Here is a 144,179-nt window from a genome sequence, read left to right on the forward strand (position 1 = left end):
CTAGGCCCGTGTGACCTTAAACTCCATTCCGTGACTGGGGGCGGGACGCGAAGCGGCGAGGGCTCTCGTACAGAACTGTCCGGTCACAACACCCCCCCCATGTGTATATATACATATATATATATATATATATATATATATATATATATATATATATATATATATATATATATATATATATATAGAGAGAGAGAGAGAGAGAGAGAGGGAGAGAGAGTACAGGAAATAACACATCCTCTATGTATAATCATACAGGTAATAACACTCCCATATATTAGTACAGGAAATAACACATCCTCTGTGTATAATCATACAGGTAATAACACCCCCATATATTAGTACAGGAAATAACACATCCTCTATGTATAATCATACAGGTAATAACACTCCCATATATTAGTACAGGAAATAACACATCGTCTATGTATAATCATACAGGTAATAACACCCCCATATATTAGTACAGGAAATAACACATCCTCTATGTATAATCATACAGGTAATAACACCCCCATATATTAGTACAGGAAATAACACATCCTGTATGTATAATCATACAGGTAATAACACCCCCATGTAGTAGTACAGGAAATAACACATCCTGTATGTATAATCATACAGGTAATAACACCCCCATATATTAGTACAGGAAATAACACATCCTGTATGTATAATCATACAGGTAATAACACCCCCATGTAGTAGTACAGGAAATAACACATCCTGTATGTATAATCATACAGGTAATAACACCCCCATATATTAGTACAGGAAATAACACATCCTGTATGTATAATCATACAGGTAATAACACCCCCATGTAGTAGTACAGGAAATAACACATCCTGTATGTATAATCATACAGGTAATAACACCCCCATATATTAGTACAGGAAATAACACATCCTGTATGTATAATCATACAGGTAATAACACCCCCATATATTAGTACAGGAAATAACACATCCTGTATGTATAATCATACAGGTAATAACACCCCCATATATTAGTACAGGTAATAACACAGGCTGGCAGTTTGGCTCCTCTGGTACCTACGTAGGGGGGAGTTTTAAGCTGGAGGCCGGGGGACCATGATTCGGTGGTCTTCTCCTCAGATGACATGGTATGTATGTGCCGGTAGAGAGGGCTCTGTGGTATGTGAGGGCTGGGGATTAAATACTGTACCTCAATTACTTATCCTATCCCAAATGGAATTCCAGGCTCCTGCCAGGTGTAGGAGGGGCCGGATACAGGGGAGGGGCTGGCACTCAGGTGTGTGACAGGTAGACACATCAGGGGCTTATTACCCGTCCTGTCACTGATCACAGTGAAAATGATGGTCATAATATGACACTGGAGATGGAAACAGGAAAATAGGGTAATACGGGGGTATATTACCTGTTTGGTTATCACTTCCTCCCTCACCTGAGGACAGTACCTGGCGCAGCCCCCAGCCCCGACCAGATAATGTTCCTAGTCCTGCCAGTAACCTGTTACCTGATCCAGGTGAGTGTCCTGTCTCACACAAGGAGCCTCTGTGTACTCCAGTCTAGATGAATGGTGCCCAGTGTCCGGAGGAACTCACAGAGTTACGTGACCAATTATCCAATACCCTGCCCATGTCTCCTGTCAACCCCCTTCATGTCGCTACATTTCTGATGGAGAGTGTCAGTTCTTCTGCCCAGGTTCAGAACAAAAATCATATCCATAGACAAACTGAACAAAAGACAGACGTAATCAGCATCCCACGCCATCAGAAACAGCTGAATCTCCCGCATCACTAGAACAGCGTCCTCACTGGAGACAAAAAGCTGAAATTTCACTCAGTTACACCCTGATGTTGTGGCTAGATGATAACACTGAGAAACGAAATCCTGGGTTACTGTGGGCTGTGTAGCCTAGTGGGTAAGTAGCGGATATCTATACTGGCGATGATGGTGGGTTCCCTGGTTCTAGTCCCATGTGTGTTACTGTTTAGTTCTGCACTGGGCTAGATGATAACACTGAGAAACAGAAAACTGTGTTGTGTGGCCTAGTGGGTAAGTAGCTGTTCTCTATACTGGCGATGATGGTGGGTTCCCTGGTTCTAGTCCCATGTGGGTTACTGTTTAGTTCTGTGGATTTTGCACTGGGCTAGATGATAACACTGAGAAACGGAAACATGAGTCACCGTGGGCTGCGTGGCCTAGTGGGTAAGTAGCCGTTCTCTATGATGGTGGGTTCCCTGGTTCGAGTCCCATGTGGGTTACTGTTTAGTTCTGTGGATTTTGTACTGGGCTAGATGATAACACTGAGGAACGGAAGCCTGGGTTAATGTGGGCTGCGTAGCCTAGTGGGTAAGTAGGTGTTCTCTATATTGGCAATGACAGTAGGTTCTCCGGTTCAAATCCTCCAGCAGCCTTCCCTCCAGGACAGGTCTGGCCAACCTGTGGCTCTCCAGCTGTTGTGAAGCTACAAGTCTCAGCATGCTGGGACTTGTGGTGGCACAGCTGGTGGAGAGCTGCAGGTTGGCCAGGCCCGCTTTAGCACCCTGGATAATGACCCTGCTGGATGATGAAAGTCTCTGCCTGCAGGATGACGGAAGTCTGACTGCGGCCCCCCCTCTCTCTGACAGCCATGGTGAGTCCCTGTAGCAAGGTGCGTCATGTGGAGGGTACATAGTCAGGGCAAGCTGGAGATCTGAGCCAGGATACCCCCGTCATTGCCAGTAGGGAGGGCAGCTACAGGGCACAGAGATACGCAGCTCCAATTTATGGTTCCATACAAAATAATTAAAATCTTTTATTGAGCTCAACCTGGGATTCGAACCCCAGCCTCCATCACCAGAGAGTACACGGTGTCAGCCCCCATACCCACCGAGCCACAGCAGGCTTCATCGTGAGGAGGTGATCTTTCTCATTGTTATCAATCACCCCAGTGCAATGGCCAATATATAGCAAAACTAGGTCACTATGGGATTCAAAGCACAATCATCATCACTAGGCTGTGTAACCTAGTGGGTAAGTAGTTGTTCTCTATATTGGCAATGATGGCGAGTTCCCCGGTTTGAGTCCCATGTGGGTTACGGTTTAGTTTTGTGGATTTTGCACTGGGCTAGATGATAACACTGAGAAACGGGTTACTGTTGGCTGCGTCGCCCAGTGGGTAAGTGGTTGCTCTCTATACTGGTAGGTTCCCCGGCTCAAGTCCTCCAGCACAGTCCTGGCCAAACTGTGGCTCTCCAGCTGTTGTGAAGTGAGGAAGATAGATGTATTTAGCTTAAGCAGTGTCAGCCATTTTGTTAAGTAGCAGCCATGATGTAGTGAAGTAGAAGTATGCTTTGCTGAGTTAATCATAATAATGCTGACATTTCATAGTTAGTACATTCTGTGCGAAGCAAGCTCGTAGCTATAAGTCTTGAAAACATGTTATTAGACAGTATCTGTGTGTTTAGACTTCTGTGAAGGACACGTAGGAGGGTGTCAGCCTGAGAGGAGTTATGAGAAGAGATGCAATATTGTTTTTAATTGTGACATGTATCAAGTGTTCATGCGAGTACCTCTTTCTATATAACGCGCTACTGAATAAAGTAGAGGCAGTCTCATTTTGATGGACACAACTGGCGTGTGGTGTCTGTTTTCTGGGATTCCCAATCGATTGGTAAACAAAGGGTAACGGACAGACAATTGAAGGAGATTGATAGTAGGGGCTTATCTCGAACAGAAGCTTAGAACAAAACACAGGGTGATTGGGCACTGGTCACAAAATAAAGTTGAATATGGAAAAACCCACAAGCGGACTATTGGTGACCCATAAAAATGGGAATGAGAAATTATCTTCTCCTTTTTATGTGTTGTCCTCAGTGGTGGTGCGCCCAGAGCCAGGAAGTACATAAACTAACAAGGGAGAAAAAGAAGGCTCTGGTGTGGGCGCACTCGTAGTAAGGAAGGAAAATTCCTAAGCTATAGCTAGAATGTTAGAAAGTGTTAAAACTTAACTTTCATTAGTCAGGATATAATCACATTTACCCACTTAAATGATCCAACAAAATTGAAAAGGATACATATATATATATAATGAAATATTAAAATGTTCTGGTCTCTTCGATTGAAGAGTGATTGGAAAGGTTTGTAGACCCGAAAATGTCATACCACCATTTCCCCTGACCAGTACAGATAACTGTATTGATAGGACCGAGGAGTGGTCAGAGCACAAATGTATATAGCTCCGACTATGATCACTTGTGTCAAGTGGATATATTACTGTTACAAGGTCGCCAGACTCTAGTACCTGAATCATATAATAAATACCATGATTGTGAAATAATAGCCGCATTTATTCTGCACCGAGCATTCACAGACAGACATAGGCAGATATATGAAAGAGATAGTGGTGATACTGCTGTTGGCGTGTTCTTCTCACACTGAAAGGAAGCAATTCCTACTCTACAACACCGGGTATTCGCAGGTAGTCGCCTTTCCTGGTACTGACCCGGCCCAACGCTGTTTAGCTTCCAAGATCGGACGAGATCGGGCGTTGACAGCGTGGTATGATAGTAGAGGGTAGTGCGATCCGCCCGCCAATGAGAGTGCACCTATATATGAATAATTCAAGAAAAAGGGATAGAAAGAATAGGAGAGAAAGAGAAAATGAAAATAAAGGGATAGATAGGATTAGGTGGATCTGCTTTCCACGTTAGGCACGGTCCAACAGCACCCACTTGTGTGGTTCTGTGCTCCGTGAATCGAGGATGAGAGTCCACGAGACAGATGAGGAATATAATTAATTTTTGGTTGATATCTCCCTAAGATGGGGATTGTGATACACGTTTGGAAGTGTATTTATATGGTGCAAAGATTGCTGATGGTGAAGTCAGGTTGAATGAGATGATCCCTAGCATTAGAAATTTACAATGTGGTTATGATCCTCTTAAGGGATATAAATCATCCAAAAATGCAAAATTTATATAAGAAAGATTAAACCTTGATAATACTGAGCACAAGCATGTGTATATTGTACACGATAGGGTCAAGCATTCTTTAGGCAAATCAGTAGATTAATTAATAATATGTTTAAACAGAGACAATAAACATTAACTAATTATGCAGAGTGCGAAAGGAGAAGAAACGGCTTCTCAATAATTTGAGGTACAGATAGCAGAAGGTGTTAAACAAATATCTCTCAGCAAGATACTCAATAATGATACAAAAGAAAAAAAAGGATTTTAAACCAGTAGTAAAAATTAGAGTTGTAGCCCTTGACAGAGAGCAGGGCTCATATACAGGGGGGAGAAAAAAAAAAAATTATATTTAGAAAATGAGGTCGATAGTCAGTATATGGCTGTAAATGTAATGCCCGGAAAAGAGATGCCGCCTGTGTATCCACAGAGCGGCACTGGCTTACGATACTGCAGTCAGTGGGCAGAGATGTAGATCAATGCATTAGATCAGGAGCAGGTAGCTGGCGCCGAACAGTCACTCCATATGCAAAACCCCGATCTAATGCATTGATCTACGTCTCTGCCCACTGACTGCAGTATCGTAAGCCAGTGCCGCTCTGTGGATACACAGGCGGCATCTCTTTTCCGGGCATTACATTTACAACCATATACTGACTATCGACCTCATTTTCTAAATATAATTATTTTTTTTCTCCCCCCTGTATATGAGCCCTGCTCTCTGTCAAGGGCTACAACTCTAATTTTTACTACTGGTTTAAAATCCTTTTTTTTCTTTTGTATCATTATTGAGTATCTTGCTGAGAGATATTTGTTTAACACCTTCTGCTATCTGTACCTCAAATTATTGAGAAGCCGTTTCTTCTCCTTTCGCACTCTGCATAATTAGTTAATGTTTATTGTCTCTGTTTAAACATATTATTAATTAATCTTCTGATTTGCCTAAAGAATGCTTGAGCATTGTTATTTTGACCCTATCGTGTACAATATACACATGCTTGTGCTCAGTATTATCAAGGTTTAATCTTTCTTATATAAATTTTGCATTTTTGGATGATTTATATCCCTTAAGAGGATCATAACCACATTGTAAATTTCTAATGCTAGGGATCATCTCATTCAACCTGACTTCACCATCAGCAATCTTTGCACCATATAAATACACTTCCAAACGTGTATCACAATCCCCATCTTAGGGAGATATCAACCAAAAATTAATTATATTCCTCATCTGTCTCGTGGACTCTCATCCTCGATTCACGGAGCACAGAACCACACAAGTGGGTGCTGTTGGACCGTGCCTAACGTGGAAAGCAGATCCACCTAATCCTATCTATCCCTTTATTTTCATTTTCTCTCCTATTCTTTCTTGAATTATTCATATATAGGTGCACTCTCATTGGCGGGCGGATCGCACTACCCTCTACTATCATACCACGCTGTCAACGCCCGATCTCGTCCGATCTTGGAAGCTAAACAGCGTTGGGCCGGGTCAGTACCAGGAAAGGCGACTACCTGCGAATACCCGGTGTTGTAGAGTAGGAATTGCTTCCTTTCAGTGTGAGAAGAACACGCCAACAGCAGTATCACCACTATCTCTTTCATATATCTGCCTATGTCAGTCTGTGAATGCTCGGTGCAGAATAAATGCGGCTATTATTTCACAATCATGGTATTTATTATATGATTCAGGTACTAGAGTCTGGCGACCTTGTAACAGTAATATATCCACTTGACACAAGTGATCATAGTCGGAGCTATATACATTTGTGCTCTGACCACTCCTCGGTCCTATCAATACAGTTATCTGTACTGGTCAGGGGAAATGGTGGTATGACATTTTCGGGTCTACAAACCTTTCCAATCACTCTTCAATCGAAGAGACCAGAACATTTTAATATTTCATTATATATATATGTATCCTTTTCAATTTTGTTGGATCATTTAAGTGGGTAAATGTGATTATATCCTGACTAATGAAAGTTAAGTTTTAACACTTTCTAACATTCTAGCTATAGCTTAGGAATTTTCCTTCCTTACTACGAGTGCGCCCACACAAGAGCCTTCTTTTTCTCCCTTGTTAGTCCTCGAACAGAAGCTACAAGTCTCAGCTTTCTGGTACTTGTGGTGTCACAACTGGTGGAGAGACGCAGCTTGGCCACACCTGCTTTAGCACCCTGGATAATGATCCTGCTGGATGATGAAACTCTCCTCCTGCAGGATGACAGAGTCGACCGCCACACTGTGACTGCTATATTGAGATATGTGCTACGATGTGACCACCACTCATGAGCAGTATAGAGGAGAAGGAAGAATGGTACACTTCAAGAAACACACTCACATTAGAAGAGCAGAAGGAAGTGACTATGTAGAAATACCCATAGAGACCACGTCTGTCATTGTGGGTGCCCTGTGGACCCTATGGACTTTGTATAAAGAGAGTTAACAAAAGGCAAGTCTACTATAACTCTTCTTTTCTTATTCAGGGTCCATAGGGATTACACAGGGAATGTCCCAAAGCATTTTCCTTTATGGGAGGGGAGGATCCTGAGCAGAGAGGAGAATACAGCGCCCAAAGGCAGGATCCTGAGAGGTAAAGGTATCAAAGGCATAGAACCTGAAAAAGGTGTGGACAGAAGACCATGTGGCCGCATTACACAGTTGTTAAGCAGAGGTGTCACAACAGATTGCCCAGGAAGGTCTCACAGAAAGAGTAGAGTGGGCATGAACCATAGGTGGGAAAGGTAGTTCATCCTCTATATAAGCTTGCAAAATGGCCATGCGGAGTCAGAGACAAAATTTGTTAGTCAGCAGGCCAGTCCCTCTTATGAAATCCAATAATACAAAGAGAGCATCAGTTTTCTTGAAAGAACTAGTGTGATTCACCAATAATCTGAAGAGCACGGACCACATCCAAGGAAGCCTCTGCTGGAAAGAGATCTGGAGATTGAAAGGCTGGGACCACAATCTCCTCATTTATTTGGAAACTGAATACCACTTTAGGAGGGTAGCCGGTACTGGTTCCTAAGACGGCCCTGTCTGAATGGAAAATTAAAAAGATGACAGAAGAGCACCCCCAAGTCAGACACTCTGCGGGCCGGGGCAATAGCAAGAAATCAAAGGCTTTTTGTCGTGAGCCACTTCAGATGGTCTAAATGTAAAAGTTTAAACGGATGCGTTTGTAGGTTTGAAAAACTAAAGTCCCATGGAGCTACCAGAAGAACAAACGGAGGTTGAATGTGAAGTACATCTTGAAGGAACATCCTAACATCAGGTAGGGGAGCGATCCTTCGCTGAAATCAGACTGACAGAGCTGATACATGAACCTTGAGGGATGCTAGGCGGAGGCCTAGACCCAACCCAGCATGGAGATAGGCCAGGTTGTAGGATTGTGTCCTTTTGTAACACATGACTGAAAGTAGGAGTGCCAAACCCTCTAATAGAATTGGGCTGAAGTAGGCTTCCGAGCCTTGAGCATCGTCTGCACTACTGAGCGGGAAAGGCCCTTGGATCTGGTCATGCTTTCAAAGACAGGCGTACTAGGTCTGGGTGTAGACAAGGCCCTTAAGTTAGTAGATCTGTCAATTGAGGCAGTGGAAATGGAGTGTCTATGGAGAGACTCTGTAGTTCAGCAAACCAATAGCTCCTGGGCCAGGCCGGAGCTATCAGCAGTACTTTGCTTCCTTCCTGCTTGAACTTGCAGAGCACCCGCAGAAGGAGGGAGACTGGAGGGAATATGTACACCAGCTGTAAGGTCCACGTTACCGCCAGTGTGTCTACAAAGGCTACTGCGGGGTCTCTGGTTTTGGACCCAAACAGGGAGAACTTTGTGGTTGTATCGAGACGCCATGAGATCAACTTCTGGTAGGCCCATTTGTTTACCAGAAGCTGGAAGACCTCTAGGTATAGAGCCCACTCTCTGGCGTCAGCTTAAGAAGTCCCAGTTGAGTACTCCCAGGATGAACACCACTGAGATGGCTGGGAGATGCCGTTCAGCCCAAACTAAAGCCCTTCTCCCAGGTAAGAAGCTATCTCCCGGATATGGGAGATGTCGACCAATTGTTCCCTGGTAGCACCAGAAGGGAGACTGTCCTCCAGTGCCTCTGCCTAGGCTTTAATAGCCATAACTACCCAGGACAAAGCCACAGCTGGATGTATAATAGCACCTACATGGGAGTACAAAGACTTCAAACAAGTCTCAAATTTTGCTATCCGTGGCCACTTTTAGAGAAGACGCTGTAGGGATAGGTAAAGTAGAGCTTCTAACTAGGCATGGTACATGAGAATCCACCGTAGGGGGAACCTCCCACTTAGCACATTCTGCCGCTGGGAGAGGATAAAAAGACTTGTCTTTTTGGGAGCTGGAACTTTTTGGCAGGAGTAATCCATGCTGCCTGCATTACTGTAGTTCTGTAAGTTGATCTGATGGAGAGAATTTAGCTTTCACCACTCTTTGGCATTTAAACATTGGGGGCTTAGGCTTTGGAGCCAGCTCCTCAGAATGTATGTCAAGAATGGTTCTGACTGCACGTACACGAGCGGGAACATCCAGTAAGGAATGTTATTCCTCCTCAGCTGAGGGGGACTTGGATGGAGAGACAGCCTTCTCCTTTACCTCCTCAGCGGAAGCCTCAGAATCTGAAAGCTGCGTAGACTGTGAGGATGGCACAGCCCACCTATGTACTTTGGCAACGGTCTGTCACTCTGTAACATTTGCTGACATGCTGCTGATGTTTGGGCAAATTGTGGGACAGAGTGGAAGAAAGCATCCCTCCAGGGATTATGCAAAGATGGTGCAGGTGACGCAGGATATAACTGCTGTGGGAACCCCACTGGAGGAGGTGGTGTAGGAACTGACAAGTGGTCTTCTAACCGTGTCACAACCTGAGAAAAAGAAGCCATCCAAGGTGGTTCCTGTACTGGAGCTGGTTGAGCAGGCTGACGGTTAGCACAGATTGCACACAGACTGTCCTGCACAGAGTCCTGAGCCGACAAATCGTCTGAACATGACTTACATGTAACCCAGCACAGGAGCCCCAGCTCCTTATTACCCTCTCCTCTGGCAGAAAACAGCAGTATAATAGTAGTATAACCGGCACACAGTAAGTGTAAAGCCAAACTGCAATATGACTCCCTTCACAAATACAATAACTGAAGAACTATGAACCCATCTACACCTGGTATTGGGGTTATGCAATGATCCTCAGTGGCTAGGTAGGATATAGCGCTGTATAACCTGACTCTGGGGAGAGGTAAACAGGGAGACTGGACCTGCTTATCTGTTACTTTGCTGGTTATAATGGTCGCTGAGCATCTCACTGAGGGAGGAGGGCGAGTAGGAGCAGCTCAGAGGCGGGTGTCTGACGTCAATTCTGGGCTCGAATAGGCTGAAGTGATTGCAGCGGCTGAGTAAGGTCAGAGCTACTCAGAAACTGCACAAACTGTTTTTGTACAGGGCGGATGCACACGCGTTTGCACACTTGCAAAGCTAAAATAGACGCTGCCAATTTGGGAGTGTATCTGTTTGCAGCGCTGCAAAAAACAGCTAGCAAGCGAACAGATCTGAATTAAGCTCTATATATGGGACCCTGATGCACTTAGCCCCCTTCAGGGTACAGAATATAGGGATAGCAATATGTGTGAAATACACGGAATAGGAACCACAAAGCAGCTATAGGCACACACAGTCACATGTACGATGCAGAAATTATTACACACAACAATAAAACTGCACTGGACCAGCAATACTAAGTATAGCTATGTATACAGCTATAACAATGCACAGTAAACACTGGATGTATATCACAGGATACTTGTACTAAATATCCCTGTAGTAATGCACTTGTTCTTAACTAACACTGTCTAAACGACATGTAGAATACTGAAGTGTCCTTTAAATGCACAGCGCTGATGAGACAGGCGGCTTTACAGAGGAGACATCACCCAGCAGTCCCAGAATCAGCGCAGCTGTGTGTAATGGCGCCCAAAAGCTGACAGGGAGGGGGAGAGAGATAGATGCAGCTCCAGGGTGGAAACATCTGCTGTAGATGGCGCCAGGGGGAGGGGCTACAGGTCAGAGCCTTATCCCCTCTGCTGGACTTCTCCACCGGGTACTATGGAGCCTATATGAAACGGATTTTAATAAATCTGACCTGTGCTCCTTGCCCTGGTGGATATAGTGGGGTCCCTGCACGGACACAGTGTCCACGCTAGCGGTGTGGTCCGTCTCTGGAGACCGCATCCCGGATCTCGATTTCAGCTTCCCGCCTGGGGGACCCTCTTACTTCATCACTGTAATGCGGCCACACGATCCTGGAGAGCAGCGGCAAGAGTATGTGCCTGATGAGACCGGAGCGCCTTCGCTGTAAGTACCCGGCAACCAGGGCGCGGGAGTGTACAGCGCCGATGGGGGAGGTGATGGAGCCGCAGCATGATATGTCAGTATGACACATAGCATCTAGTGCCTGTGCTGCGGCCCTTGAAGTCTTCTTTCTTGTCAGAAAAGCTCTTTTCAGGGCTGCTCAGCGCAGCCTCCCTGTTACCTGCCTGCACTGCAGGCACCAACTTACACACTGAGCTCCAGCGCCTGGAGGCGGGGATATAGAGGAGGCGGTGCAGTGCATCCTGGGAACAGTCAAAGCTTTTGCCTGTTGGTGCCTCGAATCAAGATCCAACTCTACACCCCAGTTATTCCCTGTGGAATACCAGTGTTCCCCTCTGCAGAAAATAAGATTTTACTTACCGATAAATCTATTTCTCGTAGTCCGTAGTGGATGCTGGGGACTCCGTCAGGACCATGGGGATTAGCGGCTCCGCAGGAGACAGGGCACAAAACTAAAGCTTTAGGATCAGGTGGTGTGTACTGGCTCCTCCCCCTATGACCCTCCTCCAAGCCTCAGTTAGGATACTGTGCCCGGACAAGCGTACACAATAAGGAAGGATTTTGAATCCCGGGTAAGACTCATACCAGCCACACCAATCACACCGTATAACTTGTGATCTAAACCCAGTTAACAGTATGACAAACGTAGGAGCCTCTGAATAGACGGCTCACAACAATAACAACCCGATTTTTTTTTTTTTTTTTTTTGTAACAATAACTATGTACAAGTATTGCAGACAATCCGCACTTGGGATGGGCGCCCAGCATCCACTACGGACTACGAGAAATAGATTTATCGGTAAGTAAAATCTTATTTTCTCTGACGTCCTAAGTGGATGCTGGGGACTCCGTCAGGACCATGGGGATTATACCAAAGCTCCCAAACGGGCGGGAAAGTGCGGATGACTCTGCAGCACCGAGTGAGAGAACTCCAGGTCCTCCTCAGCCAGGGTGTGCCCCTGACCAAGTAGCAGCTCGGCAAAGTTGTAAAGCCGAGACCCCTCGGGCAGTCGCCCAAGATGAGCCCCCTTCCTTGTGGAATGGGCATTTATATATTTTGGCTGTGGCAGTCCTGCCACAGAATGTGCAAGCTGAATTGTACTACACATTCAACTAGCAATCGTCTGCTTAGAAGCAAGAGCACCCAGTTTTTTGGGTGCATACAGGATAACATCAAGTCAGTTTTCCTGACTCCAGCCGTCCTGGAAATCTATATTTTCAGGGCCCTGACAACATCTAGCAACTTGGAGTCCTCCAAGTCTCTAGTAGCCGCAGGTACCACAATAAGCTGGTTCAGATGAAACGCTGACACCACCTTAGGGAGAAACTGGGGACGAGTCCGCAGCTCTGCCCTGTCCGAATGGACAATCAGATATGGGCTTTTGTGAGACAAAGCCGCCAATTCGGACACTCGCCTGGCCGAGGCCAGGGCCAACATCATGGTCACTTTCCATGTGAGATATTTCAAATCCACAGATTTGAGCGGTTTAAACCAACGTGATTTGAGGAATCCCAGGACTACGTTGAGATCCCACAGTGCCACTGGAGGCACAAAAGGGGGTTGTATATGCAGTACTCCCTTGTCAAATTTCTGGACTTCAGGAACTGAAGCCAATTCTTTCTGGAAGAAAATCGACAGGGCCGAAATTTGAACCTTAATGGACCCCAATTTGAGGCCCATAGACACTCCTGTTGCAGGAAATGCAGGAATCGACCGAGTTGAAATTTCTTCGTGGGGCCTTCCTGGCCTCACACCACGCAACATATTTTCGCCACATGTGGTGATAATGTTGTGCGGTCACCTCCTTCCTGGCTTTGACCAGGGTAGGAATGACCTCTTCCGGAATGCCTTTTTTCCCTTAGGATCCGGCGTTCAACCGCCATGCCGTCAAACGCACCCGCGGTAAGTCTTGGAACAGACATGGTACTTGCTGAAGCAAGTCCCTTCTTATCGGCAGAGGCCCTGAGTCCTCTGTGAGCATCTCATGAAGTTCCGGGTACCAAGTCCTTCTTGGCCCATCCGGAGCCACGAGTATAGTTCTTACTCCTCTACGTCTTATAATTCTCAGTACCTTTGGTATGAGAAGCAGAGGAGGGAACACATACACCTACTGGTACACCCATGGTGTTACCAGAACGTCCACAGCTATTTCCTGAGGGTCTCTTGACCTGGCGCAATACCTGTCCAGTTTTTTGTTCAGGCGGGACGCCATCATGTCCACCTTTGGTCTTTCCCAACGGTGCACAATCATGTGGAAACAACTTCTCGATTAAGTCCCCACTCTCCCGGGTGGAGGTCGTGCTGAGGAAGTCTGCTTCCCAGTTGTCCACTCCCGGAATGAAAACTACTGACAGTGCTATCACATGATTTTCCGCCCAGCGAAGAATCCTTGCAGTTTCTGCCATTGTCCTCCTGCTTCTTGTGCCGCCCTGTCTGTTTACGTGGGCGACTGCCGTGATGTTGTCCCACTGGATCAATACCGGCTGACCTTGAAGCAGAGGTCTTGCTAAGCTTAGAGCATTGTAAATTGCTCTTAGCTCCAGTATATTTATGCGGAGAGAAGTCCCCAGACTTGATCACACTCCCTGGAAATTTTTTCCCTGTGTGACTGCTCCCCAGCCTTTCAAGCTGGAATCCGTGGTCACCAGGACCCAGTCCTGAATGCATAACTGTGGCACTTTAGTAGATGAGCACTCTGCAGCCACCACAGAAGAGACACCCTTGTCCTTGGAGACAGGGTTATCCGCTGATGCATCTGAAGATGCGATCCGGACCATTTGTCCAGCAGATCCCACTGAAAAGTTCTTGCGTGAAATCTGCCGAATGGAATCGCTTCGTAAGAAGCCACCATTTTTCCCAGGACCCTTGTGCAATGATGCACTGACACTTTTCCTGGTTTTTGGAGGTTCCTGACTAGCTCGGATAACTCCCTGGCTTTCTCCTCCGGGAGAAACACCTTTTTCTGGACTGTGTCCAGAATCATCCCTAGGGACAGCAGACGTGTCGTCGGAGACAGCTGCGATTTTGGAATATTTAGAATCCACCCGTGCTGTCGTAGAACTACTTGAGATAGTGCTACTCAGACCTCCAACTGTTCTCTGGACCTTGCCCTTATCAGGAGATCGTCCAAGTAAGGGATAATTAAGACGCCTTTTCTTTGAAGAAGAATCATCATTTCGGCCATTACCTTGGTAAAGACCCGGGGTGCCGTGGACAATCCAAACGGCAGCGTCTGAAACTGATAGTGACAGTTTTGTACCACGAACCTGAGGTACCCTTTGTGAGAAGGGCAAATTTGGACATGGAGGTAAGCATCCTTGATGTCCAGGGACACCATATAGTCCCCTTCTTCCTGGTTCGCTATCACTGCTCTGAGTGACTCCATTTAGAATAGGTCTCACCGAGCCGTCTGGCTTCAGTACCACAATATAGTGTGGAATAATACCCCTTTACTTGTTGTAGGAGGGGTACTTTGATTATCACCTGCTGGGAATACAGCTTGTGAATTGTTTCCAATACTGCCTCCCTGTCGGAGGTAGACGTTGGTAAAGCAAACTTCAGGAACCTGCGAGGAGGAGACGTCTCGAATTTCCAATCTGTACCCCTGGGATACTACTTGTAGGATCCAGGGGTCCACTTGCGAGTGAGCCCACTGCGTGCTGAAACTCTTGAGACGACCCCCCCACCGCACCTGTTTGTACGGCCCCAGCGTCATGCTGAGGACTTGGCAGAAGCGGTGGAAGGCTTCTGTTCCTGGGAATGGGCTGCCTGCTGCAGTCTTCTTCCCTTACCTCTATCCCTGGGCAGATATTATGGGGACGAAAGGACTGAGGCTGAAAAGACTATGGCCCTCATTCCGAGTTGATCGGTCGCAAGGCGAATTTAGCAGAGTTACACACGCTAAGCCGCCGCCTACTGGGAGTGTATCTTAGCATCTTAAAATTGCGACCGATGTATTCGCAATATTGCGATCACAAACTACTTAGCAGTTTTAGAGTAGCTCCACACTTACTCTGCCTGTGCGATCAGTTCAGTGCGTGTCGTTCCTGGTTTGACGTCACAAACACACCCAGCGTTCGCCCAACCACTCCCCCGTTTCTCCGGCCACTCCTGCGTTTTTTCCGGAAACGGTAGCGTTTTCAGCCACACGCCCATAAAACGGCCTGTTTCCGCCCAGTAACACCCATTTCCTGTCAATCACATTACGATCGCCGGAGCGATGAAAAAGCCGTGAGTAAAAATACTATCTTCATAGCAAAGATACTTGGCGCAGTCGCAGTGCGAATATTGCGCATGCGCACTAAGCGGAATTTCACTGCGATGCGATGAAAAATACCGAGCGAACGACTGAGGGCCTATGTCTTTTTCTGCTGAGATGTGACTTGGGGTAAAAAAGGTGGATTTTCTAGCTGTTGCCGTTGCCACCAGGTCCGAAGGACCGATCCCAAATAACTCCTCCCCTTTATACGGCAATACTTCCATGTGCCGTTTGGAATCTGCATCACCTGACCACTGTCGTGTCCATAAACATCGTCTGGCAGATATGGACATCGCACTTACTCTTGATGCCAGAGTTTCGCATATATAGAAATGCATCTTTTAAATGCTCTATAGTCAATAAAATACTGTCCCTGTCAAGGGTATCAATATTTCCAGTCAGGGAATCCGACCAAGCCACCCCAGCGCTGCCCATCCAGGCTGAGGCGATCGCTGGTCGCAGTATAACACCAGTATGTGTGTATATACTTTTTAGGATATTTTCCAACCTCCTATCAGTTGGCTCCTTGAGGGCGTCCGTATCTGGAGACGGTAACGCCACTTGTTTTTATAAGCGTGTGAGCGCCTTATCCACCCTAAGGTGTGTTTCCCAACGCGCCATAACTTCTAGCGGGAAAGGGTATACCGCCAATAATTTTCTATCGGGGGAAACCCACGCATCATCACACACTTCATTTAATTTATCTGATTCAGGAAAAACCACATGTAGTTTTTTTACACTCCACATAATACCCTTTTTTGTGGTACTTGTAGTATCAGAAATATGTAACATCTCCTTCATTGCCCTTAACAAGTAACGTGTGGCCCTAAAGGAAAATACGTTTGTTTCTTCACCGTCGACACTGGAGTCAGTGTCCGTGTCTGTGTCGACCGACTGAGGTAAAAGGACGTTTTAACGCCCCTGACGGTGTTTTAGACGCCTGGACAGGTACTAATTGGTTTGCCGGCCGTCTCATGTCGTCAACCGACCTTGCAGCGTGTTGACATTATCACGTAATTCCTTAAATAAGCCATCCATTCCGGTGTCGACTCCCTAGAGAGTGACATCACCATTACCGGCAATTGCTCCGCCTCCTCACCAACATCGTCCTCATACATGTCGACACACAAGTACCGACACACAGCACACACACAGGGAATGCTCTGATAGAGGACAGGACCCCACTAGCCCTTTGGGGAGACAGAGGGAGAGTTTGCCAGCACACACCAAAAACGCTATAATTATACAGGGACAACCTTTATATAAGTGTTTTTCCCTTATAGCATTTTAATATATATATACATATCGCCAAATAAGTGCCCCCCCTCTCTGTTTTAACCCTGTTTCTGTAGTGCAGTGCAGGGGAGAGCCTGGGAGCCTTCCCACCAGCCTTTCTGTGAGGGAAAATGGCGCTGTGTGCTGAGGAGAATAGGCCCCGCCCCCTTTTCGGCGGGCTTCTTCTCCCGTTTTTCTGAGACCTGGCAGGGGTTAAATACATCCATATAGCCTCCAGGGGCTATATGTGATGTATTTTTAGCCAGAATAAGGTATTATACATTGCTGCCCAGGGCGCCCCCAGCAACGCCCTGCACCCTCCGTGACCGTTGGTGTGAAGTGTGTGACAACAATGGCGCACAGCTGCAGTGCTGTGCGCTACCTTCATGAAGACTGAAAAGCCTTCTGCCGCCGGTTTCTGGACCTTCAATCTTCAGCATCTGCAAGGGGGGTCGGCGGCGCGGCTCCGGGACGAACCCCAGGGTGAGACCTGTGTTCCGACTCCCTCTGGAGCTAATGGTGTCCAGTAGCCTAAGAAGCCAATCCACCCTGCACGCAGGTGAGTTGAACTTCTCTCCCCTAAGTCCCTCGATGCAGTGAGCCTGTTGCCAGCAGGACTCACTGAAAATAAGAAACCTAAAAACTTTTTCTAAGCAGCTCCTTAAGAGAGCCACCTAGATTGCACCCTGCTCGGACGGACACAAAAACCTAACTGAGGCTTGGAGGAGGGTCATAGGGGGAGGAGCCAGTACACACCACCTGATCCTAAAGCTTTAGTTTTGTGCCCTGTCTCCTGCGGAGCCGCTAATCCCCATGGTCCTGACGGAGTCCCCAGCATCCACTTAGGACGTCAGAGAAATATGTAATATATCAATCGTGCCTGCGACATTTAAATGATATCAGATTCTTGTATAAAGTAATTCAAATCCCGGTGTGCGGAAGCCGGAGGCGCGTCATCCTGTCATCAGAGAGAGATATGGAGCGCACTCTCTAGCGGCACAGCACAGCCGGGAGAAAGTAGGTAGGAGGAACTGGCATGGAGGGGGGGGGGGACCGGACGCGCGTAATCCCTGCTCAAGCAGAGAACCGGAGCGCACTGCTCATCCATCACTGACTAGCAACCTACTAATATCAACACATCAAATGCATATTTCACTTAATGTTAGTGTGTTATAAGCCAGCAGCACATGGCTACAGAGCATCAGTATACCTCTATGCTGTATTCATCGCATCTTGTACGTTGTGAACCTAATATGGGCAATACAGTATGCCATTGGCCAACTGGATATATACAAGGTTACAAGCGGTGGGAGTACAGATAGTATACATTTACATAAATGTATCACACAATAGCAGCATTGTATCTCCTATATAATATCCCAGATCTGTCACTCTGTACCTGTGTGTATAACGCTGGGCGTGGCTAGGAGCTCTCATTGGCTTAGCAGCAGGTCTATCACACCCAGTCCACAGCTGAATGGGCGAGAAACGCCCTCCCACACAGGTTACATCCAATGGGAGGCTCTGCCCTTTGGCTGCTGTGTGTTCCCAGAGCAGGATTAACAATGGGACTGATGGAGCTGCAGCTCCAGGTCCACACCCCGAAATAGACCCACTGCATCTGCAGCATCACACCCTCCAACAATGGGGGTCATTCCGAGTTGTTCGTTCGTTATTTTTTTCTCGCAACGGAGCAATTAGTCGCTAATGCGCATGCGCAATGTCCGCAGTGCGACTGCACCAAGTAAATTTGCTATGCAGTTTGGTATTTTACTCACGGCATTACGAGGTTTTTTCTTCGTTCTGGTGATCGGAATGTGATTGACAGGAAGTGGGTGTTTCTGGGCGGAAACTGACCGTTTTATGGGCGTGTGTGAGAAAACGCTGCCGTTTCTGGGAAAAACGCGGGAGTGGCTGGAGAAACGGAGGAGTGTCTGGGCGAACGCTGGGTGTGTCTGTGACGTCAAACCAGGAACGACAAGCACTGAACTGATCGCAGATGCCGAGTAAGTCTGGAGCTACTCAGAAACTGCTAAGAGGTGTCTATTCGCAATTCTGCTAATCTTTCGTTCGCAATTTTGATAAGCTAAGATTCACTTCCAGTAGGCGACGGCTTAGCGTGTGCAATGCTGCTAAAAGCAGCTTGCGAGCGAACAACTCGGAATGAGGGCCAATGTACACATAAACATCGGTACAAATTCGAAAAGGGGGCGTCGCCATTGGTAAATGGCGTGGTCATGTCCCTTTTCCTATACTTTCAATGGAGGTTTGGAGAGTCAGAAATCAGTACAGACCATAAAAATAAGAATTTACTCACCGGTAATTCTATTTCTCGTAGTCCGTAGTGGATGCTGGGACTCCGTAAGGACCATGGGGAATAGCGGCTCCGCAGGAGACTTGGCACAACTATAAAGAAAGCTTTAGGTCTAACTGGTGTGCACTGGCTCCTCCCACTATGACCCTCCTCCAGACTTCAGTTAGGATACTGTGCCCGGAAGAGCTGACACAATAAGGAAGGATTTTGAATCCCGGGTAAGACTCATACCAGCCACACCAATCACACCGTATAACTCGTGATACAATATCCAGTTAACAGTATGATAACAACCGAGCCTCTCAACAGATGGCTCAACAATAACACTGTAGTTAAGCAACAACTATATACAAGTATTGCAGACAATCCGCACTTGGGATGGGCGCCCAGCATCCACTACGGACTACGAGAAATAGAATTACCGGTGAGTAAATTCTTATTTTCTCTGACGTCCTAGTGGATGCTGGGTACTCCGTAAGGACCATGGGGATTATACCAAAGCTCCCAAACGGGCGGGAGAGTGCGGATGACTCTGCAGCACCGAATGGGCAAACTCTAGGTCCTCCTCAGCCAGGGTGTCAAACTTGTAGAATTTTGCAAATGTGTTTGACCCCGACCAAGTAGCTGCTCGGCAAAGTTGTAGAGCCGAGACCCCTCGGGCAGCCGCCCAAGAAGAGCCCACCTTCCTCGTGGAATGGGCTTTCACTGATTTAGGATGCGGCAGTCCAGCCGCAGAATGTGCAAGCTGAATCGTACTACAGATCCAGCGAGCAATAGTCTGCTTTGAAGCAGGTGCGCCCAACTTGTTGGGCGCATACAGGATAAATAGCGAGTCAGTTTTCCTGACTCCAGCCGTCCGGGAAACATATATTTTCAGGGCCCTGACTACGTCCAACAACTTGGAAGCCTCCAAGTCTTTTGTAGCCGCAGGCACCACAATAGGTTGGTTCAGATGAAACGCTGATACCACTTTAGGGAGAAACTGGGGACGAATCCTCAATTCTGCCCTATCCATATGGAAAATCAGATAAGGGCTTTTACATGAAAAAGCTGCCAACTCTGATACACGCCTGGCCGAAGCCAAGGCCAACAACATGACCACTTTCCACGTGAGATATTTCAAATCCACGGTTTTCAGTGGCTCAAACCAATGTGACTTTAGGAAATCCAACACCACGTTGAGATCCCAAGGTGCCACTGGAGGCACAAAAGGGGGCTGAATATGCAGCACTCCCTTAACAAAAGTCTGAACTTCAGGTAGTGAAGCCAGTTCTCTCTGGAAGAAAATCGACAGAGCCGAAATCTGGACCTTAATGGAACCCAATTTAAGGCCCATAGTCACCCCTGACTGTAGGAAGTGCAGGAAACGGCCCAGCTGAAATTCCTCCATTGGGGCCTTCCTGGCCTCACACCACGCAACATATTTTCGCCATATGCGGTGATAATGGTTTGCGGTTACTTCTTTTCTAGCCTTAATCAGCGTAGGAATGACTTCCTCCGGAATGCCCTTTTCCTTCAGGATCCGGTGTTCAACCGCCATGCCGTCAAACGCAGCCGCGGTAAGTCTTGGAACAGACAGGGCCCCTGCAGCAGCAGGTCTTGTCTGAGCGGTAGAGGCCATGGGTCCTCTGAGATCATTTCTTGAAGTTCCGGGTACCAAGCCCTTCTTGGCCAATCCGGAACAATGAGTATAGTTCTTACTCCTCTTCTCCGTATTATCCTCAGTACCTTTGGTATGAGAGGAAGAGGAGGGAACACATAAACCGACCGGTACACCCACGGTGTCACTAGAGCGTCCACAGCTATCGCCTGCGGGTCTCTTGACCTGGCGCAATACTTTTCTAGCTTTTTGTTTAGGCGGGACGCCATCATGTCCACCTGTGGCCTTTCCCAACGGTTTACAATCATTTGGAAGACTTCTGGATGAAGTCCCCACTCTCCCGGGTGGAGGTCGTGCCTGCTGAGGAAGTCTGCTTCCCAGTTGTCCACTCCCGGAATGAACACTGCTGACAGTGCTAACACGTGATTTTCCGCCCATCGGAGAATCCTTGTGGCTTCTGCCATCGCCGTCCTGCTTCTCGTGCCGCCCTGTCGGTTTACATGGGCGACCGCCGTGATGTTGTCTGACTGGATCAGTACCGGCTGGTTTTGAAGCAGGGGTTTTGCCTGACTTAGGGCATTGTAAATGGCCCTTAGTTCCAGAATATTTATGTGCAGGGAAGCCTCCTGACTCGACCATTGTCCTTGGAAGTTTCTTCCCTGTGTGACTGCCCCCCAGCCTCGAAGGCTGGCATCCGTGGTCACCAGGACCCAGTCCTGTATGCCGAATCTGCGGCCCTCTTGAAGATGAGCACTCTGCAGCCACCACAGCAGAGACACCCTTGTCCTTAGAGACAGGGTTATCAGACGATGCATCTGAAGATGCGATCCGGACCACTTGTCCAACAGGTCCCACTGAAAGGTTCTTGCATGAAACCTGCCGAATGGAATCGCTTCGTAGGAAGCTACCATTTTTCCCAGGATCCGCGTGCAGTGATGCACCGACACCTGTTTTGGTTTTAGGAGGCCTCTGACTAGAGATGACAGCTCCTTGGCCTTCTCCTCCGGGAGAAACACTTTTCTCTGTTCTGTGTCCAGAACCATCCCCAGGAACAGTAGACGTGTCGTAGGGACCAGCTGTGACTTTGGAATGTTTAGAATCCAGCCGTGCTGTAGTAGCACTTCCCGAGATAGTGCTACCCCGACCAACAACTGCTCTCTGGACCTCGCCTTTATCAGGAGATCGTCCAAGTACGGGATAATTAAAACTCCCTTCTTTCGAAGGAGTATCATCATTTCGGCCATTACCTTGGTAAAGACCCTCGGAGCCGTGGATAGACCGAACGGCAACGTCTGGAATTGGTAATGACAATCCAGTACCACAAATCTGAGGTACTCCTGGTGAGGATGGTAAATGGGGACATGCAGGTAAGCATCCTTGATGTCCAGTGATACCATGTAATCCCCCTCGTCCAGGCTTGCAATAACCGCTCTGAGCGATTCCATCATGAACTTGAATTTTTTTATATATGTGTTCAAGGATTTCAAATTTAAAATGGGTCTCACCGAACCGTCCGGTTTCGGTACCACAAACATTGTGGAATAGTAACCCCTTCCTTGTTGAAGTAGGGGCACCTTTACTATCACTTGTTGTGAATACAGCTTGTGAATTGCCTGTAACACTGCCTCCCTGCCTGAGGGAGTGGTTGGCAAGGCAGATTTGAGGAAACGGCGGGGGGGGGGGAGACGTCTCGAATTCCAGCTTGTACCCCTGAGATACTACTTGAAGGATCCAGGGATCCACCCGTGAGCGAGCCCACTGATTGCTGAAATATTTGAGACGGGCCCCCACCGTACCTGGCTCCGCCTGTGAAGCCCCAGCGTCATGCTGTGGACTTAGAGGAAGCGGGGGAGGACTTTTGCTCCTGGGAACTGGCTGTATGCTGCAGCTTCTTTCCCCTACCTCTGCCTCTGGGCAGAAAGGACGCGCCTTTAACCCGCTTGCCCCTATTGGGCCGAAAGGACTGTACCTGATAATACGGTGCTTTCTTTGGTTGTGAGGGAACATGGGGTAAAAATGTAGACTTCCCAGCTGTTGCTGTGGAAACGAGGACCGAGAGACCATCCCCGAACAACTCCTCACTCTTATAAGGCAGAACTTCCATGTGTCGTTTGGAATCTGCATCTCCTGTCCACTGCCGAGTCCATAACCCTCTCCTGGCAGAAATGGACATTGCACTAATTTTGGATGCCAGCCGGCAAATATCCCTCTGTGCATCCCTCATGTATAAAAGTGCGTCTTTTATATGCTCTACGTTTAGCAATATAGTGTCCCTGTCTAGGGTATCTATATTTTCTGACAGGGAATCTGACCACGCAGCAGCAGCACTGCACATCCAGGCTGAAGCAATAGCCGGTCTCAGTATAACACCTGTGTGTATATATAGATTTCAGGATAGCCTCCTGCTTTTTATCAGCAGATTCCTTCAGGGCGGCCGTATCCGGAGACGGTAGTGCCACCTTCTTTGACAAGCGTGTGAGCGCTTTATCCACCCTAGGGGATGTGTCCCAGCGTGACCTATCCTCTGGTGGGAAAGGGTACGCCATTAGTAACCTCTTAGAAATTACCAGCTTTTTATCAGGGGAAGCCCACGCTTCTTCACACACTTCATTTAACTCTTCAGATGGAGGAAAAGCTACTGGTAGTTTTTTCTCTCCAAACATAATACCCTTTTTTGTGGTACCGGGGGTAACATCAGAAATGTGCAACACATTTTTCATTGCCTCAATCATGTAACGTGTGGCCCTACTGGAAGTTACATTAGTCTCATCGTCGTCGACACTGGAGTCAGTATCCGTGTCGACATCTGTGTCTGCCATCTGAGGTAGCGGGCGTTTTAGAGCCCCTGATGACTTTTGAGACGCCTGGGCAGGCACAGGCTGAGAAGCCGGCTGTCCCACATTAGGTATGTCGTCAAACCTTTTATGCAAGGAGTCGACACTGTCGCGTAATTCCTTCCACAGCACCATCCACTCAGGTGTCGACCCCGCAGGGGGTGACAGCACACACACAGGGAATGCTCTGACAGAGGACAGGACCCCACAAAGCCCTTTGGGGAGACAGAGAGAGAGTATGCCAGCACACACCAGAGCGCTATATAACACAGGGATCCCACTATAAATGAGTGTTTACCCTTATAGCTGCTTTTTTATATATCATATATATATATATCTATTCTGCGCCTAAATTTAATGCCCCCCTCTCTTTTTTACCCTTCTGTAGTGTTCAGACTGCAGGGGAGAGCCAGGGAGCTTCCTTCCAGCGGAGCTGTGAGGGAAAAATGGCGCCAGTGTGCTGAGGGAGATGGCCCCGCCCCTTTTCCGGCGGACTTCTCCCGCTTTTTCTGGAATACTGGCAGGGGTATTTTTACATCTATATAGCCTCTAGGACTATATATGATGTAGATTTGCCAGCCAAGGTGTCATATATTGCCCTCAGGGCGCCCCCCCCCCCCAGCGCCCTGCACCCATCAGTGACCGGAGTGTGAGGTGACCGGAGTGTGAGGAGCAATGGCGCACAGCTGCAGTGCTGTGCGCTACCTTGGTGAAGACCGAAGTCTTCCGGACCTCTTCGTGCTTCTGGCTCTGTAAGGGGGACGGCAGCGCGGCTCCGGGAACGAACACCAAGGTCGGGACCTGCGGTCGATCCCTCTGGAGCTAATGGTGTCCAGTAGCCTAAGAAGCCCAAACTACCACCTGTTAGGTAGGTTCGCTTCTTCTCCCCTTAGTCCCTCGCTGCAGTGAGTCTGTTGCCAGCAGATCTCACTGTAAAATAAAAAACCTAAATATACTTTCTTTCTAGGAGCTCAGGAGAGCCCCTAGTGTGCATCCAGCTCAGCCGGGCACAAGATTCTAACTGAAGTCTGGAGGAGGGTCATAGTGGGAGGAGCCAGTGCACACCAGTTAGACCTAAAGCTCTCTTTATAGTTGTGCCCAGTCTCCTGCGGAGCCGCTATTCCCCATGGTCCTTACGGAGTCCCAGCATCCACTTAGGACGTCAGAGAAAATAAGAATTTACTTACCGATAATTCTATTTCTCGTAGTCCGTAGTGGATGCTGGGGACTCCGTCAGGACCATGGGGAATAGCGGCTCCGCAGGAGACAGGGCACAAAAATAAAGCTTTAGGATTAGGTGGTGTGTACTGGCTCCTCCCCCTATGACCCTCCTCCAAGCCTCAGTTAGGATACTGTGCCCGGACGAGCGTACACAATAAGGAAGGATATTGAATCCCGGGTAAGACTCATACCAGCCACACCAATCACACCGTATAACTTGTGATCTGAACCCAGTTAACAGTATGACAAACGTAGGAGCCTCTGAACAGACGGCTCACAACAATAACAACCCGAATTTGTTTGTAACAATAACTATGTACAAGTATTGCAGACAATCCGCACTTGGGATGGGCGCCCAGCATCCACTACGGACTACGAGAAATAGAATTATCGGTAAGTAAATTCTTATTTTCTCTAACGTCCTAAGTGGATGCTGGGGACTCCGTCAGGACCATGGGGATTATACCAAAGCTCCCAAACGGGCGGGAGAGTGCGGATGACTCTGCAGCACCGAATGAGAGAACTCAAGGTCCTCCTCAGCCAGGGTATCAAATTTGTAGAATTTTGCAAATGTGTTTGCCCCTGACCAAGTAGCAGCTCGGCAGAGTTGTAATGCCGAGACCCCCCGGGCAGCCGCCCAGGATGAGCCCACTTTCCTTGTGGAATGGGCCTTGACAGATTTAGGTTGTGGCAAGCCTGCCACAGAATGTGCAAGTTGAATTGTGCTACAAATCCAACGAGCAATCGTCTGCTTAGAAGCAGGAGCACCCATCTTGTTGGGTGCATACAATATAAACAGTGAGTCAGACTTTCTGACTCCCGCCGTTCTTGAAATATATATTTTCAATGCCCGGACCACGTCCAACAACTTGGAATCCTCCAAATCGTTAGTAGCCGCAGGCACCACAATAGGCTGGTTCAGGTGAAACGCTGACACCACCTTAGGCAGAAAATGAGGACGTGTCCGCAGTTCTGCCCTGTCCGTATGGAAAATCAGATATGGGCTCTTATATGATAAAGCCGCCAATTCTGATACTCTCCTGGCTGAAGCCAGGGCCAGTAGCATGGTTACTTTCCATGTAAGATACTTCAACTCCACCGATTTGAGCGGCTCAAACCAATGGGATTTGAGAAAATCCAGACTACATTAAGATCCCACGGTGCCACTGGGGGCACAACCGGGGGCTGTATATGTAGTACTCCTTTTACAAAAGTCTGGACTTCAGGAACTGAAGCCAATTCTTTCTGGAAGAAAATCGACAGGGCCGAAATTTGAACCTTAATGGACCCCAATTTGAGGCCCATAGACAATCCTGTTTGCAGGAAATGTAGGAATCGACCCAGTTGAAATTCCTCCGTGGGGGCCTTCCTGGCCTCACACCACTCAACATATTTTCTCCAAATGCGGTGATAATGTTGTGCAGTCACCTCCTTCCTGGCTTTTACCAGTGTAGGAATGACCTCTTCCGGAATGCCTTTTTCCCTTAGAATTCGGCGTTCAACCGCCATGCCGTCAAACGCAGCCGCGGTAAGTCTTGGAATAGACACGGTCCCTGCTGAAGCAGGTCCGGTCTTAGAGGTAGAGGCCACGGATCCTCCGTGAGCATCTCTTGAAGTTCCGGGTACCAAGTTCTTCTTGGCCAATCCGGAGCCACTAGTATCGTTCTTACTCCCTTTTGCCGTATAATTCTCAGTATCTTTGGTATGAGAGGCAGAGGAGGGAACACATACACTGACTGGAACACCCACGGTGTTACCAGAGCGTCCACAGCTATTGCCTGAGGGTCTCTAGACCTGGCGCAATACCTGTCCAGTTTTTTGTTGAGGCGGGACGCCATCATATCCACCATTGGTTTTTCCCAACGGTTCACAATCATGTGGAAGACTTCTGGATGAAGTCCCCACTCTCCCGGGTGTAGATCGTGTCTGCTGAGGAAGTCTGCTTCCCAGTTGTCCACTCCCGGAATGAATACTGCTGACAGTGCTATCACATGATCTTCCGCCCAGCGAAGAATCCTTGCAGCTTCTGCCATTGCTGTCCTGCTTCTTGTGCCGCCCTGTCTGTTTACGTGGGCGACTGCCGTGATGTTGTCCGACTGGATCAACACCGGCTGACCCTGAAGCAGGGGTTTTGCCAGACTTAGAGCATTGTAAATCGCTCTTAGCTCCAGTATATTTATGTGAAGAGACATCTCCAGGCTTGACCATACTCCCTGGAAGTTTCTTCCCTGTGTGACCGCTCCCCAGCCTCTCAGACTGGCATCCGTGGTCACCAGGACTCAGTCCTGTATGCCGAATCTGCGGCCCTCTAACAGATGAGCACTCTGCAACCACCACCGAAGAGACACCCTTGTCCGTGGCGATAAGGTTATCCGCTGATGCATCTGCAGATGCGATCCGGACCATTTGTCCAGCAGATCCCACTGAAAAGTTCGTGCGTGGAATCTGCCGAATGGAATCGCTTCGTAAGAAGCCACCATCTTTCCCAGGACTCTTGTGCATTGATGCACAGACACTTTCCCTGGTTTTAGGAGGTTCCTGACAAGTTCGGATAACTCCCTGGCTTTCTCCTCCGGAAGAAACACCTTTTTCTGAACCGTGTCCAGAATCATTCCCAGGAACAGCAGACGTGTCGTCGGGGTCAACTGAGATTTTGGAAAATTCAGAATCCACCCGTGTTGTTGCAGCACTAGTTGGGTTAGTGCTACTCCGTCCTCCAGCTGTTCTCTGGACCTTGCCCTTATCAGGAGATCGTCCAAGTAAGGGATAATTAATACGCCTCTTCTTCGCAGAAGAATCATCATTTCGGCCATTACCTTGGTAAAGACCCGAGGTGCCGTGGACAATCCAAACGGCAGCGTCTGAAACTGATAATGACAGTTTTGCACCACGAACCTGAGGTACCCTTGATGTGAAGGGCAAATTGGGACATGTAGGTAAGCATCCTTTATGTCCAGGGACACCATAAAGTCCCCTTCTTCCAGATTCGCTATCACTGCTCTGAGTGACTCCATCTTGAACTTGAATTTTTGTATGTACAGGTTCAAAGATTTCAGATTTAGAATAGGTCTTACCGAGCCGTCCGGCTTCGGTACCACAAATAGCGTGGAGTAATACCCCTTTCCCTGTTGTAGGAGGGGTACCTTGACTATCACCTGCTGAGAAAACAGCTTGTGAATGGCTTCCAATACCGTCGCCCTGTCTGAGGGAGACGTTGGCAAAGCAGACTTTAGGAACCGGCGAGGGGGAGACTTCTCGAATTCCAACCTGTAACCCTGAGATACTACCTGCAGAATCCAGGGGTCCACCTGTGAGCAAGCCCACTGTGCGCTGAAATTCTTGAGTCGACCCCCCACCGCTCCTGAGTCCGCTTGTAAGGCCCCAGCGTCATGCTGAGGGCTTTGCAGAACCCTGGGAGGGCTTCTGTTCCTGGGCAGGGGCTGCTTGCTGCCCTCTCTTACCCCTTCCTCTGCCCCGAGGCAGATATGACTGTCCTTTTGTCCGCTTGTTCTTATAGGACCGAAAGGACTGCGGCTGAAAAGACGGTGTCTTTTTCTGTTGGGAGGGGGTCTGAGGTAAAAAGGTGGATTTTCCGGCAGTTGCCGTGGCCACCAGATCCGATAGACCGACGCCAAATAATTCCTCCCCTTTATACGGCAATACTTCCATATGTCGTTTGGAATCCGCATCACCTGACCACTGTCGCGTCCATAAACTCCTTCTGGCAGATATGGACATCGCATTTACTCTCGATGCCAGAGTGCAAATATCTCTCTGAGCATCTCGCATATAAAGGAAAGCATCCTTTAATTGCTCTATAGTCAATAAAATACTGTCCCTATCCAGGGTATCAATATTTTCAGTCAGGGAATCCAACCAGACGACCCCAGCACTGCACATCCAGGCTGAGGCGATGGCTGGTCGCAGTATAACACCAGTATGTGTGTATATACTTTTTAGGGTAGTTTCCATTCTCCTATCAGCTGGATCCCTGAGGGCGGCCGTATCAGGAGACGGTAACGCCACTTGTTTTGATAAGCGTGTGAGCGCCTTATCCACCCTAGGGGGTGTTTCCCAGCGCGCCCTAACCTCTGGCGGGAAAGGGTATAATGCTAATAACTTTTTTGAAATTAGCATTTTTCTATCTGGGTTAACCCACGCTTCATCACATACATCATTTAATTCCTCTGATTCAGGAAAAACTACAGGTAGTTTTTTCACCCCCCACATAATACCCCTTTTTGTGGTACTTGCAGTATCAGAGATATGCAAAGCCTCCTTCATTGCCGTGATCATATAACGTGTGGCCCTACTTGAAAATACGTTTGTTTCATCACCGTCGACACTAGATTCAGTGTCTGTGTCTGGGTCTGTGTCGACCGACTGAGGTAAAGGGCGCTTTACAGCCCCTGACGGTGTCTGAGACGCCTGGGCAGGTACTAACTGGTTTGCCGGCCGTCTCATGTCGTCAACTGATTTTTGTAATGTGCGGACATTATCACGTAATTCCATAAACAAAGCCATCCACTCCGGTGTCGACTCCCTGGGGGGTGACATCACCATTATCGGCAATTGCTCTGCCTCCACACCAACATCGTCCTCATACATGTCGACACACACGTACCGACACACAGCAGACACACAGGGAATGCTCTTATCGAAGACAGGACCCCACTAGCCCTTTGGGGAGACAGAGGGAGAGTTTGCCAGCACACACCCAAGCGCTATAATATATATGGGAACAACCTTATATAAGTGTTGTTCTTTATAGCAGCTTAAATATATCAAAATATCGCCAAAAAAATGCCCCCGCTCTCTGTTTTACCCTGTTTCTGTAGTGCAGTGCAGGGGAGAGTCCTGGGAGCCTTCCTCACAGCGGAGCTGAGCAGGAAAATGGCGCTGTGTGCTGAGGAGAATAAGCTCCGCCCCCTATTTCGGCAGGCTTTTCTCCCGTAGTTTTAGATAACTGGCATGGGTTAAATACATACATATAGCCTCAATGGCTATATGTGATGTATTCTTTTGCCATAAAGGTATTAAATATTGCTGCCCAGGGCGCCCCCAGCAGCGCCCTGCACCCTCCGTGACCGCTTGGTGTGAAGTGTGTGACAACAATGGCGCACAGCTGCAGTGCTGTGCGCTACCTTCATGAAGACTGAAGAGCCTTCTGCCGCCTGTTTCCGGACCTTCAATCTTCAGCATCTGTAAGGGGGGTCGGCGGCGCGGCTCCGGGACGAACCCCAGGGTGAGACCTGTGTTCCGACTCCCTCTGGAGCTAATGGTGTCCAGTAGCCTAAGAATCCAATCCATCCTGCACGCAACAAAAGCTGCTGCAGCCACCGACATAGATGTGTATGAAAGCGGCGCAGCGGAAGGCTTTCATAGTCCACTCTGTGCCGCATACTCTGAGCCCCGGAGCCTCCTCTGCGCATGATGTCACAGAAGTGTCTACCCGCCACAGCCGCGCCCAGATCCCCAGAGGCCCTGACAACACAGCACCTGGCCTGCCGGCCTGGAAGCCCCGAGATAGCTAATGTAACGGATAGAGCGGGTGATATCGCGGAGGGTAATGTCTGGACGCTGAATCAATGTAAAAGGTGACAGTGCTGTGCAGTGCAGTGGGTGTGCAGTGTCACTGACACTGCACAGCACTCTCACCTTTTACATTGATTCAGCGAGTCAGTCCGTTCTGCCAGCCAGTCACTATTGTTAGCGCCGGTGTCACAACACCACGCATTACAGGGAAGACGCACTAAATAAACTACAGCTCCCAGCAGCCCTTAGCGCAGGAGCATTCCGGCGCTATGGGCTACTGGGAGCTGTAATTTATTGAGTGCATCTTCTTCCCTGTAATGCGGTGCGTTGGGACACCGGTGCTAACAATAGTGACTGGCTGCTGTGCGAGTCTCCGGGAGAGCCACTGCCAAAGGGAGTACAGCAGCTTAGCTGCTTCCAGGAGGAGACGCATTACCCGCCCCTCCCCACTCGCAGTACCTCCGGGCCCCATCCGCGGCACCCCCACACACCCCCTCCAGCACCCGCGGTGGCTCCGGATCCCCACCCATGTCACTCCCCCAACCACAGCACCTACTAGGTGATTCATCAGGCCCTGCGTGCGCTGTTCACGCCAAAGGGAGGACAGCAGCTTAGCTGCTTCCAGGAGGAGAAGGATTACCCACCCCTCCCCCACTCGCAGTACCTCCAGGTCCCATCCACCGCACCCCCCCCCACACACACCTCCACTACCTGCGGTGGCTCCGGACCCCCTCCCCCACCCGCTGCACTCCCGTAACCGCCCCTCCTCCACTCACGGCACCCACGCCCCTCCCCCACCTGCGACACCAATGCAACTGCCCCTCCTCCACCCCCGCACCCACCACTCCCCCAACCACAGCACCTACTAGGTGCTTCATCAGGCCCTGCGTGCGCTGTTCACGCAGTTGCAAGGGGCTACGACCCTTTAACCATTGCACACCCTTTGTCCGTGCAATATTTAACCACTCACACGGTTATGATTGGAGGCAATACTCCATATAATAAAAATATTGCATGCCACAAGGGTGTGCAAGGGTTAAGGGGGCGTAGCCCCTTACAACGGTGTGAAGAGCGCCCGTAGGGCACGATGAAGCGATGAAGCACCTAGTACATCAGAAATGTGTTCTCCCGCTCACATCACTTTTGCACTTTCAAAATTTGTGATGCTACAATAAAACATTGATTCGAAGAAACTGAACTTCTCTTTATTAAGTGAGAGTGCACCCTCCACTGCGTGGACTTCTGGCCTATGTATGCGGACATTGTTCTGTTGGGAGCACCCACCATTGGAATCTTCGATGAGAGTGCAGGACATACATACACATATTATATATATATATATATATATATATATATATATATATATATATATATATATATATATACACATATATATACACACACACACACAACACAGGTTTGTATTCACAATGAGTAGCAACATACACTTTATTGTGGACAGTATTCAGTAAGGATTGTAACTTCAGCTAAACAGCAGAATTTTCCATCCTTTTGCCCGCATGCAGCCCACCCGCTGCGATCATACTGACATTGTGGATGTGCCGGCAGGAGGACCACCGCCACCATTTTGATCAGAGTGGCTGCGTGTGATGTCACGCAGCCGCCTTGATAACGCCACCGTCATGCCCCCTCCATTCAGATGCCGCCGTTCCTGCAATGCTCTGTCTTGAAAACAGAGCACTGCCGCCCCGCAGACGCCGCTGCTTGTCAATCAGTCAGAGGCGTCGGCATTTCCTGCGGGTTTTTCTGTTTTATAATACAGCAGTTTATTGGATATTTTGTGATGCACGTGTTTATGTATACTGACAGTATGTACTATATATATATATATATATATATATATATATATATATATATATATATATATATATATATATATATATATATAATATTTATACACACACACACACACGAGTATAAATGTCCAAGGAGCAAAATGACTTATGCGGGCACCTGGAACAGAATGGGGCCACTTGGCCCCTATACAGATACTGCAGAACTAATTGTCCGGCGCTCAGTGCTCCAGTCACTCAGCAATATTACAATAAAGTGCAAATATACTTATTGTCCCAAATGAGGTCAAGTCGCGTAAGGTGATTCTCCTCTCAGGACGTCCCAAAATCCAGCGAGTGTCTCACAATATCCGGTGAATATGAACACGAATAAAAATATGTATCTTGGTATAGTACTGGGAAGAGAGGGATAAAGGTTCAAGCAGCGTCCCTGTATTCTCAGGCAGGTCACAGCAGCAGGACAGGTTATCACATCAGCAGATCACCGGCCCGGTGGCCCTGACATCACCACCTCCCCCCCACTGGTGCTAATCACCGTCAGAGCGCAACCCCTCTCCTGAACACATACTAAAAGGCAGATGACAGGTGCAGCCTAATTAATTAGCCTCTAGCTGACAGCTGATTGAGGCAACACCTGGACCCTTCGGTCCTTCTGTGTTTCTTGCTCTGCTAAACCTGTGACATCCAGACATTCCACATTACCTTTATTCTGCTGTTGTATATCTTAATCATAGTCACCACCAAGTGTTCTCACATTCATTTATGCAATAATGATAGTGTGTACCCAACTTCCAGTGATTAGTAACAGGCTACACCCATAAAGGTATCTTTTCTGGGTATATTAATATATACCATTACACACGCATCCTTGTAAACAGCACGAATCCAAATGCATACACAACTTACAGAGGACTGCAACTGGTTACACACATCAAGATATCTTTTTCCTGGTATTTTCATACTCCTAAATATCACCGGTCCAGATGCGTACCATACTCACTCTGGTATCCTCCTATCTGGGTTTCTTAGTGGGGTCAGTTTCCATAAATCCCCAGTTCCAGAATGATGGAGAGGCGATGGTTAAAAACTATGGTCTTTTCTAAATAAAAATATGTATTAGAAAAATGCAAAACACTATAGAGTGAGATCGTGCGAGGTCATAGATTTTTTTTGTCCAAATACATGTCACTTTTATCATTTTTAAGAGCAAAAAACTTTTCCAATGACAATTTTCTAATAAACTCTTGTACATCTATATATGAATTGAAAAAAATAAATAAGATTTTACTTACCGATAAATCTATTTCTCGTAGTCCGTAGTGGATGCTGGGGACTCCGTCAGGACCATGGGGATTAGCGGCTCCGCAGGAGACAGGGCACAAAACTAAAGCTTTAGGATCAGGTGGTGTGTACTGGCTCCTCCCCCTATGACCCTCCTCCAAGCCTCAGTTAGGATACTGTGCCCGGACGAGCGTACACAATAAGGAAGGATATTGAATCCCGGGTAAGACTCATACCAGCCACACCAATCACACCGTATAACTTGTGATCTGAACCCAGTTAACAGTATGACAAACGTAGGAGCCTCTGAACAGACGGCTCACAACAATAACAACCCGATTTTTTTTTTTTGTAACAATAACTATGTACAAGTATTGCAGACAATCCGCACTTGGGATGGGCGCCCAGCATCCACTACGGACTACGAGAAATAGATTTATCGGTAAGTAAAATCTTATTTTCTCTGACGTCCTAAGTGGATGCTGGGGACTCCGTCAGGACCATGGGGATTATACCAAAGCTCCCAAACGGGCGGGAAAGTGCGGATGACTCTGCAGCACCGAGTGAGAGAACTCCAGGTCCTCCTCAGCCAGGGTGTGCCCCTGACCAAGTAGCAGCTCGGCAAAGTTGTAAAGCCGAGACCCCTCGGGCAGTCGCCCAAGATGAGCCCACCTTCCTTGTGGAATGGGCATTTATATATTTTGGCTGTGGCAGTCCTGCCACAGAATGTGCAAGCTGAATTGTACTACACATTCAACTAGCAATCGTCTGCTTAGAAGTAAGAGCACCCAGTTTTTTGGGTGCATACAGGATAACAGCAAGTCAGTTTTCCTGACTCCAGCCGTCCTGGAATCTATATTTTCAGGGCCCTGACAACATCTAGCAACTTGGAGTCCTCCAAGTCTCTAGTAGCCGCAGGTACCACAATAAGCTGGTTCAGATGAAACGCTGACACCAACTTAGGGAGAAACTGGGGACGAGTCCGCAGCTCTGCCCTGTCCGAATGGACAATCAGATATGGGCTTTTGTGAGACAAAGCCGCCAATTCTGACACTCGCCTGGCCGAGGCCAGGGCCAACATCATGGTCACTTTCCATGTGAGATATTTCAAATCCACAGATTTGAGTGGTTTAAACCAACGTGATTTGAGGAATCCCAGGACTACGTTGAGATCCCACAGTGCCACTGGAGGCACAAAAGGGGGTTGTATATGCATTACTCCCTTGTCAAATTTCTGGACTTCAGGAACTGAAGCCAATTCTTTCTGGAAGAAAATCGACAGGGCCGAAATTTGAACCTTAATGGACTCCAATTTGAGGCCCATAGACACTCCTGTTTGCAGGAAATGCAGGAATCGACCGAGTTGAAATTTCTTCGTGGGGCCTTCCTGGCCTCACACCACGCAACATATTTTCGCCACATATGTGATAATGTTGTGCGGTCACCTCCTTCCTGGCTTTGACCAGGGTAGGAATGACCTCTTCCGGAATGCCTTTTTCCCTTAGGATCCGGCGTTCAACCGCCATGCCGTCAAACGCAGCCGCGGTAAGTCTTGGAACAGACATGGTACTTGCTGAAACAAGTCCCTTCTTATCGGCAGAGGCCCTGAGTCCTCTGTGAGCATCTCTTGAAGTTCCGGGTACCAAGTCCTTCTTGGCCCATCCGGAGCCACGAGTATAGTTCTTACTCCTCTACGTCTTATAAATCTCAGTACCTTTGGTATGAGAAGCAGAGGAGGGAACACATACACCAACTGGTACACCCCTGGTGTTACCAGAACGTCCACAGCTATTGCCTGAGGGTCTCTTGACCTGGCGCAATACCTGTCCAGTTTTTTGTTCAGGCGGGACGCCATCATGTCCACCTTTGGTCTTTCCCAACGGTGCACAATCATGTGGAAAAAACTTCTCGATGAAGTCCCCACTCTCCCGGGTGGAGGTCGTGCTGAGGAAGTCTGCTTCCCAGTTGTCCACTCCCGGAATGAAAACTGCTGACAGTGCTATCACATGATTTTCCGCCCAGCGAAGAATCCTTGCAGTTTCTGCCATTATCCTCCTGCTTCTTGTGCCGCCCTGTCTGTTTACGTGGGCGACTGCCGTGATGTTGTCCCACTAGATCAATACCGGCTGACCTTGAAGCAGAGGTCTTGCTAAGCTTAGAGCATTGTAAATTGCTCTTAGCTCCAGTATATTTATGCGGAGAGAAGTCCCCAGACTTGATCACACTCCCTGGAAATTTTTTCCCTGTGTGACTGCTCCCCAGCCTTTCAAGCTGGAATCCGTGGTCACCAGGACCCAGTCCTGAATGCATAACTGTGGCCCTTTAGTAGATGAGCACTCTGCAGCCACCACAGAAGAGACACCCTTGTCCTTGGAGACAGGCTTATCCGCTGATGCATCTGAAGATGCGATCCGGACCATTTGTCCAGCAGATCCCACTGAAAAGTTATTGCGTGAAATCTGCCGAATGGAATCGCTTCGTAAGAAGCCACCATTTTTCCCAGGACCCTTGTGCAATGATGCACTGACATTTTTCCTGGTTTTTGGAGGTTCCTGACTAGCTCGGATAACTCCCTGGCTTTCTCCTCTGGGAGAAACACCTTTTTCTGGACTGTGTCCAGAATCATCCCTAGGGACAGCAGACGTGTCGTCGGAGACAGCTGCGATTTTGGAATATTTAGAATCCACCCGTGCTGTCGTAGAACTACTTGAGATAGTGCTACTCAGACCTCCAACTGTTCTCTGGACCTTGCCCTTATCAGGAGATCGTCCAAGTAAGGGATAATTAAGACGCCTTTTCTTTGAAGAAGAATCATCATTTCGGCCATTACCTTGGTAAAGACCCGGGGTGCCGTGGACAATCCAAACGGCATCGTCTGAAACTGATAGTGACAGTTTTGTACCACGAACCTGAGGTACCCTTTGTGAGAAGGGCAAATTTGGACATGGAGGTAAGCATCCTTGATGTCCAGGGACACCATATAGTCCCCTTCTTCCTGGTTCGCTATCACTGCTCTGAGTGACTCCATTTAGAATAGGTCTCACCGAGCCGTCTGGCTTCAGTACCACAATATAGTGTGGAATAATACCCCTTTACTTGTTGTAGGAGGGGTACTTTGATTATCACCTGCTGGGAATACAGCTTGTGAATTGTTTCCAATACTGCCTCCCTGTCGGAGGTAGACGTTGGTAAAGCAAACTTCAGGAACTTGCGAGGGGGAGACGTCTCGAATTTCCAATCTGTACCCCTGGGATACTACTTGTAGGATCCAGGGGTCCACTTGCGAGTGAGCCCACTGCGTGCTGAAACTCTTGAGACGACCCCCCACCGCACCTGTTTGTACGGCCCCAGCGTCATGCTGAGGACTTGGCAGAAGCGGTGGAAGGCTTCTGTTCCTGGGAATGGGCTGCCTGCTGCAGTCTTCTTCCCTTACTTCTATCCCTGGGCAGATATTATGGGGACGAAAGGACTGAGGCTGAAAAGACTATGTCTTTTTCTGCTGAGATGTGACTTGGGGTAAAAAAGGTGGATTTTCTAGCTGTTGCCGTGGCCACCAGGTCCGATGGACCGACCCCAAATAACTCCTCCCCTTTATACGGCAATACTTCCATGTGCCGTTTGGAATCTGCATCACCTGACCACTGTCGTGTCCATAAACATCGTCTGGCAGATATGGACATCGCACTTACTCTTGATGCCAGAGTTTCGCATATATAGAAATGCATCTTTTAAATGCTCTATAGTCAATAAAATACTGTCCCTGTCAAGGGTATCAATATTTCCAGTCAGGGAATCCGACCAAGCCACCCCAGCGCTGCCCATCCAGGCTGAGGCGATCGCTGGTCGCAGTATAACACCAGTATGTGTGTATATACTTTTTAGGATATTTTCCAACCTCCTATCAGTTGGCTCCTTGAGGGCGTCCGTATCTGGAGATGGTAACGCCACTTGTTTTTATAAGCGTGTGAGCGCCTTATCCACCCTAAGGTGTGTTTCCCAACGCGCCATAACTTCTGGCGGGAAAGGGTATACCGCCAATAATTTTCTATCGGGGGAAACCCACGCATCATCACACACTTCATTTAATTTATCTGATTCAGGAAAAACCACATGTAGTTTTTTCACACTCCACATAATACCCTTTTTTGTGGTACTTGTAGTATCAGAAATATGTAACATCTCCTTCATTGCCCTTAACAAGTAACGTGTGGCCCTAAAGGAAAATACGTTTGTTTCTTCACCGTCGACACTGGAGTCAGTGTCCGTGTCTGTGTCGACCGACTGAGGTAAAAAGGACGTTTTAACGCCCCTGACGGTGTTTTAGACGCCTGGACAGGTACTAATTGGTTTGCCGGCCGTCTCATGTCGTCAACCGACCTTGCAGCGTGTTGACATTATCACGTAATTCCTTAAATAAGCCATCCATTCCGGTGTCGACTCCCTAGAGAGTGACATCACCATTACCGGCAATTGCTCCGCCTCCTCACCAACATCGTCCTCATACATGTCGACACACAAGTACCGACACACAGCACACACACAGGGAATGCTCTGAAAGAGGACAGGACCCCACTAGCCCTTTGGGGAGACAGAGGGAGAGTTTGCTAGCACACACCAAAAACGCTATATTATACAGGGACAACCTTTATATAAGTGTTTTTCCCTTATAGCATTTTAATATATATATACATATCGCCAAATAAGTGCCCCCCCTCTCTGTTTTAACCCTGTTTCTGTAGTGCAGTGCAGGGGAGAGCCTGGGAGCCTTCCCACCAGCATTTCTGTGAGGGAAAATGGCGCTGTGTGCTGAGGAGAATAGGCCCCGCCCCCTTTTCGGCGGGCTTCTTCTCCCGTTTTTCTGAGACCTGGCAGGGGTTAAATACATCCATATAGCCTCCAGGGGCTATATGTGATGTATTTTTAGCCAGAATAAGGTATTATACATTGCTGCCCAGGGCGCCCCCAGCAACCCCCTGCACCCTCCGTGACCGTTGGTGTGAAGTGTGTGACAACAATGGCGCACAGCTGCAGTGCTGTGCGCTACCTTCATGAAGACTGAAAAGCCTTCTGCCGCCGGTTTCTGGACCTTCAATCTTCAGCATCTGCAAGGGGGGTCGGCGGCGCGGCTCCGGGACGAACCCCAGGGTGAGACCTGTGTTCCGACTCCCTCTGGAGCTAATGGTGTCCAGTAGCCTAAGAAGCCAATCCATCCTGCACGCAGGTGAGTTGAACTTCTCTCCCCTAAGTCCCTCGATGCAGTGAGCCTGTTGCCAGCAGGACTCACTGAAAATAAGAAACCTAAAAACTTTTTCTAAGCAGCTCCTTAAGAGAGCCACCTAGATTGCACCCTGCTCGGACGGGCACAAAAACCTAACTGAGGCTTGGAGGAGGGTCATAGGGGGAGGAGCCAGTACACACCACCTGATCCTAAAGCTTTAGTTTTGTGCCCTGTCTCCTGCGGAGCCGCTAATCCCCATGGTCCTGACGGAGTCCCCAGCATCCACTTAGGACGTCAGAGAAAAAAAAAATGAATTTCAGTGGATGGATAAAACACTTTTTGAGGACTGCAGATTCATTGTCATCCAAGACAAGGGGCCTAATTCACACCTGATCGCTCGCAGGCAATTTTTGCAGCGCCGCGATCAGATAGTCGCCGCCCAAAGGGGAGTGTATTTTAGCTGTGCAAGTGTGTGATCGCCTGTGTAGCCGAGCGGTACAAACAGATCTTGTGCAGTCCCTGAGGACTTACTCAGTTGCTGCGATCACTTCAGCTTGTCCGGGACCAGAATTGACGTCAGACACCCGCCCTGAAAACGCTTGGACACGCCTGCGTTTTTCCAACCACTCCCTGAAAACGGTCAGTTGCCCCCCAATGTATATATGGCAGTTATTAGTACAGGAAATAACACATCCTCTATGTATATTCATGCACCTCCCCCCCTGCCCCTATATATTAGTACAGGTAATAGCAGTCACAGTGTGACCGGACGGTCCCGTACGAAAGCCCTCCCCACTTTCGCGTCTCGTCCCCAGTACACAGAATGGATGTTTCGGTCACACGGGACCTGACCACATAGGGGATTCCCGCTTACCGTCAGTAACCGCCTGGTACTGACTCCACCCACTGCGCAGTGGGCAGATTTACGCTGCCACCACCAAACTAATAACCTGCCGTGGCGTTTGGAACCACGGTTCTGCTCTGTATGCGTCGACACGCCGCCTTACCACACCTGTGTGGTGCTAATGAATCCCCACTAGTCGCTTGACTAGGCCTCTGCCGGTAGCAGGCGGAAGGCAGAACTTGGAGACGCTGGTTACACCCTGGACAGCCGAACGGGGCTATGTTTGGCATAGCCCTGTAGGTCACAAGATGTAGCAGTCTTCTTGAGGCAGATGATGTTTAATGCCAACAAATAGTTCAGAAAAGAACTCAGTAATACAGCAGATGTTACAGCAGAATGAAACTGGTATAATACACTCTGGAGCTCACAGGCCTCCTCTTTTTATACTGTAAAATCACAAACTACAGTCCTTTCCATCCAATCAGGATATCTTACAAAATATAAAAAAATTACATTTTAAAAGGATATAAGTGCATGAAGCAATTTCCTCCTTCCTGTCATACACAACGTTTGGCGTCATCTTAAACTCCATCCTATCCCACCTGGCAGTTTAACATTCACTATTTATCACATAGCTTCAAAATATGGTTTGTATTTGATTTACCAAACAAATGTTCTTCCTTCCTGCATATACCATTCAGGATTCGTATATCAATGAAACTAGCTACATAAATAAATACAGGTTCCCAACCAAATCTGACACTTTACATATGTAATAAGGAAACCCCCCGTGATTAACGCCTTTATCTAAGGAACTCACACTCACAGCTATTACCTGCCGTGCATTGTCCAACATCAAAAAGGTTTTGTCATTCCCCCATCTGCTAGCAGAGGCGATTAGCATGCCACTTCCTATTCCCAGAGGATAGGAGATGATTATTCAGACAGATATAGTAAGTGCATTTTTCCCTTTAAAATACAGGTGACCACATTTTAAATATAAATACATTTAAACATGCAATCCTACAACTGTGCACAGAGCACTACATATGACATGTTAAGACACATCATTAAACATATTTTTACCCGGTGCCTAGCACCCACAATACATTTAAAGATGGCGCCTAGCGCCAGCGCACAGTTTAAAAGTGGCGCCAAGCGCCCATTGTCCTCCTAATGGTACCGGGCACTAAGGGTTAACCCCTTCAGTGCCACGGCTGCCATTATCCATGTGGCCAGCAGGGGCTGTCCGGCCACACACAGGCTGGTAGTTTGACTCATCTGATACCTACATAGCGGTGTTTTCAGGTGGAGGCCGGGGGACCATGATTCGGTGATCTCAGATGACATGTTATGCTGGTAGAGGGGTTTGTGGTATGTGAGGGCTACGGTGTGAAGGCTGGGGACTACATACTGTACCTCCCAACACGACCCTCTCCAGGAGGGACAAAATGCTCTGCTTCTGGACTTTTCTCTTAATCTGTGATTGCTGGCACTTGTTTTGAATAGGTTACTGGATAAGAAAGGTGTTTCACCCCAGGTGATGGCAATCATAAATTAAGAGGGAAGTGCAGGAGCAGAGCATTGTGTCCCCCCTGGGGAGGGTCATGTTGGGAGGTATGGGATTAAATACTGTACTTCAATTACTTATCCTATCCCAAATGGAATTCCAGGCTCCTGCCAGGTGTAGGAGGGGCCGGATACAGGGGAGGAGCTGGCACTCAGGTGTGTGACAGGTAGACACATCAGGGGCTTATTACCCGTCCTGTCACTGATCACAGTGAAAATGATGGTCATAATATGACACAGGAGATGGAAACAGGAAAAATAAGAATTTACTTACCGATAATTCTATTTCTCGGAGTCCGTAGTGGATGCTGGGGTTCCTGAAAGGACCATGGGGAATAGCGGCTCCGCAGGAGACAGGGCACAAAAAGTAAAGCTTTACGATCAGGTGGTGTGTACTGGCTCCTCCCCCTATGACCCCCCTCCAAGCCTCAGTTAGGATACTGTGCCCGGACGAGCGTACACAATAAGGAAGGATTTTGAATCCCGGGTAAGACTCATACCAGCCACACCAATCACACTGTACAACCTGTGATCTGAACCCAGTTAACAGTATGATAACAGAGGAGCCTCTAGAAAAGATGGCTCACTACAGCAATAACCCGATTTTTGTAACTATGTACAAGTATTGCAGACAATCCGCACTTGGGATGGGCGCCCAGCATCCACTACGGACTCCGAGAAATAGAATTATCGGTAAGTAAATTCTTATTTTCTCTAACGTCCTAGTGGATGCTGGGGTTCCTGAAAGGACCATGGGGATAATACCAAAGCTCCCAAACGGGCGGGAGAGTGCGGATGACTCTGCAGCACCGAATGAGAGAACTCCAGGTCCTCCTTAGCCAGAGTATCAAATTTGTAGGATTTTACAAACGTGTTTGCCCCTGACTAAATAACCGCTCGGCAAAGTTGTAAAGCCGAGACCCCTCGGGCAGCCGCCCAAGATGAGCCCACCTTCCTTGTGGAATGGGCATTTACATATTTTGGCTGTGGCAGGCCTGCCACAGAATGTGCAAGCTGAATTGTATTACACATCCAACTAGCAATAGTCTGCTTAGAAGCAAGAGCACCCAGTTTGTTGGGTGCATACAGGATAACAGCAAGTCAGTTTTCCTGACTCCAGCCGTCCTGGAACATATTTTCAGGGCCCTGACAACATCTAGCAACTTGGAGTCCTCCAAGTCCCTAGTAGGTGCAAGGCACCACAATAAGCTGGTTCAGGTGAAACACTGACACCACCTTAGGGAGAGAACTGGGGACGAGTCCGCAGCTCTGCCCTGTCCGAATGGACAAACAGATATGGGCTTTTTTGAGAAAAAACCACCAATTTGACACTCGCCTGGTCCAGGCCAGGGCCAAGAGCATGGTCACTTTTCATGTGAGATGCTTCAAATCCACAGATTTGACTGGTTTTAAACCAATGTGATTTGAGGAATCCCAGAACTACGTTGAGATCCCACAGTGCCACTGGAGGCACAAAAGGGGGTTGTATATGCAATACTCCCTTGACAAACTTCTGGACTTCAGGAACTGAAGCCAATTCTTTCTGGAAGAAAATCGACAGGGCCGAAATTTGAACCTTAATGGACCCCAATTTGAGGCCCATAGACACTCCTGTTTGCAGGAAATGCAGGAAACGACCGAGTTGAAATTTCTTTGTGGGGCCTTCCTGGCCTCACACCACGCAACATATTTTCGCCACATGTGGTGATAATGTTGTGCGGTCACCTCCTTTCTGGCTTTGACCAGGGTAGGAATGACCTCTTCCGGAATGCCTTTTTCCCTTAGGATCCGGCGTTCCACCGCCATGCCGACAAACGCAGCTGCGGTAAGTCTTGGAACAGACATGGTACTTGCTGAAGCAAGTCCCTTCTTAGCGGCAGAGGCCATAAGACCTCTGTAAGCATCTCTTGAAGTTCCGGGTATCAAGTCCTTCTTGGCCAATCCGGAGCCATGAGTATAGTTCTTACTCCTCTACGTCTTATAATTCTCAGCACCTTAGGTATGAGAAGCAGAGGAGGGAACACATACACCGACTGGTACACCCACGGTGTTACCAGAACGTCCACAGCTATTGCCTGAGGGTCTCTTGACCTGGCGCAATACCTGTCCCGTTTTTTGTTCAGACGGGACGCCATCATGTCCACCTTTGGTATTTCCCAACGGTTTACAATCATGTGGAAAAAACTTCCCGATGAAGTTTCCACTCTCCCGGGTGGAGGTCGTGCCTGCTGAGGAAGTCTGCTTCCCAGTTTCCATTCCCGGGATGAAACACTGCTGACAGTGCTATCACATGATTTTCCGCCCAGCGAAAAGTCCTTGCAGTTTTTGCCATTGCCCTCCTGCTTCTTGTGTCGCCCTGTCTGTTTACGTGGGCGACTGCCGTGATGTTTTTCCCACTGGATCAATACCGGCTGACCTTGAAGCAGAGGTCTTGCTAAGCTTAGAGCATTATAAATTTACCCTTAGCTCCAGTATATTTATGTGGAGAAAAGTCTCCAGACTTGATCACACTCCCTGGAAATTTTTTCCTTGTGTGACTGCTCCCCAGCCTCTCGGGCTGGGCTCCGTGGTCACCAGCATCCAATCCTGAATGCCGAATCTGCGGCCCTCTAGAAGATGAGCACTCTATAACCACCACAGGAGAGACACCCTTGTCCTTGGATATAGGGTTATCCGCTGATGCATCTGAAGATGCGATCCGGACCATTTGTCCAGCAGATCCCACTGAAAAGTTCTTGCGTGAAATCTGCCGAATGGAATTGCTTCGTAGGAAGCCACCATTTTTACCAGGACCCTTGTGCAATGATGCACTGTTTTTAGGAGGTTCCTGACTAGCTCGGATAACTCCCTGGCTTTTTCTTCCGGGAGAAACACCTTTTTCTGGACTGTGTCCAGAATCATTCCTAGGCACAGCAGACGTGTCGTCGGGATCAGCTGCGATTTTGGAATATTTAGAATCCACCCGTGCTGTTGTAGCAGTATCCGAGATAGTGCTACTCCGACCTCCAACTGTTCCCTGGACTATGCCCTTATCAGGAGATCGTCCAAGTAAGGGATAATTAAGACGCCTTTTCTTCGAAGAAGAATCATCATTTCGGCCATTACCTTGGTAAAGACCCGGGGTGCCGTGGACAATCCAAACGGCAGCGTCTGAAACTGATAGTGACAGTTCTGCACCACGAACCTGAGGTACCCTTAGTGAGAAGGGCAAATTTGGGACATAGAGGTAAGCATCCCTGATGTCCCGGGACACTATATAGTCCCCTTCTTCCTGGTTCGTTATCACTGCTCTGAGTGACTCCATCTTGATTTGAACCTTTGTAAGTGTTCAAAAAATTTTTTTAGAATAAGTCTCACCTAGCCTTCTGGCTTCAGTACCACAATATAGTGTGGAATAATACCCCTTTTCTTGTAGTAGGAGGGGTAATTTAATTATCACCTGCTGGGAATACAGCTTGTGAATTTTTTTCCCATACTGCCTCCTTGTCGGAGGGAGACCTTGGTAAAGCAGACTTCAGGAGCCTGCGAAGGGGAAACGTCTCGACATTCCAATCTGTACCCCTGGGATACTACTTGTAGGATCCAGGGGTCCTGTACAGTCTCAGCGCCATGCTGAGAACTTGTCAGAAGCGGTGGAACGCTTCTGTTCCTGGGAATGGGCTGCCTGCTGCAGTCTTCTTCCCTTTCCTCTATCCCTGGGCAGATATGATCTTATAGGGACGAAAGGACTGAGGCTGAAAAGACGGTGTCTTTTTCTGCAGAGATGTGACTTAGGGTAAAAACGGTGGATTTTCCAGCAGTTGCCGTGGCCACCAGGTCCGATGGACCGACCCCAAATAACTCCTCTTCCTTTATACGGCAATACACCTTTGTGCCGTTTGGAATCTGCATCACCTGACCACTGTCGTGTCCATAACATCTTCTGGCAGATATGGACATCGCATTTACTCTTGATGCCAGAGTGCAAATATCCCTCTGTGCATCTCGCATATATAGAAATGCATCCTTTAAATGCTCTATAGTCAATAAAATACTGTCCCTGTCAAGGGTATCAATATTTTTAGTCAGGGAATCCGACCAAGCCACCCCAGCTCTGCACATCCAGGCTGAGGCGATCGCTGGTCGCAGTATAACACCAGTATGTGTGTATATACTTTTTATGATATTTTCCAGCCTCCTGTCAGCTGGTCCTTGAGGACGGCCCTATCTATAGACGGTACCGCCACTTGTTTTGATAAGCGTGTGAGCGCCTTATCCACCCTAAGGGGTGTTTCCCAACGCGCCCTAACTTCTGGCGGGAAAGGGTATACCGCCCATAATTTTCTATCGGGGGGAACCCACGCATCATCACACACTTTATTTAATTTATCTGATTCAGGAAAAACTACGGTAGTTTTTTCACATCCCACATAATACCCTCTTTTGTGGTACTTGTAGTATCAGAAATATGTAACACCTCCTTCATTGCCTTTAACGTGTGGCCCTAATAAGGAATACGTTTGTTTATTCACCGTCGACACTGGATTCAGTGTCCCTGTCTGTGTCTGTGTCGACCGACTAAAGTAAACGGGCGTTTTAAAACCCCTGACGGTGTTTTTGAGACGTCTGGACCGGTACTAATTGTTTGTCGGCCGTCTCATGTCGTCAACCGACCTTGCAGCGTGTTGACATTATCACGTAATTCCCTAAATAAGCCATCCATTCCGGTGTCGACTCCCTAGAGAGTGACATCACCATTACAGGCAATTGCTCCGCCTCCTCACCAACATCGTCCTCATACATGTCGACACACACGTACCGACACACAGCACACACACAGGGAATGCTCTGATAGAGGACAGGACCCACTAGCCCTTTGGAGAGACAGAGGGAGAGTTTGCCAGCACACACCAAAAACGCTATAATTATATAGGGACAACCTTATATAAGTGTTTTCCCTTATAGCATCTTTTTTATATATTTCTAACGCCAAATTAGTGCCCCCCCTCTCTGTTTTAACCCTGTTTCTGTAGTGCAGTGCAGGGGAGAGCCTGGGAGCCTTCCCTCCAGCCTTTCTGTGAGGGAAAATGGCGCTGTGTGCTGAGGAGATAGGCCCCGCCCCTTTTTCGGCGGCCTCGTCTCCCGCTCTTAACGGATTCTGGCAGGGGTTAAATATCTCCATATAGCCTCCGGAGGCTATATGTGAGGTATTTTTAGCCAAAATAGGTTTTCATTTGCCTCCCAGGGCGCCCCCCTCCCAGCGCCCTGCACCCTCAGTGACTGCCGCGTGAAGTGTGCTGAGAGGAAAATGGCGCACAGCTGCAGTGCTGTGCGCTACCTTTAGAAGACTGAGGAGTCTTCTGCCGCCGATTCTGGACCTCTTCTTACTTCAGCATCTGCAAGGGGGCCGGCGGCAAGGCTCCGGTGACCATCCAGGCTGTACCTGTGATCGTCCCTCTGGAGCTGATGTCCAGTAGCCAAGAAGCCAATCCATCCTGCACGCAGGTGAGTTCACTTCTTCTCCCCTAAGTCCCTCGTTGCAGTGATCCTGTTGCCAGCAGGACTCACTGTAAAATAAAAAACCTAAGCTAAACTTTTCTAAGCAGCTCTTTAGGAGAGCCACCTAGATTGCACCCTTCTCGGCCGGGCACAAAAATCTAACTGAGGCTTGGAGGAGGGTCATAGGGGGAGGAGCCAGTACACACCACCTGATCGTAAAGCTTTACTTTTTGTGCCCTGTCTCCTGCGGAGCCGCTATTCCCCATGGTCCTTTCAGGAACCCCAGCATCCACTAGGACGATAGAGAAATAGGGTAATACGGGGGTATATTACCTGTTTGGTTATCACTTCCTCCCTCACCTGAGGACAGTACCTGGCGCAGCCCCCAGCCCCGACCAGATAATGGGGGTCATTCCGAGTTGATCGCTCGCTAGCTACTTTTTGCAGCCGTGCAAACGCATAGTCGACGCCCACTGGGAGGTGTATATTTGCTGTCCACGGGTGCAATCGCGTGTGCAGCCGAGCAGTACAAAAATAGTTTGTGCAGTTTCTGAGTAGCTCAGAACTTACTCAACCCTTGTGATAACTTCAGCCTGTTGGGTCCCGGAATTGACGTCAGACTCCCGCCCTGCAAACGCTTGGACACGCCTGTGTTTTTACAACCACTCCCAGAAAACAGTCAGTTGACACCCACAAATGCCCTCTTCCTCTCAATCTCTTGCGATCGGCTGTGCGAATGGATTCTTCGTTAAATCCATTGCACAGCAACGATCAGCTTTGTACCCGTGCGACACGCATTTGCATTGCGGTGCATGCGCAGTTCTGACCTGCTCGGTGCATTGCGAAAAACGTCAGCGTGCGAATAACCCCCAATGTTCCTAGTCCTGCCAGTAACCTGTTACCTGATCCAGGTGAGTGTCCTGTCTCACACAAGGAGCCTCTGTGTACTCCAGTCTAGATGAATGGTGCCCAGTGTCCGGAGGAACTCACAGAGTTACGTGACCAATTATCCAATACCCTGCCCATGTCTCCTGTCAACCCCCTTCATGTCGCTACATTTCTGATGGAGAGTGTCAGTTCTTCTGCCCAGGTTCAGAACAAAAATCATATCCATAGACAAACTGAACAAAAGACAGACGTAATCAGCATCCCACGCCATCAGAAACAGCTGAATCTCCCGCATCACTAGAACAGCGTCCTCACTGGAGACAAAAAGCTGAAATTTCACTCAGTTACACCCTGATGTTGTGGCTAGATGATAACACTGAGAAACGAAATCCTGGGTTACTGTGGGCTGTGTAGCCTAGTGGGTAAGTAGCTGTTCTCTACACTGGCAATGATCTTAGGTTCCCTGGTTCAAGTCATCCAGCAGCCTTCCCTCCAGGACAGACCTGGCCAACCTGTGGCTCTCCAGCTGCTGTGACGCCACAAGTCTCAGCATGCTGGGACTTATAGTTTTTATAGTTTCACAACTACTGGAGATCCACAGGTTGGCCAGGCCTGCTTTAGCACCCTGGATAATGATCCCTGCTGGATGATGGAACTTTCTGCTTCCAGGATAATGGACGTCTGACCGCAACCCCCCCCCCCCCCCCCCCATACCCCCCTCCTCCCATCCCGACAGCGATGGTGAGTCCCTGTAGCGAGGTGCCTCATGTGGAGGGTTCTCCCAGCAACCCTGATGGTTCATAAAACTCCAGAGCAAGCTGGAGATCTGAGCCGGGGCATCTCTGTCATTGCCAGTAGGGAGGTACAGGGTGACTGAGATAACGAGAGTTATGGTAGACTTACCTTTGTTAACTCTCTTTCTTCGAGGTCCATAAGGTCCACAGGGATAAAAATAAGAATTTACTTACCGATAATTCTATTTCTCATAGTCCGTAGTGGATGCTGGGGACTCCGAAAGGACCATGGGGAATAGCGGCTCCGCAGGAGACTGGGCACAAAAGTAAAAAGCTTTAGGACTACCTGGTGTGCACTGGCTCCTCCCCCTATGACCCTCCTCCAAGCCTCAGTTAGGATACTGTGCCCGGACGAGCGTACACAATAAGGAAGGATCTTGAATCCCGGGTAAGACTCTTACCAGCCACACCAATCACACCGTACAACTTGTGATCTGAACCCAGTTAACAGCATGATAACAGAAGGAGCCTCTGAAAAGATGGCTCACAACAACAATAACCCGATTTTTGTAACAATAACTATGTACAAGTAATGCAGACAATCCGCACTTGGGATGGGCGCCCAGCATCCACTACGGACTATGAGAAATAGAATTATCGGTAAGTAAATTCTTATTTTCTCTAACGTCCTAGTGGATGCTGGGGAATCCGAAAGGACCATGGGGATTATACCAAAGCTCCCAAACGGGCGGGAGAGTGCGGATGACTCTGCAGCACCGAATGAGAGAACTCCAGGTCCTCCTCAGCCAGGGTATCAAATTTGTAGAATTTAGCAAACGTGTTTGCCCCTGACCAAGCAGCAGCTCGGCAAAGTTGTAAAGCCGAGACCCCTCGGGCAGCCGCCCAAGATGAGCCCACTTTCCGTGTGGAATGGGCTTTTACAGATTTTGGCTGTGGCAGGCCTGCCACAGAATGTGCAAGCTGAATTGTACTACAAATCCAACGAGCAATAGTCTGCTTAGAAGGTAAGGGCTTTTATAGGATAAAGCTGCCAATTCTGAAACACGCCTGGCTGAAGCCAGGGCTAACAGCATTACCACTTTCCATGTGAGATATTTTAAGTCCACAGTGGTGAGTGGTTCAAACCAATGTGATTTTAGAAATCCCAAAACTACATTGAGATCCCAAGGTGCCACTGGAGGCACAAAAGGAGGCTGTATATGCAGTACTCCCTTGACAAACGTCTGAACTTCAGGAACAGAAGCCAGTTCTTTTTGGAAGAATATTGACAGGGCCGAATTTGAACCTTAATGGACCCTAATTTTAGGCCCATAGACAGTCCTGTTTGCAGGAAATGCAGGAATCGACCCAGTTGAAATTCCTCTGTAGGGGCCTTCCTGGCCTCGCACCACGCAACATATTTTCGCCAAATACAGTGATAATGTTGTACGGTCACATCCTTCCTGGCTTTGATCAGGGTAGGGATGACTTCATCCGGAATGCCTTTTTCCTTCAGGATCCGGCGTTCAACCGCCATGCCGTCAAACGCAGCCGCGGTAAGTCTTGGAACAGACATGGTCCCTGCTGGAGCAGGTCCTTTCTTAGAGGTAGAGGCCACGGGTCTTCCGTGAGCATCTCTTGAATTTCCGGATACCAAGTCCTTCTTGGCCAATCCGGAGCCATGAGTATAGTCTTTACTCCTCTCCTTCTTATGATTCTCAGTACTTTTGGTATGAGAGGAAGAGGAGGGAACACATACACTGACTGGTACACCCACGGTGTTACCAGAGCGTCCACAGCTATTGCCTGAGGGTCCCTTGACCTGGCGCAATATCTGTCCAGTTTTTTGTTGAGGCGGGACGCCATCATGTCCACCTTTGGTTTTTCCCAACGGTTCACAATCATGTGGAAGACTTCTGGGTGAAGTCCCCACTCCCCCGGGTGAAGATCGTGTCTGCTGAGGAAGTCTGCTTCCCAGTTGTCCACTCCCGGAATGAACACTGCTGACAGTGCTATCACATGATTTTCCGCCCAGCGAAGAATCCTTGCCACTTCCGTCATTGCCCTCCTGCTTCTTGTGCCGCCCTGTCTGTTTACGTGGGCGACTGCCGTGATGTTGTCCGACTGGATCAACACCGGCTGACCCTGAAGCAGAGGTCTTGCCTGACTTAGGGCATTGTAAATGGCCCTGAGTTCCAGGATATTTATGTGAAGTGACGTTTCCATGCTTGACCACAAGCCCTGGAAATTTCTTCCTTGTGTGACTGCTCCCCAGCCCCTTAGGCTGGCATCCGTGGTCACCAGGACCAAATCCTGAATGCCGAATCTGCGGCCCTCTAGGAGATGAGCACTCTGTAACCACCACAGGAGAGACACCCTTGTCCTTGGAGACAGGGTTATCCGCTGATGCATTTGAAGATGCGATCCGGACCATTTGTCCAGCAGATCCCACTGAAAAGTTCTTGCGTGGAATCTGCCGAATGGAATCGCTTCGTAAGAAGCCACCATCTTTCCCAGGACCCTTGTGCATTGATGTACTGACACTTGGCCTGGTCTTAGGAGGTTCCTGACTAGGTCGGATAACTCCCTGGCTTTCTCTTCCGGGAGAAACACCTTTTTCTGTACTGTGTCCAGAATCATTCCTAGGAACAGCAGACGTGTCGTCGGAATCAGCTGCGATTTTGGAATATTTAGAATCCATCCGTGCTGTCGTAGTACTACTTGAGATAGTGCTACTCCGACCTCTAACTGTTCTCTGGACCTTGCCCTTATCAGGAGATCGTCCAAGTAAGGGATAATTAAGACGCCTTTTCTTCGAAGAAGAATCATCATTTCGGCCATTACCTTGGTAAAGACCCGGGGTGCCGTGGACAATCCAAACGGCAGCGTCTGAAACTGATAGTGACAGTTCTGTACCACAAACCTGAGGTACCCTTGGTGAGAAGGGCAAATTGGGACATGGAGGTAAGCATCCTTGATGTCCAGAGACACCATATAGTCCCCTTCTTCCAGGTTCGCTATCACTGCTCTGAGTGACTCCATCTTGAACTTGAACCTTTTTATGTAAGTGTTCAAGGATTTCAGATTTAAAATGGGTCTCACCGAGCCGTCCGGCTTCGGTACCACAAACAGCGTGGAATAATACCCCTTTCCCTGTTGTAGGAGGGGTACCTTGATTATCACTTGCTGGGAATACAGCTTGTGAATGGCTTCCAATACCGCCTCCCTGTCGGGGGGAGACGTTGGTAAAGCAGACTTCAGGAACCGGCGAAGGGGAGACGTCTCGAATTTCAATTTGTACCCCTGAGATACTACCTGCAGGATCCAGGGGTCCACTTGCGAGTGAGCCCACTGCGCGCTGAAATTCTTGAGACGGGCCCCCACCGTGCCTGAGTCCGCTTGTAAGGCCCCAGCGTCATGCTGAGGACTTGGCAGAAGCGGGGGAGGGCTTCTGTTCGTGGGAAGAGGCTGTCTGCTGCAGTCTTTTTCCCCTTTCTCTGCCCCGGGGCAGATATGAGTGGCCTTTTGCCCGCTTGCCCTTATGGGGACGAAAGGACTGAGCCTGAAAAGACGGTATCTTTTTCTGCTGTGAGGTGACTTGGGGTAAAAAGGTGGATTTCCCAGCCGTTGCCGTGGCCACCAGGTCCGATAGACCGACCCCAAATAACTCCTCCCCTTTATACGGCAATACTTCCATATGCCGTTTGGAATCCGCATCACCTGACCACTGTCGCGTCCATAACCCTCTTCTGGCAGAAATGGACATCGCACTTACTCTTGATGCCAGGGTGCAAATATCCCTCTGTGCATCACGCATATATAGAAATGCATCCTTTAAATGCTCTATAGTCAATAATATATTGTCCCTGTCCAGGGTATCAATATTTTCAGTCAGGGAATCCGACCAAGCCACCCCAGCACTGCACATCCAGGCTGAGGCGATTGCTGGTCGCAGTATAATACCAGTATGTGTGTATATACTTTTTAGGATATTTTCCAGCTTCCTATCAGCTGGTTCCTTGAGGGCGGCCGTATCAGGAGACGGTAACGCCACTTGTTTTGATAAGCGTGTGAGCGCCTTATCCACTCTAGGGGGTGTTTCCCAACGCGCCCTAACCTCTGGCGGGAAAGGGTATAATGCCAATAATTTTTTAGAAATTAGCAGTTTTTTATCGGGGGAAACCCACGCTTCATCACACACTTCATTTAATTCATCTGATTCAGGAAAAACTACGGGTAGTTTTTTCACACCCCACATAATACCCTTTTTTGTGGTACTTGTAGTATCAGAAATGTTCAAAACCTCCTTCATTGACGTGATCATGTAACGTGTGGCCCTACTGGAAAATACGTTTGTTTCCTCACCGTCGACACTGGAGTCAGTGTACGTGTCAGTGTCTGTATCGACCTGAGGTAACGGGCGTTTTATAGCCCCTGACGGTGTTTGAGACGCCTGTACAGGTATTAACTGATTTGCCGGCTGTCTCATGTCGTCAACAGTCTTTTGTAAAGTGCCGACACTATCACGTAATTCTTTCCATAAGACCATCCAGTCAGGTGTCGACTCCCTAGGGGGTGACATCACTAACACAGGCAATTGCTCCGCCTCCACATCATTTTCCTCCTCATACATGTCGACACAGCGTACCGACACACAGCACACACACAGGGAATGCTCTGATAGAGGACAGGACCCCACTAGCCCTTTGGGGAGACAGAGGGAGAGTTTGCCAGCACACACCAGAGCGCTATATATATACAGGGATAACCTTATATAAGTGTTTTTCCCTAATATAGCTGCTGTATATATTAATATGCCAATTTAGTGCCCCCCCCCTCTCTTGTTTTACCCTGTTTCTGTAGTGCAGGACTGCAGGGGAGAGTCAGGGAGCCTTCCTCCAACGGAGCTGTGAGGAAAAAATGGCGCCAGTGTGCTGAGGAGATAGGCTCCGCCCCCTTCTCGGCGGCCTTTCTCCCGCTTTTTAATGGAAAAATTGGCAGGGGTTAAATGCATCCATATAGCCCAGGAGCTATATGTGATGTATTTTTTGCCAAACAAAGGTTTTTTATTGCGCCTCAGGGCGTCCCCCCCAGCGCCCTGCACCCTCAGTGACCGGAGTGTGAAGTGTGCTGAGAGCAATGGCGCACAGCTGCGGACTGTGCGCTACCTTATTGAAGACAGGACGTCTTCTGCCGCCGATTTTCCGGACCTCTTCACTCTTCTGGCTCTGTAAGGGGGCCGGCGGCGCGGCTCCGGGACCCATCCATGGCTGGGCCTGTGATCGTCCCTCTGGAGCTAATGTCCAGTAGCCTAAGAAGCCCAATCCACTCTGCACGCAGGTGAGTTCGCTTCTTCTCCCCTTAGTCCCTCGGTGCAGTGAGCCTGTTGCCAGCAGGTCTCACTGAAAATAAAAAACCTACTTTAAACTTTTACACTAAGCAGCTCAGGAGAGCCCCTTAGCCTGCACCCGTCTCGTTCGGGCACAAAAATCTAACTGAGGCTTGGAGGAGGGTCATAGGGGGAGGAGCCAGTGCACACCAGGTAGTCCTAAAGCTTTTTACTTTTGTGCCCAGTCTCCTGCGGAGCCGCTATTCCCCATGGTCCTTTCGGAGTCCCCAGCATCCACTAGGACGTTAGAGAAATTGGTGTTATAATGTAGGTGATAGAATCAGCCGCTGGACACCATATAGTTAAGTCTTTCAGATATCCAAAGATGCAATGGCCCCCCTCATTATAACCCCGCCACCATGCTCAGGCAGATCAGTTTTGTTAATCCCAAAGCAGGAAGCGGAAGAGAAAAGGAAAACATGGTACACATAAGAACACACTTTCACAGACAGAAGGGAACCGGTGACCAAGTATTGCTGTCATTAGTGTCACCAGATACCTGTAGCATCCCCGCTCATGTTACCCTCCCCTGTAAGATGGCCTGTGACAGTATGTATACCCCCTATGTGACAGTAGACACCTGTATCATCTCCCGTCATGTTTCCCTCCCATGTAAGATGGCCTGTGACAGTATGTACACCCCCTATGTGACAGCAGACACCTGTGCCTAAGTATTGCTATCATTAGCGTCACCAGGCACCTGTAGCATCTCCCGTCATGTTACCATCTCCTGTAAGATGGCCTGTGACAGTATGTATACCCTCCCATGTGACTGCAGACACCTGTGCCCAAATATTGCGGCCATTAGTCACCAGGCACCTGCAGCATCTCCCGTCATGTTACCCTCCCCTGAAAGATGGCCTGTGACAGTATGTATAGCCTCCCATGTGATTGCACACACCTGTGCCCAAGTATTGCTGTCATTAGTGTCACCAGGCCCTAGCATCTCCCGTCATGTTACCCTCCCCTGTAAGATGGCCTGTGACAGTATGTATACCCCCTATGTGACAGCAGACACCTGTGCCCAAGTACTGCTGTCATTAGCATCACCAGGCACCTGCAGCATCACCCGTCATGTTACCCTCCCCTGTAAGATGGCCTGTGACAGTATGTATACCCCCTATGTGACAGCAGACACCTGCAGCATCTCCCGTCATGTTACCCTCCCCTGTAAGATGGCCTGTGACAGTATGTATACCCCCTATGTGACAGCAGACACCTGCAGCATCTCCCGTCATGTTACCCTCCCCTGTAAGATGGCCTGTGACGGTATGTATACCCCCTATGTGACAGCAGACACCTGCAGCATCTCCCGTCATGTTACCCTCCCCTGTAAGATGGCCTGTGACAGTATGTATACCCCCTATGTGACAGCAGACACCTGCAGCATCCCATCATGTTACCCTCCCCTGTAAGATGGCCTGTGACAGTATGTATACCCCCTATGTTACAGCAGACACCTGTGCCCAAGTACTGCTGTCATTAGCATCACCAGGCAGCTGCAGCATCTCTCGTCATGTTACCCTCCCCTGTAAGATGGCCTGTGACAGTATGTATACCCCCTATGTGACAGCAGATCCTGCAGCATCTCCCGTCATGTTACCCTCCCCTGTAAGATGGCCTGTGACAGTATGTATACCCCCTATGTGACAGCAGACACCTGCAGCATCTCCCGTCATGTTACCCTCCCCTGTAAGATGGCCTGTGACAGTATGTATACCCCCTATGTGACAGCAGACACCTGCAGCATCCCATCATGCTACCCTCCCCTGTAAGATGGCCTGTGACAGTATGTATACCCCCTATGTGACAGCAGACACCTGTGCCCAAGTACTGCTGTCATTAGCATCACCAGGCAGCTGCAGCATCTCTCGTCATGTTACCCTCCCCTGTAAGATGGCCTGTGACAGTATGTACACCCCCTATGTGACAGTAGACACCTGTATCATCTCCCGTCATGTTTCCCTCCCATGTAAGATGGCATGTGACAGTATGTACACCCCCTATGTGACAGCAGACACCTGTATCATCTCCCGTCATGTTACCCTCCCCTGTAAGATGGCCTGTGACAGTATGTATACCCTGTATATGACAGCAGACACCTGCAGCATCTCCCATCATGCTACCCTCCCCTGTAAGATGGCCTGTGACAGTATGTATACCCCCTATGTGACAGCAGATCCTGCAGCATCTCCCGTCATGTTACCCTCCCCTGTAAGATGGCCAGTGACAGTATGTATACCCCCTATGTGACAGCAGACACCTGTGCCCAAGTACTGCTGTCATTAGCATCACCAGGCAGCTGCAGCATCTCTCGTCATGTTACCCTCCCCTGTAAGATGGCCTGTGACAGTATTTACACCCCCTATGTGACAGTAGACACCTGTATCATCTCCCGTCATGTTTCCCTCCCATGTAAGATGGCCTGTGACAGTATGTACACCCCCTATGTGACAGCAGACACCTGTATCATCTCCAGTCATGTTACCCTCCCCTGTAAGATGGCCTGTGACAGTATGTATACCCCCTATGTGACAGCAGACACCTGCAGCATCTCCCATCATGCTACCCTCCCCTGTAAGATGGCCTGTGACAGTATGTATACCCCCTATGTGACAGCAGACACCTGTGCCCAAGTACTGCTGTCATTAGCATCACCAGGCACCTGCAGCATCTCCCGTCATGTTACCATCCCCTGTAAGATGACCTGTGACAGTATGTATACCCCCTATGTGACAGCAGACACCTGCAGCATCTCCCGTCATGTTACCCTCCCCTGTAAGATGGCCTGTGACAGTATGTATACCCCGTATATGACAGCAGACACCTGCATCATCCCGTCATGTTACCCTCCCCTGTAAGATGGCCTGTGACAGTATGTATACCCCCTATGTGACAGCAGACACCTGCAGCATCCCGTCATGTTACCATCCCCTGTAAGATGGCCTGTGACAGTATGTATACCCCCTATGTGACAGCAGACACCTGCAGCATCTCCCATCATGTTACCCTCCCCTGTAAGATGGCCTGTGACAGTATGTATACCCCCTATGTGACAGCAGACACCTGTGCCCAAGTACTGCTGTCATTAGCATCACCAGGCACCTGCAGCATCTCCCGTCATGTTACCATCCTCTGTAAGATGGCCTGTGACAGTATGTATACCCCCTATGTGACAGCAGACACCTGCAGCATCTCCCGTCATGTTACCCTCCCCTGTAAGATGGCCTGTGACAGTATGTATACCCCGTATATGACAGCAGACACCTGCAGCATCTCCCATCATGCTACCCTCCCCTGTAAGATGGCCTGTGACAGTATGTATACCCCCTATGTGACAGCAGATCCTGCAGCATCTCCCGTCATGTTACCCTCCCCTGTAAGATGGCCAGTGACAGTATGTATACCCCCTATGTGACAGCAGACACCTGCAGCATCTCCCGTCATGTTACCCTCCCCTGTAAGATGGCCTGTGACAGTATGTATACCCCCTATGTGACAGCAGACACCTGCAGCATCCCATCATGTTACCCTCCCCTGTAAGATGGCCTGTGACAGTATGTATACCCCCTATGTGACAGCAGACACCTGTGCCCAAGTACTGCTGTCATTAGCATCACCAGGCAGCTGCAGCATCTCTCGTCATGTTACCCTCCCCTGTAAGATGGCCTGTGACAGTATTTACATCCCCTATGTGACAGTAGACACCTGTATCATCTCCCGTCATGTTTCCCTCCCATGTAAGATGGCCTGTGACAGTATGTACACCCCCTATGTGACAGCAGACACCTGTATCATCTCCAGTCATGTTACCCTCCCCTGTAAGATGGCCTGTGACAGTATGTATACCCCCTATGTGACAGCAGACACCTGCAGCATCTCCCATCATGTTACCCTCCCCTGTAAGATGGCCTGTGACAGTATGTATACCCCCTATGTGACAGCAGACACCTGTGCCCAAGTACTGCTGTCATTAGCATCACCAGGCACCTGCAGCATCTCCCGTCATGTTACCATCCCCTGTAAGATGGCCTGTGACAGTATGTATACCCCCTATGTGACAGCAGACACCTGCAGCATCTCCCATCATGTTACCCTCCCCTGTAAGATGGCCTGTGACAGTATGTATACCCCCTATGTGACAGCAGACACCTGTGCCCAAGTACTGCTGTCATTAGCATCACCAGGCACCTGCAGCATCTCCCGTCATGTTACCATCCCCTGTAAGATGGCCTGTGACAGTATGTATACCCCCTATGTGACAGCAGACACCTGCATCATCCCGTCATGTTACCCTCCCCTGTAAGATGGCCTGTGACAGTATGTATACCCCCTATGTGACAGCAGACACCTGCAGCATCCCGTCATGTTACCATCCCCTGTAATCAGGATTTTGGTACTTACCGATAAATCCCTTTCTCCGATTCCACAGGGGCCACTGGAGTGTAGTTACAATGGGGAAATAGTAGGCAGTAATTGGGAGCTGGCACTTTAAAATTCTCACACTGTGGCTAGCTCCTCCCCTACTATCTCCCCTCCAAGCCAGTCTACGTAAAACTGTGCCAGAGGAGAGCTGTAATAAACAAACGGTAAGGTAGAGGAGGTTAATGACGCCCTGTAACCCAGGATAACACAAACCCAACCTGGAACAGAACCTAACAAACAACCGGCTAGCCCGAACTCAACAAGCAGTCATATGGTGATCTGCAAACCGTTAAGCAAAAAACAAGGAGGAACAGCGCTGGGCGGGCGTCCAGTGGCCCCTGTGGAATCGGAGAAAGGGATTTATCGGTATGTACCAAAATCCTGATTTCTCCTTCATCCACTAGGGGCCACTGGAGTGTAGTTACAATGGGGACGTCCCAGAGCTCCCAAAACGGGTGGGAGAGCGCTGAGAGTCCTGTAAAACCGCTCGGCCAAAGTGAGATGCAGAGGTCGTAAAAGTGTCAAACTTGTAGAATTTGACAAAACGAATGTCGGTCTGAACAAGTAGCCGCGCGACATAAAGTATTTATGGAGACCCCACGGGCAGCTGCCCACGAAGGTCCCACCACGCACGTAAAGTGCGCTGAAATGGAAAACGGAGGCTCCCGAGCAACCGCCAAGAAGACTGTATCCAACAGCCCAGCATATGCTGGGACCCTGGCTATTTAGCACGGGAGCATCGTACAGAATAAAGAAGAAAAAACCCTTCGTCGAATAGCCTAAGACCTCTGTAGAGAAAGTCAGCGAGCCCTGACAACAGTCAAAGAGGACTGAAAAACACTAGTGTCAGATTTATATGAAAAACGGACATGCCCTTTGGGAGAAACGACCGCTGAGGCCGAAGCTCAGCCGGGGGAGTTGCTAATAGAGTACTCCCTGAAAGAGAGCCCGAACTTACGGGCGCCAGGCTAATTTCTTTTGGAAGAAAACCGAAAAAGGCAGGGACCGAAAATTCAGGTCAATGTGGTTTGAAGCGCAGCGGAGCAAAACCTCCCAGAGAAACCAAAGATTACGGCTGAATGGTAACTGAAAGAAGGGGAAAACCCCCTTTTATCCTTATTATGTCCCATACAGCCTTCCAGAAGTGGCAAAAGCGAGAAGAGGTAACAGACTTCTGAAATCGGGGCCCAGTAGGCCTAACCGAACTAGGGAACTACTCCCTTCTGAGGTCTCGTGAACAGTCACACGGTTAAATGAAACCAGTGTAAGATTGAACAAAGAAAAGGACCCTGTTGAAGTAGACAGTCCAGTCGAGGTAGGAGCCAAGGCTCCTCTACCGACAACAGTTGTAGCCGTATCTTCAAGTCATGGGTGGCCCAACCAGAGCCACCGAGAGGACTAGCATGCATATTCTCCTCCTGTGTTACCGAAAGTGAGGTAGAAATAGAAAAGGAGGCAGGATAGAATAACCAGAAACTCCCAGGAGCCCTGAGGGCATCCTCGGCTACTGCCACCAGAGCTCACGTCGGTGAGTAGTGATAGGGTATGTTAACCTATTCAGGTCTGATTATGAACTCTCTTCAGTCATCAGTCAGAATGCTGTTCCTCTTAGCAACCGGTTGGAGATCAGTGAATGGAAAGGTGACACAGGATCATTGTGTAACCTAAGCAGTTCATAGTTGATCTGTCTTAGGGGCCATCATGGCTTTATTTTATAGCAAAAGAACAAAGGATTCATGTGTGCCAATACATTTAGCCAATCAAAATACACCATGTATGTCTTGAAAACTGAAACACGTCATTTGTCAAACAATATTATAAATTGCAATTAAAATATATTTATTGCTTTGCGATTATCAGCTTTCCCGGAACATCCTTTCTGGAGGTCAGGACAGGTCAAAATCCTCCCCGATGTTCAGAACTTTTGGCGATATGCTTGACTGGCCTTGGATACATCTGGCGTTATAACAATGAGTAATTCATGCTTTGAAATACAATGTTGCTTATAACATATCTGTGAAGCTTTTAAGGAAACACGAACCTAAAGAAGTGAGGAGCAGTAAATATCTTAGTTAATGTGAAAAAGCTTGAATCAATATATATTTGCCATTCAAAAGGAAGCTCCTACACCATCAGTAGTAAAGGGTTAAAGAGTCAGTCAGAACGCCCTGAGGTCGATTCGAAATCTCCGCCCACAGCAGACCAGCTGACAAAACTCCGGGGAATGTTCCCTCACCCAGGAGTCTGACCTGGTGGCCTGATCTGGAAAGAAGATTGTTGTCCCCCGGTCAGAGGGGAATGTAGGCGACCACTCATTGCGTCGCAGCTTGACTGAAGAAATAGAGTACCTGGTACCGAGGAAGGAAAAATCCTCAGACGGACCCTGTTGAGAAAACGTTTATGAGGAGCATAAATCGGATCTTCAGAAGCCACGTAATGTACAGAGTGGGATAGTAGCAGTAGATTGTCCCATTAGGGAACCAACGTCAACCCCCTGAAAAAGAGTTATTCTGTGATCTTCCTGAACCCTGTGGGAGCGGAAGAGAGACCGAAAGAAAAGGACTTACAGTGAAAATGAGAATCCTGTAATGCGACTGAGTAAAGCCCGATGAGGAAACCCAACGGAAATCAGTAATCAGGATTTTGGTACTTACCGATAAATCCCTGTCTCCGATTCCACAGGGGCCACTGGAGCGTAGTTACAATGGGGAATAGTAGGCAGTAATTGGGAGCTGGCACTTTAAAAATTTTCACACTGTGGCTAGCTCCTCCCCTACTATCTCCCCTCCAAGCCAGTCTACGTAAAACTGTGCCCGAGGAGAGCTGGAATAAACAAACCGTAAGGTAGAGGAGGTTAATGAAGCCCTGTAAACCAGGATAACACAGACCAAACCTGGAACAGAACCTAACAAACAAACAAACGGCTAGCCCGAACTCAACAAGCAGTCATGTGGTGATCTGCAAACCGTTAAGCAAAAAACCAGGAGGAACAGCGCTGGGCGGGCGTCCAGTGGCCCCTGTGGAATCGGAGAAAGGGATTTATCGGTAAGTACCAAAATCCTGATTTCTCCTTCATCCACTGGGGGCCACTGGAGCGTAGTTACAATGGGGACGTCCCAGAGCTCCCAAAACGGGTGGGAGAGCGCTGAGAGTCCTGTAAAACCGCTCGGCCAAACTGTGATGCAGAGGCCACAAAAGTGTCAAACTTGTAGAATTTGACAAAACGGAAGGCGGTCCGACCAAGTAGCCGCCCAACATAAAGTATTCATGGAGACCCCACGGGCAGCTGCCCACGAAGGTCCCACAACGCGCGTAAAGTGCGCTGAAATGGAAAACGGAGGCTCCTGAGCAACCGCCAAGAAGAATGTCTGATGGTCAGATGTATCCAACAGCCCAGCATATGCTGGGGACCCCGGCTATTTAGTACAGGAGCATCGTACAGAACAAAGAAGAAAAACCCTTCGTCGAATAGCCTAGGACCGCTGTAGAGAGAGTCGGTGAGCCCTGACAACAGTCAAAGAGGACCGAAAAACACTAGTGTCAGGTTTATATGAAAAACAGACATCCCCTTTGGAAGAAACGATCGCTGAGGCCGAAGCTCAGCCAGGGGAGTTGCCAATAGAGAACTCCCTGAAAGAGAGCCCGAACTTATGGCCGCCAGGCTAATCTCTTATGGAAGAAAACCGAAAAAGGCAGAGTCCTAATATTCAGGTCAATGTGGTTTGAAGCGCAGCGGAGCAAAACCTCCCAGAGAAGCCAAAGATGACGGGTGAATGGTAACTGAAAGAAGGGGAAAACCCCTCTTATCCTTAGTATGTCCCATACAGTTTTCCAAAAGTGGCAAAAGCGAGAAGAGGTAACCGACTTCTGAAATCGGGGCCCAGTAGGCCTAACCGAACTAGGGAACTCGTCCCTTCTGAGGTCTCGTGAAGTGTCACACGGTTAAATGAAACCAGTGTAAGATTGAATAAAGAAAAAAGGGGCCCTGTTGAAGTAGACAGTCCAGTCGAGGTAGGAGCCAAGGATCCTCTACTGACAACAGGTGTAGCTGTATCTTCAAGTCATGCGTGGCCCAACCAGAGCCACCGAGAGGACTAGCACGCATATTTCCCTCCTGTGATACCGAAAGAGAGGTAGAAATAGAAAAGGAGGCAGGATAGAATAACCAGAAAACTCCCAGGAGCCCTGAGGGCATCCTCGGCTACTGCCGCCAGAGCTCACGTCCGAGAGTAGTAAAGGGTTAGTCAGAACGCCCTGAGGTCGATCCGAAATCTCCGCCCACAGCGGACCAGTTGACAAAACTCCGGGGAATGTCCCCTCACCCGTGAGTCTGACCTGGCGGTGTGTGGAAAGAAGATTGTTGTCCCCCGCTTAGAGGGGAATGTAGGCGACCACTCATTGCGTCGCAGCTTGACTGAAGAAACAGAGTACCTGGTGCCGAGGAAGGAAAAATCCTTCGACGGACCGTGCTGAGAAACGTCTACGAGGAGCATAATTTTTTTGGATCAGTGTTGAACCAGAAGCTCCTGGATCCTCCGGATATTCAGAAGCCACCTAATGTACAAAGTGGGATAGTAGCAGTAGATTGTCCCATTAGGGAACCAACGTACTTTCTGCCCTTGGGAAAGATTTATTCTGTGATCTTCCTGAACCCTGTGTGAGCGGAAGAGAGACCGAATGGAAGTGGACTGACGTTGAAAATGAGTATCCTGTAATGCGAATCTGAGAGAAGCCAGATGAGGAAACCCAACGGAAATCAGTAAACAGGCCTCCCTGCAGACAAGGGACACGTAGAACTCCCTATCTTGTCCAAAACTAGCAATCACAGACTGAAAGGATTCTAAGGCCAGAATAGGCCTGGCCGAGCCAACAGGCTTCGGAACGTGAAAAGAAAACAAAGGCCTGGGAACTGTCCTGATTCAAATGATATCTGAAAAATAGGGATCAACATCCTTTGCGGTTAGAAGCATATGGAGCGCCGACTGCAGTATGACTCTCTTGACTCTTGAGACGGTTGTACTCCAAAATTTTGTCTGTGACCACCCAGGCCTTCTCAGTACTCTCCGTAGGACCCCGACATGCGCCTACCCTGGGACCCTCCAGGTGGTAGGAAGGTTTGACCTGTAGTAGGTGTATAGGATGACTTAAAATCAGACTGGATCGAGGATGCTGAACATCTGCTTCAGCTTTTTGCCCTGAGATCCCCTGGCGACGGAGATATCGCCCGTGTGGAGTCGAAAGCTTGAAAGGGCACGGAAAAATCTAAAGGAAAGACCGGTAAAGGTCTGTCTTGGAGCTGGGGCAGTAGTAGGAGAAAGCAAAGTGGACTTACCTCCAAAGGTTTAAGAAATCCTGCAAAAAATTCCTTCCCTTGAACCATCTGCCCCTTAGGATTTCATGTTCACCTGTCACTGTCGCAGCCCAAGCGAAAATGCAGGTTCCGAGTCCGCAGACGTGAAGACCTCCAAAGAACATTAAGCAGAATCGTGATTCTGACCGTACCAAAGTATCAATTGATCCTGTTGCGAAACATCCTGTAACCTAGAGGACAATTGTTCCATAACTTACCTGCTCCGGACAAGGTAGAAACCCCGCTGCCGTATATGTGCGTTCGATGGATCCCTGAGCAAGGTTGCCTCGGGAAAAAAACGGCAGCTTGTTGGACTGGCGATACATCGAGGGGTATACCCTGGAGAGGTACTGATACCTTTTTCTGCCATCTGCGGGGAAAGGATAGGAAAACAAACATTGTTTGATACCTGAAATTATGTATTCGGGTGTCTACCAGAGCCTGCCCCGCTCATCCGATACTGGACCAGTCGCTGCCTGATGTACTTGACGTGTCCGCCTCCTTTACCTGCAGTATCAGACGAACTGCTGTATAATGCACCTGGATATTCTGAGACACTGGTTCAGACTCCACAGAAAACAGACATTATCAGTATTGTAACATGGAAGGTTAGTTAGCAAGGTTCCTTTAGAAACCTGGAGAGGTGAAATGACGTACAAGGTCTCTGGTTAAGAGTGACATTACCTGCATAATCTGAGCTGTTCAAACAGGAGTGTCCTGCAGGTGCGTGGAGGGTTAAGCAGATGACTCCACCGCATATTTTACACCTAAGAGGGAATTCTTTGACTATTCCAGGTGACACAAACGAAAGGAGAAAAAGGTGGGTTAAATAAACACAGCCCTATGTAAGGACTGTGCTATAATGTGTGACCGACACGATTCAAATAAACTTTCTGGAGCAGGGGAGACCTGAACCATTAGCGCTGCGCTGTTCTTAGCCCTAGGCTATAGGAGCTCCCCTTAAAGTTTTTTTTTTTTTTTTGGATTCAAACCTCTGTTCAGATACTCGCTACAAGCGTACTGAGCCACCGCGCTATTTGTCTGATGTCTCACACTCCTTCCCAAATTCCAAATAGCATTAGTAACTAGTGACACCAAGGAAAAATAAAGGGAAGGCAACACCCCGCCCTGCGTTGAGGGCTGAAGAGATGGCTGTCCCGCACAATCCCCACCTAACATGATATGAACGAATTAAAGATGCGTAACTGCGGTATAACCTGCAGTGACAGAATAGGAGCTTTAAAGCAGGTTTTTGTTGGGATCACAACCCTGGTCCCTGTGTTCAGAAGTCCCCGCTACTATCTGATGCCACACACATTCCCCAAATTTCAAGTGACATAAAGGAATAATAAAGGGAAAGAGAACCTGGATGGTCACCGCAAATGGCGGTTAGCCAGTGATAAAAGCTGGGGGGAAATGTTATGTGGCAAGGCGGAGCTATGTAAACTCTTATAACTGAACATCCAATATACATGGGACTTTACTTCTATTTGTCTCTGAGTATGCAAGATTAGCCCACTAGGCTATAGGAGACACTGCAACTATGAACCCAGGTCTGTACCTGGATGTGGCAGAGGTTTCCCCTGCAGGGAGGAAATGGCCGCCATAGTGAAACTCCTCTCTATGAGATAAAATCTATATAGTGGATAACTGGATTAGTGCTGCTGACTATATTACATTCACACCAGCACCATTGCATGAACCTCACATAAATGGCCATTACACTATAACAGTGGCCGGAGAGCGGAGAGCGCTGAGCCCGCTGTACAGAGCGGGAGTTAGCTCCGCCCCCCGGTTATGGCGCCCCCCCCCAGCGCCCTGCACCCTCAGTGACCGGAGTGTGAAGTGTGTGAGAGGAGCAATGGCGCACAGCTGCAGTGCTGTGCGCTACCTTGGTGAAGACAGAGTCTTCATGCCGCCGATTTTCCGGACCATCTTCTTGCTTCTGGCTCTGTAAGGGGGACGGCGGCGCGGCTCCGGGACCGAACATCAAGGCTGGGCCTGCGATCGATCCCTCTGGAGCTAATGGTGTCCAGTAGCCTAAGAAGCCCAATCCGGCTGCAAGCAGGCGAGTTCGCTTCTTCTCCCCTTAGTCCCTCGCTGCAGTGAGCCTGTTGCCAGCAGGTCTCACTGAAAATAACAAATTCTAAGACTATAACTTTCTAAGAGCTCAGGAGAGCCCCTAGTGTGCATCCAACCTCGGCCGGGCACGAAATCTAACTGAGGCTTGGAGGAGGGTCATAGTGGGAGGAGCCAGTGCACACCAGGTAGTCTAAGATCTTTCTAGAGTGCCCAGCCTCCTTCGGAGCCCGCTATTCCCCCATGGTCCTTACGGAGTTCCCAGCATCCACTAGGACGTTAGAGAAACTATATTTACCTAAGCGGGAAGCGCCCTGTACCCTCCTCTGGACCTGCGAGTCACCGCGGGGAGCGGGGAGCGTTGAGCCCGCTATACAGAGCTAGTAGAGCCCTGTATCTGCGAGCCGCCGCCGGGGAGTGTTGCGCTGTACAGAGCGCGAGTCGCCGCCGGGGAGCAGGGAACGCTGAGCCCGCTCTACAGAGCGGGACTTAGCTCCGCCCCCTCCGTACAAGGCGCCAAATTTAAAACTTGCTTTGCGCTCCAGCGGGATCCCTGTGCCGGCTCTGTGAGTCGCGCTGAGCGGGGATCCGTGCAGGGGGAGCGGGGAGATGAGCCACAGCCGCCGGAGAGCTGGGGGAGCGGAGGGGGGGCCGCACTAATTTACAGACAATGCCTTATGATCCTCAGTAAGCGATGGATATCAGAATGACACACACCCCGTAGTTGTGCAGGGGATCTGTATAATCACATACTCAGCCTCCCCCATTCATCATGTCTGTTTCTCCATAAGTAGGAACAGGTAGGATACATGAAGCACTCAGTACATTACAGCCCCAGAGAGCCCTTCTGGAGTGGTTGTACAACAATAAACAGTGCATTGCTCTAAAAACATAAATAGCCACCACAAATAAAGTACAGCTCACTCACCACTGCTGCTGCTGTTCTTGGTAGATCGGCCCCGACACTCGCCGCACGCAGCGGTGTCCGGCCATTTTTGATACTCACCGCTGCCTTGCTGCCGGAATCTTCTGCTGGATGGAGTGGCCGCGACACGCGCCGCACGCAGCGGTGTCCGCCAACTCAGGAGAGCTCAGTGTCTCCCTCAGCCGGGGCCCATCCCGAGCCGCACGCAGCTGCGATGGGACCCTGCCGGCAGCTCCCGCGGTGCAGACTGGCAGTGGCAGAGCTGCCAATCTGTGAGTGTAAGTAAGAAAAAATAAAATAATAAAGAAAAAATAAAAATTCTTTAGCTAAACCCAAGTGAACCAGCTCCCTCGGGCACTAAACTAAGACTGGGTTGGAGGGGAGATAGTAGGGGAGGAGCTAGCCACAGTGTGAAAATTTTTAAAGTGCCAGCTCCCAATTACTGCCTACTATTCCCCATTGTAACTACGCTCCAGTGGCCCCTAGTGGATGAAGGAGAAAACAGGCATCCCTGAAGACAAGGGACGCGTAAAACTCCCTTTCTTGTTCAACTAGCAATCACAGACTGAAAGGATTCTAAGGCCAGAATAGGCCTGGCCGAGCCAACTGGCTTCGGAACGTGAAAAGAAAACAAAGGACTGAGAACTGTCCCGATTCAAATGATATGTAAAAAACAGGGATCAACACCCTTTGCGGTTAGAAGCATATGGAGCGCCGCCTGCATTATGACTCTCTTGTCATCGTAAATCGGTCGACCCCTGCCGAGGGACTCCCGAGACGGTTGTACTCCCAAATCTAGTCTGTAACCGCCCAAGCCTTCTTCCACCGACCTGCGCCTACCCTGGGACCCTCCAGGTGGTAGGAAAGTCTGACCTTTAGTGTGTGTATAGGATGATGTAAAATCAGACTGGACCGAGGATGCTGAACCTCTGCTTCAGCTTTTTTTTTTTTTTTTCTTCTGAGATCCCCTGGCGACAGAGATATCGCCCGTGTGGAATCGGAAGCCTGAAAGGGCACGGTAAAAATCTAAAGGAAAGACCGGTAAAGGTCTGTCTTGGAGCTGGGGCAGAAGTAGGAGAAAGCAAAGTGGCCTTACCTCCAATGGTTCAAGAAATCCTGCAGAAAGTTCCTTCCCCTGAACCATCTGCCCCGTAGGATTTCATGTTCACCTGTCACTGTCGCAGCCCCAGAGGTCGTCGGGTTAAGACAGCCCAAAGCGAAAATGCAGGTTCCGAGACTGCAGACGTGGAGACCTCTAAAGAACATAAAGCAGAATCGTGATTCTGACCCGTACCAAAGTATCAATTGATCCGGATGCGAAACATCCTGTAACCTAGAGGACAATTGTTCCACAACCTACCTGCTCCGGACAAGGTAGAACCCTGCTGCCGTATATGTCTTCGATGGATCCCTGAGCAAGGTTGCCTCAGGAAAACGGCAGCTTGTTGGACCGGCGATACATCGAGGGGTATACCCTGGAGAGGTTATGATACCCTTTCCTGCCGTCTGCGGGGAAAGGATAGGAAAACAAACATTGTTTGATACCTGAAATTGTGTATTCGGGTGTCTGCCGGCCGTCTACCGGAGCCTGCCCAGCTCATCCGAAACTGGACCAGTCGCTGTCATTTCGTCATCGGCGTCGAACCCTGATGGACTTGACGTGTCCGCCTCCTTTACCTGCAGTCTCAGACGAACTGCTGTATAATGCACCTGGATATTCTGAGACACAGGTTCAGACTCCACAGAAAACAGACATCATCAGTATTGTAACATGGAAGGTTAGCAAGGTTCCTTTAGAAACCTGGAGAGGTGAAATGACGTACAAGGTCTCTGGTTACCAGTGACATTACCTGTATAATCTGAGCTGTTCAAACAGGAGTGTCCTGCAGGTGCGTGGAGGGCTCTGCAGATGGCTCCACCACATACTTCACACCTAAGAGGGAATTCTTTGACTATCCCAGGTGAGACAAACGAAAGGAGAAAAGGTGGGTTAAACAAACACAGCCCTATGTAAGGTCTGCACTATAATGTGTAGTGACCGACACGATTCAAATAAACTTTCTGGAGCAGCGGAGACCTGAACCAGTAACGCTGCGCTGTGGGACAGGAGTCTTAGCCCTAGGCTATAGGAGCTCTCCTTAAAGTTTTGTTTGGATTCAAACCCCTGTTCAGGTACCCGCTACTAGCGTACTGAGCCACAGCGCTATTTGTCTGATGCCTTACACACATTCCCCAATTACAAATAGCATTAGTAACTAGTGACACCAAGGAATAATAAAGGGAAGGCAACACCCCGCCCTGTATGTAGTGTACCGCTAATTAAGGTGCACCCGATGTTTCTCGGAGGTTCCGCTGGCTTTTCAAAATGGTGACCAGCCTGTGAGAAAAGATGGGTGAAAATGTTATGTGGCAAGGTGGGGTATTCTGTTTCTAGAAAACATTGCGGAAGTGTTTGTTTTATTCCCTATATATGGTATTGTATGGATATATCTATATACATACCCACACACTTAAATATATATATACAAACATATCTATATATATCTATATACACACACACACACACACACACACCACAGTGAACCCATGCACCTAATAGGGCAGATAAATACTGTGCACCTAATAGGGTAGATAAAATAAGATTTTACTTACCGATAAATCTATTTCTCATAGTCCGTAGTGGATGCTGGGGACTCCGTCAGGACCATGGGGAATAGCGGCTCCGCAGGAGACAGGGCACAAAAGCAAGCTTTTAGGATCACATGGTGTGTACTGGCTCCTCCCCCTATGACCCTCCTCCAAGCCTCAGTTAGGTACTGTGCCCGGACGAGCGTACACAATAAGGAAGGATCTTGAATCCCGGGTAAGACTCATACCAGCCACACCAATCACACCGTACAACTTGTGATTTGAACCCAGTTAACAGTATGATAACAATGAAGTAGCCTCTAAAAAAGATGGCTCACAACAATAATAACCCGATTTTTTTTTTTTTGTAACAAAAACTATGTACAAGTAATGCAGACACTCCGCACTTGGGATGGGCGCCCAGCATCCACTACGGACTATGAGAAATAGATTTATCGGTAAGTAAAATCTTATTTTCTCTAACGTCCTAGTGGATGCTGGGGACTCCGTCAGGACCATGGGGATTATACCAAAGCTCCCAAACGGGCGGGAGAGTGCGGATGACTCTGCAGCACCGAATGAGAGAACTCCAGGTCCTCCTCAGCCAGGGTATCAAATTTGTAGAATTTAGCAAACGTGTTTGCCCCTGACCAAGTAGCTGCTCGGCCAAGTTGTAAAGCCGAGACCCCTCGGGCAGCCGCCCAAGATGAGCCCACCTTCCTTGTGGAATGGGCATTTACAGATTTTGGCTGTGGCAGGCCTGCCACAGAATGTGCAAGCTGAATTGTACTACAAATCCAACGAGCAATAGTCTGCTTAGAAGCAGGAGCACCCAGCTTTTTGGGTGCCTACAATATAAACAGCAAGTCAGACTTTCTGACTCCAGCCGTCCCGGAATTATATATATATATATATTTTCAGGGCCCTGACAACGTCTAGCAACTTGGAGTCCTCCAAGTCCCTAGTAGCCGCAGGCACCACAATAGGTTGTTTCAGGTGAAACGCTGACACCACCTTAGGAAGAAACTGGGGACGAGTCCGCAGTTCTGCCCTGTCCGAATGGAAAATCAAATATGGGCTTTTGTAAGACAAAGCCGCCAATTTTGACAATCGCCTGGCCGAGGCCAGGGCCAACAGCATGGTCACTTTCCATGTGAGATATTTCAAATCCACAGATTTGAGTGGTTCAAACCAATATGATTTGAGGAATCCCAACACTACGTTGAGATCCCACGGTGCCACTGGAGGCACACAAGGGCTGTATATGCAATACTCCCTTGACAAACGTCTGGACTTCAGGAACTGAAGCCAATTCTTTCTGGAAGAAAATCTATAGGGCCGAAACTTGAACCTTAATGGACCCCAATTTGAGGCTCATAGACACTCCTGTTTGCAGGAAGTGCAGAAATCGACCTAGTTGAAATTTTTTCGTGGGGCCCTCCTGGCCTCACCCACGCAACATATTTTTACCACATGTGGTGATAACGTTGTGCGGTCACCTCCTTCCTGGCTTTGACCAGGGTAGGTATGACCTCTTCCGGAATGCCTTTTCCCTTAGGATCCGGCGTTCAAACCGCCATGCCGTCAAACGCAGTCGCGGTAAGTCTTGGAACAGACAAGGTCCCTGCTGGAGCAGGTCCTTTCTTAAAGGCCGATGCCACGGTTCCTCTTGGAACAGACATGGTACTTGCTGAAAGCAAATCCCTTCTTAGCTCCCGAGGCCATTAGTCCTCTGTGAGCATCTCTTGAAGTTCCGGTTACCAAGTCCCTCTTGGCCAATCCGGAGCCACGAGTATAGTTCTTACTCCTCTATGTCTTATAATTCTCAATACCTTGGTTATGAGAAGCAGAGGAGGGAACACATACACCGACTGTTACACCCACGGTGTTACCAGGACGTCCACAGCTATCGCCTGAAGGTCTCGTGACCTGGCGCAATACCTGTCCCATTTTTTTTGTTCGGGCGGGACGCCATCATGTCCACCTTTGGTCTTTCCCAACGGTTCACAATCATGCGGAAAACTTCCCGATGAAGTTCCCACTCTCCCGGGTGGAGGTCGTGCCTGCTGAGGAAGTCTGCTTCCCAGTCGTCCACTCCCGGAATGAACACTGCTGACAGTGCTATCACATGATTTTCCGCCTAGCGAAAAATCCTTGCAGTTTTGCCACTGCCCTCCTGCTTCTTGTGCCGCCCTTTCTGTTTACGTGGGCGACTGCCGTGATGTTATCCCACTGGATCAATACCGGCTGACCTTGAAGCAGAGGTCTTGCTAAGCTTAGAGCATTATAAATTCGCTCTTAGCTCCAGTATATTTATGTGGAGAGAATTCTCCAGACTTGATCACACTCCTTGTGTGACTGCTCCCCAGCCTCTCAGGCTGGCCTCCGTGGTCACGAGCATCCAATCCTGAATGCCGAATCTGCGGCCCTCTAGAAGATGAGCACTCTGTAATCACCACAGGAGAGACACCCTTGTCCTTGGATATAGGGTTATCCGCTGATGCATCTGAAGATGCGATCCGGACCATTTGTCCAGCAGATCCCACTGAAGAGTTCTTGCGTGAAATCTGCCGAATGGAAGCGCTTCGTAATAAGCCACCATTTTTACCAGGACTCTTGTGCAATGATGCACTGACACTTTTCCTGGTTTTAGGAGGATCCCGATTAGCTCGGATAACTCCCTGGCTTTCTCCTCTGGGAGAAACACCTTTTCCTGGACTGTGTCCAGAATCATCCCTAGGACCAGCAGACGTGTCGTCGGAACAACTGCGGTTTTGGAATATTTAGAATCCACCCGTGCTGTCGTAGAACTACTTGAGATAGTGCTACTCCGACCTCCAACTGTTCTCTGGACCTTGTTCTTATCAGGAGGTCGTCCATTTTCTTTGAAGACGAATCCTCCTTTCGGTCATTACCTTGGTAAGGACCCGGGGTGCCTTGGACAATCCAACGGCATCGTCTTGAAACTGATAGTGACAGTTCTGTACCACGAACCTGAGGTACCCTTGGTGAGAAAAGGCAAATTTTGGGACATGGAGGTAAGCATCCCTGATGTCCCGGGACACCATATAGTCCCCTTGTTCTTTGCTATCACTGCTCTGAGTGACTCCATCTGGATTTGAACCCTTGTAAGTGTTCAAATTTTTCAGATTTAGAATAGGTCTCACCTAGCCTTCAGTACCACCATATAGTGTGGAGTAATACCCCTTTCCTTGTTGTCGGAGGGGTAAATTTATTATCACCTGCTGGGAATACAGCTTGTGAATTGTTTTCAATACTGCCTCCCTGTCGGAGGGAGACATTGGTACAGCAGACTACAGGAACCTGCGAGGGGGGAAACCTCTCGACATTCCAATCTGTACCCCTTGGATACTACTTGTAGGATCCAGGGGTCCTGTACGGTCCCAGCGTCATGCTGAGAACTTGGTAGAAGCGGTGGAGGGCTTCTGTTCCTGGGAATGGGCTGCCTGCTGCAGTCTTCTTCCCTTTCCTCTATCCCTGGGCAGATATGACTCTTATAGGGACGAAAGGACTGAGGCTGAAAAGACGGTGTCTTTTTCTGCAGAGATGTGACTTAGGGTAAAAAACGGTGGATTTTCCAGCAGTTGCCCTGGCCACCAGGTCCCATGGACCGACCCCAAATAACTCCTCCCCTTTATACGGCAATACATCTTTGTGCCGTTTGGAATCTGCATCACCTGACCACTGTCGTGTCCATAAACATCTTCTTGCAGATATGGACATCGCATTTACTCTTGATGCCAGAGTGCAAATATCCCTCTGCGCATCTCGCATATATAGAAATGCATCCTTTAAATGCTCTATAGTCAATAAAATACTGTCCCTGTCAAAGGTATCAATATTTTTAGTCAGGGAATCAGACCAAGCCACCTCAGCTCTGCACATCCAGGCTGAGGCGATCGCTGGTCGCAGTATAACACCAGCATGTGTGTGTATACTTTTTAGGATATTTTTCAGCCTCCTATCAGCTGGCTCCTTAAGTACGGCCCTATCCGTAGATGGTACCGCCACTTGTTCTGATAAGCGTGTGAGCGCCTTATCCACCCTGAGGGGTGTTTCCCACCGCGCCTTAACTTCTGGCGGGAAAGGGTATACCGCCAATAATTTTCTATCGGGGGAAACCCACGCATCATCACACACTTCATTTAATTTATCTGATTCAGGAAAAAATAAGAATTTACTTACCGATAATTCTATTTCTCGGAGTCCGTAGTGGATGCTGGGGTTCCTGAAAGGACCATGGGGAATAGCGGCTCCGCAGGAGACAGGGCACAAAAGTAAAGCTTTTCCGATCAGGTGGTGTGCACTGGCTCCTCCCCCTATGACCCTCCTCCAGACTCCAGTTAGGTACTGTGCCCGGACGAGCGTACACAATAAGGGAGGAATTTTGAATCCCGGGTAAGACTCATACCAGCCACACCAATCACACCGTACAACTTGTGATCTAAACCCAGTTAACAGTATGATAACAAAAGGAGCCTCTGAAAGACGGCTTCCTACAACAATAACCCGATTTTTGTAACAATAACTATGTACAAGTATTGCAGAATAATCCGCACTTGGGATGGGCGCCCAGCATCCACTACGGACTCCGAGAAATAGAATTATCGGTAAGTAAATTCTTATTTTCTCTATCGTCCTAGTGGATGCTGGGGTTCCTGAAAGGACCATGGGGATTATACCAAAGCTCCCAAACGGGCGGGAGAGTGCGGATGACTCTGCAGCACCGAATGAGAGAACTCCAGGTCCTCTTTTTGCCAGGGTATCAAATTTGTAGAATTTTACAAACGTGTTCTCCCCCGACCACGTAGCTGCTCGGCAGAGTTGTAATGCCGAGACCCCTCGGGCAGCCGCCCAAGATGAGCCCACCTTCCATGTGGAATGGGCATTTACATATTTTTTGCTGTGGCAAGCCTGCCACAGAATGTGCAAGCTGAATTGTACTACAAATCCAACGAGCAATAGTCTGCTTAGAAGCAGGAGCACCCAGCTTGTTGGGTGCATACAGGATAAACAGCAAGTCAGATTTCCTGACTCCAGCCGACCTGGAAACTATATTTTCAGGGCCCTGACAACATCCAGCAACTTGGAGTCCTCCAAGTCCCTAGTAGCCGCAGGTACCACAATAAGCTGGTTCAGGTGAAACGCTGACACCACCTTAGGGGGAAACTGGGGACGAGTCCACAGCTTTGCTCTGTCCGAATGGACAATCAGATATGGCTTTGTGAGATAAAGCCGCCAATTCTGACACTCGCCTGGCCGAGGCCAGGACCAACAGCATGGTCGCTTTCCATGTGAGATATATCAAATCCACAGATTTGAGTTGTTTAAACCAATGTGATTTTAGGAATCCCAAACTACGTTGAGATCGCCCAGTGCCACTGGAGACATCAAAAGGGGGTTGTATATGCAGTACTCCCTTAACAACTTCTGGACTTCAGGAACTGAAGCCAATTTCTTTCTGGAAGAAAATCGACCGGTCGAAATTTGAACCTTAATGGACCCCAATTTGAGACCCATATACACTCCTGTTTGCAGGAAATGTAGGAATTAACCTAGTTGAAATTCTTCCGTGGAGCCTTCCTGGCCTCACACCATGGAACACATTTTCACCTAAGCAGTGATAATGTTGTGCGGTCACCTCCTTCCTGGCTCTGACCAGGGTAGGGATGACCTCTTCCGGAATGCCTTTTTCCCTTAGGATCCGGCGTTCACCCGTCAACGCGGCTGCGGTAAGTCATGGAACAGACATGATTCTTGCTGAATCAAGATCCTTTCTAGTATCTCTTGAAGTTCCGGGTACCAAGTTCTTCTTGGCCAAACCGGAGCCACGAGTATAGTTCTTACTCCTCTCCTTCCTATCATTCTCCATACACTGGGTATGAAAGGCAGAAGAGGGAACACATACACCGACTGGTACACCCACGGTGTTACCAGAGCGTCCCAGCTATTGCCTGAGGGTCTCTAGACCTGGCGCTTCATGTGGGACGCCATCATAACCACCTTGGTCTTTCCCAACGGTTTACAAACATGTGGAAACTTCCAGATGAAGTTCCCACTTTTCCGGGTGGAATTCATTCATGCTGAGGAAATCTTCCTAGTTGTCCACTCCCGGAATGAACACTGCTGACAGTGTTATCACATGATTTTTCGCCCAGCGAAGAATCCTTGCTGTCATTGCCCTCCTGCTTCTTGTGCCGCCCCGTCTGTTTACGTGGGCGACTGCCATGATGATGTCCTACTGGATCAGCACCGGTTGACTTTGAAGCAGAGGTCTTCCTAGGCTCAGAGCATCGTAAATTGCCCTTAGCTCCAGTATATTCATGTGGAGAGAAATCTCCAGACTTGACCACACTTCCTTGGAAATTTCTTCCCTGTGTGACTGTTCCCCAGCCTCTCAGACTGGCATCCGTGGTCACCAGAACACAGTCCTGAATGCTGAATGTGCTGCCCTCTAGAAGATGAGCACTCTGCAGCCCCCACAGAAGAGACACCCTTGTCCTTGAGACAGGGTTATCCGCTGATGCATCTGAAGATGCGATCCGGACCATTCGTCCCGCAAATCCCCCTGAAAAGTTTTTGCGTGAGATCTGCCGAATGGAATCGCTTCGTAAGAAGCCACCATTTTTCCCAGGACTCCTGTGCATTGATGCACTGATACTTGGCCTGGTTGTAGGAGGTTTCTGACTAGGTCGGATAACTCCCTGGCTTTCCCCTCCAGGAGAAATACCTCTTTCTGGACTATGCCCAGAATCATTCCTAGGAACAGCAGACGTATCATCGGAAAACAGCTGCGATTTTTGGAATATTTAGAATCCACTCGTGCTGTCGTAGAACTACTTTAGATAGTTCTTTTCCGACCTCCAACTGTTCTCTGGAAACTTGCCCCTTTCAGGATATCGTCCAAGTAAGGGATAATTAAGATGCCTTTCTTCTTTTAAGAATCATCTTTTCGGCCATTACCTTGGTAAAGGCCCGGGGTGCCGTGGATAATTCAACGGCAGCGTCTGAAACTGATATTGACAGTTCTGTATCACGAACCAGAGGTACCCTTGTTGAGAAGGGCAAATTTGGACATGGAGGTAATCCTTGATGTCCAGGGACACCATATAGTCCCCTTTTTTCCGGTTCTCTATCACTGCTCTGAGTGACTCCATCTTGATTTGAACCTTTTTATGTAAGTGTTCAAAGATTTCAGATTTAGACTATGTCTCACCAAGCCGTCTGGCTTCAGTACCACAATATAGTGTGGAAGACTAATACCCTTTTCCTTGTTGTAGGAGGGGTACTTTGATTATCACCTGCTGGAAATACAGCTTGTGAATTTTTTCCCAATACTGCCTCCCTGTCGGAGGGAGCCGTTGGTAAAGCAGGCTTCAGGAACCTGCGAGGAAAAAATGTCTCGACTCTCCAATCTGTACCCCTGGGATAATACTTGTACGATCTAGGGGTCAACTTGCGAGTGATCCCACTGCGCGCTGAGACTCTTGAGACTACCCCCCCACCTCACCTGAGTCCGCTTGCACGGCCCCAGCGTCACGCTGAGGACTTGGCAGACGCGGTGGAGGGCTTCTTTTCCTGGGAAGGGGCTGCCTGCTGCAGTCTACTTCCCTTTCCTCTATGTCTGGGCAGATATGACTGGCCTTTTGCCCGCTTGCCCACATGGGAAACGGAAGGATTGAGGCTGAAAAGACAGTGTCTTTTTCTGCTGAGATGTAACTTGGGGTAAAAAGGTTGGATTTCCCAGCTGTAGCCGTGGCCCCCAGGTCCGATGGACCGACCCCAAATAACTCCTTCCCTTTATACGGCAATACTTCCATGTGCCGTATGGGATCTGTATCACCTGACCACTGTCGTGTCCATGACATCTTCTGGGAGATATGGACAACGCACTTATCTTGATGCCAGAGTGGAAATATCCCTCTGTGCATCTCGCATACATATATATAGAATGCATCCTATTAAATGCTCTATATCAATAAAATATTTTTAGTCAGGGAATTCGACCAAGCCAACCCAGCACTGCATCTCCAGGCTGATGGCGATCGCTGGTCGCAGTATAACCACCGTATGTGTGTATATACTTTTTAGGATATTTTTCCAGTTGCCTATCAGCTGGCTCCTTGAGGGCGGCCGTATCTGGAGACGGTAACGCCACTTGATAAGCGTGTGAGCGCCTTATCCACCCTAAGGGGTGTTTCCCAACGCGCCCTAACTTCTGGCGGGAAAGGGTATAACGCCAATATTTGCTATCGGGGTAAACCCACGCATCATCACACACTTCATTTTATTTTATCTGATTCAGGAAAAACTACAGGTAGTTTTTTCACTCCCACATAATACCCTTTTTTGTGGTACTTGTAGTATCAGAAATATGTAACACCTCCTTCATTGCCCTTAACGTGTGGCCCTAATGAGGAATACGTTTGTTTATTCACCGTCGACACTGGATTCAGTGTCCGTGTCTGTGTCTGTGTCGACCGACTGAGGTAAATGGGCGTTTTTTTAAAAACCCCTGACGGTGTTTCTGAGACGCCTGGACCGGTACTAATTGTTTGTCGGCCGTCTCATGTCGTCAACCGACTTGCAGCGTGTTGACATTTTCACGTAATTCCCTAAATAAGCCATCCATTCCGGTGTCGACTCCCTAGAGAGTGACATCACCATTACAGGCAATTTCACCGCCTCCTCCAACATCGTCCTCATACATGTCGACACACACGTACCGACACACAGCACACACACCTGGAATGCTCTGACAGAGGACAGGACCCCACTAGCCCTTTGGAGAGACAGAGGGAGAGTTTGCCAGCACACACCAAAAAACGCTATAATTACATAGGGACAACCTTATATAAGTGTTTCTCCCTAATAGCATCTTTATATATATATTTATATCGCCAATTAGTGCCCCCCTCTCTGTTTACACCCTGTTTCTGTAGTGCAGTGCAGGGGAGAGCCTGGGAGCCTTCTCTCCAGCCTTTCTGTGAGAGAAAAAATGGCGCTGTGTGCTGAGGCGATAGGCCCCGCCCCTTTTCCGGCGGGCTCGTCTCCCGCTCTTTAGTGAAGTTTGGCAGGGGTTAAATATCTCCATATAGCCTCTGGGGGCTATATGTGAGGTATTTTTAGCCAGTATATAGGTTTACATTTGCCTCCCAGGGCGCCCCCCCCCAGCGCCCTGCACCCTCAGTGACAGCGTGTGAAGTGTGCTGAGAGGAAAATGGCGCACAGCTGCAGTGCTGTGCGCTACCTTTAGAAGACTGTCAGAGTCTTCAGCCGCCGATTCTGGACCTCTTCTAACTTCAGCATCTGCAAGGGGGCCGGCGGCGCGGCTCCGGTGACCATCCAGGCTGTACCTGTGATCGTCCCTCTGGAGCTGATGTCCAGTAGCCAAGAAGCCAATCCATCCTGCACGCAGGTGAGTTCACTTCTTCTCCCCTCAGTCCCTCGTTGCAGTGATCCTGTTGCCAGCAGGACTCACTGTAAAATAAAAAACCTAAGCTAAACTTTCTCTAAGCAGCTCTTTAGGAGAGCCACCTAGAATTGCACCCTTCTCGGCCGGGCACAAAAATCTAACTGGAGTCTGGAGGAGGGTCATAGGGGGAGGAGCCAGTGCACACCACCTGATCGGAAAAGCTTTACTTTTGTGCCCTGTCTCCTGCGGAGCCGCTATTCCCCATGGTCCTTTCAGGAACCCCAGCATCCACTAGGACGATAGAGAAACTACAGGTAGTTTTTTCACCTCACACATAATACCCTTTTTTGTGGTACTTGGAGTATCAGAAATATGTAACACCTCCTTCATTGCCCTTACGTGTGGCCCTAAAAGAAAATACGTTTGTTTCTTCACCGTCGACACTGAAATCAGTGTCCGTGTCTGTGTCGACCGACTGAGGTAAATGGGCATTTTACAGCCCCTGACGGTGTTTGAGATGCCTGGACAGATACTAATTTGTTCGCCGGCTCTCTCATGTCGTCAACCGGCTTGCAGCGTGTTGACATTGTCACGTAATTTCCATAAATAAGCCATCCATTCCGGTGTCGACTCCCTAGAGAGTGACATCACCATTACAGGCAATTTGCTCCGCCTCCTCACCAATATTTTCCTCATACATGTCGACACACACGTACCGACATACAGCACACACATAGGGAATGCTCTGATAGAGGACAGGACCCACTAGCCCTTTGGGGAGACAGAGGGAGAGTTTGCCAGCACACACCAAAACGCTATAATTATCCAGGGACAACCTTTATATAAGTGTTCCTCCCTTATAGCATTTTAATATATATACATATCGCCAAATCAGTGCCCCCCCCTCTCTGTTTTAACCCTGTTTCTGTAGTGCAGTGCAGGGGAGAGCATGGGAGCCTTCCCACCAGCCTTTCTGTGAGGGAAAATGGCGCTGTGTGCTGAGGAGAATAGGCCCCGCCCCCTTTTCGGCGGGCTTCTTCTCCGGAGTTTTAGATATCTGGCAGGGGTTAAATACATCCATATAGCCTCAAGGGCTATATGTGATGTATTTTTCGCCATACAGGTATTATAATAAGATTTTACTTACCGATAAATCTATTTCTCGGAGTCCGTAGTGGATGCTGGGGTTCCTGAAAGGACCATGGGGAATAGCGGCTCCGCAGGAGACAGGGCACAAAAAGTAAAGCTTTTCCAGATCAGGTGGTGTGCACTGGCTCCTCCCCCTATGACCCTCCTCCAGACTCCAGTTAGGTACTGTGCCCGGACGAGCGTACACAATAAGGGAGGATTTTGAATCCCGGGTAAGACTCATACCAGCCACACCAATCACACCGTACAACCTGTGATCTAAACCCAGTTAACAGTATGATAACAGCGGAGCCTCTGAAAGATGGCTTCCTTCAACAATAACCCGAATTAGTTAACAATAACTATGTACAATTTATGCAGATAATCCGCACTTGGGATGGGCGCCCAGCATCCACTACGGACTCCGAGAAATAGATTTATCGGTAAGTAAAATCTTATTTTCTCTATCGTCCTAGTGGATGCTGGGGTTCCTGAAAGGACCATGGGGATTATACCAAAGCTCCCAAACGGGCGGGAGAGTGCGGATGACTCTGCAGCACCGAATGAGAGAACTCCAGGTCCTCCTTAGCCAGAGTATCAAATTTGTAAAATTTTACAAACGTGTTCTCCCCTGACCACGTAGCTGCTCGGCAAAGTTGTAATGCCGAGACCCCTCGGGCAGCCGCCCAAGATGAGCCCACCTTCCTTGTGGAGTGGGCCTTTACAGATTTAGGCTGTGGCAGGCCTGCCACAGAATGTGCAAGTTGGATTGTGCTACAGATCCAACGAGCAATCGTCTGCTTAGACGCAGGAGCACCCATCTTGTTGGGTGCATACAATATAAACAACGAGTCAGATTTTCTGACTCCAGCTGTCCTTGCAATATATATTTTTAATGCTCTGACAACGTCCAGTAACTTGGAGTCCTCCAAGTCACTTGTAGCCGCAGGCACTACAATAGGCTGGTTCAGATGAAATGCTGACACCACCTTAGGGAGAAAATGCGGACGAGTCCGCAGTTCTGCCCTGTCCGAATGGAAAATCAGATATGGGCTTTTGTAAGATAAAGCTGCCAATTCTGATACTCTCCTGGCAGAAGCCAGGGCTAGAAGCATGGTCACTTTCCAAGTGAGATATTTCAAATCCACCTTTTTTAGTGGTTCAAACCAATGAGATTTTAGAAAGTCCAAAACCACATTGAGATCCCACGGTGCCACTGGAGGCACCACAGGAGGCTGTATATGCAGCACTCCCTTAACAAAGGTCTGGACTTCAGGGACTGAAGCCAATTCTTTTTGAAAGAAAATCGACAGGGCCGAAATTTGAACCTTAATAGATCCCAATTTGAGACCCATAGACAATCCTGATTGCAGGAAATGTAGGAATCGACCCAGTTGAAATTCCTCCGTCGGAGCACTCCGATCTTCGCACCACGCAACATATTTTCGCCAAATTCGGTGATAATGTTGCACGGTTACTTCCTTCCTTGCTTTAATCAAAGTAGGAATGACTTCTTCCGGCATGCCTTTTTCCTTTAGGATCCGGCGTTCAACCGCCATGCCGTCAAACGCAGCCGCGGTAAGTCTTGAAACAGACAGGGACCCTGCTGAAGCAAGTCCCTCCTTAGAGGTAGAGGCCACGGATCTTCCGTGATCATCTCTTGAAGTTCCGGGTACCAAGTCCTTCTTGGCCAATCCGGAACCACTAGTATCGTTCTTACGCCTCTTTGCCGTATAATTCTCAATACTTTTGGTATGAGAGGCAGAGGAGGAAACACATACACCGACTGGTACACCCAAGGCGTTACCAGCGCGTCCACAGCTATTGCCTGCGGATCTCTTGACCTGGCGCAATACCTGTCCAGTTTTTTGTTGAGGCGAGACGCCATCATGTCCACCATTGGTCTTTCCCAACGGGTTACCAGCATGTGGAAGACTTCTGGATGAAGTCCCCACTCTCCCGGGTGAAGATCGTGTCTGCTGAGGAAGTCTGCTTCCCAGTTGTCCACTCCCGGGATGAACACTGCTGACAGTGCTATCACATGATTCTCTGCCCAGCGAAGAATCCTTGCAGCTTCTGCCATTGCACTCCTGCTTCTTGTGCCGCCCTGTCTGTTCACATGGGCGACTGCCGTGATGTTGTCCGACTGGATCAACACCGGTTTTCCCTGAAGCAGAGGTTCTGCCTGGCTTAGAGCATTGTATATTGCTCTTAGTTCCAGAATGTTTATGTGAAGAGACGTTTCCAGACTCGTCCATACTCCCTGGAAGTTTCTTCCTTGTGTGACTGCTCCCCAGCCTCTCAGGCTGGCGTCCGTGGTCACCAGGATCCAATCCTGTATGCCGAATCTGCGGCCCTCCAATAGATGAGGACTCTGCAACCACCACAGAAGAGACACCCTTGTCCTTGGAGACAGGGTTATCCGTAGGTGCATCTGAAGATGCGACCCTGACCATTTGTCCAACAGATCCCTTTGGAAAATTCTTGTGTGGAATCTGCCGAATGGAATTGCTTCGTAAGAAGCCACCATTTTTCCCAGGACTCTTGTGCATTGATGTACAGACACCTTTCCTGGTTTTAGGAGGTTCCTGACAAGCTCGGATAACTCCTTGGCTTTTTCCTCCGGGAGAAAAACCTTTTTCTGAACCGTGTCCAGAATCATCCCTAGGAACAGCAGCCGAGTTGTCGGCATTAACTGGGATTTTGGAATATTCAGAATCCACCCGTGCTGTTTTAGCACTTCTTGAGACAGTGCTAATCCCATCTCTAGCTGTTCTCTGGACCTTGCCCTTATTAGGAGATCGTCCAAGTATGGGATAATTAATATGCCTTTTCTTCGAAGAAGAATCATCATCTCGGCCATTACCTTTGTAAAGATCCGAGGTGCCGTGGACAATCCGAACGGCAGCGTCTGAAACTGATAGTGACAGTTTTGTACAACGAACCTGAGGTACCCCTGGTGTGAGGGGTAAATTGGAACGTGGAGATACGCATCCTTGATGTCCAAGGATACCATAAAGTCCCCCTCTTCCAGGTTCGCTATCACTGCTCTGAGTGACTCCATCTTGAACTTGAACTTCTTTATGTACAGGTTCAAGGACTTCAGATTTAGAATAGGCCTTACCGAGCCATCCGGCTTCGGTACCACAAAAAGAGTGGAATAATACCCCTTCCCTTGTTGTAGAAGAGGTACCTTGACTATCACCTGCTGAGAGTACAGCTTGTGAATGGCTTCCAAAACCGTCTCCCTTTCGGAGGGGGACGTTGGTAAAGCAGACTTCAGGAAACGGCGAGGTGGATCTGTCTCTAATTCCAACCTGTACCCTTGAGATATTATCTGCAGGATCCAGGGATCTACCTGCGAGTGAGCCCACTGCGCGCTGTAATTTTTGAGACGACCGCCCACCGTCCCCGAGTCCGCTTGAGAAGCCCCAGCGTCATGCTGAGGCTTTTGTAGAAGCCGGGGAGGGCTTCTGTTCCTGGGAAGGAGCTGCGTGTTGCTGTCTCTTCCCTCGACCTCTGCCTCGTGGCAGATATGAATAGCCCTTTGCTCTCTTATTTTTAAAGGAACGAAAGGGCTGCGGTTGAAAAGTCGGTGCCTTTTTATGTTGGGGAGTGACTTGAGGTAGAAAGGTGGATTTCCCGGCTGTAGCCGTGGCCACCAAATCTGATAGACCGACTCCAAATAACTCCTCCCCTTTATACGGCAAAACTTCCATATGCCGTTTTGAATCCGCATCGCCTGTCCACTGTCGCGTCCATAAAGCTCTTCTGGCCGAAATGGACATAGCACTTACCCGTGATGCCAGTGTGCAGATATCCCTCTGTGCATCACGCATATAAAGAAATGCATCCTTTATTTGTTCTAACGACAGTAAAATATTGTCCCTGTCCAGGGTATCAATATTTTCAATCAGGGACTCTGACCAAACTACCCCAGCACTGCACATCCAGGCAGTCGCTACAGCTGGTCGTAGTATAACACCTGCATGTGTGTATATACTTTTTTGGATATTTTCCATCCTCCTATCTGATGGATCTTTAAGTGCGGCCGTCTCAGGAGAGGGTAACGCCACTTGTTTAGATAAGCGTGTTAGCGCCTTGTCCACCCTAGGAGGTGTTTCCCAGCGCTCCCTAACCTCTGGCGGGAAAGGGTATAATGCCAATAATTTCTTTGAAATTATCAGCTTTTTATCAGGGGCAACCCACGCTTCATTACACACGTCATTTAATTCTTCTGATTCAGGAAAAACTATAGGTAGTTTTTTCACACCCCACATAATACCCTGTTTAGTGGTACCTGTAGTATCAGCTAAATGTAACGCCTCCTTCATTGCCAAAATCATATAACGTGTGGCCCTACTGGAAAATACGGTTGATTCGTCACCGTCACCACTGGAGTCAGTGCCTGTGTCTGGGTCTGTGTCGACCGACTGAGGCAAAGGGCGTTTCACAGCCCCTGACGGTGTTTGAGTCGCCTGGACAGGCACTAATTGATTGTCCGGCCGCCTCATGTCGTCAAACGACTGCTTTAGCGTGTTGACACTATCCCGTAGTTCCATAAATAAAGGCATCCATTCTGGTGTCGACTCCCTAGGGGGTGACATCCTCATATTTGGCAATTGCTCCGCCTCCACACCAATATCGTCCTCATACATGTCGACACACACGTACCGACACACAGCAGACACACAGGGAATGCTCCTAACGAAGACAGGACCCACTAGCCCTTTGGGGAGACAGAGGGAGAGTTTGCCAGCACACACCAAAAGCGCTATATATATATCAGGGATAGCCTTATAATAAGTGCTCCCTTATAGCTGCTTTGTTATATCAAAATATCGCCATAAATTTGCCCCCCCCTCTCTGTTTTACCCTGTTTCTGTAGTGCAGTGCAGGGGAGAGACTTGGGAGCCGTCCTGACCAGCGGAGCTGTGAGAGGAAATGGCGCCGTGTGCTGAGGAGATAGGCCCCGCCCCTTTTCCGGCGGGCTCGTCTCCCGCTATTTAGTGAATCCAGGCAGGGGTTAAATATCTCCATATAGCCTCTGGGGGCTATATGTGAGGTATTTTTAGCCTTTATATAGGTTACATTTGCCTCCCAGGGCGCCCCCCCCCAGCGCCCTGCACCCTCAGTGACTGCGTGTGAAGTGTGCTGAGAGGAAAATGGCGCACAGCTGCAGTGCTGTGCGCTACCTTTAGAAGACTGCAGGAGTCTTCAGCCGCCGATTCTGGACCTCTTCTGACTTCAGCATCTGCAAGGGGGCCGGCGGCGCGGCTCCGGTGACCATCCAGGCTGTACCTGTGATCGTCCCTCTGGAGCTGATGTCCAGTAGCCAAGAAGCCAATCCATCCTGCACGCAGGTGAGTTGACTCCTTCTCCCCTCAGTCCCTCGCTGCAGTGATCCTGTTGCCAGCAGGAATCACTGTAAAATAAAAAACCTAGCTAAACTTTTTCTAAGCAGCTCTTTAGGAGAGCCACCTAGATTGCACCCTTCTCGGCCGGGCACAAAAATCTAACTGGAGTCTGGAGGAGGGTCATAGGGGGAGGAGCCAGTGCACACCACCTGATCTGGAAAAGCTTTACTTTTTGTGCCCTGTCTCCTGCGGAGCCGCTATTCCCCATGGTCCTTTCAGGAACCCCAGCATCCACTAGGACGATAGAGAAACATTGCTGCCCAGGGCGCCCCCCCCCAGCGCCCTGCACCCTCCGTGACCGCTGTGTGAAGTGTGCTGACAACAATGGCGCACAGCTGCAGTGCTGTGCGCTACCTGATGAAGACTGAGAGTCTTCTGCCGCCTGGTTCCGGACCTCTTCATCTTCAGCATCTGCAAGGGGGGTCGGCGGCGCGGCTCCGGGACGAACCCCAGGGCGAGCCCTGTGTTCCGACTCCCTCTGGAGCTATGTCCAGTAGCCTAAGAATCCAATCCATCCTGCACGCAGGTGAGTTGAAAATCTCTCCCCTAAGTCCCTCGATGCAGTGAGCCTGTTGCCAGCAGGACTCACTGAAACTAAAGAACCTAAAAACTTTTTCTAAGTAACTCTTTAAGAGAGCCACCTAGATTGCACCCTTCTCGGCCGGGCACAAAAACCTAACTGAGGCTTGGAGGAGGGTCATAGGGGGAGGAGCCAGTACACACCATGTGATCCTAAAAGCTTGCTTTTGTGCCCTGTCTCCTGCGGAGCCGCTGTTCCCCATGGTCCTGACGGAGTCCCCAGCATCCACTAGGACGTTAGAGAAATACTGTGTATTTGTAGGGTAAAGAAATACTGCACAGTAGATTTTTAATTATCAATGAGCTGAGTCCCAGCTCCTGTAATAGAGCAGATTCCCTGATCTAAATGTCTGAAATGGGGCAGAGGACTCCCCTGCAGGAGGAATGTAGCCAAAGCAAGATGTAACAATATTTCTGCAGCACACTGCACAGAAAAGCTACAAACTCCAGAGACAGGTGTGTTGCCTAGAGACAATGAGAGCTGGGAGCCTCCATCGGGGGGAATAAGCTTCACCCCCCTTCCCCCCTCATACCTTATACATGTAAAGAATCCTCCCTGCACAGCCAGGAGAGGAAAGGAGCTTTCAGTGGCCCGGGGAGCGGGGGACTGTGGAGCGGCGTCTCGTCATGCTGCAGCGGCTGGGGAGCGGAGAAAGCCCGCCGTACAGAGCGGGAGTTAGCTCCGCCCCCTCCGCTTCGGTGCCAAATTCAAATCCGCTGTATAGTAAGCGGAAAGCGCCCATGCATCCCCCGGCCGCCTGTATGCTGCGGCCGGGGAGCGATGTGCGGCCGGGGAGCGGAAAGCCTGAGCCCGCCGAACGAAGTGGGAGTTAGCTCCGCCCCCCTGCTCCGGTCACTTTCAAATTAAAACCGCACCATCATCCGGCTGCCTGTAAGTGTGTATGCTGCGGCCGGGGAGAGTGTGTCCTTTGCTGGAATCGAACCCTAGCTCATGGGCATCGTAACCATAGGTGTTACCACTCTGCCCTGAGAGCTATGCTAATTATTACACAGATATATGATATATGTAAATGTATCACCCGGCTGCCTGTATGCTGCAGCCGGGGAGTGAAGAGCGCTGAGCCCGCTTACAGAGCGGGCTGAAGCTCCGCCCCCCACATAATGGCGCCAATTTCAAATTAGTAAGCCTTTTATGCACTCCAGCCTGTCTGACTGGAGAGTATAGGGGAGCCTGTCCATCCATGTATTAAAACACTGAAACTGAAAAATGTAAAAACATACATCAGTCTGGAGGGGGAGGGGGGGAGATTGTACTCACCGCTTCCTTCCGTCAGGCGTTTCGACCCAGCGGCCCCGACACGCGCCGCACGCAGCGGTGTCCGGCCATTTTTGATACTCACCGCTGCCATGCTGCCGGAATCTTCTGCTGGATGGAGTGGCCCCGACACGCGCCGCACGCAGCGGTGTCCGGCCAACTCAGGAGAGCTCAGTGTCTCCCTCAGCCGGGGCCCATCCCGAGCCGCACGCAGCTGCGATGGGACCCCGCCGGCAGCTCCCGCGGTGCAGACTGGCAGTGGCAGAGCTGCCAGTCTGTGAGTGTGTGAAAGAAAAATAAAATAATAAAGAAAAAATTCTTCAGCTAAACCCAAGTGAACCAGCTACCTCGGTCACTAAACTAAGACTGGCTTGGAGGGGAGATAGTAGGGGAGGAGCTAGCCACAGTGTGAGAATTTTAAAGTGCCAGCTCCCAATTACTGCCTACTATTTCCCCATTGTAACTACACTCCAGTGGCCCCTAGTGGATGAAGGAGAAAGATGGCCTGTGACAGTATGTATACCCCCTATGTGACAGCAGACACCTGCAGCATCTCCCGTCATGTTACCCTCCCCTGTAAGATGGCCTGTGACAGTATGTATACCCCCTATGTGACAGCAGATCCTGCAGCATCTCCCGTCATGTTACCCTCCCCTGTAAGATGGCCTGTGACAGTATGTATACCCCCTATGTGACAGCAGACACCTGCATCATCCCGTCATGTTACCCTCCCCTGTAAGATGGCCTGTGACAGTATGTATACCCCCTATGTGACAGCAGACACCTGCAGCATCCCGTCATGTTACCATCCCCTGTAAGATGGCCTGTGACAGTATGTATACCCCCTATGTGACAGCAGACACCTGCAGCATCTCCCGTCATGTTACCCTCCCCTGTAAGATGGCCTGTGACAGTATGTATACCCCCTATGTGACAGCAGACACCTGTGCCCAAGTACTGCTGTCATTAGCATCACCAGGCACCTGCAGCATCTCCCGTCATGTTACCCTCCCCTGTAAGATGGACTGTGACAGTATGTATACCCCCTATGTGACAGCAGACACCTGCAGCATCCCGTCATGTTACCCTCCCCTGTAAGATGGCCTGTGACAGTATGTATACCCCCTATGTGACAGCAGACACCTGCAGCATCCCGTCATGTTACCCTCCCCTGTAAGATGGCCTGTGACCGTATGTACACCCCCTATGTGACAGCAGACACCTGTGCCCAAGTACTGCTGTCATTAGCATCACCAGGCACCTGCAGCATCTCCCGTCATGTTACCCTCCCCTGTAAGATGGCCTGTGACCGTATGTACACCCCCTATGTGACAGCAGACACCTGTGCCCAAGTACTGCTGTCATTAGCATCACCAGGCACCTGCAGCATCTCCCGTCATGTTACCCTCCCCTGTAAGATGGCCTGTGACAGTATGTATACCCCCTATGTGACAGCAGACACCTGCAGCATCTCCCGTCATGTTACCCTCCCCTGTAAGATGGCCTGTGACAGTATGTATACCCCCTATGTGGCAGCAGACACCTGCAGCATCTCCCGTCATGTTACCCTCCCCTGTAAGATGGCCTGTGACAGTATGTACACCCCCTATGTGACAGCAGACACCTGTGCCCAAGTACTGCTGTCATTAGCATCACCAGGCACCTGTAGCATCCAGAACTTTAGGCATAAGACTACAGATTGTGTCTTGCCATTTTACTGGAAGGTTTATTAAGTGACTCTCCCCAATGCAGAGCAATCTTCAGTGCTGGATTATTCACTACATACAACCCGTGCACTGGTAGGCAGATTTGCAAGAGTTCCTTTTTATTATGTAATTTCTATTACTTTCAAAGATAAAATTCACAACAGTACACAAACAAATAGAACAACAAAACAATATAATGCAATCATTGCCTCACGCAAAAAACAGGAAAACCTGCGTAACTGTCAGGAGACGTCACAAAACAAACGCTATAAAGTGTAACACGAATAACAAGGTGTGAATAAAACAGAATAACATTAAGCATAAACTGGATGACATTTCTACACAACGGATAAATAAACAGGAATCTTGTGAGTGCAAGTAACCTAATTGAAGTCTTTAGTGGGGTAACGGATGGGATGGTCACGCGGCTTACAGATGTAGCAGACACTTCCCATCACAATCCAGCACTGCCGACAGTAGACTGCGCCACATGGTCCAGTAGGGCAGACATAGGAGGATCTGCTCTCACTCTCGTCACACACTATACACCGTCGGCGAATGATGACTCGCAACCATGGGAATAAGTCCATCAAAGCTATAATCACCTTAAAGAGTAAAGTAGCTGGAAGTTGGAAGAGAGTAATGAAGTTGGAGTGTGAGCGAGAGTAAAGTAGGTGGAAGAAAGTACAGTGGTAGGAAGGTGAAGGATTAGTGGTTGGAGGGTGCAGGAGAGTACAGTGGCTGGAGGGTGCAGGAGAGTACAGTAGCTGGAGGGTGCAGGAGATGGAGGATGAAGGAGAGTACAGTGGCTGGAGGGTGAGGGAGAGGACAGTGGCTGGAGGGTGAGGAAGAGGACAGTGGCTGGAGGGTGCAGGAGATGGAGGATGAAGGAGAGTACAGTGGCTGGAGGGTGCAGGAGCGTACAGTGGCTGGACGGTGCAGGAGATGGAGGATGAAGGAGAGGACAGTGGCTGGAGGGTGAGGGAGATGGAGGGTGCGGAAGAGTACAGTGGCTGGAGGGTGCGGGAGAGTACAGTAGCTGGAGGGTGAGGGAGAGGACAGTGGCTGGATGGTGAGGGAGAGGATAGTGGCTGGAGGGTGAGGGAGAGGACAGTGGCTGGAGGGTGCAGGAGATGGAGAATGAAGGAGAGTACAGTGGCTGGAGGGTGAAGGAGAGGACAGTTGCTGGAGGGTGTAGGAGAGTACAGTGGCTGGAGGGTGCAGGAGAGTACAGTGGCTGGAGGGTGCAGGAGAGTACAGTGGCTGGAGGGTGCAGGAGAGTACAGTGGCAGGAGAGTACAGTGGCTGGAGGGTGCAGGAGAGTACAGTGGCTGGAGGGTGCGGGAGAGTACAGTGGCTGGAGGGTGCGGGAGAGTACAGTGGCTGGAGAGTGAGGGAGAGGACAGTGGCTGGATGGTGAGGGAGAGGATAGTGGCTGGAGGGTGAGGGAGAGGACAGTGGCTGGAGGGTGCAGGAGATGGAGAATGAAGGAGAGTACAGTGGCTGGAGGGTGCAGGAGAGTATAGTGGCTGGAGGGTGAAGGAGAGGACAGTTGCTGGAGGGTGCAGGAGAGTACAATGGCTGGAGGGTGCAGGAGAGTACAGTGGCTGGAGGGTGCAGAAGAGTACAGTGGCTGGAGGGTGCAGGAGAGTACAGTGGCTGGAGGGTGCAGGAGAGGACAGTGGCTGGAGGGTGCAGGAGAGGACAGTGGCTGGAGGGTGAGGGAGAGGACAGTGGCTGGAGGGTGAGGGAGAGGACAGTGGCTGGAGGGTGCAGGAGAGGACAGTGGCTGGAGGGTGCAGGAGAGGACAGTGGCTGGAGGGTGCAGGAGAGTACAGTGGCTGGAGGGTGAGGGAGAGGACAGTGGCTGGAGGGTGAGGGAGAGGACAGTGGCTGGAGGGTGCAGGAACGTACAGTGGCTGGAGGGTGCAGGAGATGGAGGATGAAGGAGAGTACAGTGGATGGAGGGTGAGGGAGAGGACAGTGGCTGGAGGGTGAGGGAGAGGACAGTGGCTGGAGGGTGCAGGAGCGTACAGTGGCTGGAGGGTGCAGGAGATGGAGGATGAAGGAGAGTACAGTGGCTGGAGGGTGCGGGAGAGTACAGTGGCTGGAGGGTGAGGGAGAGGACAGTGGCTGGAGGGTGAGGGAGAGGACAGTAGATGGAGGGTGCAGGAGAGTACAGTGGCTGGAGGGTGCAGGAGCGTACAGTGGCTGGAGGGTGCAAGAGATGGAGGATGAAGGAGAGTACAGTGGCTGGAGGGTGCGGGAGAGTACAGTGGCTGGAGGGTGCGGGAGAGTACAGTGGCTGGAGGGTGCGGGAGAGTACAGTGGCTGGAGGGCGAGGGAGAGGACAGTGGCTGGATGGTGAGGGAGAGGATAGTGGCTGGAGGGTGAGGGAGAGGACAGTGGCTGGAGGGTGCAGGAGATGGAGGATGAAGGAGAGTACAGTGGCTGGAGGGTGAAGGAGAGGACAGTGGCTGGAGGGTGCAGGAGAGTACAGTGGCTGGAGGGTGCAGGAGAGTACAGTGGCTGGAGGGTGAGGACAGTGGCTGGAGGGTGAGGACAGTGGCTGGAGGGTGCAGGAGAGTACAGTGGCTGGAGGGTGCAGGAGAGGACAGTGGCTGGAGGGTGCGGGAGAGGACAGTGGCTGGAGGGTGCGGGAGAGGACAGTGGCTGGAGGGTGCAGGAGATGGAGGATGAAGGAGAGTACAGTGGCTGGAGGGTGAAGGAGGGGACAGTGGCTGGAGGGTGCAGGAGAGTACAGTGGCTGGAGGGTGCAGGAGAGTACAGTGGCTGGAGGGTGAGGGAGAGGACAGTGGCTGGAGGGTGCAGGAGAGTACAGTGGCTGGAGGGTGCAGGAGAGTACAGTGGCTGGAGGGTGCAGGAGAGTACAGTGGCTGGAGGGTGCAGGAGAGGACAGTGGCTGGAGGGTGAGGGAGAGGACAGTGGCTGGAGGGTGAGGGAGAGGACAGTGGCTGGAGGGTGCAGGAGCGTACAGTGGCTGGAAGGTGCAGGAGATGGAGAATGAAGGAGAGTACAGTGGCTGGAGGGTGCAGGAGCGTACAGTGGCTGGAGGGTGCAGGAGATGGAGGATGAAAGAGAGTACAGTGGCTGGAGGGTGAGGGAGAGGACAGTGGCTGGAGGGTGAGGGAGAGGACAGTGGCTGGAGGGTGCAGGAGCGTACAGTGGCTGGAGGGTGCAGGAGATGGAGGATGAAAGAGAGTACAGTGGCTGGAGGGTGCGGGAGAGTACAGTGGCTGGAGGGTGAGGGAGAGTACAGTGGCTGGCGGGTGAGGGAGAGTACAGTGGCTGGAGGGTGAGAGAGAGGACAGTAGATGGAGGGTGCAGGAGAGTACAGTGGCTGGAGGGTGCAAGAGCGTACAGTGGCTGGAGGATGAAGCAGAGTACAGTGGCTGGAGGATGAAGGAGAGTACAGTGGCTGGAGGGTGCAGGAGATGGAGGATGAAGGAGAGTACAGTGGCTGGAGGGTGCAGGAGCGTACAGTGGCTGGAGGATGCAGGAGATGGAGGATGAAGGAGAGTACAGTGGCTGGAGGGTGCTGGAGAGTACAGTGGCTGGAGGGTGCGGGAGAGGACAGTGGCTGGAGGGTGAGGGAGAGTACAGTGGCTGGAGGGTGAGGGAGAGGACAGTGGCTGGAGGGTGAGGGAGAGGACAGTAGATGGAGGGTGCAGGAGAGTGCAGTAGATGGAGGATGAAGGAGAGTACAGTAGATGGAGGAGGAAGGAGAGTACAGTAGATGGAGGATGAAGGAGAGTATAGTGGCTGGAGGATGCAGGAGAGGACAGTGGCTGGAGGGTGAGGGAGAGTACAGTGGCTGGAGGGTGAGGGAGAGTACAGTGGCTGGAGGGTGCAGGAGAATACAGTGGCTGGAGGGTGCAGGAGAGTACAGTGGCTGGAGGGTGTAGGAGAGTACAGTAGATGGAGGGTGCAGGAGAGTACAGTAGATGGAGGATGAAGCAGAGTACAGTGGCTGGAGGGTGTAGGAGAGTACAGTGGCTGGAGGATGAAGGAGAGGACAGTGGCTGGAGGATGAAGGAGAGTACAGTAGATGGAGGATGAAGGAGAGTACAGTAGATGGAGGATGAAGGAGAGTACAGTAGATGGAGGATGAAGGAGAGTACAGTAGATGGAGGATGAAGGAGAGGACAGTGGCTGGAGGATGAAGGAGAGGACAGTGGCTGGAGGATGAAGGAGAGGACAGTGGCTGGAGGATGAAGGAGAGTACAGTAGATGGAGGATGAAGGAGAGTACAGTAGATGGAGGATGAAGGAGAGTACAGTAGATGGAGGATGAAGGAGAGGACAGTGGCTGGAGGATGAAGGAGAGGACAGTGGATGGAGGATGAAGGAGAGGACAGTGGCTGGAGGATGAAGGAGAGGACAGTGGCTGGAGGATGAAGGAGAGTACAGTGGCTGGAGGGTGCAGGAGAGTACAGTGGCTGGAGGATGAAGGAGAGTACAGTAGATGGAGGATGAAGGAGAGTACAGTGGCTGGAGGATGAAGGAGAGTACAGTGGCTGGAGGATGAAGGAGAGTACAGTAGATGGAGGATGAAGGAGAGTACAGTAGATGGAGGATGAAGGAGAGTACAGTAGATGGAGGATGAAGGAGAGTACAGTAGATGGAGGATGAAGGAGAGTACAGTAGATGGAGGATGAAGGAGAGTACAGTAGATGGAGGATGAAGGAGAGTACAGTAGATGGAGGATGAAGGAGAGTACAGTGGCTGGAGGATGAAGGAGAGTACAGTGGCTGGAGGATGAAGGAGAGTACAGTAGATGGAGGATGAAGGAGAGTACAGTAGATGGAGGATGAAGGAGAGTACAGTAGATGGAGGATGAAGGAGAGTACAGTGGCTGGAGGGTGCAGGAGAGTACAGTGGCTGGAGGATGAAGGAGAGTACAGTGGCTGGAGGATGAAGGAGAGTACAGTAGATGGAGGATGAAGGAGAGTACAGTAGATGGAGGATGAAGGAGAGTACAGTAGATGGAGGATGAAGGAGAGTACAGTAGATGGAGGATGAAGGAGAGTACAGTGGCTGGAGGGTGCAGGAGAGTACAGTAGATGGAGGATGAAGGAGAGTACAGTGGCTGGAGGATGAAGGAGAGTACAGTGGCTGGAGGATGAAGGAGAGTACAGTAGATGGAGGATGAAGGAGAGTACAGTGGCTGGAGGATGAAGGAGAGTACAGTAGATGGAGGATGAAGGAGAGTACAGTAGATGGAGGATGAAGGAGAGTACAGTAGATGGAGGATGAAGGAGAGTACAGTAGATGGAGGATGAAAGAGAGTACAGTAGATGGAGGATGAAGGAGAGTACAGTGGCTGGAGGATGAAGGAGAGTACAGTGGCTGGAGGATGAAGGAGAGTACAGTAGATGGAGGATGAAGGAGAGTACAGTAGATGGAGAATGAAGGAGAGTACAGTGGCTGGAGGGTGCAGGAGAGTACAGTAGATGGAGGATGAAGGAGAGTACAGTGGCTGGAGGGTGCAGGAGAGTACAGTGGCTGGAGGGTGCAGGAGAGTACAGTGGCTGGAGGGTGCTGGAGAGTACAGTAGATGGAGGATGAAGGAGAGTACAGTAGATGGAGGATGAAGGAGAGTACAGTAGATGGAGGATGAAGGAGAGTACAGTAGATGGAGGATGAAGGAGAGTACAGTAGATGGAGGATGAAGGAGAGTACAGTGGCTGGGGGGTGCAGGAGAGTACAGTGGCTGGAAAAAATAGGATTTTAATTACCTACCGATAAATCCTTTTCTTGTAGTCCGTAGAGGATGCTGGGATCCACATTAGTACCATGGGGTATAGACGGGTCCCTTGGGAGCCATGGGCACTTTAAGAGTTTAATAGTGTGGGCTGGCTCCTCCCTCTATGCCCCTCCTACCAGACTCAGTCTAGAAACTCTGCCCGAGGAGACGGACATACTTCGAGAGAAGGAAATACACAGATAGTGGTGAGATTCACACCAGCTCACACATAACAGCAGAAAGCCAAGCTAACCAACTTGAAACAATTCAGCAACGGCTGAACAACAGTACTTATATGCAGGAAAACGAAGCGCTAAGCGGGCGCCCAGCATCCTATATGGCAGGGCTGGCCAAACCGGTCCTCGAGATCTACCAACAGTTCATGTTTTCCAGGCCTCCTGGAGATCTGTAGAATTGTCAGTTAGGAATGAATGCAGCACATCTTAATTAGTAATGACTACACCTGTGTACCAGCTAGGTGGTCTGGAAAATGTGAACCGTTGGTAGATCTCGAGGACCGGTTTGGCCAGCCCTGCTATATGGACTTCAAGAAAAGGATTTACTGGTAGGTAATTAAAATCCTATTTTCTCTTATGTCCTAGAGGATGCTGGGGTCCATTTAGTACCATGGGGATGTACCAAAGCTCCCAGTACGGGAGGGAGAGCGTGGAGGCTCCTGCAGCACCGATTGACCAAGCTTAAGGTCCTCAGAGGCCAAAGTATCGAACTTGTAGAACTTAGCAAACATGTTAGATCATGACCAAGTAGCAGCTCGGCAGAGTTGTAAAGCCGAGACACCCCGGGCGCCCAGGAAGAATCCACCTTACAAGTAGAGTGGGCCTTAACAGATCTTGGACATGGCAAGCCTGCCGTAGAATACGCATGCTGGATAGTGAACCTGATCCAGCGAGAGATCGTCTGCTTAGAAGCAGGACACCCAACCTTGGCCCTCATTCCGAGTTGTTCGCTCGCTAGCTGCTTTTAGCAGCATTGCACACGCTAAGCCACCGCCTACTGGGAGTGTATTTGATCATAGAATAATTGCGAACGAAAGATTAGCAGAATTGCGAATAGAAATTTCTTAGCAGTTTCTGAGTAGCTCGAGACTTACTCTGCCATTGCGATCAGTTCAGTCAGTTTCGTTCCTGGTTTGACGTCACAAACACACCCAGCGTTCGCCCAGACACTCCCCCGTTTCTTCAGACACTCCCGCGTTTTTCCCAGAAACGGCTGCGTTTTTTCCGCACACACCCATAAAACGGCTAGTTTCCGCCCAGAAACACCCACTTCCTGTCAATCACACTCCGATCACCAGAACGAAGAGATTTCTTCGTTAAGCCGTGAGTAAAATACCAAATTTTTTAGCAAATTTACTTGGCGCAGGCACACTGCGAATGTTGCGCATGCGCAGTTTGCGACTAATCGCACCGATGCGAAGAAAAATAATGAGCGAACAACTCGGAATGAGGGCCCTTGTTGGGATCATAATGGACAAACAGAGAGTCCGACTTTCTGTGACGAGTAGCCCTCTTCATATAATTCTTCAAAGCCCTAACATTATCCAAGGACTTTGAGGTAATTGAGGAGGCAGCAGCCACTGGCACCACAATAGGTTGGTTGATATGAAAAGCCGACACAACCTTCGGAAGAAACTGCTGACGCGTCCTGAGCTCAGCTCTGTTTTCATGGAAAATCAAGTAGGGGATCTTGCAGGACAATGCCCCCAATTCCAACACACGTCTAGCAGATGCCAATGCCAAAAGTGTGACCGCCTTCCAAGTAAGAAACTTGACCTCAACCTCATGTAAAGGTTCAAACCAATCCGACTGCAGGAACTGCAGCACCACATTAAGATCCCAAGGTGCCGTAGGAGGCACAAAGGGAGGCTGGATGTGCAGAACCTCTTTCAAGAAAGTCTGAACCTCAGGGAGGACAGACAATTGTTTCTAGAAGAAAATGGACAAGGCCGAAATCTGGACTTTTATGGAGCCCAGGCGCAGGCCCACATCCACACCTGCTTGCAGAAAGAGGAGAAACCGTCCCATTTTAAACTCCACCGTAGGAAACTTCTTGGATTCACACCAAAACACATACTTTTCCAAATTCAATGGTAGTGTTTAGACGTAACTCCTTTCCTAGTGTCACGAACCGATCACTCACCTCTGCGGGTTCTGGGGTCCGTCCATTGCCAGCGCAGTTGCTTGCGGTGCTGTGTGGCCGTGTGGGGGCGCAGCCTGGTCAGCGGTAGAGGTGATGCAGGTTCTGGGAGCCGGGAGTGCAGGGACCAAATGGCCAAAGGCACCGCTGTGTGTCTGTAGTATAGGAGGCGGCCATGTTGGAGACCAAATGAGCACCTGAGAGCACTTGTGAAACACCTGTGGGTAAGTGTTAGCCAATCCCGTGCTTGTGCTACCTTTAAGTAGGCTGGGATTATGTTACTCTGAGCCAGTGCTTTGTTGTAGTTACTCTGTACCCAAGCTCTGTGCTCTCTCCGTGGTTTTCTGTGTGATTCCAGTGGTCCAGATATCGCCTCCGCTCCTAGAGGTCTGCCTGCAGCCTTCACTGCAAAAGATCCACCAGCTCCCTGCTGTGCTGTCAGTCAATCGCTCTCCCAGTGGCAACAAGTAGATTTCCAGAGTCTTGTGAGAGGTTACCCTATCTGTCTGCTTCAATCACACAGCCTTTGGAATATTCTACTAAACTCAGGTGCTCGTTTAATCAGCTCTCAGTTTAACTCAGTGGTTTCCAAAAAATTTTCACGGCACCCCTAGGCCAAAAATTTCTTATTAAGAAATTTAGAAAGAAATATTACATTAAGTAGATCGCGTTTATATGTCATCCTTAGGGTCAGTTGTGTGGTGAGGGACAAGATTTGCTTCTGTTTGGCCACATATTTTATGACTGGCAGCCACCAGCACTGGTTTTGCCTATTATATTGACCATGAATAATTTGAATTGGTCCTGGACCACCAACCCAGGGCACCCTGGCAAGTGTCCCGAGGTACCCCGGGGAGCCACCGCACACAGTTTGGGAACCTCTGGTTTAACTCATTTTTCACCATTGTCGTCTGCTGCAATTTCGCAGTGCTTCTTCAAAATTTACAAGTATTCTATTCAGTATTGTATTTTCATTGCTGCTGCAATCAAGGACAATTCTTCACAGCTTTCCAGTTTAACCTTTAAGCTTCAGTACAAGTCTCTAGTTATTCATTTATGTCTACAATATCCAGCACTCCTTACAGTTTGGCACCAGTCATTGCTTCATTTGGACAATTCTTCACAAGCCTGTTTAAACTCAGTTGTATGAACATTTCTTCAATGCATCTTTAAGGCTGTTCCTGCTTATCTTATACCATTCATTGCAATACGTCAGTATATATATGGTGACTAATAATTGTCATTTAACTCCTTACTGGAATTGTTGCCTTTAATAAATATATGAAACAGAACTTTCTTCGTACTCCCTACTTTCATCAAACACCAGCAACTACACCTTTGATTGGTCCAGGGTTAACGGATTCACAAAAACACTCGGCCCTGACACCTAGCCTGTATCAGGGTAGGAATAAATTTGTTCGGAATGCCCTTCCAAGCAAAGATCTGGCGTTCAACCTCAATGCCGTCAAACGGAGCCGTGGTAAGTCTTGATTAGCGAACGGCCCCTGTTGCTGAAGGTCCACGCAAAGAGGAAGAAGCCTCGGATCTTCCAGCAGTAATTCCAGAAGATCCGCGTACCAAGCCCTTCTTGGCCAGTCCGGAGCAATGAGGATCGCCTGAACTCTTGTTCTCTTTATTAGTTTGAGAATCCTTGGGATAAGTGGAAGTGGAGGGAACACATACACTGACTTTAACACCCACGGAGTTACCAGGGAATCCACCGCCACTGCCTGTGGGTCTCTCGACCTGGAACAGTACCTCCGAAGCTTCTTGTTGAAGCAGGAGGCCATCATGTCTATTTGAGGTACGCCTCAAAGACCTGTCACCTCTGCGAACACCTCCGGGTGGAGGCCCCACTCTCCTGGATGGAGATCGTGTCTGCTGAGGAAGTCCGCTTCCCAGTTGTCCACTCCTGGACTGAAGATTGCTGACAGTGCCACCGCGTGCTTTTCTGCGCAGAGGATGATCCTTGTTACCTCTGACATTGCCGCTCTGCTCTTCGTTCCACCTTGTCGGTTTATGTAAGCCACCGTCGTTACATTGTCCGACTGAACCTGAATGGCCTGATCTTTTAAAAGCTGTCACCGCTTTTAGAAGACCGTTGTACACGGCCCTTAGTTCCAGAATGTTTATCGGAAGGATGGATTCCAGACTCTACCACCTTCCTTGGAAGTTTTCCCCTTGGGTGACTGCTCCCCAACCTCGGAGACTCGCATTCGTGGTTAGAAGAATCCAATTCTGAATCCCGAACCTGCAGCCCTCCAGAGGGTGAGAAGTTTGCAGCCACCAGAGGAGCGAGATTCTGGCTTTCGGCGACAGACGTATCCTCTGGTGCATGTGAAGATGAGATCCCGACCACTTGTCCAGAAGATCCAGTTGGAAGGGTCGTGCATTAAATCTTCCGTACTGTAGAGCCTCGTAAGAGGCCACCATCTTTCCCAGAAGGCGAACGCACTGATGAACCGACACCCGGGCTGGCTTCAGGACATCCCGAACCATTGTTTGAATCACCAACGCTTTCTCATCCGGTAGAAACACCCTCTATAATTCCGTGTCGAGGATCATCCCCAGGAAGGACAGTCTCCTTGTCGGCTCCAAATGCGACTTTGGAAGATTCAGGATCCATCCATGATCCTGTAGTAGTTGAGTCGAGAGAGCAGTGCTCTGTAACAACTTTTCCCTGGAAGACACTTTTATCAGCAGATCGTCCAGATGTTCAGACCCTGCTTGCGGAGTAGCATTATTTTCGCCATGACCTTGGTGAACACCCTCGGTGTCGTGGAGAGGCCAAACGGCAGTGCCTGGAACTTATAGTGACAGTCCAGCAGCGCAAATCTTAGATAAGCCTGATGAGGCGGACAGATCGAAATGTGAAGGTACGCATCCTTGATAGCTAGGGATACCAGAAATCCCCCCCCTCCAGACCTGAGATTACCGCTCTCAGGAACTCCATCTTGAATTTGAATTCCCTCAAATAAGGGTTCAATGACTTTAGGTTCAATATTGGCCTGACCGAACCATCCGGTTTTGGTACCACAAACAGGTTTGAGTAATAACCTTTGTTTGTTAAGTGAGGTGGAACTAGAACAATGACATTTGACCTTAGCAATTTTTGAATGGCTTCCTGTAGGATAGCACTTTCTGTCAGCGAACCTGGTAAACCTGATTTGAAGAACCTGTGATGTGGGAGTTCTTGAAACTCCAGTCTGTACCCCTGGGTGACAATATCTTGTACCCAGGCATGAGGACAAACCTGTGTTTCAGTCTCATTGTGAGCTATCCTAGATGAAATCTGGGATATCATTCCCCGGAAAGAAGCCACCCATGGGGGTTCGGATTCAGAAGCCTGGGACAGAATATTACATTCCTGAGTACATGGAATAGACTCCTCAGGAGAAGATACACACTCTGCAGCACAAGACACAGAGTCCCTGGACATGGTAACGTGAGATAGATCAACACACACACACACACACACACACACACACACACACACACACACACACACACACACACAGGAAAATGCAGACACAGGGGTAAATTTACTAAGATGGGAATTCTATTTAAGATGTAATGTTGCCCATAGCAACCAACCAGATTCCAGGTATTATCTTCTAGAAGGTGCTAGATAAATGAGAAGTAGAATCTGATTGGTTGCTATGGGCAACATCCCATCTTAAATAGATCTCCCATCTTAGTAAATTTACCCCCCAGTTTCCCTTCAGAGAGACACAGAGTATAATGAGCCAGCCACACAGCGCCCCAGTAGTCAGTTATTATGATAAATGCCTGGCGCTGACTGAATAACTCTAATAGATTGAACAGTGAAAAACAACACTCTCCCCCCCTTGTCTAATACACCCTGGTACCGCAGAGGATATGTGGAGTGTAGAGGAGGGCAGCGCTCCCTGTCAGCGTCTCTGTAGTGTGATCTGCAGGAAGAAAATGGCGCCGGTGAGTGCTGAATCCGCTCTGAGGAAGAAGCCCCGCCCCCTGTAATGGCGCGTCTTCCCGCTTTCATGGATTATACTGGCCTGAGGTAAATCAGTTGCTAATAGTGGGATTAGCCCTTGTTAGCCTCTGTATACCAGTGTAGGGTCTGTGCGCAGGCTCAGGGCGCCCCTCACAGCACTGCACATTGTACCGCTGAGCCCTCTGGAGCGCAGCTTCACAGGGCTGCGCTCCAACCCTTATGCCACCATTTCACACCGGTGACCCGCTTGTTAGGGGGTGGCGGCCGTGCTGCGGGAGTGAGCGGTCACCTCGTGGGCTCCCTCAGGAGCTCAGTGTCCTGTCAGCGGAGATAGGAGCCATTAACCTCTAGGGTTGGATCCCACTACCCCCCTAAGTCCCACGAAGCAGGGAGGCTGTTGCCAGCAGCGTCCCTGTACCTAACACTCAGAAAAATAATAAAACTAGAAAAACTCCTAGGAGCTCCCCTAGCTGTGACCGGCTCCTCCGGGCACATTTTCTAAACTGAATCTGGTAGGAGGGGCATAGAGGGAGGAGCCAGCCCACACTATTAAACTCTCTATACCCCATGGTACTAATGTGGACCCCAGCATCCTCTAGGACGTAATCAAATACGGGAGAGTACAGTGGTAGCAGACTGGGGGAGAGTGCAGTGGTACAAAAGTACGGGAGAGTACAGTGGCTGGAGAGTGCAGGAGGATACAGTGGTAGGAGGATGCAGGAGAGTACAGTGTTTGGGTTTCAGGAGAGTAAAGTGGTTGGAGAGTGGAAGAGAGTACAGTGGTTGGAGGGTGGAGGAGAGTACAGTGGGTGGAGGGTGGAAGAGAGTACAGTGGTTGGAGGGTGGAGGAGAGTACAGTGGTTGGGTTTCAGGAGAGTAAAGTCGTTGGAGGATGGAAGAGAGTACAGTGGTTGGAGGGTGGAGGAGAGTACAGTGGTTGGAGGGTGGAGGAGAGTACAGTGGTTGGAGGGTGGAAGAGAGTACAGTGGTTGGAGGGTGGAGGAGAGTACAGTGGTTGGAGGGTGGAGGAGAGTACAGTGGCTGGAGGGTGGAAGAGAGTACAGTGGTTGGAGGGTGGAAGAGAGTACAGTGGTTGGAGGGTGGAAGAGAGTACAGTGGTTGGAGGGTGGAGGAGAGTACAGTCGTTGGAGGGTGGAAGAGAGTACAGTGGTTGGGTTTCAGGAGAGTAAAGTCGTTGGAGGATGGAAGAGAGTACAGTGGTTGGAGGGTGGAGGAGAGTACAGTGGTTGGAGGGTGGAAGAGAGTACAGTGGTTGGAGGGTGGAGGAGAGTACAGTGGTTGGAGGATGCAGGAGAGTACAGTGTTTGGAGGGTGGAGGAGAGTACAGTGGTTGGAGGGTGGAGGAGAGTACAGTGGTTGGAGGGTGGAGGAGAGTACAGTGGTTGGAGGGTGGAGGAGAGTACAGTGGGTGGAGGGTGGAGGAGAGTACAGTGGTTGGAGGGTGGGGGAGAGTACAGTGGTTGGAGGGTGGGGGAGAGTACAGTGGTTGGAGGGTGGAAGAGAGTACAGTGGTTGGAGGGTGGAGGAGAGTACAGTGGTTGGAGGGTGGAGGAGAGTACAGTGGTTGGAGGGTGGAGGAGAGTACAGTGGTTGGAGGGTGGAGGAGAGTACAGTGGGTGGAGGGTGGAGGAGAGTACAGTGGTTGGAGGGTGGGGGAGAGTACAGTGGTTGGAGGGTGGGGGAGAGTACAGTGGTTGGAGGGTGGAAGAGAGTACAGTGGTTGGAGGGTGGAGGAGAGTACAGTGGTTGGGTTTCAGGAGAGTACAGTGGCTGGAGGATGGAAGAGAGTACAGTGGTTGGAGGGTGGAAGAGAGTACAGTGGTTGGAGGGTGGAGGAGAGTGCAGTGGTTGGGTTTCAGGAGAGTACAGTGGCTGGAGGATGGAAGAGAGTACAGTGGTTGGAGGGTGGAAGAGAGTACAGTGGTTGGAGGGTGGAGGAGAGTGCAGTGGGTGGAGGGTGGAAGAGAGTACAGTGGTTGGAGGGTGGAGGAGAGTACAGTGGGTGGAGGGTGGAAGAGAGTACAGTGGTTGGAGGGTGGAGGAGAGTACAGTGGTTGGAGGATGGAAGAGAGTACAGTCGTTGGAGGGTGGAGGAGAGTACAGTGGGTGGAGGGTGGAGGAGAGTACAGTAGTACGAGGGTGGAGGAGAGTACAGTAGTACGAGGGTGCAGTACAGCACAGTGGTAGGAGAGTAGGTAGGAGTGTGCAGGAGAGCCCAGTGGTAGGAGAGTAGGTAGGGGTGTGCAGGAGAGCCCAGTGGTAGGAGAGTAGGTAGGGGTGTGCGGGAGAGCACAGTGGTAGGAGAGTAGTTTGGAGGGTGCGGGAGATCACAGTGGTAGGAGAGTAGGTAGGGGTGTGCAGGAGAGCCCAGTGGTAGGAGAGTAGGTAGGGGTGTGCGGGAGAGCACAGTGGTAGGAGAGTAGGTAGGGGTGTGCAGGAGAGCCCAGTGGTAGGAGAGTAGGTAGGGGTGTGCAGGAGAGCCCAGTGGTAGGAGAGTAGGTAGGGGTGTGCAGGAGAGCCCAGTGGTAGGAGAGTAGGTAGGGGTGTGCGGGAGAGCCCAGTGGTAGGAGAGTAGGTAGGGGTGTGCGGGAGAGCACAGTGGTAGGAGAGTAGTTTGGAGGGTGCGGGAGATCACAGTGGTAGGAGAGTAGTTTGGAGGGTGCGGGAGATCACAGTGGTAGGAGAGTAGGTAGGGGTGTGCAGGAGAGCCCAGTGGTAGGAGAGTAGGTAGGGGTGTGCGGGAGAGCACAGTGGTAGGAGAGTAGGTAGGGGTGTGCAGGAGAGCCCAGTGGTAGGAGAGTAGGTAGGGGTGTGCGGGAGAGCACAGTGGTAGGAGAGTAGTTTGGAGGGTGCGGGAGAGCACAGTGGTAGGACAGTAGTTTGGAGGGTGCGGGAGATCACAGTGGTAGGAGAGAAGGTTGGAGGGTGCGGGAGAGCAGTGGTAGGAGAGTAGTTTGGAGGGTGCGGGAGATCACAGTGGTAGGAGAGTAGTTTGGAGGGTGCGGGAGAGCACAGTGGTAGGAGAGTAGGTAGGGGTGTGCGGGAGAGCACAGTGGTAGGAGAGTAGGTTGGAGGGTGCGGGAGAGCACAGTGGTAGGAGAGTAGTTTGGAGGTTGCGGGAGAGCACAGTGGTAGGAGAGTAGGTAGGGGTGTGCGGGAGAGCACAGTGGTAGGAGAGTAGTTTGGAGGGTGCGGGAGAGCACAGTGGTAGGAGAGTAGGTAGGGGTGTGCGGGAGAGCACAGTGGTAGGACAGTAGGTTGGAGGGTGCGGGAGAGCACAGTGGTAGGACAGTAGGTTGGAGGGTGCGGGAGAGCACAGTGGTAGGAGAGTAGGTTGGAGGGTGCGGGAGAGCACAGTGGTAGGAGAGTAGGTTGGAGGGTGCGGGAGAGCACAGTGGTAGGAGAGTAGTTTGGAGGTTGCGGGAGAGCACAGTGGTAGGAGAGTAGGTAGGGGTGTGCGGGAGAGCACAGTGGTAGGAGAGTAGTTTGGAGGGTGCGGGAGAGCACAGTGGTAGGAGAGTAGGTAGGGGTGTGCGGGAGAGCACAGTGGTAGGACAGTAGGTTGGAGGGTGCGGGAGAGCACAGTGGTAGGACAGTAGGTTGGAGGGTGCGGGAGAGCACAGTGGTAGGAGAGTAGGTTGGAGGGTGCGGGAGAGCACAGTGGTAGGAGAGTAGGTTGGAGGGTGCGGGAGAGCACAGTGGTAGGAGAGTAGGTTGGAGGGTGCGGGAGAGCACAGTGGTAGGAGAGTAGTTTGGAGGGTGCGCGAGAGCACAGTGGTAGGAGAGTAGGTTGGAGGGTGCGGGAGAGCACAGTGGTAGGAGAGCAGGTTGGAGGGTGGGGGAGAGCAAAGTGGTAGGAGAGTAGGTTGGAGGGTGTGGGAGAGTACAGTGGTAGGAGAGTAGGTTGGAGGGTGCGGGAGAGTAAATAAGGGAAGGCTGAGAGACCACAATTGAGGAGTGACCATCTCACCGGGTGGCGGTCCCTGAATTTCTTCAGAATTCTCTTGCGCATGGTGTTGATGTAATCGCCTCTATTCATCAGGGACGTATTATATAAAAAGAGAACTCTGGCCTTTTCTCTCTGCGGGAACAGGGAAAGTTACATGTAAGGATGGCTACGCTCAGGTACTTTCTGAGGGCTGCATTTCTCTCCTGCTCCGGAGACTAGCAGAAGGGTTGTGGAAACTCCACCCTTACAATGTATGTAGAGGAGGGGCTTCGACAACCCAGTCTTACAGCATGAGGGAGTCAGCTGATCTGTTAAATCCAGCAATCTCCTTTGTAAAGATAATGGCCTCATATCGTTCCTAATTCAGCAGAAATGTGATATTTAGGATTGGTGTAATCACACTGTAATGCTGGGCAGCATAAGAGCATTGACTCGGGGTACTGGCCTTGCCACAAGCAGCGGCTGCTGCCCCTGGGCTTCAGCACCTACCAAAGACTGCAGGGGGGAGCTGGCCAGCAAATGAAAAATAAGAATTTACTTACCGATAATTCTATTTCTCGGAGTCCGTAGTGGATGCTGGGGTTCCTGAAAGGACCATGGGGAATAGCGGCTCCGCAGGAGACAGGGCACAAAAAAGTAAAGCTTTACTAGGTCAGGTGGTGTGCACTGGCTCCTCCCCCTATGACCCTCCTCCAGACTCCAGTTAGGTACTGTGCCCGGACGAGCATACACAATAAGGGAGGCATTTTGAATCCCGGGTAAGACTCATACCAGCCACACCAATCACACCGTACAACTTGTGATCTAAACCCAGTTAACAGTATGACAACAGAAAGGGCCTCTTAAAGATGGCTCCTTAACAATAACCCGAATTAGTTAACAATAACTATGTACAAGTATTGCAGATAATCCGCACTTGGGATGGGCGCCCAGCATCCACTACGGACTCCGAGAAATAGAATTATCGGTAAGTAAATTCTTATTTTCTCTATCGTCCTAAGTGGATGCTGGGGTTCCTGAAAGGACCATGGGGATTATACCAAAGCTCCCAAACGGGCGGGAGAGTGCGGATGACTCTGCAGCACCGAATGAGAGAACTCCAGGTCCTCCTTTGCCAGGGTATCAAATTTGTAAAATTTTACAAACGTGTTCTCCCCCGACCACGTAGCTGCTCGGCAGAGTTGTAATGCCGAGACCCCTCGGGCAGCCGCCCAAGATGAGCCCACCTTCCTTGTGGAGTGGGCTTTTACAGTTTTAGGCTGTGGCAGGCCTGCCACAGAATGTGCAAGTTGAATTGTGTTACAAATCCAACGAGCAATCGACTGCTTAGAAGCAGGTGCGCCCAACTTGTTGGGTGCATACAATATAAACAGCGAGTCAGATTTTCTGACTCCAGCCGTCCTTGAAATGTATATTTTTAAGGCTCTGACAACGTCCAACAACTTGGAGTCCTCCAAGTCGCTAGTGGCCGCAGGCACCACAATAGGTTGGTTCAGATGAAATGCTGATACCACTTTAGGGAGAAAATGCGGACGAGTCCGCAGTTCTGCCCTATCCGAATGGAAGATTAGATAAGGACTTTTATAAGATAAAGCCGCCAATTCAGATACTCTCCTGGCAGAGGCCAGGGCTAGTAACATAGTCACTTTCAATGTGAGATATTTCAAATCCACCTTTTTCAATGGTTCAAACCAATGGGATTTGAGGAAATCTAAAACTACATTTAGATCCCACGGTGCCACCGGAGGCACCACAGGAGGCTGTATATGCAGTACTCCCTTGACAAAAGTCTGGACCTCAGGGACAGAGGCCAATTCTTTTTGGAAGAATATTGACAGGGCCGAAATTTGAACCTTAATGGATCCCAATTTGAGACCCATAGATAATCCTGATTGCAGGAAATGTAGGAAACGACCCAGTTGGAATTCCTCCGTCGGAACACTCCGATCCTCGCACCACGCTACATATTTTCGCCAAATGCGGTGATAATGTTTCACGGTGACTTCCTTCCGTGCCTTAATCAAGGTAGGAATGACTTCTTCTGGAATGCCTTTCCCTTTTAGGATCTGGCGTTCAACCGCCATGCCGTCAAACGCAGCCGCGGTAAGTCTTGAAAAAGACAGGGACCCTGCTGTAGCAGGTCCCTTCTCAGAGGTAGAGGCCACGGTTCGTCCGTGAGCATCTCTTGAAGTTCCGGATACCAAGTCCTTCTCGGCCAATCCGGAACCACTAGTATTGTTCTTACTCTTCTTTGCCGTATGATCTTCAATACCTTTGGTATGAGCGGCAGAGGAGGAAACACATACACTGACTGGTACACCCAAAGAGTTACCAGTGCGTCCACAGCTATTGCCTGTGGATCTCTTGACCTGGCGCAATATTTGTCCAGTTTCTTGTTGAGGCGAGACGCCATCATGTCTACAATTGGTCTTTCCCAACGGTCTATTAACATGTTGAAGACTTCTGGATGTAGACCCCACTCTCCCGGATGAAGATCGTGTCTGCTGAGGAAGTCTGCTTCCCAGTTGTCCACGCCCGGGATGAACACTGCTGACAGTGCTATCACGTGATTCTCCGCCCAGCGAAGAATCTTGGCAGCTTCTGCCATTGCACTCCTGCTTCTTGTGCCGCCCTGCCTGTTTACATGGGCGACCGCCGTGATGTTGTCCGACTGAATCAACACCGGCTTTCCTTTCAGGAGAAGTTCCGCCTGGCTTAGAGCATTGTAGATTGCTCTTAGTTCCAGAATGTTTATGTGAAGAGACTTTTCCAGACTCGTCCATACTCCCTGGAAGTTTCTTCCTTGTGTGACTGCTCCCCAGCCTCTCAGGCTGGCGTCCGTGGTCACCAGGATCCAATCCTGAATGCCGAATCTGCGGCCTTCTAATAGGTGAGCCTTTTGCAACCACCACAGAAGTGACACCCTTGTCTTTGGTGACAGGGTTATTCGCAGGTGCATCTGCAGATGCGACCCTGACCATTTGTCCAACAGATCCCTTTGGAATATTCTTGCATGGAATCTGCCGAATGGAATTGCTTCGTAAGAAGCCACCATTTTTCCCAGGACTCTTGTGCATTGATGTACTGACACCTTTCCTGGTTTTAGGAGGTTCCTGACCAGATCGGATAACTCCTTGGCTTTTTCCTCTGGAAGGAAAACCTTTTTCTGAACCGTGTCCAGAATCATTCCTAGGAACAGCAGACGAGTTGTCGGGATTAAATGGGATTTTGGAATATTCAGAATCCACCCGTGTTGTCTTAGCACCTCTTGAGATAGTGCTAAAGCTGTCTCCAGCTGTTCTCTGGACCTTGCCCTTATTAGGAGATCGTCCAAGTATGGGATAACTAATACGCCTTTTCTTCGAAGAAGAATCATCATCTCGGCCATTACCTTGGTAAAGACCCGAGGCGCCGTGGACAATCCGAACGGCAGCGTCTGAAACTGATAGTGACAGTTTTGAACAATGAACCTGAGGTACCCCTGGTGTGCGGGGTAAATCGGAACGTGTAGATACGCATCCTTGATGTCCAAGGATACCATAAAGTCCCCTTCTTCCAGGTTCGCTATCACTGCTCTGAGTGACTCCATCTTGAACTTGAACTTTTTTATGTAGAGGTTCAAGGACTTCAGATTTAGAATAGGCCTTACCGAGCCATCCGGCTTCGGTACCACAAATAGAGTGGAATAATACCCCTTTCCTTGTTGTAATAGGGGTACTTTGACTATCACCTGCTGAGCGTACAGCTTGTGAATGGCTTCCAACACCCTCTCCCTTTCGGAAGAGACGGTTGGTAAAGCAGACTTCAGGAAACGATGAGGAGGATCCGTCTCTAATTCCAACCTGTACCCCTGAGATATTATCTGCAGGATCCAGGGGTCTACCTGCGAGTGAGCCCACTGCGCGCTGTAATTTTTGAGACGGCCGCCCACTGTCCCCGAGTCCGCTTGAGAGGCCCCAGCGTCATGCTGAGGTTTTTGCAGGAGCCGGGGAGGGCTTCTGTTCCTGGGAAGGAGCTGCCTGTTGGTGTCTCTTCCCTCTTCCTCTGCCTCGTGGCAGGTACGACAAACCCTTTGCTCTCTTATTTTTGTAGGAGCGAAAAGGCTGCGGTTGAAAGGTCGGTGCCTTTCTCTGTTGGGGAGTGACTTGAGGTAAAAAAGTGGATTTCCCGGCAGTAGCCGTGGCCACCAAGTCTGATAGACCAACTCCAAATAACTCCTCCCCTTTATACGGCAAAACCTCCATGTGACGTTTTGAATCCGCATCGCCTGTCCACTGTCGTGTCCATAAGGCTCTTCTGGCTGAAATGGACATAGCACTCACCCGAGATGCCAGTGTGCAAATATCCCTCTGTGCATCACGCATATAGATAAATGCATCCTTTATTTGTTCTAACGACAGTAAAACATTGTCCCTATCTAGGGTATCAATATTTTCAATCAGGGATTCTGACCAAACTACTCCAGCACTGCACATCCAGGCAGTTGCTATAGCTGGTCGTAGTATAACACCTGCATGTGTGTATATATTCTTTTGAATAACTTCCATCTTTCTATCTGATGGATCCTTAAGTGCGGCCGTCTCAGGAGAGGGTAACGCCACTTGTTTAGATAAGCGTGTGAGCGCCTTGTCCACCTTAGGGGGTGTTTCCCAGCGCGCCCTAACCTCTGGCGGGAAAGGGTATAATGCCAATAACTTTTTTGAAATTATCAACTTTTTATCAGGAGCAACCCACGCTTCATCACACACGTCATTTAATTCTTCTGATTCAGGAAAAACTGTTTGTAGTTTTTTCACACCATACATAATACCCTGTTTTACGGTATCTGTAGTATCAGCTAAATGTAACGTCTCCTTCATTGCCAAAATCATATAACGTGTGGCCCTACTGGAAAATACGTTTGAATTTCTACCGTCGTCACTGGAATCAGTGCCTGTGTCTGGGTCTGTGTCGACCGACTGAGGCAAAGGGCGTTTTACAGCCCCTGACGGTGTTTGAGGCGCCTGGACAGGCATTAATTGATTGTCCGGCCGCCTCATGTCCTCAACTGACTGTTTAAGGGAAGATAAACCATCACGTAATTCCACAAATAAAGGCATCCATTCTGGTGTCGACCCCCTGGGGGGTGACATCTGCATATTTGGCAATTGCTCCGCCTCCACACCAATATCGTCCTCATACATGTCGACACCCCGTACCGACACACACCGCAAACTCACAGGGAATGCTCTAATGAAGACAGGACCCACTAGCCCTTTTGGGGAGACAGAGGGAGAGTCTGCCAGCACACACCACAAAGCGCTATATATACAAGGGATATCCTTATATTAAGTGCTCCCTTATAGCTGCTTTAATATATAATATATATATATATAGCCATTAATGTGCCCCCCCTCTCTGTTTTACCCTGTTTCTGTAGTGCAGTGCAGGGGAGAGACCTGGGAGCCGTCCTGACCAGCGGAGCTGTGACAGAAAATGGCGCCGTGTGCTGAGGAGATAGGCCCCGCCCCTTTTTCGGCGGGTTCTTCTCCCGCTATTTTTCCAGTCAGGCAGGGGTTAAATATCTCCATATAGCCCCTATGGGCTATATGTGAGGTATTTTTAGCCTTGTATAAGGTTTATATTTGCCTCTCAGAGCGCCCCCCCCCAGCGCTCTGCACCCTCAGTGACTGCCCAGTGAAGTGTGCTGAGAGGAAAATGGCGCACAGCTGCAGTGCTGTGCGCTACCTTATGAAGACTGAGGAGTCTTCAGCCGCCGGTTTCCGGACCTCTTCACGCTTCAGCATCTGCAAGGGGGTCGGCGGCGCGGCTCCGGGACCGGACTCCACGGCTGGGCCTGTGTTCGATCCCTCTGGAGCTAATGGTGTCCAGTAGCCAAGCAGCAAATCCACTCTGCATGCAGGTGAGTTTACTACTTTCCCCCTAAGTCCCACGTTGCAGTGATCCTGTTGCCAGCAGGACTCACTGTAAAGAAAAAAACCTAAACTAAACTTTCTCTAAGCAGCTCTTTAGGAGAGCCACCTAGATTGCACCCTTCTCGTTCGGGCACAAAATCTAACTGGAGTCTGGAGGAGGGTCATAGGGGGAGGAGCCAGTGCACACCACCTGACCTAGTAAAGCTTTACTTTTTTGTGCCCTGTCTCCTGCGGAGCCGCTATTCCCCATGGTCCTTTCAGGAACCCCAGCATCCACTTAGGACGATAGAGAAACATACATGTCAAGTTGTATGTAACATGTAGTGACTGCCTTACCCGGGGATCAGACACAGGCACACAGCATTCAGTCTGTCTGTGTTTAGTAAGTGCGCCCCCAGACTCTGTACTGAAGGCAGGTTGAGCACTGAGTTCCTGGGTCCCGTGCGCGCTGCGCCCTCTGATCCCCGGGTAAGACACCCAGCACATAATGTTATAAACAGCCTGACATGTAAGGTTACACGTGCTGCCCAGCTCCCCCTGCAGTCTTTGGTCGGTGCTGCATGTCACAGTACTCTCACTGGGGAAAGTTCTAGGGAGGGTGTTCAAAATACTAACAGAGCTGTCAGAACCCCACCTCAATTCATGGAAGAGGGACTCCGACCCCCACCCCCCTCCCCACTGTTATTACAGGAGAACTGATCACTGAGCCTTGCTGGGCGTGGTGGCCCAGACGGGGCTGGAGATACTCCATGCTCCTTACTATGGGAGTTTACCTGTGGGAAGAAAAACGACGCCACCACCCTGCGAAGCCGGTAGCAGTAGACATGTAGTATGCAGTTTAACAGGAGGCCGACCACAGGAAAGCAGGTCCACAGATAGTCCATGTAGTCCATGGTGACCGGCTGTGGAAGGCACACTGTGGAAGACAGAGCATACGGCAATCAGAACCCCATCATATGATATATGCTGTGTATCCGCCAGAACCGCATGTCTGCAATGGATGCTGCTGAGTGTAAGTGGGCACGTCTAGCAATGACACCTAGGAAGCCAGGCGTACAGACAGGGACACGTAGAGGTATGGATGTGTGCGACACGGGTGTACAGCGCTGCATCAGCCACAGCTCATCACGCACTTACCAGTGAGGCTGCTGAGGTGCAATGTAGCGGACGAGGTGTTGAACGCACTGATTGTTTTCTGCAGAAGCCGAGCGATGATCGACTCACCCCCTACAAATATCTCCAGCCTGTGATGGCCTACAGAGAGAGAAGAAGTATTCAGTAATGGATCAGCATCACCATAAGAACAAAGGCTTTCCCCACCAAAGCCATGCGCCTGAGTGTAAGGCATGTACGCGTCTCTCCCCATTTCTGTGCCAGTATATCCCTAGTTACGCAGCAGGTTTTGTACTTGGACATGGCAGCATCACTTTTGGTTATATGCTGTTTCTTCAGAGCAATATTAATAGTGTAATAATGTTGTGTTCCTGTCCACAGATGCCCTTGTAGTATTATCACAGTGTTTTCAGCTGCTAGCTCCCCCTACTGGCCGCTGCACATACTCACTGGAGAAGTTGTAGGACACCTGGGAATGCTTTGAAATTATATGTAAGAGGTTGAAGAGGGTCCGGTCGAAGATGATGGCCATGATAAGGAGAATGACAACGGGTAGACATTGTGAAAACTCCTTCACCTGCATAGGATGGGAGAGGTCCACGGTCATTATGATGTGACGCAGCCTCTGGCCTCAGCTGCTGCTGTGACGTACTCACCATAACCTTCAGCTCCGGACCCTGGAGGGCCAGCTTCAATGGAAACACAAAATCAGCCTTCTCAGTTTTTAGGAGTGGTAACAGGTGCCTCTTTCCCTGCAAGAGTGATGGAAAGGTCATACCTTCCCTTCTGCTTCCTCCCGTGCCCTCCATGTCCTGCACTTACAAACTCCCCCCCCCACGCACTCATTTATCACAGAGCACAGCCAATGGAGGAAGCGTGGAAGAGAGGGGCTAGAGGGACAGCTCTCTTGTGTTGGTGGCTGCAGACTGGAGTGCACTCACACGCATCACGCTGCTCCTATTTTCAAAAGCAATTTTGGACAAAATGAGGGAAGCTCTCCATTGGCGTATTATGTTTTTAGTAAATACCTCCCGCAAATGGTCCTTTTATGGTGAAGAGGAATGTCAAGTAACCCCCTGCAAAACAAGCGCTACCTAAACTACCAACTGATTGACATTAATGCCCTCACTCTGTGTATTACTCCATCAAGTCCTCCCATCAGAAATGGTTATTTCGCAAGTAGCACAGGTTCTAGATGCACAGGCGTGTTCCCCACTCTCCTCAGCCGACAGACCTTGTAGACAGGTAGACAGTGGGTAAAAGGTAGACAGTGGGTAAGGTCTACAGGGTCACAAGGTTATTTTTAAGCTTTTGTGGCGTCATTTTGTATGTTTCATTATAGGTGACCACAATCAGTGGAAATGCGTACCCTCACCAGCTCACTTACATCGCACACACTTTGGGCAGGTTACTATTCCTAATCGTATTTAATGGTAATTTGGGAAAACGTGCACTCCACTCTCTCCCCAGCCACTATCAAACCCAACCCCTTCCCCCTCTCTCCTCCCAGTCCCTATCTGCACCTACCACTCCACTCTCACCCCAGTCACTATCTAACCCAACCCCTTCCCCCTCTCCCCCCCCCCGTCCCCATCTGCACCTACCACTTCACTCTCTCCCCAGTCGCTATCTAACCCAACCCCTACCACATCTCTGCCTAGTCCCTGTCTGCCCCAACCCTCCTGCCCTTTCTTCTCCCCCAGTCCCTATCTGTTCCTACCCCCACTCTTTCTCCCCAGCTCCCTCTCTCCGTATGTAGTCAGATCATTATTATTAATATCAGCAGCAGCAGGATAGGAGGCTGTAACATCTCCTTGCAGTATTAGTTTCACTTTGAGCTGTGTCACCTTACAGAACATAAAGGAATCATTTGGTCAGTGTGAAGGCCTCTAGTGGCTGGCAGCGCACGTAACAATAGATTTGTTTGTGTGAAATTTGCAGCAGCAGGCTGATCCAACTACCTTTACATTTCTTGTAAGCCTGGCCAGCCAGGCAATGTACATAATAAGATTTTACTTACCGATAAATCTATTTCTCGGAGTCCGTAGAGGATGCTGGGGTTCCTGAAAGGACCATGGGGAATAGCGGCTCCGCAGGAGACAGGGCACAAAAAGTAAAGCTTTTCCGATCAGGTGGTGTGCACTGGCTCCTCCCCCTATGACCCTCCTCCAGACTCCAGTTAGGTACTGTGCCCGGACGAGCGTACACAATAAGGGAGGATTTTGAATCCCGGGTAAGACTCATACCAGCCACACCAATCACACCGTACAACTTGTGATCTAAACCCAGTTAACAGTATGATAACAGCGGAGCCTCTGAAAGATGGCTTCCTTCAACAATAACCCGAATTAGTTAACAATAACTATGTACAATTATTGCAGATAATCCGCACTTGGGATGGGCGCCCAGCATCCACTACGGACTCCGAGAAATAGATTTATCGGTAAGTAAAATCTTATTTTCTCTATCGTCCTAGTGGATGCTGGGGTTCCTGAAAGGACCATGGGGATTATACCAAAGCTCCCAAACGGGCGGGAGAGTGCGGATGACTCTGCAGCACCGAATGAGAGAACTCCAGGTCCTCCTTAGCCAGGGTATCAAATTTGTAAAATTTTACAAACGTGTTCTCCCCTGACCACGTAGCTGCTCGGCAGAGTTGTAATGCCGAGACCCCTCGGGCAGCCGCCCAAGATGAGCCCACCTTCCTTGTGGAGTGGGCCTTTACAGATTTAGGCTGTGGCAAGCCTGCCACAGAATGTGCAAGTTGGATTGTGCTACAGATCCAACGAGCAATCGTCTGCTTAGACGCAGGAGCACCCATCTTGTTGGGTGCATACAATATAAACAACGAGTCAGATTTTCTGACTCCAGCTGTCCTTGCAATATATATTTTTAATGCTCTGACAACGTCCAGTAACTTGGAGTCCTCCAAGTCACTTGTAGCCGCAGGCACTACAATAGGCTGGTTCAGATGAAATGCTGACACCACCTTAGGGAGAAAATGCGGACGAGTCCGCAGTTCTGCCCTGTCCGAATGGAAAATCAGATATGGGCTTTTGTAAGATAAAGCTGCCAATTCTGACACTCTCCTGGCAGAAGCCAGGGCTAGAAGCATGGTCACTTTCCATGTGAGATATTTCAAATCCACCTTTTTTAGTGGTTCAAACCAATGAGATTTTAGGAAGTCCAAAACCACATTTAGATCCCACGGTGCCACTGGAGGCACCACAGGAGGCTGTATATGCAGCACTCCCTTAACAAAGGTCTGGACTTCAGGGACTGAAGCCAATTCTTTTTGAAAGAAAATCGACAGGGCCGAAATTTGAACCTTAATAGATCCCAATTTGAGACCCATTGACAATCCTGATTGCAGGAAATGTAGGAATCGACCCAGTTGAAATTCCTCCGTCGGAGCACTCCGATCTTCGCACCACGCAACATATTTTCGCCAAATTCGGTGATAATGTTGCACGGTTACTTCCTTCCTTGCTTTAATCAAAGTAGGAATGACTTCTTCCGGCATGCCTCTTTCCTTTAGGATCCGGCGTTCAACCGCCATGCCGTCAAACGCAGCCGCGGTAAGTCTTGAAACAGACAGGGACCCTGCTGAAGCAAGTCCCTCCTTAGAGGTAGAGGCCACGGATCTTCCGTGATCATCTCTTGAAGTTCCGGGTACCAAGTCCTCCTTGGCCAATCCGGAACCACTAGTATCGTTCTTACGCCTCTTTGCCGTATAATTCTCAATACTTTTGGTATGAGAGGCAGAGGAGGAAACACATACACCGACTGGTACACCCAAGGCGTTACCAGCGCGTCCACAGCTATTGCCTGCGGATCTCTTGACCTGGCGCAATACCTGTCCAGTTTTTTGTTGAGGCGAGACGCCATCATGTCCACCATTGGTCTTTCCCAACGGGTTACCAGCATGTGGAAGACTTCTGGATGAAGTCCCCACTCTCCCGGGTGAAGATCGTGTCTGCTGAGGAAGTCTGCTTCCCAGTTGTCCACTCCCGGGATGAACACTGCTGACAGTGCTATCACATGATTCTCTGCCCAGCGAAGAATCCTTGCAGCTTCTGCCATTGCCCTCCTGCTTCTTGTGCCGCCCTGTCTGTTCACATGGGCGACTGCCGTGATGTTGTCCGACTGGATCAATACCGGTTTTCCCTGAAGCAGAGGTTCTGCCTGGTTTAGAGCATTGTATATTGCTCTTAGTTCCAGAATGTTTATGTGAAGAGACGTTTCCAGGCTCGTCCATACTCCCTGGAAGTTTCTTCCTTGTGTGACTGCTCCCCAGCCTCTCAGGCTGGCGTCCGTGGTCACCAGGATCCAATCCTGTATGCCGAATCTGCGGCCCTCCAATAGATGAGCACTCTGCAACCACCACAGAAGAGACACCCTTGTCCTTGGAGACAGGGTTATCCGTAGGTGCATCTGAAGATGCGACCCTGACCATTTGTCCAACAGATCCCTTTGGAAAATTCTTGCGTGGAATCTGCCGAATGGAATCGCTTCGTAAGAAGCCACCATTTTTCCCAGGACTCTTGTGCATTGATGTACAGACACCTTTCCTGGTTTTAGGAGGTTCCTGACAAGCTCGGATAACTCCTTGGCTTTTTCCTCCGGGAGAAAAACCTTTTTCTGAACCGTGTCCAGAATCATCCCTAGGAACAGCAGACGAGTTGTCGGCATTAACTGGGATTTTGGAATATTCAGAATCCACCCGTGCTGTTTTAGCACTTCTTGAGACAGTGCTAATCCCATCTCTAGCTGTTCTCTGGACCTCGCCCTTATTAGGAGATCGTCCAAGTATGGGATAATTAATACGCCTTTTCTTCGAAGAAGAATCATCATCTCGGCCATTACCTTTGTAAAGATCCGAGGTGCCGTGGACAATCCGAACGGCAGCGTCTGAAACTGATAGTGACAGTTTTGTACAACGAACCTGAGGTACCCCTGGTGTGAGGGGTAAATTGGAACGTGGAGATACGCATCCTTGATGTCCAAGGATACCATAAAGTCCCCCTCTTCCAGGTTCGCTATCACTGCTCTGAGTGACTCCATTTTGAACTTGAACTTCTTTATGTACAGGTTCAAGGACTTCAGATTTAGAATAGGCCTTACCGAGCCATCCGGCTTCGGTACCACAAAAAGAGTGGAATAATACCCCTTCCCTTGTTGCAGAAGAGGTACCTTGACTATCACCTGCTGAGAGTACAGCTTGTGAATGGCTTCCAACACCGTCTCCCTTTCGGAGGGGGACGTTGGTAAAGCAGACCTCAGGAAACGGCGAGGTGGATCTGTCTCTAATTCCAACCTGTATCCCTGAGATATTATCTGCAGGATCCAGGGATCTACTTGCGAGTGAGCCCACTGCGCGCTGTAATTTTTGAGACGACCGCCCACCGTCCCCGAGTCCGCTTGAGAAGCCCCAGCGTCATGCTGAGGCTTTTGTAGAAGCCGGGGAGGGCTTCTGATCCTGGGAAGGAGCTGCGTGTTGCTGTCTCTTCCCTCGACCTTTGCCTCGTGGCAAATATGAATAGCCCTTTGCTCTCTTATTTTTAAAGGAACGAAAGGGCTGCGGTTGAAAAGTCGGTGCCTTTTTCTGTTGGGGAGTGACTTGAGGTAGAAAGGTGGATTTCCCGGCTGTAGCCGTGGCCACCAAATCTGATAGACCGACTCCAAATAACTCCTCCCCCTTATACGGCAAAACTTCCATATGCCGTTTTGAATCCGCATCGCCTGTCCACTGTCGCGTCCATAAAGCTCTTCTGGCCGAAATGGACATAGCACTTACCCGTGATGCCAGTGTGCATATATCCCTCTGTGCATCACGCATATAAAGAAATGCATCCTTTATTTGTTCTAACGACAGTAAAATATTGTCCCTGTCCAGGGTATCAATATTTTCAATCAGGGATTCTGACCAAACTACCCCCGCACTGCCCATCCAGGCAGTTGCTACAGCTGGTCGTAGTATAACACCTGCATGTGTGTATATACTTTTTTGGATATTTTCCATCCTCCTATCTGATGGATCTTTAAGTGCGGCCGTCTCAGGAGAGGGTAACGCCACTTGTTTAGATAAGCGTGTTAGCGCCTTGTCCACCCTAGGAGGTGTTTCCCAGCGCTCCCTAACCTCTGGCGGGAAAGGGTATAATGCCAATAATTTCTTTGAAATTATCAGCTTTTTATCAGGGGCAACCCACGCTTCATTACACACGTCATTTAGTTCTTCTGATTCAGGAAAAACTATAGGTAGTTTTTTCATACCCCACATAATACCCTGTTTAGTGGTACCTGTAGTATCAGCTAAATGTAACGCCTCCTTCATTGCCAAAATCATATAACGTGTGGCCCTACTGGAAAATACGGTTGATTCGTCACCGTCACCACTGGAGTCATCGCCTGTGTCTGGGTCTGTGTCGACCGACTGAGGCAAAGGGCGTTTCACAGCCCCTGACGGTGTTTGAGTCGCCTGGACAGGCACTAATTGATTGTCCGGCCGTCTCATGTCGTCAAACGACTGCTTTAGCGTGTTGACACTATCCCGTAGTTCCATAAATAAAGGCATCCATTCTGGTGTCGACCCCCTAGGAGGTGACATCCCCATATTTGGCAATTGCTCCGCCTCCACACCAATATCGTCCTCATACATGTCGACACACACGTACCGACACACAGCAGACACACAGGGAATGCTCCTAATGAAGACAGGACCCACTAGCCCTTTGGGGAGACAGAGGGAGAGTTTGCCAGCACACACCAAAAGCGCTATATATATATCAGGGATAGCCTTATAATAAGTGCTCCCCTATAGCTGCTTTGTTATATAAAAATATCGCCATAAATTTGCCCCCCCTCTCTGTTTTACCCTGTTTCTGTAGTGCAGTGCAGGGGAGAGACCTGGGAGCCGTCCTGACCAGCGGAGCTGTGAGAGGAAATGGCGCCGTGTGCTGAGGAGATAGGCCCCGCCCCTTTTCCGGCGGGCTCGTCTCCCGCTATTTTGAGAAATCAGGCAGGGGTTAAATATCTCCATATAGCCTCTAGGGCTATATGTGAGGTATTTTTAGCCTTTATAGGTACTCATTTTGCCTCCCAGGGCGCCCCCCTCCCAGCGCCCTGCACCCTCAGTGACTGCCGTGTGAAGTGTGCTGAGAGGAAAATGGCGCACAGCTGCAGTGCTGTGCGCTACCTTTAGAAGACTGCAGGAGTCTTCAGCCGCCGATTCTGGACCTCTTCTGTCTTCAGCATCTGCAAGGGGGCCGGCGGCGCGGCTCCGGTGACCATCCAGGCTGTACCTGTGATCGTCCCTCTGGAGCTTGATGTCCAGTAGCCAAGAAGCCAATCCATCCTGCACGCAGGTGAGTTGACTCCTTCTCCCCTCAGTCCCTCGCTGCAGTGATCCTGTTGCCAGCAGGAATCACTGTAACATAAAAAACCTAGCTAAACTTTCTCTAAGCAGCTCCTTAGGAGAGCCACCTAGATTGCACCCTTCTCGGCCGGGCACAAAAATCTAACTGGAGTCTGGAGGAGGGTCATAGGGGGAGGAGCCAGTGCACACCACCTGATCGGAAAAGCTTTACTTTTTGTGCCCTGTCTCCTGCGGAGCCGCTATTCCCCATGGTCCTTTCAGGAACCCCAGCATCCACTAGGACGATAGAGAAATGCAGGTATAGCAATATAAATACTGCTCCCACAGACTTCAGTTTCCCAAACAGATATTGCACCCGACTCCTGTGCCCACTGATACTGCAGTCCTTTCCAGAGTCCACTCTGTGGGAAATGCAGCCTTTTCTATGCAAATAGCTGGTCCGGCCAGTGTGCACACTCAATTAACTCTTAACTCGTTTCCCCGCCTCCTCTCGTTCTCAGTGGCTTCCTCAGAAGTCCTCACCCATCACTTTTCCACCCCATTTCTGATACCAGTATATATTGCAACAGCGTCTTTGTGTGAACACTCTGTAACAAAACGCGCCATACGGGGTTTCAAACTTTTTTATACACGTGCAGTTCCTAAAACTTGCTCATCTACGTGACCATTGGCGTTGCATGTGAAATTGGAATTGGGTCCCTGCGCTTATATTGCTTCGTAATCAAACTAAGGCTCTGATTCCGAGTAGGACACAATATCTGTGTCTGATGTAGATGAGCGAGTGTTTTCTACTGTGCATGCGTGTACTGTAATTCAGACATTTCTGAGACATTCGGTCTTCAAAAACATCCTGAAAATTAATTGGGCGTTCCTGGCAAGTGACTGTGCGGTGGCTTAGCGGAAGCATGGAGATGGGCAAACCTATGGGCATTCCTGAGCATTAATGGGATGTCCTATGGGCGTGTCACTGAGATCTCAGATGCCTAATTGCTGACACTGGCGGCCATACTATGACTGAAAATCTGCCCCGGCATAGGGCTGGTGCAAGGTCATATAGTGCGACCAATGCTTTGCATAAAGCCGCAGAAGCAATACCGGTCAGAGACACAGGGAGCACTACGGGGCTGAGTTATTTATAATCAGGTCGGTGTTGCTATAAGGAAAAGTGACCACTTCTGGGAACTTTGACTCCTTTACGTTCCCCCATAAGAAACAGAATTGTGACCTGTAATTGTATGAAACTCACGTGTTTTCTCCTGCGTGCGTCAATCTGCATGAAATACGTGGTCACGTAGAAGTTGTCCCAGAGGAAGTCGGTGTTATAATAGTTGGTGTAATTATACGCCCTGCGATAGGGAGGAGAGAAGAGTGCTGTTACTCACAGAGGATGATGGGTGGAGCTAGATTAGCGAAACGCGTCCTGTCTCCTACACTATTATCACTTATACAGACATTGCTTTATATGTGCAGATTGAAGAGCCTTGCGTTCTGCATGCTATGTACTTGCATGAAGCGAGGGATGTAAAAATAAGAATTTACTCACCGGTAATTCTAGTTCTCGTCGTCCGTAGTGGATGCTGGGTACTCCGTAAGGACCATGGGGAATAGACGGGCTCCGCAGGAGACTGGGCACTCTAAAAGAAAGATTAGGTACTATCTGGTGTGCACTGGCTCCTCCCTCTATGCCCCTCCTCCAGACCTCAGTTAGGGAAACTGTGCCCGGAAGAGCTGACACTCCAAGGAAAGGATTTGGAATCCAGGGTAAGACTCATACCAGCCACACCAATCACACCGTACAACTCGTGATAACTATACCCAGTTAACAGTATGAATAACAACTGAGCCTCACTGAACAGATGGCTCATAACAATAACCCTTTAGTTAAGCAATAACTATATACAAGTATTGCAGAAAATCCGCACTTGGGACGGGCTCCCAGCATCCACTACAGACTACGAGAAATAGAATTACCGGTGAGTAAATTCTTATTTTCTCTGACGTCCTAGTAGATGCTGGGTACTCCGTAAGGACCATGGGGATTATACCAAAGCTCCCAAACGGGCGGGAGAGTGCGGATGACTCTGCAGCACCGCATGAGCAAACTCAAGGTCCTCCTCAGCCATGGTATCAAACTTATAGAATTTTTCAAACGTGTTTGACCCCGACCAGGTAGCAGTTCGGCAAAGTTGTAATGCCGAGACCCCTTGGGCAGCCGCCCAAGAAGAGCCCCCTTCCTCGTGGAATGGCCTTTTACTGATTTAGGATGCGGCAGTCCAGCCGCAGAATGTGCAAGTTGAATCGTGCTACAGATCCAGCGAGCAACAGTCTGCTTAGAAGCAGGAGCACCCAGCTTGTTGGGTGCATGCAGGATAAACAGCGAGTCAGTATTTCTGACTCTAGCCGTCCTGGAAACATAGATTTTCAGGGCCCGGACTACATCCAGCAACTTGGAGGCCTCCAAGTCCCGAGTAGCCGCAGGCACCACAATAGGTTGGTTTAAATGAAACGCTGATACCACCTTAGGGAGAAATTGGGGACGAATCCTCAATTCTGCCCTGTCCCTATGGAAGATCACATAAGGGCTTTTACATGACAAAGCCGCCAATTCTGACACACGCCTAGCCGAAGCCAAGGCCAAATATATATGACCACTTTCCACGTGAGATACTTCAACTCCACGTTCTGAAGTGGCTCAAAACAATGTGATTTTAGGAAATCCAACACTACGTTGAGATCCCAAGGTGCCACTGGAGGCACAAAAGGGGCTGAATATGCAGCACTCCTTTAACAACGTCTGAACTTCAGGCAGCGTCTTTCCTAGCCTTTAACAGCGTAGGAATCACTTCATCTGGAACGCCCTTTTCCGTTAGGATCCGGCGTTCAACCGCCAAGCCATCAAACGCAGCCGCGGTAAGTCTTGGAACAGACAGGGCCCCTGCAGTAACAGGTCCCGTCTGAGAGACAGAGGCCATGGGTCCTCCGAGAACATTTCTTGTAGTTCTGGGTACCAAGTTTTTCTTGGCCAATCCGGAACTACGAGTATAGTTCTTACTCCTCTCTTTCTTACTATCCTCAGTACCTTGGGTATGAGAGGAAGAGGAGGGAACACATAAACCGACTGGTACACCCACGGTGTCACTAGTGCGTCCACAGCTATCGCCTGAGGGTCTCTTGACCTGGCGCAATACTTTTTTAGCTTTTTGTTGAGGCGGGACGCCATCATGTCCACCTGTGGCCGTTCCCAACGGTTCACAATCTGCGTGAAGACTTCTGGATGAAGTCCCCACTCTCCCGGGTGGAGGTCGTGCCTGCTGAGGAAGTCTGCTTCCTAGTTTTCCACACCCGGAATGAACACTGCTGACAGTGTTAGCACATGATACTCCGCCCATCTGAGAATCCTTGTGGCTTCTGCCAACGCCATTCTGCTTCTTGTGCCGCCGCCTTGTCGGTTTACATGGGCGACAGCCGTGATGTTGTCTGACTGAATCAGCACCGGCTGGTTTGAAGCAGGGGTTCTGCTTGCCTTAGGGCATTGTAAATGGCCCTTAGGTCCAGAATATTTATGTGTAGGGAAGTCTCCTGACTCGACCATTGTCCTTGGAAGTTTCTTCCCTGAGTGACTGCTCCCCAACCTCGGAGGCTTGCATCCGTGGTCACCAGGACCCAGTCCTGAATGCCGAATCTGCAGCCCTCGAGAAGATGAGCACTCTGCAGCCACCACAGCAGAGACACCCTGGCCCTCGGGGACAGGGTGATCAGCCGATGCATCTGAAGATGCGATCCTCACTTGTCTAACAGGTCCCACTGAAAGTTCCTTGCATGGAACCTGGCGAAGGGAATCGCTTCGTAGGAAGCTACCATCTTTTTCAGGACTCGCGTGCAATGATGCACCGACACCTGTTTTGGTTTCAGGAGGTCTCTGACCAGAGATGACAACTCCTTGGCCTTCTCCTCCGGGAGAAACACCTTCTTCTGTTCTGTGTCCAGAAACATGCCCAATATCAGCAGACGCGTCGTAGGAACAAGCTGCGACTTTGGGATATTCAGAATCCAGCCGTGCTGTTGTAGCACTTCCTGAGATAGTGCTACTCCGATCAACGACTGCTCCTTGGACCTCGCCTTTATAAGGAGATCGTCCAAGTACGGGATAATTATAACTCCCTTCTTTCGAAGGAGTATCATCATTTTGGCCATTACCTTGGAACACACCCTCGGTGCCGTGGACAGACCAAACGGCAACGTCTGGAATTGGTAATGGCAGTTCTGTACCACAACCTTGAGGTACTCCTGGTGAGGTAGGTAAATGGGGACATGTAGGTAAGCATCCTTGATGTCCAGTGATACCATGTAATCCCCCTCTTCCAGGCTTGCAATAATCGCCCTGAGCGATTCCATTTTGAACTTGAACTTCCTTATATAAGCGTTCAAGGATTTCAATTTTAGAATGGATCTCACCGAACCGTCTGGTTTCGGTACCACAAACATTGTGGAATAGTAACCCTGTCCCTGTTGAAGGAGAGGAACTTTTATTATCACCTGCTGGAGGTACAGCTTGTGAATTGCCGCCAGTACTACCTCCCTGTCCTGGGGAGTAGCTGGCAAGGCTGATTTAAGGTAACGGAGAGGGGAAGACGTCTCGAACTCCAGCTTGTATCCATGAGATACCACTTGTAGAACCCAGAGATCCACCTGTGAGCGAACCCACTGGTCGCTGAAGTTCCGGAGACGGGCCCCCACCGCACCTGGCTCCACATGTGGAGCCCCAGCGTCATGCGGTGGACTTAGTGGAAGCAGGGGAGGATTTTTGTTCTTGGGAACTGGCTGTATGGCGCAGCTTTTTCCCCCTACCCCTGCCTCTGGGCAGAAAGGACGCGCCTCTAACCCGCTTGCCTTTCTGAGGCCGAAAGGACTGTACTTGATAATACGGTGCTTTCTTAGGCTGTGAGGGAACCTGAGGTAAAAAAGTCGACTTCCCAGCTGTTGCTGTGGATACGAGGTCCGAAAGACCGTCCCCAAACAATTCCTCACCCTTGTAAGGCAAAATTTCCATGTGCCTTTTAGAATCAGCATCACCCGTCCACTGCCGAGTACATAATACTCTCCTGGCAGAAATGGACATCGCATTAATTCTAGATGCCATCCGGCAAATGTCCCTCTGTGCATCTCTCATATATACGACTACGTCTTTAATATGCTCTATGGTTAGCAATATAGTGTCCCTGTCAAGGGAATCAATGTTATCAGACAGGGAATCAGACCATGCTGCTGCAGCACTGCACATCCATGCTGAAGCAATAGCAGGTCTCAGTATAGTACCTGAGTGTGTATACACAGACTTCAGGATAGCCTCCTGCTTTCTATCTGCAGGCTTCTTTAAGGCGGCCGTATCCTGAGACGGCAGTGCCACCTTTTTTGATAAGCGTGTGAGCGCCTTGTCCACCTTAGGGGATGTCTCCCAGCGTAACCTATCCGTTGGCGGGAAAGGGTACGCCAGTAGTAACCGCTTAGAAATTACTAGTTTCTTATTTAGTGAACCCCACGCTTCTTCACACAATTCGTTTAACTCATCAGATGGGGGAAAAGTCACTGGCTGCTTTTTCTCCCCAAACATAATACCCTTTTTTGTGGTAACCGGGTTAATGTCAGAAATGTGCAACACATTTTTCATTGCCGTAATCATGCATCGGATGGCCCTAGTGGATTGTATATTTGTCACATCCTCGTCGACACTGGAGTCAGACTCCGTGTCGACATCTGTGTCTGCCATCTGAGGTAGCGGGCGTTTTTGAGCCCCTGACGGCCTCTGAGATGCCTGGGCAGGCGCGGGCTGAGATGCCGGCTGTCCCAAAGCTGCGTCATCGAACCTTTTATGTAAGGAGTTGACACTGTCGGTTAATACCTTCCACATATCCATCCACTCAGGTGTCGGCCCCGCAGGGGGCGACATCACACTTATCGGCACCTGCTCCGCCTCCACGTAAGCGTCCTCATCAAACATGTCGACACAGCCGTACCGACACACCGCTCACACACACAGGGAATGCTCTGACCGAGGACAGGACCCCACAAAGTCCTTTGGGGAGACAGAGAGAGAGTATGCCAGCACACACCACAGCGCTATATAAACAGGGATTTACACTAACAAAAGTGAATTTTCCCTATAGCTGCTTAATATACTCAGTTTGCGCCTAAATTTAGTGCCCCCCCCCTCTCTTCTTTACCCTTTGAGCCTGGAAACTGCAGGGGAGAGCCTGGGGAGCTGTCTTCCAGCGGAGCTGTGAAGAGAAAATGGCGCCGGTGTGCTGAGGGAGATAGCCCCGCCCCCTTCTCGGCGGACTTCTCCCGCTTTTTTATATACTTTTATGGCGGGGGATTATGCACATATACAGTTTATTAGACTGTATTATGTGCTTTTTGCCATGTAAGGTACTCTAATTGCTGCCCAGGGCGCCCCCCCCTCCCCCCTCCAGCGCCCTGCACCCATCAGTGACCGGAGTGTGTGGTGTGCATAGGGAGCAATGGCGCACAGCTGCAGTGCTGTGCGCTACCTTAATGAAGACTGAAGTCTTCAGCCGCCGATTTCCTCCGGTTTCTTCCGTCTTCTGGCTCTGCAAGGGGGACGGCGGCACGGCTCCGGGAACGGACGATCGAGGTCGGGCCCTGTGTTCGATCCCTCTGGAGCTAATGGTGTCCAGTAGCCTTAGAAGCACAAGCTGGCTGCAAGCAGGTAGGTTTGCTTCTCTCCCCTCAGTCCCTCGATGCAGTGAGTCTGTTGCCAGCAGATCTCACTGAAAATAAAAAACCTAACAAATACTTTCTTTTCTAGAAGCTCAGGAGAGCCCCTAGTGTGCATCCAGCTCTGGCCGGGCACAGATACTAACTGAGGTCTGGAGGAGGGGCATAGAGGGAGGAGCCAGTGCACACCAGATAGTACCTAATCTTTCTTTTAGAGTGCCCAGTCTCCTGCGGAGCCCGTCTATTCCCCGTGGTCCTTACGGAGTACCCAGCATCCACTAGGACGTCAGAGAAATTCAGACCTGATTGCTGCTCTGCATTTTCGCTCAGCGGGCGATCAGGTCTGAACTGCGCAGGCACCGCAATGCGCCGGCGCATGCCAGAGTTGTGATTGGCATCTCTGCCCAGCGATTGCCTCTGCCTGATTGACAGGCAGAGGTGTTCGCTTGGCAGGCCGGTGGTGTTGGGTAGTAGTTTTAGGGGCGCAGTCCGGCCAACGCAGGCGCGCCCAGACCGTGTGACGGGCGGGCCGTGGCAGCTGCGTGACGTCACACGCAGCCGCTGCGATCCGTAGAGTGTCAAGTAGCTCCCTGCCAGCACGCAGGAGCTGCTCCTCAGGTACAAAAACATCGCCGTCGTCCCATGCTTTTGTACCTGTGCAGCGGAGGTAGGGCCAGACATGCGGGTGGACTAGTCCTGTGCTGGGCGTCCCCCCCCATGTCAGGGTGGATAATCGTAGCCTTGCAAAATTTTGCACAGCTACGATCAGGTCTGAATTAGCCCCACAAACCTTCCCTGCTGTAGGACTTGTGGGATAGCTAATGACTCAGCCAATGACATTGCTGAAATGGTACATGGTAAATCCTGGAGGTATGGAATGATGAGATTTCAAATAGGAGGGTAGGGAGACTGTACAGAAGATAGAGTACTCACGTGATGAAGAGGAAAATAAAGGCGCAGGACAGAATGATCTCCAGGAGTGACTTAGCCTTCTCTATCAGCACCCTCTTCCTGCTGATGTTCTCCCTGATGTCCTCGGTGATGAGCTTCTCCGATATGTCGAGTCCAACAAATGTGTTCCGAGTCTGACATCATGATGAGAGGAGAATAGACAGGGGCATGAAAACCTGGCAGTGTAGAAGAAGGGTTCCTCTGAGAAAGAAGAGGGGTGGTCCTGGCGGACTGAGCAGCGCCAGAGGACTCTGTACAATTATATCAGTAACATCTGTGCACTGCGTCTCCGGACCAGGAATACATGGTCTGAAATGATGGTGAGGGGACACTATGATAGTACAATGGCCATCAGCCTTGGCGTGGGCGGGCGCACAGGCCTAGACATTATAAGCGCCAGCAGGAAGTGAGAGCAGGAAAACACTTACTCTTACGGTCTTCTCGATAGAGAAACCGCTAGTCATATTCATCAACGTCGCGTTGACCATGTCAAACAGATTTCCAAAGTTGTCTCCAAATGGCAGATTGTTCTTGCACCAGACGTTCATCACTAGAGGAGAAAGACATGGGACAGGAAAAATAGGATTTTAATTACCTACTGGTAAATCCTTTACTCGTAGTCCGTAGAGGATGCTGTAGTTCCATTTAGTACCATGGGGTATAGACGGGTCCTTTGGGAGCCACTGGCACTTTAAGAGTTTAATAGTGTGAGCTGGCTCCTCCTTCTAGCCCCTCCTACCAGACTCAGTCTAGAAACTGTGCCGGAGGAGACGGACATGCTTCGAGAGAAGGAAATACAGAGATAGTGGTAAGAATCACACCAGCTCACACCGAATCGAAAAACCATGCTGACCAGCAGGAACATGAAGAAACCATATTAACCAGCATTCAACATGAAGAAACCATGCTGACCAGCAGGGACTAGAAGAATCCATGTTAACCAGCATTCAACATGAAGAAACCATGCTGACCAGCAGGGACTAGAAGAAACCATGCTAACCAGCAGGGACTAGAAGAAACCATGCTAACCAGCAGGGACTAGAAGAAACCATGCTAACCAGCAGGAAGGAAGAACAGCAACAGCTGAACCAATAAGTAACCAAGTAACAAAGCAGGAAAACGCAGCGCTGGGCGGGCGCCCAGCATCCTCTACGGACACGAGAAAAGGATTTACTGGTAGGTAACCAAAATCCTATTTTCTCTTACGTCCTAGAGGATGCTGGGGTCCACATTAGTACCATGGGGATGTACCAAAGCTCCCAGAATGGGAGGGAGAGCGCGGAAGTTCCTGCAGAACTGATTGACTGAACATCAGAGGCCAAAGTATCGAACTTGTAAAACTTCGCAAACGTTTTCGACCCAGACCAAGTAGCAGCTCGGCAAAGTTGCAATGTCGAGACACCCCGGGCAGCCGCCCAGGAAGAACCCGCCTTACAAGTAGAGTGGGCCTTAACAGATTTTGGACACGGCAATCCTGCCGTAGAATAAGCGTGCTGGATAGTGAACCTGATCCAGTGAGAGATCGTCTGCTTAGAAGCAGGACACCCGATTTTCTTGGGATCATATAGGACAAACACAGAGTCCGACTTTCTGTGACGAGAAGTTCTCTTCACATAGATCTTCAAAGCCCTCACAACATCTAAGGACTTTGAGTCAGTTGCACTGGCACCACAATAGGTTGATTGATATGAAATGCCGACACAATCTTAAGAAGAAACTGCTGACGCGTCCGAAGCTCATCTTCTTGGAAGATCAAGTAAGGGCTTTTACAGGATAAAGCCCCCAATTCGGACAAGCATCTAGCAGAAGCTAAGGCCAACAACGTGACCCCCTTCCATGTAAGAACTTTGACCTCAACCTCCTGTAGAGGCTCAAACCAACCCGATTGGAGGAACTGCAACACCACGTTAAGGTCCCAAGGCACCGTAGGCGGTACAAAGGGAGGTTGGATATGCAGAACTCCCTTCAAAAAAGTCTGAACCTCAGGGAGGGCAGCCAATTGTTTCTGAAAGAAAATGGATAGGGACGAAATCTGGCACTTCACAGATCCTAACCTCAGGCCCATATCCACACCTGCTTGCAGGAAGAGGAGAAAACGTCCCAGTTGAAACTCCACCGTAGGAAACTTCTTGGACTCACACCAAGAGACATATTTCTTCCAAATACGATAGTAATGTTTAGACATTACCCCTTTCCTAGCTTGTATGAGGGTAGGAATGACCTTCTTCGGAATGCCCTTCCGAGCAAGTATCAGGCGCTCAACTTCCATGCCGTCAAACGTAGCCGCGGTAAGTCTGGATAGGCAAACGGCCCCTGCTGCAGCAGGTCCTCCCGAAGAGGAAGAGGCCTCGGCTCTTCTAGCAGTAGATTCAGAAGGTCCGCGTACCAATCCCTTCTTGGCCAGTCTGGGGCAATGAGGATCGCTTGAACCCTTGTCCTCCTTACGAGCTTTAGGATCCTAGGAAGGAGTGGGAGTGGTGGAAACACGTACACTGACTGGAACACCCATGGAGACACGAGGGCGTCCACTGCCACTGCTTGTGGGTCCCTTGACCTGGAACAATAACGCCAAAGCTTCTTGTTGAGACGAGAGGCCATCATGTCTATTTGGGGTAAACCCCAAAGGACTGTTATTTCCTTGAAACCTCCGGATGGAGGCCCCACTTTCCCGGATGGAGATCGTGTCTGCTGAGGAAGTCTGCTTCCCAGTTGTCTACTCCCGGAATGAAGATGTCTGACAGCGCCAACGCGTGCTTTTCCGTCCAGAGGAGTATTCTTGTGACCTCTGACATCGCCGCCCTGCTCTTTGTTCCGCCCTGTCGGTTTATGTAAGCCACTGTTGTTACGTTAAACAATTGCACTTGAATGGCCCAATTTCTTAGAAGAGGGGCCGCCTGAAGAAGACCGTTGTAGACGGCTCTTAGTTCCAGGATGTTGATGGGTAGGCCGGCTTCCAGGCTTGACTACCGACCTTGGAAGGTTACTCCTTGAGTGACTGATCCCCAACCCCGAAGGCTCGCATCCGTGGTTAGACCCAATCCTGAATCCCGAACTTGCGGCCCTCCAGAAGGTGAGGCAACTGTAACCACCAGAGGAATGAAATCCTGGCCCTCGGCGACAGACGAATTCTCTGGTGCATGTGGAGATGAGATCCCGACCACTTGTCCAGAAAATCCAGCTGGAAGGTCCGAGCGTGGAACCTCCCGTACTGGAGAGCTTTGTAAGAGGCCCCCATCTTTCCCAACAGGCGAATGCATTGATGAACCAACACCCGGGCTGGCTTCAGGACATCCCGGACCATAGTTTGTATCACCAACGCCTTTTTCTGCGGAAGAAACACCTTCTGCACTTCTGTGTCCAGGATCATTCCCAGAAAGGACAACCTCTGGGTTGGTTCCAAATGTGACTTTGGAAGATTCAGAATCCAACCATGACTCTTGAGGAGGTGTGTTGTGAGAACAATGGACTGCAGCAGCTTCTCCTTGGACGACGCCTTTATCAGCAGATCGTCCAGATATGGAATGATGTTCACCCCTTGTTTGTGGAGGAGAACCATCAGCTCTACCATCACCTTTGGTAAACACCCCCAGTGCTGTGGAGAGGCCGAATGGCAGGGCCTGGAACTGGAAATGACAGTCCAGCAATGTGAAACAGAGATAAGCCTGATGCGGCAGCCATATCGGAATGTGGAGGTACGCATCCTTGATATCCAGTGATACCAGTAATTCCCCCTCTTCCAGACCTAATATCACCGCCCTGAGAGACTCCATCTTGAACTTGAACTCCTTTAGAAAGGGGTTCAATGATTTTAAGTTCAGAATGGGCCTGACCGAACAATCCGGTTTCGGTACAACGAAAAGGTTTGAATAGCAACCTTTGTTCTGCATGTGAGGTGGTACTGGCACAATGACCTGTGCCTCACACAGGTGAGGGCAGACAGAGTTTCCCCCCCCCCCCATCAAGAATGGCAAGAGAGACAGAGATTGGAGCCAACCCAGACACAGCGCTTGTATCAAAGGGAGACCCCTTGTCAGCGCTGACAGTGCACCTTAATAGGACACACAGTCGTATTACAGCCTCCCCTCCCTTCTACAACCCCCTGGTACCGTGTACTGATAGCTGGAGTTGCTGTGGAGGGACCTGTTCTCCTTCTCAGCGATGTGCAGGCAGGAAAATGGCGCTGAAACGCTGCTGGGTCCGCTCTGAGAAGCTCCGTCCCCTTAATGGCGCTGTCTTCCCGCTCTTCATGGATTATACTGGCCTAAGGGATTAGTGCTGGTTATGATCCGAGGACCCCGACAGGCTTCTGTACCAGTGTAGGGGGTAAGCGCTGGCCCAGGGCGCCCCTCACAGCGTCGCACCATTTACCGCTGAGCCTTCCCAGGAGCGCAGTTAATGCTGCCTCCATCTTCACACCAACCCCCCGCTTGGTAGGGGGGTCGGTGTCTCACTCACCATTTCTTCAGCTCGGTAAGGGGTTGGCGGCATGCTGCTGGGGCGAGCGGTCCCCTGTGGCGGAGAACAATTAGACCCCTCTGGAACTCAGTGTCCAGTCAGTGGAGACAGTGGCTCAGACCCCGCAGGGTGGACACTGCTCCCCCCCTTAGTCCCTCACTGCAGGGAGGTTGTTGCCAGCAGCCTCCCTGTAAAATTAAAAAACTCTAAATTAAACTTTTCTAGAAAAGCTCTGTAGAGCTCCCCTCGCTGTGACCGGCTCCTCCGGGCACATTTTCTAAACAGAGTCTGGTAGGAGGGGCATAGAGGGAGGAGCCAGCCCACACTCTCAAACTCTTAAAGTGCCAATGGCTCCTGGTGGACCCGTATATACCCATGGTACTAATGTGGACCCCAACATCCTCTAGGACGTAAGAGAAATAATAAACTCTAATAAACAACTTTACTAGAGAAACTCTGGAGAGCTCCCCTAGCTGTGACCGGCTCCTCCGGGCACATTTTCTAAACAGAGTCTGGTAGGAGGGGCATAGAGGGAGGAGCCAGCCCACACTCTCAAACTCTTAAAGTGCCAATGGCTCCTGGTGGACCCGTATATACCCATGGTACTAATGTGGACCCCAACATCCTCTAGGACGTAAGAGAAATAATAAACTCTAATAAACAACTTTACTAGAGAAACTCTGGAGAGCTCCCCTAGCTGTGACCGGCTCCTCCGGGCACATTTTCTAAACTGAGTCTGGTAGGAGGGGCATAGAGGGAGGAGCCAGCCCACACTCAAACTCTTAAAGTGCCAATGGCTCCTAGTGGACCAGTCTACACCCCATGGTACTAATGTGGAGCCCAGCATCCTCTAGGACGTAAGAGAAAGTAGTATTTAAGGGTGGGGTCGCTCCTGAGCGAATAGTAGAATCTGGCATCCAAATGAAGCATCCAGGGAGTTGAATGTATCAAAGGCATAAAACCTAAGAAAGGTGAGGAGAAAAGACCACATAGACGCCTAGCACACTTGCAGTGGACGCACCTCGGCGTATCGCCCATGAAGGTCCCACAGACCAGGTAGAATGTGTAGAGATTGAAGCTGGTACTGGAACTTCAGCTTGAGTGAACGTGTGTGAAATCCATACAGGATAAATAGAGAATCTGATTTTATAACGGTATTGGTAGGATATAAGTGCAGTAAAACCTGGCTCCTTGGAGAAGGTTTACAGGGAGACTGGACCTAGTGTTTCCAGAGATATCACTAGCTTGTTTGAAAATGGCAGCCTGGACTCTCTTAAGAGAAGGAGGAGCAGCTCAAAAGGTGGGAAGACCACTGTGGACTGACGTCTTGAGCTGGGGGAGGGGCCACAGGCTAAGTGCTGGCCTCCCCTACCCACATGGTACAAATGGCCTCAATTAATCTGTATAAAAATAAACTAGCCTGTGCTATGAAAAGCCTTGGTGGTCTAGTGGAGTCCCTGGTCTGAGCCAGTGTCAACAGGGATGAGCGGCGGACTGCGATTAAGATGTAGGTCACTGTAAGCGCGGACATGGCTTATCTGCCCACCGATGTCGGCCACGCAGTCCTAAGGTCCCAAAATTCAGTGGTGCTAGAAGCGATTGGTCCCTGTCGGAAGTACTGTCTTTGGGAGGTGATGGAGTCGCAGAGCTGGACTCTTAATAGACTATCAGCGCCGCAGGCTCAAAATTAAAAATATTTTGAAAAGAGAAAATTAAAAAGTAAACATGAAACCTTGGGGCTGCCCCGTTAGAGGTGCATCCTGCATCCTGCTTCCTGCCTGAGCATGGTTATAGGGGGAAAGGCCTGAAGCATCTTGAGATTGCTGAAAGCTTAACTGATTGGTGCCCGGTCCTGATGCTACCACCTACAACCCGATGTCTTCCTTGTGGAGCCTATGGAACCTGAAGAAGAAAAACTGTGGGGTTTCCTGTATTTTTCTGCGCCAATTTTTTTCTGGCCTATCTAATTAGCCCACATTTTTCACTTCCATAAAAGTTTCCGTTTTCGCGTCTGCGATCAGAAACAAAAAGAATGATTATTGTGTTTTTGGTTTCAGCTGTATACCCAATAAGTGCCGCTTTCAGGGCTAACTGTATTAGGGATAGGCTGTGATGGGGGAATAACGGCTTTGGCACAAGTGGGAGGTTAGGCTGCAGGGTGAGGTTAGGGATAGGCTGTGATGGGGAATGATAGGGATTGGCACTAGGGGGAGGTTAGGCTGCAGGGTGAGGTTAAGGATAGGCTGTGATGGGGAATGATAGGGATTGGCACTAGGGGGAGGTTAGGCTGCAGGGTGAGGTTAGGGTGTGATGGGGAATGATAGGGTTTGGCACTAGAGGGGAGGTCAGGCTGCAGGGTGAGGTTAGGGATAGGCTGTGATGGGGAATGATAGGGATTGGCACTAGGGGGAGGTTAGGCTGCAGGGTGAGGGTAGGGATAGGCTGTGATGGGGAAAGATAGGGATCGGCACTAGAGGGGAGGTCAGGCTGCAGGGTGAGGTTAGGGATAGGCTGTGATGGGGAATGATAGGGATTGGCACTAGGGGGAGGTTAGGCTGCAGGGTGAGGTTAGGGATAGGCTGTGATGGGGAATGATAGGGATTGGCACTAGGGGGAGGTCAGGCTGCAGGGTGAGGTTAGGGATAGGCTGTGATGGGGAATGATAGGGATTGGCACTAGGGGGAGGTTAGGCTGCAGGGTGAGGTTAGGGATAGGCTGTGATGGGGAAGGATAGGGTTTGGCACTAGGGGGAGGTCAGGCTGCAGGGTGAGGTTAGGGATAGGCTGTGATGGGGAATGATAGCGTTTGGCACAAGTGGGAGGTTAGGCTGCAGGGTGAGGTTAGGGATAGGCTGTGATGGGGAAGGATTGGGTTTGGCACTAGAGGGGAGGTCAGGCTGCAGGGTGAGGTTAGGGATAGGCTGTGATGGGGAATGATAGGGATTGGCACTAGGGGGAGGTTAGGCTGCAGGGTGAGGTTAGGGATAGGCTGTGATGGGGAATGATAGGGATTGGCACTAGGGGGAGGTTAGGCTGCAGGGTGAGGTTAGGGATAGGCTGTGATGGGGAATGATAGGGATTGGCACTAGGGGGAGGTTAGGCTGCAGGGTGAGGTTAGGGATAGGCTGTGATGGGGAATGATAGGGATTGGCACTAGGGGGAGGTTAGGCTGCAGGGTGAGGTTAGGGATAGGCTGTGATGGGGAATGATAGGGATTGGCACTAGGGGGAGGTTAGGCTGCAGGGTGAGGTTAGGGATAGGCTGTGATGGGGAATGATAGGGTTTGGCACTAGAGGGGAGGTCAGGCTGCAGGGTGAGGTTAGGGATAGGCTGTGATGGGGAATGATAGGGATTGGCACTAGGGGGAGGTTAGGCTGCAGGGTGAGGTTAGGGATAGGCTGTGATGGGGAATGATAGGGATTGGCACTAGGGGGAGGTTAGGCTGCAGGGTGAGGTTAGGGATAGGCTGTGATGGGGAATGATAGGGATTGGCACTAGGGGGAGGTTAGGCTGCAGGGTGAGGTTAGGGATAGGCTGTAAAGGGGAAGGATAGGGTTTGGCACTAGAGGGGAGGTCAGGCTGCAGGGTGAGGTTAGGGATAGGCTGTGATGGGGAAAGATAGGGTTTGGCACTAGAGGGAAGGTTAGGCTGCAGGGTGAGGTTAGGTATAGGCTGTGATGGGGAAGGATAGGGTTTGGCACTAGAGGGGAGGTTAGGCTGCAGGGTGAGGTTAGGGTGTGATGGGGAATGATAGGGTTTGGCACTAGAGGGGAGGTCAGGCTGCAGGGTGAGGTTAGGGATAGGCTGTGATGGGGAATGATAGGGTTTGGCACTAGAGGGGAGGTTAGGCTGCAGGGTGAGGTTAGGGTGTGATGGGGAATGATAGGGTTTGGCACTAGAGGGGAGGTTAGGCTGCAGGGTGAGGTTAGGGTGTGATGGGGAATGATAGGGATTGGCACTAGGGGGAGGTTAGGCTGCAGGGTGAGGTTAGGGATAGGCTGTGATGGGGAAAGATAGGGTTTGGCACTAGGGGGGAGTTTAGGCTGCAGGGTGAGGGTAGGGATAGGCTGTGATGGGGAAAGATAGGGTTTGGCACTAGAGGGGAGGTTAGGCTGCAGGGTGAGGTTAGGGATAGGGTGTGATGGGGAAAGATAGGGTTTGGCACTAGAGGGGAGGTTAGGCTGCAGGGTGAGGTTAGGGATAGGCTGTGATGGGGAATGATAGGGATTGGCACTAGGGAGGAGGTTAGGCTGCAGGGTGAGGTTAGGGATAGGCTGTGATGGGGAAGGTAGGGTTTGGCACTAGGGGGGAGGGTAGAGATAGGCTGTGATGGGGAAGGATAGGGTTTGGCACTAGAGGGGAGGTTAGGCTGCAGGGTGAGGTTAGGGATAGGCTGTGATGGGGAAAGATAGGGTTTGGCACTAGAGGGGAGGTTAGGCTGCAGGGTGAGGTTAGGGATAGGCTGTGATGGGGAATGATAGGGATTGGCACTAGGGAGGAGGTTAGGCTGCAGGGTGAGGTTAGGGATAGGCTGTGATGGGGAAGGTAGGGTTTGGCACTAGGGGGGAGGGTAGGGATAGGCTGTGATGGGGAATGATAGGGTTTGGCACTAGGGGGGAGATTAGGCTGCAGGGTGAGGTTAGGGATAGGCTGTGATGGGGAAGGATAGGGTTTGGCACTAGGGGGGAGGTTAGGGATAGGCTGTGATGGGGAATGATAGGGATCGGCACTAGGGGGAGGTTAGGCTGCAGGGTGAGGTTAGGGATAGGGTGTGATGGGGAATGATAGGCATCGGCACTAGGGGGAGGTTAGGCTGCAGGGTGAGGTTAGGGATAGGCTGTGATGGGGAAAGATAGGGTTTGGCACTAGGGGGAGGTTAGGATGCAGGGTGAGGTTAGGGATAGGCTGTGATGGGGAATGATAGGGATTGGCACTAGGGGGAGGTCAGGCTGTAGGGTGAGGTTAGGGATAGGCTGTGATGGGGAATGATAGGGATCGGCACTAGGGGGAGGTTAGGCTGCAGGGTGAGGTTAGGGATAGGGTGTGATGGGGAATGATAGGCATCGGCACTAGGGGGAGGTTAGGCTGCAGGGTGAGGTTAGGGATAGGCTGTGATGGGGAATGATAGGGTTTGGCACTAGGGAGGAGGTTAGGGATAGGCTGTGATGGGGAAGGTAGGGTTTGGTACTAGGGGGGAGGGTAGGAATAGGCTGTGATGGGGAAGGTAGGGTTTGGCACTAGGGGGGAGGTTAGGGATAGGCTGTGATGGGGAAAGATAGGGTTTGGCACTAGAGGGGAGGTTAGGCTGCAGGGTGAGGTTAGGGATAGGCTGTGATGGGGAAAGATAGGGATTGGCACTAGGGGGGAGTTTAGGCTGCAGGGTGAGGGTAGGGATAGGCTGTGATGGGGAAAGATAGGGTTTGGCACTAGAGGGGAGGTTAGGGATAGGCTGTGATGGGGAAAGATAGGGTTTGGCACTAGAGGGGAGGTTAGGGATAGGCTGTGATGGGGAAAGATAGGGTTTGGCACTAGAGGGGAGGTTAGGGATAGGCTGTGATGGGGAAAGATAGGGTTTGGCACTAGAGGGGAGGTTAGGCTGCAGGGTGAGGTTAGGGATAGGCTGTGATGGGGAAAGATAGGGTTTGGCACTAGAGGGGAGGTTAGGCTGCAGGGTGAGGTTAGGTATAGGCTGTGATAGGGAAGGATAGGGTTTGGCACTAGAGGGGAGGTTAGGCTGCAGGGTGAGGTTAGGGATAGGCTGTGATGGGGAAAAATAGGGATTGGCACTAGGGGGGAGTTTAGGCTGCAGGGAGAGATTAGGGATAGGCTGTGATGGGGAATGATAGGGATTGGCACTAGGGGGGAGGGTAGGGATAGGCTGTGATGGGGAAGGATAGGGTTTGGCACTAGAGGGGAGGTTAGACTGCAGGGTGAGGTTAGGGATAGGCTGTGATGGGGAAGGTAGGGTTTTGGCACTAGGGGGGAGGGTAGGGATAGGCTGTGATGGGGAAGGATAGGGTTTGGCACTAGAGGGGAGGTTAGGCTGCAGGGTGAGGTTAGGGATAGGCTGTGATGGGGAATGATAGGGATTGGCACTAGGGGGAGGTCAGGCTGCAGGGTGAGGTTAGGGATAGGCTGTGATGGGGAATGATAGGGATTGGCACTAGGGGGAGGTTAGGCTGCAGGGTGAGGTTAGGGATAGGCTGTGATGGGGAATGATAGGGATTGGCACTAGGGGGAAGTTAGGCTGCAGGGTGAGGTTAGGGATAGGCTGTAATGGGGAAGGATAGGGTTTGGCACTAGAGGGGAGGTCAGGCTGCAGGGTGAGGTTAGGGATAGGCTGTGATGGGGAAGGATAGGGTTTGGCACTAGAGGGGAGGTTAGGCTGCAGGGTGAGGTTAGGGATAGGCTGTGATGGGGAAGGATAGGGTTTGGCACTAGGGGGAGGTTAGGCTGCAGGGTGAGGTTAGGGATAGGCTGTGATGGGGAATGATAGGGTTTGGCACTAGAGGGGAGGTTAGGCTGCAGGGTGAGGTTAGGGTGTGATGGGGAATGATAGGGATTGGCACTAGGGGGAGGTTAGGCTGCAGGGTGAGGTTAGGGATAGGCTGTGATGGGGAAAGATAGGGTTTGGCACTAGGGGGAGGTTAGGCTGCAGGGTGAGGTTAGGGATAGGCTGTGATGGGGAATGATAGGGTTTGGCACTAGAGGGGAGGTTAGGCTGCAGGGTGAGGTTAGGGTGTGATGGGGAATGATAGGGATTGGCACTAGGGGGAGGTTAGGCTGCAGGGTGAGGTTAGGGATAGGCTGTGATGGGGAAAGATAGGGTTTGGCACTAGGGGGGAGTTTAGGCTGCAGGGTGAGGGTAGGGATAGGCTGTGATGGGGAAAGATAGGGTTTGGCACTAGAGGGGAGGTTAGGCTGCAGGGTGAGGTTAGGGATAGGCTGTGATGGGGAAAGATAGGGTTTGGCACTAGAGGGGAGGTTAGGCTGCAGGGTGAGGTTAGGGATAGGGTGTGATGGGGAAAGATAGGGTTTGGCACTAGAGGGGAGGTTAGGCTGCAGGGTGAGGTTAGGGATAGGCTGTGATGGGGAAAGATAGGGTTTGGCACTAGAGGGGAGGTTAGGCTGCAGGGTGAGGTTAGGGATAGGGTGTGATGGGGAAAGATAGGGTTTGGCACTAGAGGGGAGGTTAGGCTGCAGGGTGAGGTTAGGGATAGGCTGTGATGGGGAATGATAGGGATTGGCACTAGGGAGGAGGTTAGGCTGCAGGGTGAGGTTAGGGATAGGCTGTGATGGGGAATGATAGGGATTGGCACTAGGGAGGAGGTTAGGCTGCAGGGTGAGGTTAGGGATAGGCTGTGATGGGGAAAGATAGGGTTTGGCACTAGGGGGGAGGGTAGGGATAGGCTGTGATGGGGAAAGATAGGGTTTGGCACTAGGGGGGAGTTTAGGCTGCAGGGTGAGGGTAGGAATAGGCTGTGATGGGGAAGGTAGAGTTTGGCACTAGGGGGGAGGGTAGGGATAGGCTGTGATGGGGAAGGTAGGGTTTGGCACTAGGGGGGAGATTAGGCTGCAGGGTGAGGTTAGGGATAGGCTGTGATGGGGAAGGATAGGGTTTGGCACTAGAGGGGAGGTTAGGCTGCAGGGTGAGGGTAGGGATAGGCTGTGATGGGGAAAGATAGGGTTTGGCACTAGGGGGGAGTTTAGGCTGCAGGGTGAGGGTAGGGATAGGGTGTGATGGGGAAAGATAGGGTTTGTCACTAGAGGGGAGGTTAGGCTGCAGGGTGAGGTTAGGGATAGGCTGTGATGGGGAATGATAGGGTTTGGCACTAGGGGGGAGATTAGGCTGCAGGGTGAGGTTAGGGATAGGCTGTGATGGGGAAGGATAGGGTTTGGCACTAGGGGGGAGGTTAGGGATGGGCTGTGATGGGGAAGGATAGGGATTGGCACTAGGGGGGAGGGTAGGGATAGGCTGTGATGGGGAATGATAGGGATCGGCACTAGGGGGAGGTTAGGCTGCAGGGTGAGGTTAGGGATAGGGTGTGATGGGGAATGATAGGCATCGGCACTAGGGGGAGGTTAGGCTGCAGGGTGAGGTTAGGGATAGGCTGTGATGGGGAAAGATAGGGTTTGGCACTAGGGGGAGGTTAGGCTGCAGGGTGAGGTTAGGGATAGGCTGTGATGGGGAATGATAGGGATTGGCACTAGGGGGAGGTTAGGCTGCAGGGTGAGGTTAGGGATAGGCTGTGATGGGGAATGATAGGGATTGGCACTAGGGGGAGGTCAGGCTGTAGGGTGAGGTTAGGGATAGGCTGTGATGGGGAATGATAGGGTTTGGCACTAGGGAGGAGGTTAGGGATAGGCTGTGATGGGGAAGCTAGGGTTTGGCACTAGGGGGGAGGGTAGGGATAGGCTGTGATGGGGAAGGTAGGGTTTGGCACTAGGGGGGAGGTTAGGGATAGGCTGTGATGGGGAAAGATAGGGTTTGGCACTAGAGGGGAGGTTAGGCTGCAGGGTGAGGTTAGGGATAGGCTGTGATGGGGAAAGATAGGGATTTGCACTAGGGGGGAGTTTAGGCTGCAGGGTGAGGGTAGGGATAGGCTGTGATGGGGAAGGTAGGGTTTGGCACTAGGGGGGAGGTTAGGGATAGGCTGTGATGGGGAAAGATAGGGTTTGGCACTAGAGGGGAGGTTAGGCTGCAGGGTGAGGTTAGGGATAGGCTGTGATGGGGAAAGATAGGGTTTGGAACTAGAGGGGAGGTTAGGCTGCAGGGTGAGGTTAGGGATAGGCTGTGATGGGGAAAGATAGGGTTTGGCACTAGAGGGGAGGTTAGGCTGCAGGGTGAGGTTAGGTATAGGCTGTGATAGGGAACGATAGGGTTTGGCACTAGAGGGGAGGTTAGGCTGCAGGGTGAGGTTAGGGATAGGCTGTGATGGGGAAAGATAGGGATTGGCACTAGGGGGGAGTTTAGGCTGCAGGGTGAGATTAGGGATAGGCTGTGATGGGGAAGGATAGGGTTTGGCACTAGGGAGGAGGTCAGGCTGCAGGGTGAGGTTAGGGATAGGCTGTGATGGGGAATGATAGGGTTTGGCACTAGGGGGGAGGGTAGGGATAGGCTGTGATGGGGAAGGTAGGGTTTGGCACTAGAGGGGAGGTTAGGCTGCAGGGTGAGGTTAGGGATAGGCTGTGATGGGGAAGGTAGGGTTTTGGCACTAGGGGGTGGGTAGGGATAGGCTGTGATGGGGAAGGTAGGGTTTGGCACTAGGGGGGAGGGTAGGGATAGGCTGTGATGGGAAAGGTAGGGTTTGGTACTAGGGGGGAGGGTAGGGATAGGCTGTGATGGGGAAGGTAGGGTTTGGCACTAGGGGGGAGGTTAGGGATAGGCTGTGATGGGGAAAGATAGGGTTTGGCACTAGAGGGGAGGTTAGGCTGCAGGGTGAGGTTAGGGATAGGCTGTGATGGGGAAAGATAGGGATTGGCACTAGGGGGGAGTTTAGGCTGCAGGGTGAGGGTAGGGATAGGCTGTGATGGGGAAGGTAGGGTTTGGCACTAGGGGGGAGGTTAGGGATAGGCTGTGATGGGGAAAGATAGGGTTTGGCACTAGAGGGGAGGTTAGGCTGCAGGGTGAGGTTAGGGATAGGCTGTGATGGGGAAAATAAGATTTTACTTACCGATAAATCTATTTCTCGGAGTCCGTAGTGGATGCTGGGGTTCCTGAAAGGACCATGGGGAATAGCGGCTCCGCAGGAGACAGGGCACAAAAAGTAAAGCTTTTTCCGATCAGGTGGTGTGCACTGGCTCCTCCCCCTATGACCCTCCTCCAGACTCCAGTTAGGTACTGTGCCCGGACGAGCGTACACAATAAGGGAGGATTTTGAATCCCGGGTAAGACTCATACCAGCCACACCAATCACACCGTACAACTTGTGATCTAAACCCAGTTAACAGTATGATAACAGCGGAGCCTCTGAAAGATGGCTTCCTACAACAATAACCCGAATAAGTTAACAATAACTATGTACAATTTATGCAGATAATCCGCACTTGGGATGGGCGCCCAGCATCCACTACGGACTCCGAGAAATAGATTTATCGGTAAGTAAAATCTTATTTTCTCTATCGTCCTAGTGGATGCTGGGGTTCCTGAAAGGACCATGGGGATTATACCAAAGCTCCCAAACGGGCGGGAGAGTGCGGATGACTCTGCAGCACCGAATGAGAGAACTCCAGGTCCTCCTTAGCCAGGGTATCAAATTTGTAAAATTTTACAAACGTGTTCTCCCCTGACCACGTAGCTGCTCGGCAAAGTTGTAATGCCGAGACCCCTCGGGCAGCCGCCCAAGATGAGCCCACCTTCCTTGTGGAGTGGGCCTTTACAGATTTAGGCTGTGGCAGGCCTGCCACAGAATGTGCCAGTTGGATTGTGCTACAGATCCAACGAGCAATCGTCTGCTTAGACGCAGGAGCACCCATCTTGTTGGGTGCATACAATATAAACAACGAGTCAGATTTTCTGACTCCAGCTGTTCTTGCAATATATATTTTTAATGCTCTGACAACGTCCAGTAACTTGGAGTCCTCCAAGTCACTTGTAGCCGCAGGCACTACAATAGGCTGGTTCAGATGAAATGCTGACACCACCTTAGGGAGAAAATGCGGACGAGTCCGCAGTTCTGCCCTGTCCGAAAGGAAAATCAGATATGGGCTTTTGTAAGATAAAGCTGCCAATTCTGACACTCTCCTGGCAGAAGCCAGGGCTAGAAGCATGGTCACTTTCCAAGTGAGATATTTCAAATCCACCTTATTTAGTGGTTCAAACCAATGAGATTTTAGAAAATCCAAAACTACATTGAGATCCCACGGTGCCACTGGAGGCACCACAGGAGGCTGTATATGCAGCACTCCCTTAACAAAGGTCTGGACTTCAGGGACTGAAGCCAATTCTTTTTGAAAGAAAATCGACAGGGCCGAAATTTGAACCCTAATAGATCCCAATTTGAGACCCATAGACAATCCTGATTGCAGGAAATGTAGGAATCGACCCAGTTGAAATTCCTCCGTCGGAGCACTCCGATCTTCGCACCACGCAACATATTTTCGCCAAATTCGGTGATAATGTTGCACGGTTACTTCTTTCCTTGCTTTAATCAAAGTAGGAATGACTTCTTCCGGCATGCCTTTTTCCATTAGGATCCGGCGTTCAACCGCCATGCCGTCAAACGCAGCCGCGGTAAGTCTTGAAACAGACAGGGACCCTGCTGAAGCAAGTCCCTCCTTAGAGGTAGAGGCCACGGATCTTCCGTGATCATCTCTTGAAGTTCCGGGTACCAAGTCCTTCTTGGCCAATCCGGAACCACTAGTATCGTTCTTACGCCTCTTTGCCGTATAATTCTCAATACTTTTGGTATGAGAGGCAGAGGAGGAAACACATACACCGACTGGTACACCCAAGGCGTTACCAGCGCGTCCACAGCTATTGCCTGCGGATCTCTTGACCTGGCGCAATACCTGTCCAGTTTTTTGTTGAGGCGAGACGCCATCATGTCCACCATTGGTCTTTCCCAACGGGTTACCAGCATGTGGAAGACTTCTGGATGAAGTCCCCACTCTCCCGGGTGAAGATCGTGTCTGCTGAGGAAGTCTGCTTCCCAGTTGTCCACTCCCGGGATGAACACTGCTGACAGTGCTATCACATGATTCTCTGCCCAGCGAAGAATCCTTGCAGCTTCTGCCATTGCACTCCTGCTTCTTGTGCCGCCCTGTCTGTTCACATGGGCGACTGCCGTGATGTTGTCCGACTGGATCAACACCGGTTTTCCCTGAAGCAGAGGTTCTGCCTGGCTTAGAGCATTGTATATTGCTCTTAGTTCCAGAATGTTTATGTGAAGAGACGTTTCCAGGCTCGTCCATACTCCCTGGAAGTTTCTTCCTTGTGTGACTGCTCCCCAGCCTCTCAGGCTGGCGTCCGTGGTCACCAGGATCCAATCCTGTATGCCGAATCTGCGGCCCTCCAATAGATGAGGACTCTGCAACCACCACAGAAGAGACACCCTTGTCCTTGGAGACAGGGTTATCCGTAGGTGCATCTGAAGATGCGACCCTGACCATTTGTCCAACAGATCCCTTTGGAAAATTCTTGCGTGGAATCTGCCGAATGGAATTGCTTCGTAAGAAGCCACCATTTTTCCCAGGACTCTTGTGCATTGATGTACAGACACTTTTCCTGGTTTTAGGAGGTTCCTGACAAGCTCGGATAACTCCTTGGCTTTTTCCTCCGGGAGAAAAACCTTTTTCTGAACCGTGTCCAGAATCATCCCTAGGAACAGCAGACGAGTTGTCGGCATTAACTGGGATTTTGGAATATTCAGAATCCACCCGTGCTGTTTTAGCACTTCTTGAGACAGTGCTAATCCCATCTCTAGCTGTTCTCTGGACCTCGCCCTTATTAGGAGATCGTCCAAGTATGGGATAATTAATACGCCTTTTCTTCGAAGAAGAATCATCATCTCGGCCATTACCTTTGTAAAGATCCGAGGTGCCGTGGACAATCCGAACGGCAGCGTCTGAAACTGATAGTGACAGTTTTGTACAACGAACCTGAGGTACCCCTGGTGTGAGGGGTAAATTGGAACGTGGAGATACGCATCCTTGATGTCCAAGGATACCATAAAGTCCCCCTCTTCCAGGTTCGCTATCACTGCTCTGAGTGACTCCATTTTGAACTTGAACTTCTTTATGTACAGGTTCAAGGACTTCAGATTTAGAATAGGCCTTACCGAGCCATCCGGCTTCGGTACCACAAAAAGAGTGGAATAATACCCCTTCCCTTGTTGTAGAAGAGGTACCTTGACTATCACCTGCTGAGAGTACAGCTTGTGAATGGCTTCCAAAACCGTCTCCCTTTCGGAGGGGGACGTTGGTAAAGCAGACTTCAGGAAACGGCGAGGTGGATCCGTCTCTAATTCCAACCTGTACCCTTGAGATATTATCTGCAGGATCCAGGGATCTACCTGCGAGTGAGCCCACTGCGCGCTGTAATTTTTGAGACGACCGCCCACCTTCCCCGAGTCCGCTTGAGAAGCCCCAGCGTCATGCTGAGGCTTTTGTAGAAGCCGGGGAGGGCTTCTGTTCCTGGGAAGGAGCTGCGTGTTGCTGTCTCTTCCCTCGACCTTTGCCTCGTGGCAGATATGAATAGCCCTTTGCTCTCTTATTTTTAAAGGAACGAAAGGGCTGCGGTTGAAAAGTCG

General features: G+C 50.0%; 1 protein-coding gene, 1 long non-coding RNA gene and 2 pseudogenes across 9 annotated transcripts in view; 1 reads left to right on the forward strand and 3 right to left on the reverse strand.

Annotated features, from left to right (window-relative positions):
• Window positions 1-4,421: 4,421 nt before the first annotated feature.
• LOC134981748 (5S ribosomal RNA) lies at window positions 4,422-4,540 on the reverse strand (annotated as a pseudogene).
• A 1,817-nt stretch (window positions 4,541-6,357) lies between these two features.
• LOC134981760 (5S ribosomal RNA) lies at window positions 6,358-6,476 on the forward strand (annotated as a pseudogene).
• Window positions 6,477-33,164: 26,688 nt separating this feature from the next.
• On the reverse strand, window positions 33,165-69,022 carry LOC134980829 (uncharacterized). Its single transcript, XR_010190472.1, has 4 exons — window positions 67,711-69,022; window positions 67,447-67,605; window positions 40,349-40,425; window positions 33,165-33,269 (listed from the first exon to the last, which is right to left on the reverse strand). It is a non-coding gene; the product is annotated as an uncharacterized LOC134980829 (long non-coding RNA).
• Window positions 69,023-88,618: 19,596 nt separating this feature from the next.
• Window positions 88,619-144,179, reverse strand: part of DCST1 (DC-STAMP domain containing 1) — a 124,836-nt gene continuing 69,275 nt past the window's right edge. For 7 of the 8 annotated variants that reach the window (XM_063946655.1, XM_063946650.1, XM_063946654.1 and 4 more), the window contains 9 exons: window positions 126,904-127,025; window positions 126,458-126,609; window positions 120,036-120,135; window positions 112,071-112,166; window positions 111,865-111,991; window positions 111,439-111,555; window positions 111,075-111,217; window positions 104,408-104,518; window positions 88,619-89,125 (listed from right to left, as the gene is read on the reverse strand). In XM_063946655.1, coding sequence (XP_063802725.1) covers window positions 88,904-89,125; window positions 104,408-104,518; window positions 111,075-111,217; window positions 111,439-111,555; window positions 111,865-111,991; window positions 112,071-112,166; window positions 120,036-120,135; window positions 126,458-126,609; window positions 126,904-127,025 — 1,190 coding nt within the window. In that variant the 3' untranslated portion in view covers window positions 88,619-88,903. Of the gene's footprint in view, window positions 89,143-104,407; window positions 104,519-111,074; window positions 111,218-111,438; window positions 111,556-111,864; window positions 111,992-112,070; window positions 112,167-120,035; window positions 120,136-126,457; window positions 126,610-126,903; window positions 127,026-144,179 lie in introns of all 8 variants that reach the window. The other variant, XM_063946653.1, reaches the window with a different exon arrangement.

The sequence above is a fragment of the Pseudophryne corroboree genome, chromosome 12 (assembly GCF_028390025.1).
Source record: "Pseudophryne corroboree isolate aPseCor3 chromosome 12, aPseCor3.hap2, whole genome shotgun sequence".
In the NCBI taxonomy this organism is placed as follows: domain Eukaryota; kingdom Metazoa; phylum Chordata; class Amphibia; order Anura; family Myobatrachidae; genus Pseudophryne; species Pseudophryne corroboree.